Here is a 137,255-nt window from a genome sequence, read left to right as displayed (position 1 = left end):
GAACTTGAATGAATTTTAAAGGGCTGCACCGATAACAGCATTCCCTCCTCATCAGCGTTAGTGCAGCTCGGAGGAAATGAAGGCTCGTGGAGTTCATTAATAATGACTGCTTTTGTATACGAGCCAGAGAGCTCTTAGCCTAATACATTTTACCATACAGCTGTCTTCATTGTCACTGGAATAAATTACAATATCACGGCAGATTGTAAAAAAAAAGCTTCTTATGCAAGAAGCCCAAACAAGGAAGAGAAGAAATCAGTTCATTAGAGTGATTGGTTTCCAATTAACCAGAGACATGTTTGTTATGAAGGAAATTAATGATGTTTTTAACCCCTTTTTTTCCATCTCTAGAAGGAAAAAGATGGATGCGTGATGTGTATCCATAATCTCTGAATTGTTCTTTGGGCGAAAGCGCCACACTGATAGTTTGTTATTGTTTCTTCTCATTAATTCAGATTGCTTTATTCATGACTGACTTTCCAAATATAGATTATCCCAGAGGAAACCGACTCATCCAAATCGGAATGTTTACAAAATTTTCTTTTGCAGTAATCACATTTTCCTCTCCTCAGGATTTCTGTGCTTTAAAGGCAATGGGAGAAGGAGAAGCTTGATATACGAAGGTGGACAGGAGCAGCCCAGCAATTTGACAGCAGATGAGCCGTGTTGGGGGGGGTGTTATGTGCTGTAGTGAATGTGTTGGGTTTCAGGGGAGAGGCGGCTTTATGTCTTTGAAGCACTGAAATGTACTTTCATTTTGTGTGACATCATTTAGGGTCGGCGGTAAGAAGTCGGCCTTGTGAGTGTGCAAGCCTTGGGGTCCGAGCAGGACAGTGTGTCCACATTAAAGGTCGTGATTATCTCTGGGCTCTAAGAATGTACCACGTATCTCCCCCCCCCCCCTAGGGTTAGGGTTACCAGATTAGTCTGTTAAGACTGACATGTGTAGTGAGATGATATTTAACATCTGTCTGCTTCCAGCAGCCTTTCGCGGCCATTTGCTTACTGAATATTTCATTTCATGTTTAACACTGTTGTGTCGTCATTGTGGATGAAAGATAATATCTATACCAACCGGTTGGTGTGCACGTGACCTCTGCCACAAGCTTCACTCTGCGCCTGCATCGCATCCATTTGTTTTCCTCTCATATTTATTTGTGCTTTCAGTGTTTTGTTTTCTTTTTGTTGTGCATCCTCCTCCGAATAAATCAGAGGCTGTGCTCTTCTCTAATTGCATCCGTGTGAATGTGTCTGCGTTCCATTTAGCTTGGATCATTTTTCTGTACGTGCAAACTGTTGTCTTCCTGTCACTGAGCAACCACTGGTTGTTGTTTGACCTTTATTGTGTGCTCTGTTGGTTAGAAAAAAACCCGAAAGCTTTCCATTTCATCAGACGTCTCTAAGTCTCTCTTGTAACGAGAAAATATTTTCGTCAAGTTGTGCAACAGGAAATTAGTAAAAAATAAAAACCCAACTTCCCGTTGTTCCTCATACCATCTGTTTTCTCTGGCGCTGCTTTTGTGATGTATTTACCGGTACTCAGAAACTAACTCTGATTTCTCTGGAACTTTATACACTCCTGCTGGTCCCTCTCAGCTTTGTTCACGTTTCCTTATAAACTTCTTTCTCTTACCTTGAGACTGTTTCTTACAATTCCACATTTCATTATCGTCTTTATTTATTCTGTCTGCTGAAACCTTTTTCCACCCAATTGTTGCTCTTCAGCAGCTAATGGATCGTGTTCCAATCCGCTCGTTGTGTCAATGTGGATCCCATCGGCCTTTGGGAACATGACAAATTCTGTTTCTCCATCCTTGCTTTGATGCCAGCTGTCGGTGCATATTTGTCCTCCACACCTCCCTCTATGTATTATACATTGTCCTCATATCCAGTTCAGCTTTAATCCGGTGTACATTTTGTATCAGTACGTCTTCCTTCTCTCTTTCAATCCATACTGCAGCCATTTACTACATTACCTCCATCCCCTTTGCTTTCTAAGCTGATGGAATTCTCTCGGACTTTTGCTGACTCCAGACATTAAGTTGTTCGTTCATAGCTTTTACTTCCTCCTCTCAGGCTCACTTTCCTTTCTCTCTCTCTCTCTATCTCTCTCCAGACTCCTGTCTTCCTCCTCATATATCATTCCATCTCTGCGGCCAGTCTGCCAGCTGACTCGATTGTTAGTTGAGTTGGAAGGGAAATAAGCAGAGTGCTCTTGCAAGGGCAAGTGAGAAGTCTCTCACGGATGAATGGTTCCGAGTGATGGCTCGGCCCGCAGGTCCGATGTGTGATGCGGTGACGGCTGAGGATAACATGTCCTCACTGCAAAGGCCGGAGAGACGGATTTGCTCTCTGGCTTGGGTTTCTCCAACATGAAATTAAACGATGAGGAGGCGAAGCTATCGGATGGGAATGACACCGTCTTTATTGACTGGTCTGAGTGAGACTTCCTACAACTTGGAAACTAATTTTCCTCTGTCCACCACTTCAACTGCCTCCTGAATATACCTAAGTGTTTAGGTTTTAATAGCCTATAGTATGAACAGAGGGTGTAGAGGTGAAATGTTTTGGAGAGTGCTTCCCAGAACCCTATTGACTTTGAGGTCATTACGACATCCTGTTTGCAAAGTAGAATCCAATTTTCCTATAGTAAAGTCACTAATATGGTGCCATAATTAGTTATGTTACCGAGTCGAGGGCATACGATGAAGAGCTCAGCCCACACCGTAATATGGAGTGGCTGGAGAGGGGCCAGTCTACCTCTAAAACACTGCCCTTGAGCAAGGCACTGACCCCCAACTGCTCCGGGTGTATACAGATCATGGCGGCCCTCTACGGGGCCTCTATACATATTTGCATGTTTGTGATCCGTTGAGGGTACATATATATATAATTGAAGTCTGTGTGTGGAGCCTGTGCTGGCTGTATATAGAGTACTGTGTATACAGTGGGGATTAGATACATGATAACAAAGACAATACTATATACCCTGATGCTTCACAGGCTGTTCATAGTGCTGACTGCAATAATCATGTAATTTACAAGTCGGCGTTAAAATCAAATTGCTCAGATGGATTGGATCGTCATTCCTCAGTGACAAATTAAAATCCTATATTTCTGTTTATCTATTTTCCAATTTCTTTTGAGGACTAGATATTAAAGATCTGTGGGTGTCCCGGAAACTGAGAATGTTGGTCTTGGGACACTTCAGTTGTGCATCTCAGTGACCTTGGGTTTGTCGTCCTTTTACTTTCGGCTGAGGTGGCCCCACCGCATGATAAACCAGACCTGCCTTTTTGTCCCAGAGCCGAGTGTCGGCCTCGCTCTGTGTTCCTTTGGTGGCGTCTGAATGCTTAACATTTGCCCTTGTGAATTTTATAGAAAAACTCTTATCTTAACATATTATTCCAAAATATTTTCTTACACAGAGAGGTCAACTGTCTCTCATTCCACAGGTACTGGAAAGATGTGAGTCTTATTGCATAAAAGCATCTGCAGGTTTCAGATAGAAACTGCTGTTTGTCCATGCAGTCCTACAAAAGCTGATTTTTGTTTTTAATGCACTGAAGGAGATGCAAGTCAAAGAGATATAAGAGAGCAGCACAGAACATCGGTAGATCCTTATCATCACCTGAGCAGGATCACATCGCTTTATGACATTTCTCTCATCACGGCATCTATAGCTGATCCAGACAATCCCTGGTCCGCCTCCCAGAGATTCCCGACACAGTTTGTCACCAGGATGATGTAACATTCATCCCGGTCAGGCTTTGATGAGCTGAAACCATGATTTAGCAGCGTAATGAATTGGCATAGAGATTACTAACCCAATACCTTTATGTATGGGCATTATTTCACCTTTGTGGTCTATTGGCTCCAGGATTGGTGGTGTACGAGAGGGGAGCAGCAGACGCTACTGCAGTGTGCATTGTCATTCTTGTCACTGCATGAATGAACACAAGAGCAGCAATATGAGCATATCCTGATCCATACAAGGAGGAAGAGGACAGGAAGAGGGTGGGACAATAAAGGAATGGTCAGAATCCACAGAGAGAGAGAGAGAGAGAGAGAGGGAAGGGAGGGGGCAAGCAGGAAAGAAGAGTGATGTCACCTTTACCAGGCAGCCAATGAGAGTCAGGGAGGGAGAGAGAGCGAGAGTGGCCAAAGGAGGGTGTGTTTTTCTATCACTGCAGCATCAGCAGCGAGAAGAGGGGTGCAATCAATTTCATAGAGAAAAGGAAGAAAAGGCACAAGTAGATAAGGAAGAGGAGGGAAAGGGACACCAGGAGTTCCAGAGGAGAGGAGCATCGTTGTGAAGGTAGGAGAATGTTTTTGTGATCAGGCAGACAGTTTGTCATCCAACAGAAGGAGAGCAGTAGCGAGCTGGTGAGCAGATTAATTAGGTGGCTTGTCATAGAACCGCACCTTTGCTTCATCTTCCATCGGCAGGAAAAGGTGAGGATGTGGTTCATGTAAATCACACTTGACGCCGCTCCCTACTTAAACATCCTCTTGTCCTTTTCCCATCAGGCGTGTTCATGTTAAGGAAGACCATGAACTAATCCAGGATAATCCGAGACACATGGCTTGAAATAAAGACAAATATCAAAGAACTTCTTTATTTCAGTTTTAGTTATAAATTATAGTACACATTAGAAATGAATGTGTTTAACATTGAAAAAAAGTATTAAATCTGGGTGCCAAGGATAACCTGTTGGTGCAGATCACTTGTCCACATTTTCTTTTTAATATTGCTGATTTTGAACATTCAGTGTGTTGCATGCAACAGGGTGGCGTGTCCCATCTCACCGTCAATGAACACGGTATTGTTCAGATTATTATATTGGATTATTCTGACATTGCACAATAGGGTTTAATCTGACATCTCTAGAGATAGGATTTGTCTCAGAAGAAGCAGAAATGTCATTTAAAAATAAATGATTTTGATTTGCACTTTAAACATAATGCATTACTGTATATTTAAGATCTACATTTTCCAAATAAATGTGAATAATGTAATGCTTTTCCTTTATATTGCAATTTGTAGTTGGGTTTTTAATACACGAAAATTAATTGTTTTTCCTTTTCTACCTTAATATAATTGTAATTTCCTCTCTGAACTCCCCTCCCCCAGCTCATAGCTGAGTAGTATAATGTTAAGTAATGCCGTGATTGCAGTGCGCTGCCAGGATTGTCAGTGATGCAGAGGGTGAAACTCAGTTGCATCGTGAACAGCACAGCGGAGCAGACTACAACAATTTTCCAGTCTACCAATCTTGTCTCCTGCGGCTGCAGTGGGTCTGTCTTTCAAGGGTAGTGAGTTGGGTAACCTTAGAATACAAATATCTGAGGCCAAATGAGAAGTGAATCTAAAATTAACCAGAACAGGGAAAGCGAGTGCAGTATTCAGATGGAAACAGGAGATGGAGCGTGAGCAAAATTTTACGGAGGGAGATGGGGGGGCATTAGTAAGGGCGGGGCAGCATTCAGCAGACTGTGGAGGTGTGCCATAGAAAGGGATGCACTCACCTGGCTGCGTGCCATTCAGCTGCCTGCTTTCACCCTGTGCAGCCTGTTACACACACAAGTTCTACACAACAGCAGCAACAGAAAATATTCCAGGATTTCACCAGCGTTGCAAAAGAAATGTGCAAAGATATAAACTATGTGTGAGAAATTGTGTGGGAGGAAACATTTACGTCTTTGTGCATCTGCTCACATCAAGCCAGCACATGTGTTGCCCTGCAGGTGGAAGAAACCCCCCCCACCCCACCGAGCCCCCGTAGCCTGCAGCTTGTGTCCCAGATGAACCCAGTCTCTGCCTGACAATGACATCTTACCATCTGTAGGACATCCATAAACATACTGCACTGCACACAATCACACAATAGATCAAGATACAGCCGCTGTTGAAGAGGGCGTGCTGGAGTAAATGAGGATGGGTGTGATTGTGTGAATCCTTTTCATGGCAGCGATGCTCCAGAGGTCCGCTGCTGGTCACATTATTATACTTTTTAAGGCAGCGCTGTCTGCGGGCTCGAGATGATGCTGGGAGCCGCTGCGGTAGCAGAGAGTCGCTGCTAGTAGCTGGATAGATTTGGAGTTTATGATTACCCTTTCGACAATATGGTGGAGAATGTAATCTCTCCTCTGACGCAGGCTGCCTAATTGAGCTGTTTCATCAAAGCGATGAATGGAAGCAGGGATTTGTGTGAGGAGAGAGGGACAGAGAGAGAGAGAGAGCATAGGGATATGTAGGGAGGACGGCGGGGGCAACATTAATGCGATGGAGAAGGAGAAGAAGTGAACTTCCTTTGAAGCGCAGTGCACTTTGCATCCGTTAATGTATGTTCACTGGCTGCAAAGGGTAGGGGGAGAAAAGGGCAAGGTCACAGTGGAGGACGGGCGTGGCAAAAGCATGGAAATGAAAAGGGAAAGGAGGAGGGGAATTTCTAAGATTTAAATATTGATTAAAGACGATTATGAGGGGGGGAGTTCAGCAATGTATGCTGTTATAATTTATGTTTTGCTGTATTAATTTGTGTGGGATAATATTTAATAGTCATCATTTAAAGCGGTCTGCTTTTGTGTAGGAGTCATGATCTGCTCTCAATCTGCCAGTTAGGAGCAGCTCCAGGGAAGAGCAGCGCGGCACTGGCCCTTAGCTCCCCGGTAACCTGTTAAGCCTCAGGGCACCTTTGTCAGTCATCCTGCCCATCAAAGACAGATGCCTGCGCACACACACCTAACACACACCTGCACAGGAACTACTTCTGCAACACGCCCAATTTCGGCAAATACTGTTGCAGTGCGCCAAATGAAAGATTCTCTAATGTTGGCTCCCTGGCCTGATTACTTAGGCGTCTGCTGTTGATCAAAGGCTGCTTTCTGAGGATTTAGCCATTGAATCAGCATCGTGGTAAAATAAAAAAAATGTGTTGCATCTCCTTTCTACCGTCCTTTGAGAATAATAGTTCTAAAGTTACAAAATCAAAAATGCAGATTCAAAGATTCTCGCATATATGTGTCTTTGGGATGTTCTGCAAGTGTGTGTGTGTGTGTGTGCGCAGCTGCATGCACACGGATGCTGTCAACATGGAGAGTCCCCCCACCCAATGCCCCCTCCTGCAGCTTGGAGGCTGTTTGATTTAGATTGTGCAGATGGGAGTCAGCCTACTGGGTGTCAAGTGGGGGGGTCGTGTAGACATGCTGTCAGGGTTTGGTATAGATTTAGGTAGCTAAGGGTCAGATGGATTGACAGGCCAACCACGGGTAAATGATTATAGTGAATGGAGGAGGAGGAGGGAAGGAGGCCTGTAAAAGTGGAAAATGAAATTTGCAGAGGTGAGATGAGGCAACCAGGGAGGAAAATGTAAAAATGGAAAGGACTGATGGATCAAAAAGCAGCGGGATGGCACAGCAATGGCGGAAATATAAAAGCTGTAATGGAAGATAATACAAAGTGGAAGAGCACTGTCATGGCAATTATTCTGGACCACCTTGTTCCAGTCATCACGTCTGGGGTCCCGGCCTCTCTTCACAGACAACTAGAACAAACCTATCAACTTGGGTAATCCAGTTATTCTTTACTGCCTCGCTATGTCTATTCTTTTCCATAATCTTCCCATCACACACTTCTTTGTTTCTGCTTGCCATTATCAGTATTAGACAGAGAAACCCACACCGAGGTCTTAATCAGTGTAATGACGAGGGCCCCTATTAGTCATTTCAGAAAGATGCTCTCAGACAAAGACTCATAAATCCTGCCCTGCAGTCCAACCGAACCTGCAATGGGGACTCGGGCTCAAACTTAATTTGGCAGAGTAAATTACTTTATTACAGTTTTCAAAGGTGGAATCAGAGAATTCCTACCTGTTGGAGATAATAGTGGGTTGAATTTTAGACAGTTTTTGGAGAAAAATAACTTAAAATTAGGTAACTAAAACAAATAATAACAATATTATCCCATTATATTATCCTTTTGATGCAACGTGTTTTCAAATTATGCCAATTGCAATTCTTCAGTGCGTGAACTAGGCTGGGGAATAATAACGCTAAAGACTGAATATGAATTAAGGGAGACGTGAATCTCTGTGTCCGACCTTCACTGCGTCTCCTTCAACGCTGTCCTCATCCTTCTTCTTTTTTCTGTGTGCGTGTGACTCCGACTAAATTATGTCTTTGTCTCAGTGAAATAGAGAATTCCCCTTAGTGCCACTCCATCTGTACCACAGACAGCTCTATCAAAGAGACTTCTTTGTCTCCGTCAGTGACTATAATTGGACTGAATTGACCCTCTGTCCAGCGTCTTTCCCTGTTGCATCTATGAAGTGTTCTGTTGATAGTCAAAGATGCTTCTATGTGTGACTCATCCTGAAGAGCATCTCATAGAGACGTCTTTAACAATGACGCATCAATTATTAACGTATTTATTGCGCTTCCTTTCCTCCCGCCTCAAACCTTTTAAAAATAAATATGAAGATATGAAGACCTTCCACGACTGACAACCTTTACACATAAACAAATCTTTATTTGCTACACAAATAAACATCTTCCAAAGATTTATTAAGGACAACATCTGGAACATATTGCGTCCACATGTGGGACTCGTATCCTAGTTTTTATTTCTTGATGGAAGCTGGATATTATTGCATAGGTTGACTAATTTATTTATCTGCTGCTGAGATGTTTACATTTATTCTTCATTAAACATCAAGCATCACAAAGTTAATCAAAGAGTCTGAGTTCAAGCATCTTCTCTGGAAAACTGGAAAATATGTGCTTCAGTTTTCAGATTGAGGCTATAAACCACACTGCTAATATGGGAAGTGGTGTTTAAATTGCTTTCATGCATAACCAGGAAATGAAAGATAAATGATCTGTGCTGAAGCCATTTGAGTCAGTATACTGACTATCACAGCTTGACATCGACTGAGCAGCACACATCCTAACGTTCTCACATGAAGCAGTGTGGTTTGATGGAGTTGTGAATCCATTAAAGCTTATTTATTACAGAGGTGTACGTTGAAGTGTATTGATTTTGTTCCACTCTACACCCTGCGCTGCATTTCAATTGCCTATAACCAAAATAGACAACCACAAAACACTGTTACACCCTTGAGCAGACACCTCTTCAAATACTGCAGGCGATGCAAGTAAACAGGCTGTCGGTATTTGTCTTCTCTGCAAGTCTCGGCAATGTTGTGACTGCAGTTTCTCTCAGGCGCTTCATCTGCTGTGTCAGCCATGATATATTTATTAGAGTTGGATTACAGAGAGTGGGAGGAGATCAGGTTTCGAATGGGTTGTAATCCCTACACAATGGCCTAATTTAATCTCACCTACTGTGCCATCCTATTACACACTACACCCACCATATACATGCAGTTACTGGCAGGTGGAGAGCAGATGAAGGGCATGCTGGCTTTCATTTTTGTATGATATTTGCCTGTATTGACATTCACATGAATTCGCCTATTCATGGGGATGAGATATAATGTGCATGACAAAAATTTTGTTGACGATGTTTTTGACATTTTATTTCACAGTCTATGGCGTCTTTCTTTATATTATTATATTATATTATAAAATTGTTAAAAAGTTTCAGTGAATCCTTCCAGTTTTCCTTTCTATCTCGTGTACTCTGAGCTGCCTCTTCATCTCAATATTTGGCCTACTTCAGATCATTTGCATGTCAGCGAGACTTTAAGGGTTTATATAACATATTCTTCTGTTTTCCTCATTCCCTTTTGTAGCCCTCATTATCTGCCCACTGCCAGAATGAATAAATCAATGCTATCTTATATCACACTGTTTCTACCTAATAATATGCGATTCCTGACTTGTTATTCTAAATGCAGTATAATGCATTTAAATCTGACTACTGTTGGCGTTGTTTGCGCTCAGAATTGATCAGGGGGAAATTGGTCATGACACAACAGAGCGCTTTGCAGAGTGCTGGAGCTTCAATAATGAGACTCTGTATTGGGCTTGAAAATGATCTGTTTACACGAGACATCATGCTCCGGCACACAGCAGGGAAGATTGAGCAATTTTGTGGTCCGACATGCAGGGCATGCTGTCGTGTCGCCATTTTTTGTCATCACTTTTTGATATCTGTGCTGAAAAGCGGACTATGGGTGATGTAACAGGGGAAAAGACAGAAACAACAGGAAAAACGGAAGTGTTCTAGGTTGCAAGTGTTACATGAAGCAAAGGAGGGAGATGAAGAGAGATGGGGGGGAAAGGGGTAGAAAACAAACCACATTAAAAGAGGAGCTGGAGGGAAGAGACTGAGGGCCCAGACATTGTTAACATGTTTAACGACATAATTATGAGCAAAGATCTTGTCCTCGCTTTGGGCAGAGCAAAAGCTGCAGTGGAGAGTGGAGCTGACCGCTGGGTGAAAAAGAAAATATATTTATTATATGTAACTTTTTTTTTTAATCAAGTTCATTTTATGTAAGTGTGATCCTGCTTAGGGCGGGGGGCGCGAGGTGCGAGCGTGGGGAAGTAAAGATGGGGGGACAATGTGGGAGCCTAGGGTGACGACGGAGGGCAAAGGACAGGGCTCATGTTGTGATTAAAATGTCAGTTGGTTCACAAGCACGCACACACACACACACACACATGCACACACACGCTGTGTGGGCTGTGTTCAGACTTAATCTGTGACATTAATTACATAAGAAGAACACAACTCAAAACAAGTGCTTGCAGACTTAAACGACAGGATGATCTCAACTCAGCCACCATCATCATCATCAGTCCGTATATGACCTTCTAATTCTTGCTTTTAAATCCATCTCCTTTATGTTTCCATCTCTCCTCCAACCTGCGGTCAGACAGTCTGCATTTATTTATGACCTTGTTGATGCTCACTGCTTCGACCGTCTTGCGGTTCAGAGGGGGGGAGGATACAATCCAATAGTAAAGACAGGACTTTATATGCAGACTGTTCCTTGTGTTTTTAGCTACTCAGCCTGACAGTGGGTGACCATCCGCCTCCACAAGTGTCAGAAAATCTGATCTCTACTTCAATGTGAATAGCCTCTCAGCTGTCTGAGAGGCTATCTGTTTGTTTGGCTAATGCGTGCTTGCAGGAGTTTCTGATGTGCTGGGCGGGTGTCCTACTTAGGATCCTGCAGGATCAGCAAGTTTCGAGCCATGCTGTCGCAGGAACGGAGATGATTTATGTCACTTTAGCAGGCAATTCGGTGGACTAGAGTATCATCACTACTCTGTTTTTTATTGTGAGTTTGTCTGTACATTATGTTATTCTGTATTTAGCACACACAAAAGTATCAACAGCTGGCCTGAAGCTTCTTTGCTGCGTGCTTTTCTACAGTGTAGAAATAGACTGTCAGACCTTGTTGGCCTAACTCGATATGAAAAGCTCATCAACTGGTTGCTTAGCCACAGGGAAAGGTCATCACAGCTTCCTGCGCATCTTTTTGGGTGCTCTCTCTCTCTCTCTCTCTCTCTCACCAAGCCCTTTCTGTCATTTCTCATAAGTGAAGGGCCATAGCAAAGAAACAGAGATGAGGGTGTGCAGTGAAGTTATGGCCACAGCTGGGGCTTCAGCATTTGGGGCAGCAGGTGAAGGAGGGAGGGGAAGAAAAGAGGGTGCAGGTGGGGAGCACTGAGGAATGAGCAGAATCTGCAAAAATAAATAAATATATACATAGAGATGAAATGAACCAGTACCTTCACTGCTTTTTGCTTATTCCCTCTGTCTGCTTCCTGGAATAGATACTGTAGCACTAGATATGCTTGTCACTCCCTTTAACTGTCTGTTTAATGGTGGATGACAACGCGTGCATGCCTCCCGACGTCTGCACACACAGGCCTGAACAGGTAGTCTGTTTACGCGCTTTTATTTTGTGCAATGCTGAAAATCACTGAACATTCTGGAAAATGGCATGCCCTTGATCGCTTTGCGCTACGACACACACTGGTGCGTGGAGGGTCTGGAGCTGCGTAGGGAAGTGAGGAGGGGGGATTTGTGGAGACGGGAATCGTCAGCAGGGATGGGGCTGCGTGCTTCTGATAACACTGCAGCTTTTGATAGAGTCTGGGACGTCTCTGTTGGAGAGCACAAGGCGCTCTGCCTCAAACAGATCCCTGCCACGGACACCATTGATAATGATTGGAATTGGTTACAGAACAGAAATACATTTCTGATGATAATGATGCCAGATGCGGTGGGAGTGGGTCAAGCACTTGAGGCTGCAGGATTGCATCAAAGCCGGGCCCGCTTGCATATTCCCTGCAGACTGAACTCTCTCAAGTTTGCCACATATTATTATCTGAATGATAAAGAGCTACCTGTAATTGTTTTGTGTATGATCTTGGGTGTGTGTGTGTGTAATTTGAATAGAAAGAAGCATCTTCCATCTGCCAGGAAGGAGAAAACTCTGGGTGGGATGTGTGGATTAGAGGAGTTCAGGGTGAGGAAAAGGAAAGTTTTATACTCGTATAGGGAGTGAGAGCAATCAGTGGGGAGCAAAGTATAGAGAACTGAAGTGAAAGGGAAAGAATAAGAGGATGCTTTCTGCAAAGATGACACAGTCAGGAGGAGGAATTCCTTCAAGTTTGTGAAGCATGCAGACAGCGAGGGAGCTGGAGAAAGCCAGAAATGGGAAAGAGCAAGAGACGGAGACGCCGAAGACAGACGATGAAGGAGAGGCAGTATGGGGGGATGGGATGGGGAGGTTAAATGTGAGGAGGGGGAGGGAGGAGAAATATTTGCAGTGTGTGGCTGAGCTGGAGTCAGGAGGTTGTCATGGTGATAGCAGGGTGAGAGAAGGAATGGAAGGCAGGAGTATTAACACCTAGGCACCGTGTGCACGCGCATAAACACATAGATCTTTACATCTACATCCTGTTTTCCTTTGGGTTCAATCATAACCTCACAGACACACACACTCATCTACTACAACAAGCAAATCGAGTCATGCATAACAATACTGACCATCCTGAGCAAACACACACTAACGCTGTCCCACTCTCACACGCTCAAACAGGTGGTGCATGCTAATAAGCTGAGGCCGTCTATTATGCTCAGCAGCCACACTTCCATGCAAACCATGTGTCATCGTGATTCTGCCCATTATCCTCACTCTGGCCTATTTGAATGGCAAGCAAATCTCCCCAAACTGACTTGTCTTGCCAAGCAATTACCTTGAAAAAAAAAAGAAAAACCCTCACCCTGCTGCAGAGTGGATCTACGTGAGTCTGTGCATCTGCAAGACTGAGCAACAGTTTTGCGTGTTTTCTCTTGGATGCAGCTTTTCCTGTGTGTATTGATGAAATGGAGAGATCAGAGAGACAGGAAGATGCTGCTATAGCATCTCCATGGTTTTCAGAGGCAGTGCACACATTTCTGCAGTGGGTTATCTGTAGGGTTGGGTTTTCTTTTTAAGAAATTGTGCATAGCTAGAATTAAAACTGCAGTAAAAAGAAAAAAATCTTCATCTCTTAAATGCATTTACTGCTGAAAGATGCAAAACACATCCCTTTCTTGCACCATAGTACTTCAATAGTCTTAAACCCAGCAGATACATATTATTTTATATGAACCAAGAATAGGCTAATGACTTTATGATTAAACAGTAATTTTACAGAGAATACTCATTTTTAACAATGAAAATAATTCACTTATTATTTACTTACTAAAAATCAAATCAATAAAACAGGCCATTGAGACATTTATTTACTCTTATCTTGTTGTCTTGCTTCTATATTCTGATTTTAGTTAAATTGATAGAGAGAAAGCATTATTGTAATTTTTTTGTTCATACCTGGATATAGTGAAAATAAAGCTCGGTTACATCCAGATGGTAGACAGAGTCTCGGATTCAGATAAACTTCCTTAATTCTTCCTCAGAACCATGATCCAAATGTGTAGAAATTCATAGACTTGAAATATTGGGTTGTTTGAGGCGATCTACAATGTCCATTATTTTCTGTTTGCCCCTTCCCTCCTGTCTTTTTCCCTCAATGGGCATTTATAAACTCTTTAGGTAGGACATTGCAGCTCCTTCCTCATCCACAGAAAGCCTTTTATATGATTAGATGAGGAGCACTTAAGGGCAAGTGCTGCTTTTGCAACTTTTAACAAAGTTAATGGGTTTGCCAAGAATCCGTCGTCTGACCAGTTCAAGCATTTTGAAGATGTCAGTCACAAAGTCGAAGTCTGTTTTGCGTAAGCTGCAATTCCTCCATCTCTACTGTACCACATTTACCTGTACCGGTCTCGTTACGCTGGAGCTGTTGGAGTTTGCATTTGTTTGTTAAGGAAATTTTTGTATTACTCTGTTTTGCATTGCTTAGATTGTTGAGTGACTCGTTTGCCTGTGTGCCTCATGTCCATTGGTGGGAAAATGCCAGTCATTTCACATGTGATTCACTCTATAGAGCCAATATCAGGGGGGGGGGGGGTGTCACCACTTCCCCACAGTCGTTGGACCACTTCATGCAAATGTGGCAGCAAAGCACTATGGGTGACCTTGGTGTGTGGGCAGCTCATTTCCCTGAACGGGTGACAGTATTATACCCAGCGTGAGGAGACCTCGTCAAATGTTTCTGGGAAAAGCAGTAATCTTTCTGCAGGGAGGCTCTGGGCAAAATAATTCCTTCATTACATTTTCTGAAAACATTGTGCCTGTGGTTAATAACAGAGCAAAAAGACATCACAATTTTACAGTCGACAAATATAATTGCTTTTTTATCCTCAGTGAAAATGTGTTTTTTTTTTTCCCCTGGAAGCATGTAAACATGAACCTGTTGTGATGGAGGTCACGTGTCCCGCTGACACTCCACCCCCCCTCCTCAGGGTGTGGCATGTAGAGCTTCCCTGTAGAGGCAGACACGTGTGCCACTAGCGGCTTTGTCCTCTGTTGCTGTATGCGCTACTTATCACCAGGCCCAAGGGATCATTTCCTCCTCCTGCTCCTCCTCCTCCTGTCTGTCTGCTGAATGACTGGCTGTGCAGTCCCTCCTCAGACGTTACTATCTACACCAGCTAACACAAATGTAAACCAAGCCCAAACGCATGCTGCACACATACAGCATGCTCTCACAAACCTGAGGCTTATCAGATAACCTTCAAAATGAACAGATTATTTTAATAGAAATGTGAAATGCATCACCGTTAACTCATCTCATATATATTGTCCACTTGAACTTCAAACACAAAGCAGGCCTCAGGAACCACTGCACACCTTTTGTGTTGCTGTGGCTGGTTTTGCCATCTATTACGCTGCTGTGGCTGCTTTCAGGGCTATCTTTGAAAAGGACTGCACTGATGTCTGCTTCTTCTTACTGGCCCGCCTGGCTCCAGTTTGATCCTCAAAGGCTTTACTTACACGCTCACATAAAATCTCATTTTCACCCCTCTGATCTCCCTCTAATTTCTCTCTCTAAGGGATGAATGGCCATGTACAGACAAGTGCACTGAGGGCTCTCCGCTAAGCTATACTTGGAAAATGGCAGTGGAGAAAAATATGCTCATGTGGTGGTTTTTTTAGTGTGAAATTCATGGTTTAATTTATTGCAGCATTGTTTTAATGTTCAGCCTCTCATGCAACTCAGTTTATATGCAAGACCATCAATATATGGAGTTGTTCTATGGAATTGCCTTTTGGAAAGTTGGAATGACCTGAATGCCCTGGTCAGCGTTTCCCTTATATGTTCTGGCCAAGATTTTTCCATCCTCTTATGTTCAAATATTCCTCTGGCTCTGCACACAACCCAATTGCCCCCCCCCCCCCCCCCACACACATATCTGCATATAAAGGAGAGGACAAGCCCTGTTATTTCACTCGTCTCCATCTAGTTCCTGTGGTATCACCGGTGGTACTTTGAGGTCTTGTTCAATCAATGTATGTCATTTGATGAAGAAATATTTGTACTGCTCTATTTTGTCTTGTTTTGAGAAAATCTCTCACCAGCATCCTCATAAACCCCCACAAACAAACAAACAAACAAACAAAAAACAAGTCATAATCGAGATGAACAGGGGAGCAGGGGCGAGGCTGACTCTAAGAGATAAGTAGTGAGAGAAAACAGGGCTGTAGGATGCAGGGAACAGGGACAGAGAAGGTCACTCCTAATTGCTCTTAGGCATGATTTTATTATGCCATGATTGCCCCGATTTGCTTTAGCTAATGCCTCTGGCAATTTACTTCATGGGCACTAAACCGCTCTCCCACAAAAAAGTATCGTCATGAGCCGGACTCATCATCCTGCTGCACACAGAGTGCATATCAACACAACCTGGAGGACATGTGGTGTGCATAGGGGAGTTTGTCTGCACCACATCTTATATCTTGCATGACACAGAGGGCGTGTCTGTAATTACTGTGTTTCGTGCTGCAGGCACAGAATCTAATGGATGCTGCGGCTAATGAAGCAAACAACACCCTCAGGCAACAATGCAGAAGTGTAAGGAGACTGTATGCATACAAAATACATATATTTCTCATTTAGTGAACAGATAGAGTTTTATTTAATCACTCGTCTGCTTAATTTTCTGTTTCCTTTCGTTTTTCCCGTGTGCATTTCCCTCAGGTTGCACATGAATTGAAAGGAAACAACACAAACACAGCTTGACTATTGCCCCATTTCCCAAATGCTGGCTTTATTTCAGAAGTTCCCTGTCATGATTTTACCTACCCCAAAACACACCCACCATCCTGCTCCATTTTGTTTTCTTTATTGATACGTCTCCATTTTCTATGACTGACCTATTGACAGGCAGCCCATAAGCAAATTACCGTAGCAGTGGTGGCCTGAAGTAAGCAGCAGCTAACATGCTAAAAGCACCTCCATCTGCAAGAGCAGCTCCATTATCTGACAGAAGAGATTAGATGACCCGCTGACACACAGTCAGATCTTTACTGACACACACACACACACACAGAGGGAATCTGATACACCATCACATTAGTTTAACACCCCTGCTTTTGATCGTTACCAGAGCTTTTCACAGCTGTCATTAAAACGTCACTTTTGAATCTGTCTTCTTTGTTTTTCTCTTTCAATCCAACTTCTTTCTCCCTTTTGCTCACATATTCTATTATTTTGTTGTTGTTGTTGTTGTTGTTGCCCTTCTTTCGCTTTATCAATTTCCCTTCCACCTTGCCTCTTTTTCTCTAGCCCTCACATATTGTAATGATTCAACTCCCTTTCGCCTTGAATTATTCACCACTTCTTTTATTCCATAATTCCCATTGTGTTTTAAGGGGAAAAACATCAATAAATAAATCACACTAGAGGTACTTGCTTTCGTTGTCTTGGCAATAGTTTGGGGAAAAGATGCACATCTTCAAATGAGAGAATTTGAAAGAGGATATTTGTAAAGAACTTTGATAATCTTGTACCACTGTTTTGTATTTTAACTTCCTGTGGGAGAAGTCTGTGAATGATTTCACCTTATAAATATTTGAGTACTTCAGCATCTTCAAACAAAGTCTGTTTGAGCATCTGAAGACATTTAGTATTTGATCTTACACATGGCTGTGTGTGTTTGTGTGTGTGTATATGTCAGAACTACTGCAAAAATGTTAGCGTCCATGTTTGAATAACTGAAGGAGGATGCTGTGTGGAGACCCTGTTGTCGTGGCAACAAGAGAGAGCGAGGGAAATAGAGAGAGAGGGTTTAGTAGAGTTGACTGCCCTCATGACTCCTCTGACAACCTTTGTTTTCTCCAGCTTTATGTCATTCCAATATTAACTCCTGACCCTTGACCGGAGGAGAGGTTGGAGTCGCCACTGGAGCTGCAGGCACTGAATATGAGAAAAATCCAAAGGGTGAATTTGATATCGGTTTGATTTGCACGCTATGTTATGGCCAAACTTATGATTACGGTGGAATTGATTAAAAAATGCCTTCTGCATACCTTGGTTAAAGAAAAGGTCTTAAAATATGTCTATATGTAGTTGACCATAAACCATCTGCTAGCTGTGTTAAACAAAGTGTAACAGAATGAGTAATTGTTGGCTTCCCACCATGCTGCAAAGGCCCCTTCTCCATTAAATTTCCAAATACTGAATTAATCAGCCTCCTTGTCTGTTGTCTGAGCCAGAATGCTTCCACAGGCACTTTCTTAAATTGACGGGGAGAAAACGTAAGGCATATAGATAGAAGAGGAGGAGAGGAGGAGAAGAGAAATGTGCTGTGAAAAGTGATCGGAGGGGGATTGAAGAAAGCTTTTAGTGTCAACTACCCGAGGGGCTGAGAGACGGCTGATAAAAAGGTGACAGGAAAATGAGCACCCATCATTCTCAGGCTGTTTCTATTATAAGACCCGGATCCTAAATAGAAACATTTTGAGAACACGTGAGAAAGGTGTGTAAGAAATGCTATCTTCACCGCGGTGAATGATGAAAGTCATGCAGGCTCTGCGCTGCAACCTGAATTGTGGAGCAGCAGAGTGAAAAAAGGCAATGAGTATTATTTCACATGATTTGTAGTATTTTTCTGCTGCGGTGACAAAGTGGGTCTGTGACTTGTCTCGCTGCAACAGGCTCATGCATTAAGTATGACCCTGCTAGAGAGAGGAAGAGGGGGGGGAGGGGGGGAGGGAGTGAAGGTATATAGAGGTTGGACAGCAACAGTCTGGGACCAAACCAAATGTATAGCGAGGGGAGAAAATGAATTATGGATCTGGGTGGATTCGGGGCACATTTTGCAGACAGGAAGGGTATTACTATGAATTATTCACTCTGCAGTGAATCTACCCCCCACCAGCATCACCTTGTTTCTCATAACCTCGACTGCTCACTTTGTCCAGTGACCCTTAATAATGTCTCACCGCCATTCACCCGCGAAGCCTTATTGTCTATTTGTCTTTGTAAGTACTCTCTTTATTAATGTCTAAATCACTCCATTTTCCTTCTGACCCTTCCTCTGTCTCCTTTCAACTCAATGCTTCACCACGTAGACAAACCCTAGGGAAACAGCGGGGGGTAAAGGGGGCATGTGTTCATTTTGCCCCCACACCCTCCTTTCGTTCCACATCTTCTCCCCCCTACACATCTTCACAGCTGGAGGTCGTTAATATTTAAAAACAAGGCATGACAGGACACAATTGAACACGAGAGCACACACACACACACACACACACACACACACACACATACATCCGGTAGAGCTGAACAGCTAAGTACGCAAAGGCTTTCAGGATTAATATTTGCATGACTCACTGCGATGCGAGAAAACCTGCCACCCTACATGTTGCAGCGCCTCACACAGATACGCGAGGATTTGAAGCGATAGGCTCTCAGGTATATGTGGGCGGCTTGCACAATGAGGATCCAGAGATTTGTAAAAGTCAGAACATGATTTGACCCTTGAGATTTGATCCTGCATGCGTTTCCCCCTCTTCTTATGGCTAGAAGAGCCAATTTAGCACTGGAAAGTCTTTGGCAACGCCCAACATGTCTACTTGATTTTAATTACTAGATTTTGCTGAGCATGAAAGGGTGCAATTTTCTGTCTAATGGAAGACAAGGGGTGTACACATCACAACGGTGTACGGCAATTAAATCCTTCGTATGATAGCAACAGTAACAACAGAATACAAAATGTTGAGGTAATTTAGGGGTTTTTTTTGTGGAAAAACACCTCATGAATAATTAAAATAGCTACACGATCTGCTTGGTTATTCCGCCTTATTTGGCACGAGGCATGCTGCTGACTAATTCTCTGCACAGGCTTTTATTGTGAAAAGAATAAATAGCCACACCCTCAATTCTCAAGACAGTATACTCTATAATCACTGTGATTAAATGCCTATTGATGCAGCCAGTTGACATCCTAGCAGTGATAATATTTTTCAAAAGCACTCAGAAACCCTGTAATGGGTCATTTTATCTCAGCTGCAAGCAGCAATCTCAGGAGTGACCTTTGACCCTGTCCAATGAAGCAGGTAACAAGGCAAGGATTGGAACTGTGACAGCTCAGACAAGTGAGATCAGGCATCTGCTCCTATGTCTGCGTCTCCTTCCCGTGTGATAATGGAGCGTCGCCGCCTACACATGGGCTACAAGTGTGTTGTGTGTATGCTAATGCGTCAGCCACCAGCATGCTTGTTGAGGGTTCGCCTCATTACATGGCAACCTTCCGCGCCACTTATCGCTTGCCCTGTCCTCTCTTGTTCAAGTCACCCATTTATACACCCCTCCCAAACCATTTTAGTGTTTCTCTTTACTGCTCCTACTCAACATGACTGGAATATGCTTTGGCAAGGTCTAACTCCTGACTGGAGCCCACTGGACTGTGCCCTTTTATTCGTCTGATCTATCCTGTCAGACCTCTCCAGGTCCGTCTCTGTGCCTTTCCTTTCTGTCAGTCTATCCATGCATTACAGGCTCCTTTGTGTGCCCATTCCTTCCCATGAGTGTGTCGGTGCTCTGGCTTGCGCACGTACAGCACACTCTCAAGGTGAATTGTGACTGGTGGAATGACAGGCTGAAAGGCGGCACACTGTTAATCAGTGGCCGGCTTGTGCCACTCAGCTCTTGGTCTGTCTCTTCAGTATTGACATAGAAGCTCCTATAGTCACACACAAAAAAGATCGCATTAGCATGAATAGTACACGCTGACACACCTTGCTGCAGTCTTGTCCCACTTTTGGTGTTTTAAAGTAACATGTTTAAGATTGGATTATTTTAATTGGCCCCTATCCCCAGAGACTAACAAGCAAAGGAGGTGTTTGAAATGACGACAGAAGGAAACTAATCATTCACAGCGACTGGAGGAGCTTGTACATGTGTGTATGGATAGATGGGATTAGCTTCACAGATGTATCCCTTTGTCATCCACCTTCTTCCCCTTTTTCCACGTCCCTCCACTCACCCCATCACCTCTTACCCTACCTCCTTCACTTTGCCTCCCGCTCCCTCTCCTTTACCCATTCCTCTCCACTCCCCGCTTAAACCTATTTTTCCTCATCCTGTCCTCCTAAAGTCCTCCACACCCTTTGCCCCTCCTTCCTCTCCCTCGGCTCCCTCTGTGCCATTCTCCTGACAAGACAAGCAACTTGATAGAACAACACGGAACCTTAAACTGACTCATTAAATGCTCCACTCCTGTTTGGTCTTTCATCTAATTGGGCTCTATTGATATAGTCTATAGTCTCGTTGTGATATTAATGCATTGTTCACAGAATGATGTAAACGTAATATCATCAGCTATCAAGCCATCACCCACTCGGAAATGATAATCAGGTCTCTCCATCCTCTTCTTACCCTCCACTCTTCATCATCATCTTCATCTCCTCTCATCGTTCACCTTCGCTCTCTCTCTCCAAGGTCATCCATCACTGAGTGGCATTGCCAACAAACTGCTCTGTAGAGCCAAGGCTCTTTCAATCAGACCAGACCTGCTGCCAAATATGCAACCTCTCTTTGCTGTCTCCATTTTCCTTTCCTCTCTTGCGTGTCTCTTAATCGTGGCGCGCTGTAACAGCTCGTTCTCTGTGATGCTGAGGAGTGTAAACAGTCAGTAGGCTGCGCCACATGGTGCCTGCAGGAAGGATGGCCTGCAAGTTATGCCGAGGACCGAATCCAAGTGTACAGATGGAGAGCGGATAGACTGCTAGCAGGGGACGGCTTGCCCCCCCTCACCATGACTGATAGCATCTTTATCACACACTTATCACAGCAACAGCACCAAGGCAACAATATGAAATGTTCAGTTTATGAAACGCAGCAGTGAGCAGCCAACCCAATTATCAACCATTTGTTTGTCTGTCTTGTGTGTTATCTGATTTAACACTCCGCCACTCGTTTGTCCTGCACAGATCAGCTGGGACCGGGGAGGGTCTGCTTATCTTCTTGTTTTGGTATTCTTCCATCTGTCCTGCTGTCTGGCTCTTCCATGTAATTAACCAAAGATAGTTTTTTTTTTTTTTTTTTTTGCAGGAACAGGTGCTTTGATAGGCATCACTGGTGTTTTGTTGGGCTCCGTAACTGTTGGCCCATGAGTGGCATTAGCTCCACGTCATGATCTCTGTGTAGGTCTAACCACATGGTGCAGGGTCATTTTTCTCCCATTCTAACACATGGTCCCCTGTTTGCCCCTCCCTCTTTCTTCTCTTGCCCCTCATCTTTTATCTTTCAGAGAGAAAACCAGTTGGTGGTCTCTGACCCAAAGAAGAGAGAAAGAGAGAGATAAAAGAAAAGACAAGAACATACAAGGCACAGAACACACACCCACGGTAACCTTCCCACGAGTGTGTGTACCTTTGAGTGAGCAGGTGGTACTTGGATGGGACATTGAGCAATGCCTCACCTGCAGCGACAGCAGCTTGGCGGTAGGAGGCAGTCCTCCTCCCGCCTCCTCCCCCTCCCCCTCCTCCTCCTCCTCCTCCTCACCCTCTCTGACCAGCCCAGCCAAGCAGCCATACACATACCCTCCAACTGTGAGTACAGATTTGAATCATAATATTCATAGCAATGGCAGCCGAACGCTTCCAATCAGTTCAAAGATCTGTCTGTTGTTTTAATTACATTGTTGATTCTTCAAAGCATGCTAATAATTATCTTTCATCAGCATCACTCATCATTAATTAGCGCAGATGAGCAGAGTGAACAAGTGTTTCCTCAGCAGCCGTGGTTGGATTGTGCTATTATGTTTGAAATACTGCACTGTCTGAGGTTTCTTTGGTTAGCGCTCATCCGTGTCTGTGGTGTGTCTAATTACTTTGTAACTGATCCCCCCCATACTGCATTGATAAGTACCATTATTGATCTGGTTTCCTTGGTGTATAATAGAAGCTGATTGCAGAGTAATTTAATCAGCAACGACAAAAATCCAGCAAGGTTCTTTCTCATTCGCTCTCATTTCTTCCTCCCCCTCGATGCAATATATGGGAATTAGAAATACAGCTGAGCTTGTGGTCCTGCAGGGAAATTGATGTTCATCTCAGCTGCCAACCTGCCCGCAGAGGAGAGAGAGAGAGAGGGAGAGAGAGAGAGAATATTATTTCCACTGCTGGCTCTGTTGTTTACTCTATCTAAGACTACTTGCAGTGAGTCAGTCCTTCACCGCCCACGCAGCTTTTAAAAGTGTGCACACATTTGCTCACACACACATAACCTGTAAATGCTGATGAGATGCGGTAAATTTCCAATTTATTCATTAAAGGGTTGAGGTGACACGGGTATGAGGATGCAGAGAGAATGATAATGAGGAAGGTCAAAGATGAAAAAGGTCACGGTATCCCCTGCCTTTCAATTAGCCACCCTCATCCTCATCAATGAGAATCACTGAGACAGAGATCAGGATCAATAAAAGAAATTAGATGGAGTCTGTGTCAAGGAAGTCACGCTATTACAATAGACATTACAAGGCTTCATCGTCCATGTATCACATCTATCTATCTATCTATCTATCTGTCTATCTATCTATCTATCTATCTATCTATCTATCTATCTATCTATCTATCTATCTGTCTTTCTGTCTGTCTGTCTGTGTCTGTCTGTCTAACTCTTCCCCTTGTTGCTTCCTCTCTGCTGCTGCGGACTAACAGACTACATAAGTGACCGTAAGTGCTCCTAACTTCATCGACCTCAACCTGTCTTAATGCAGATGCTGGCTAAATTTATTGCCAACAATATGTTGATGTTGTTTTCCATCCGGCGTGCAGTAAATGTCCTGTCGCACGATGCTGCAGTGAAATGAATGGCTTTAAAGAACACATGCAGCTTTATAGATTATAGATTGTGTGTGATTGGATCTATTCCTTTTTTGCCGTGCTAATATGTTAATATGCATTTATGCATGCATTGGTGTTTGTACTATAGTGTCCAGTTGTGTGTGTCCTTTTCTCTATGTGGGCGTGTTTTCAGCATCACTTGCTCCTAGTGGTTGAGATCGTGCTTGGAGCAGGGTGGACGGAGGCAGTGAGAGGAGCTGCTGTCTGAAAGGAGGCAGCAGGGCTGTCAGATCAAAAGCATGGGGGGGGGGGGGATACAAAGGAGCTAATACACTAAGCACCGGCTCCTCTCTTCCTGCTCTGCGACTGATGGGAGCAGCACCTGCAGCTTCCTCAATGTGATCAGCACAGGAAATGTTGTTTCCTCCATCACTTGGAATTATTTCTTGACGTTCCCTGCTCTCCCTTTACATCGCTTTCCACACCTCTGTGAATCAACCAGTTAGTTTTTTTCCTTGTTTTCATGCACTGCCTTGCACATGCACGTCTCTACACTGCACACATTTCCACTTTCTGCCTGCTCATCCCTCTCCACCTCTTCTTCCCACTGTCCCTTGTCCTCCTTTACCCACTTGTATACATAATCACCGGTTCGATACAGTGGTCTCACCAAATCCAAGCCTGCTGCTTGTTATGGGTCTGTTATGGAAGCTTTATGCTTTATGACTCTTATGAACAGTGATAAAAAAAAATCGAAAGAGAGAGAGAGAACCCTCTTCTGATGGTCATTTCTTTTTTCTTCTTTAAAATCCCGGTTTGATTTCCCCACAGACAGATTCCCTCCCTCTCTTTATTTCAGTCTTACCCAGACCATTGTTGCACATGAACATTTTACTTACTCTTTATCCATTTCCTCTCATCTCAACCCATTTCCTCCGCCTGCTCTGCTCTCACTATATTTCTTGGCCTACATTTCATCTCTTTCTCTGGGGACTAATTCTAAGTGATACAGACTGAGCACACTTATTGGCAGCTATTGAGCTACTGTATTAAAATGAGCTGGCTATTTTGTGGCGTCTTCTAAACCGATACCAACGGCCATACAGAAGTGTCACAGCAGGGGATTATGTATTTACGCCATAGTTAGAGTTACCGCAGCAGCATAGAGCAATAAAGAAGACTGCAGCACTCGTCTAAGTGTGTGCATGTGCTCATTCCCCTTTAAACCATGCAGGCGTGTAACAGCAAAGCTTTGTGACTGCAGTAACTCTGTCTTTGGCCCTTGCAGTCAAGAGGCCTCCAGTGATTACCACACAGCCGGAGTCTGTCACCATCTTCAGCGTTGAAGACCTTGTCCTGAGCTGCGAAGCCACTGGCAACCCTCCACCCATGTAAGTCAGTCCACAGACGCACCCGCACAGAGTCCGTCTGCAGATTAGTCTTGGGAGGGGAGCCTCACTGCAGTGATCTTATTTCACACAAGTGAGAGCAATGATCTTCCTGCTCCTTGTTCTATACTGACATCTACATATTACCATTACATGAGAGCACACATTTTCCAAGTCCGGGGATCTGATCCTAACAAAGGATGAATGTCATTAAGCCCTCGAACAATCTGTATCACAGTGTCTTACATGCTGTAAGTGGAAAACGACCGTAAATGCCATTGAAAAGATCTCAATTACGCAACGCCAGTAATCCCACTGGGCTGAGTAACGGACTTGTTTAAGCAATCCATTTGTATCCTTTAATTCACTGACATGCAAAGACATCTTGTGATTAATAAAAATAGCTTTTCCAATGGCATGGAAATTGATTCTTGACTGGGATATGCCAGCGAACATCAAAATTACTGATTTTCTTTATCGAAGTTTCCGATGGACAAAGGATGGGGTGGAGTTCGATCCGAGCCGCGACCCTGAACTGAAGGTTTCTGAACGCCCCGGCTCGTCAGCGTTCTACACACTCAGTAATACCATGGATACCGTGAAGCAGTACAAAGGAAAATATGTGTGCTACGTATCCAACGAGCTGGGGACGGCCGTATCCAACGAGGTCACCCTCAGCATTGATGGTGAGAACATGCTTAATCCTAAAGCAACCGCCGAACATTTACTGAGACGGGGTCTTTTCAGTTGGTGTTTAAATATTGTTAGACTCCATAATGCTCAGTGAGTATTTAGTTGTGGTTTTTAACAGTGTTTTACAAAGCTGGGAGAAGAGCCCACCTTTTCCCTGCCCCGATTATTATGTAGCTCATTTGTTAGCAGATGGAGGTTTACACCAAGAGCTCCTAGTTCTGCCACTCAGAGCATAATTAGATGCAATAACATGATAATTAGCATAGGCACACACACACACACACACACAAACACCTGGACAAGAGTAAAGAGAACACATCTGTCCACCTGTGAAAGTGGAGCTCTTCTGGGCGACCTCCTTCCTTCAGTTTCCCTGACAACTGTTTCCCCAGAAACACTCTTGAGTTGATGTCATGTAAAGCACTCATCAGTAACTCTCCTGCGTGTGAGGTGGGGGCTGGGGATAGGACTAAAGATAACCTGGCACCTTCTCTGAACGCCATCTCCTTAAATCCTGAAAGTTGCCCAAATAGGCGCACATTTAAATAATATTCCTCCACAGCATCTTTGTCTAAGCTGATGTGTGATGTGGATTGCATCAGGAAACCAGAACAGATCAGCAAGCGTACAGGTGGTTTTTGTGCAGCCTGCATCATTACCTTTTCACACGGGTGTGCATTTCTGTCCCATCCTCAGCTCCCCCATCCCAGCAGAAAGAGAAAAAGGTGAGCGTGAGGTCGGAGGAAGGAAGCAGCTTCGTTCTGAAGTGTAACCCCCCGGAGAGCTCCATGCAGCCCATCATTCACTGGATGGACTGGAGTGAGTACATTACCTTTCTGTTTCTCCCGCTATTACATTATTCCTTTTGCCTCAATGCATCTGTAGCCTATCGGTCTATCCATCCCTTCTATCACTTCATGGGGGTAGTTCTTTTTTGGGGGGGGGTTGTAATGTTTTCCTTCATGTCAAACGTATCATTTCATTCAATTATCTGCGCCTGGATTTCTAAATAATGTCTTGTATTTTCTCATTTCCTCCATTTCTCCCTACAGGGCTACGCCACATCCAGCTAAGTGATAGAGTGATGGTTGGGAAGGATGGAAGCTTATACTTTGCCCATGTGACAACTGAAGACAGCAGGGATGACTACACCTGCAATGTCCAGTACCTGACAACACGCACCATTCTGGCTAAGGAACCCATCACCCTGACGGTCAACCCCTGTGGGTTTCACTCTGAATCCATCCATTCATCCATTTTTCTTATTTGTACATCGGGTTGCGGGCGTTGCTGGCGCCTATCCCAGCAGTCTACGGGCGAGAGGCGGGGTACACCCTGGACAAGCCGCCAGTTCATTGCAGGACCACACATAGACAGACATGTTTTTGTTTGATCAAAGACTGCATTTATTCACATTTGAAAGAAATCAAGAGTAATAACAGCACTAATATATATCTATAGGAGGTGCAGGCAATAGGAATTAATACTGCGTAATAATGTAAATGCCTTTCACGACCTGCTTCTTTTCATGGGTTCTGGACAGACTGAATATGAAATTCATTTTCTTGTTTCCTTCACATAAGATAAACTGATGAGAGTTGAATACTCCATTAGTCTGCACATAAAACCAGAACATGCAGTGTGATAGTCAGCATGTTGAGAAGCCCTGAGGCCCAAACTTAAAGTCAACTCTCCCCATGTGGTGGCGCGTTGTGCTAACATAAGCAGTACTGTAGCCACTGGCCCCGGAGCCAGCAGGGGGGCCCATCACCTCCTCAGTCCAGTGGTAATGAGATGCAGCCCACACTGAGCTGTGGCTGAAAGCATCTGTGGATCCAACTAGAGGTGACAAAGATGAGCCCGCGTTAACAGACCTCTCTGCATGTGTGCGTAGACAATGTGTAAAATAATAAGCAGCTGGAACAGAATGGTCTTCCCCGCACACTTCCATGCCCTTATATGGTTTGTGTTTGTCAGAGTCAACAAAGTATCTGCTTTGTCAGCAGCACAGCAATTTAAAAATGACCCATCCATATGGATGAATCTTGCCCTCGTTCCTCTTGTCCCCCCACCCCCCACTTTCTCCAGCCAACTCTGTGCTGCGGAACAGAAGGCCCCACATGATGAGACCTACAGGAACCCACAGCACTTACCACGCTCTCAGGGGCCAGACTCTTGAGCTTGAGTGCATCGTCCAAGGCCTGTGAGTGTCTTTGTTCTCATAGGTGTGTTGTATCAATCAGAAAACTTGATCTGCTCCTTCTAATCAATCTTACCTGCCTCTCATCCATATCTCTCCCCCCCCCCCTCCTACCTCCCTATACCATCTTTTGCTGGCTCTTCCCAACTCTGCTTGTTTCCTCTCTGTTCCATGTTTCCCCTTCCTCTGTTTCATTCCTTCATCCGTCCTTTCTTTCCTTCCCATTCCTACTACAACACATCCTCCCCATCGTCTCCTCTTCAGTCCAACTCCCAATGTGACATGGCTGAGGAGAGACGGCGAGCTGTCTGAATCACGGACCGCCAAAGATATGTTTGACCGCCGCCTGCGCTTCACGAATATCTCTGAGAGCGACGGAGGGGAATATCAGTGTATTGCTAATAATTCCCAAGGGAAAGCTGTGCACACTTACACCGTGACTGTGGAAGGTGTGTCTCGCACAGCCCTGCACTCGAGCAATTTTGAAATGCACTTCCATAAAGTTAGGACACGTACACGAGTCAGATGAAAAGTGATGGTGCCGCAACGGCAGAGACATCTTATTTATTGAAATGCAATTTCAAAGCCCTGCATTTCCTGTCATGCAGTCAGATAACGCCTTTTCTCAGATCCCTGCCGAGTTCATATTCATATCTGAAAAGTTTATGCAGAAAGCTTGAGCCACCGTTTGCAGCTTTCTGTTAAGCAATTAGTCTCCGAGCATGAGATGACAGCACCGGGGTGATGCTACATGAGATGCACTTCGATGTAGAGAAGATGACATGATGCAACTGTGTCAGGCTGATTTTGTGACTAGTAAAATTGCCTTCCTTTAAAGTTAAAGTTCAGGAAGAACAAGATTATCTGCTTTTCCTGTACTGTATGTGAATGAATATTATTTGGCCTGTTGCAGCGGCTCCTTACTGGACGGATGGACCAGTCAGTCAGTTGTATGCACCAGGTGAGACTGTCAAAATAGACTGCCAAGCAGATGGCATCCCCACCCCTACCATCAGGTGGACCATCAATGGGATCCCCTTCTCGGGTCAGTGCACTGGTGCGTCTTCAAATGCAAAGCTCAATACATTGAACTTGAACAATTCCATTTGTGCCTTAACAGAAATCGAAAAGGACCCCAGACGTACGCTGACCGCGAGCAAATCTCTCATCCTAAAGGACGTCACCTTTGGAGACACTGCTGTCTACCAGTGCCAGGCCTCCAACAAGCATGGGACAATTCTCACCAATGCTAATGTCTATGTCATAGGTGAAGGTTTTCTTTGAACGTGCCATTTTTGTGTGTGTTTTTGTGAGTTGTGTGTATACGTCTAATTGTCTAATTTCTCTGTGGGTTGTTTCAGAGCTGCCCCCTCAGATCCTCACTGAGGATGGGAACCTTTACACATTTGCAGAGGGCCAGAAAGCTCTGCTAGAATGTGAGAGCTTTGGCTCTCCTAAGCCCAGCGTCATATGGTGAGACACATTTCTGCCTGGTTCAGTTCCTCTGTGCACTGCATTGTATGGTATTGTGTACACTACAGTGTTCTAGTGGGGTTTGTGGCATATTTTCACAGTTAAAAATTTCACAAAAGTGAAATTCTTATGTAGGCGGTTTTAATATGCATAAATTATCAGCTAAATGCTGTTACATCTGGACCATTTGTTTTTTTGGCAGATATTCAAACAGGCTTTGTTTTTCTGGTAAAATAGAATGACAGATGAAGGGGCGACTTCATCAGCATGTGCTGGTGTGGAAAATATTTCTTTTTTATATGTGAGACAAAGCTCGAGTTTATGTGTGTGTGTGTGTGTGTTATGTTTCTTTTTCAGGGAGAGCAGTGCTACTTCCTCCCTTCTGGCTGATCCAAGAGTTAATCTGCTCACCAGCGGGGGATTAGAAATTTCTAACATAACCCACGACGATGCGGGCATCTACTTTTGCTCTGTACAGAACTACAACCTGTCCCTCAAGGCCGAGCTTGAAGTACTCAGTGAGTGGCGACACCATGTCCCTCAGAAGCTGACGCTATTTACATCTCATGCAGCTTGTCTCACTTTATGTCTCACTCTTTTCTTCTCTAGACAGGACAGTGATTCTGTCTCCTCCACAGGCTCTAAAAGTACAACCTGGGAAGACAGCAATCTTTACTTGCTTATCCATTGTCGACCCAAAAATTGGCTCTCCACTCATTCAGTGGCGAAAGAATGATCAGAAGCTCTTTGAGTCCCACAGTGATGAAAAGTAAGGCAAAATTCAATACACTGGAGAAGTGACAGTAGTTAGGATTACGTTAGAAATAAGTGACGGGGATTTATCATTTTATAATTAGTTTCGTTTGTTGTTTTATCCTGAATAATGAAACGATCTATAGCATCCCTGTCCTAGTATAGACAAACAGATAAAATTTGGGATATCATGTAATTGTCAATAAAAACAGAATGCAGTGATTTGGAAATCTTTTCTAACCTAAACATAATAGAATATTGTACAAAGGAAAGATATTTAAAGTTTAAGCTCATAAACCCCATTTTAAAGTGGAATTCTCTTCTTCTATCTCTTCTAATATTTTGTGCTTCATAATACACCACACAGTTTCAATGGGGGACTAGTTTGGACCGCAGGCAGGCCAGCCTAGAACCTGCTATTCTTCACCTCTGAAGCCTAACTGGAATTAAACAGTCAATGTTAACGCTCCCCCCTATTTGAAATCTGAACACGGACTAAAGTATGTCTTGTCCCTTAACATGCTCAGATTTCTGAAACTTCTGATATTATAGAAATAAATATTAAATAAAACAAAATGCACATTAAAAACAAACAAACATTGTATATATATATATTAAACTATAGCATTGAATAATTTTCCCAGTCTTTTGTGGCACCTTTCACAACTTTTATGTAAGGTGGTGCCAGCATTTATTTCAGTGGGTGGTTGGTCAGGTATAGCGTTAGATTCATCATCTTTGAACTGTTTTAAACTGAACTGAGTAGAAAAAAAGAAAGATGAATTGTCACACTCTGTTTTATGAAAATCTTTTTGTCCCAACTTTTTGTAATATTGGGTAAAAATTGCTCTGGAGATTATGAAGCAGCAATGAGGGTACTAAAAGAAGGTTAACAAAATCACCACATTTCTTCAGATACACATTTGAAGGACCGGACCTGATAATAGCAAATGTGGGACCGGACGATGAGGGCGTGTACACATGTCAGGTCATCACCAAGGTGGACATGGCTGAAACCAGCAGCACTCTCACTTTATGTGGTAAGACCAGCATACACTGTATGACAAAACACCAGTAGGCATCTGAGGCTCCATATATACCGGTAACGTAGGACTATATATTCAAAGTTGTTTTGTCCTCTTCAGATCGCCCAGACCCCCCGGCCCTCCTCCAGATCACTGATGTTAAACGTCGTTCAGTCACCCTCACCTGGACTCCTGGAGATGACCATAACAGCCCTGTGCAAGGTTTAACACACACACACACACACACACAGACACAGATCTGCACATCTACTTCTTCATGTTTTCCTTTTGTTCAATCATAGATTGTGTTTTGCACTGTTATCATTAAGTGACGATACACACTGACACAAACATGTCATTTTTTTTGTCTAACTCCTACACTCATAGCAACAAACATCATTTACCTACCGCTGGCAAAATGAAAGGCTGGTCAGTTTTCAGTTTTCATAACTTGGACCAGTTTATTATTTGATCTGCAGCATCAGACTTTTGTAATGCTCAAAGCATCAGAGGGTTTATTCAAAGTTTGATCGCTTCCACATTGTTTACCGCTTGTCTTTTTTTACATCCCTCTTTGTATCTCTGTCTCTCTTTCTGCAGAGTATGTGATTGAGTTTGAGGAACAAGGGACAAAGGAGAGGCGTTGGGAGGAGCTGAAAAGAGTGGGCGGCAACAAGAAGCGCGCTAACCTTCACCTGTTGCCCTACATGTCTTACCACCTCCGGGTCATTGCCATCAATGATGTAGGAAAGAGTGACCCCAGCAAGCCATCTGAAATCCATAACACACCTGCTGAAGGTTTGAGCCAGAGTTGTGTAACGCCCAGTTGTGATTCTCAAAATGAAACACAAACAACAACTTAATGATCCCGTTTCCAAACACAGGTCCAGATAACAATCCTGAAGATGTGAGGAGTGAGTCCACAGAACCAGATACTCTTGTTATCAACTGGGAGGTACGTCTGTTGCCTGAATTTACAGTAATTGCAAAATAAAAATAAAATTCTAAATAGGTTTGTGCCTTATTCGTTGCTGATGGCGTCGCTGCAGGAAATGGACAGACGTAACTTCAATGGCCCTGACTTCAAGTACCGGGTACAGTGGAGACGAGTGGTCGGCAGCGGGCCCAACTGGCACACCAACTACACGACTGCACCACCATTTGTTGTCAGTGACATCGGAAACTTTTCTGCCTTTGAGATCAAAGTGCAGGCTGTCAATGAGAAGGGGGAAGGACCTGAGGCAGACCCTGTCATTGGCTACTCAGGAGAGGATGGTAAAGTTTATTTACTTTTAGCAAAACCTTTTTCCTGTCCCGGTAGTGGCATTCTTTGTCACAAATCGCCCTCTGCTCTATCTCTCAGTTCCATTGGAGGCTCCAATGGATGTCGGCATCGTAATACTGAACAGCACCACCATCAGGGTGACCTGGGCACCTGTGGAGAAAGAGACAGTCAGAGGAAACCTCCTAGGATACAAGGTAAGATCCTGAATCCCCTCTTCTTTTACACCCAAAATGTTCAGCCCCTGTCCTCATGAATAATAAATATGTTAGTTTCAGAGAAGGAATCTCTTTACAAAGCCTTCAGAGTTCTCCTTCATTTCAAGGTTGTGAAAAATGCAGCCATCTTTATTTTTTATTTTTATTTTATCTAAATGTCTCACACTCTGGATGTGTGGTCTTTTTGACACCCAAGATATTTTTTTTTAACCCTTTTCAAATTGCATGCAATGCAACCATAAAAAAATTACTCATTCCAATCACTGAACACAGTCATGATATGGAATGAATTATTTATAGGTATAGCATTAATTATGTCACTGAAATGATTTTTGGGTTAAGATTTACCTGACCAGAATCGGCTCCAGGGGACACCACCGAGCTCACAGGGCCAGGGAGCCAGATGACAACATGGTGGTTGTTACCGCGGCCAACGAGGAGAGGAAGGTGATCAGTGATCTTAGACCCTACTCTCACTATGCCCTGGAGGTCACTGTTTTCAACAGCAAGGGAGAAGGACCTCCTTCTGAGAAAGAGTCCTTCAAAACCCACGAGGGAGGTAGGTCAAACGGGAGAACAAGGCTGAACTTGGAGGATGTGAGAGATAAATGTGTGACGAGATGTAAATAGACAGGAAGAGACAAAAATACAAGATGAGAGGAAGGGCGGAGAAGATAATGGATTACAAGACAGGAAGCCTGATAGATGTTATTGGGAAATATGGGCGATTGCAGATCAACATTATTTGATAACGCTGTCTAAACTGAATGCAATTCTAATCCAGCCTGATTGTGTTACTGTTAGTTCCTGGTCCTCCCACAACCTTGGTCCTGGAAAGTCCATCGGAGACAGAAATGACCCTCCACTGGAAGCCACCTCATCAGCCCAATGGACTCCTTGTTGGATATCTACTGCAATACCAACAGGGTGAGCATTTTTACATCCCCAGCTCACAAAATAATCCATAGGAGGCACATGAATTATTGGCAAGGCAATATTGTAATTCCAAACTATTTTTAGCGTATATACATTTTATGGATTCAAAAATCAGTTAAAAACTCTGATTAACTTTTACTTTTCATGGTTAGTGTATATAGATACCAAGAACAAATTGGTACCTTTTGGTGATGATCCAGATCACCATGTGGACGGTGTAAATCCAATTATGTGCGGAATGAGCAGCTTAGCGGAGGTCTGCGCTCTCTGAGCAAATTTTTTTAACCCTCAAAACAATCAAACATACAAATCAGCACTAGTGAAAAGATTACATCCTCGGTGGAGACATCAGGAATAACGCAAGTATTCTGAATGACACCACAAGGGACATTTCCACAAAAGAATCATGCTCCAAAAATGATTGGCATCTTAATGATGCTCATCAGTCACTCACATACCATCCAGATCAATGTGCCACCAGTACGGCTGCATTGACGACCAACGACTGATTGAAGGTTTTTGCCCCTGCTGTGGACAGTTGTGGAGAGTGATGACAGCCCTATGCAGGTAGAGACAATAGATGACCCCGCGGTCACCCACCTCACCCTGAGGGGCCTGGACATTCATAGCCACTACCGCTTCTACCTGAGGGGACGCACTGCTGCAGGGGATGGAGAGCCCATCAAGAGGGAAGGTGCCACCACTCTGGATGGAGGTACAAAGATATGATGTCTTCTGCACCACAGATCTGACACATCTTGGGGACAAGATCATTGTGGATCAAGAGTGATTTTTCTGTCTGAATGTCTTGCAGCACCTCCTGCCAACATCAGCCTGTCTGTGGGGGAAAAGTCGCTTAACCTCAGTTGGGTGACAAAGAGGAGGCACAGGAATGTTGAATTCCAGATCTTCTACCTGAACAAAAATGGTATAGTGTCTACACTGATAAGTGCATAGGGGGGGGGACGTTCACGTCACTCTGCAATCTGGCTGAACCATACATGATGAGTGAGAAATAAACCTTCATGTCTCTGCAGATGGCCATGAATGGAAGAAGACAGATAAAGTCAACTCCTCTCAGTCTTTCTTTCAACTCCAGGGCCTGACCCCAGGCTCTCATTATCGTTTACGGTTCACCAACAACAACGCCACCTTCTGGGAGACTGACATTGAGACAGAAGGAACAGGTACCGTGGGGGCTCCTCCTCCATTCATCTGCTTCCTTTTCATGTCTCTGCTCTCTCCTGTGCTACTCACACATACAAAGCCTAATCCTACTTGGAGGGTCTTGCAGTTCTCTCTATGAAGTGCTTTCAAAGACTTGTTTGAAAAGAGAGCTTGGTTCGCTATATGAAATGATCCACTGCTTGTGTTTGTTTGGTGGATTATGCTGTGCTCCTTGATTTCCCTGGTGAAATGCCACCCTGTCAGAATACATAATGCCATCTTTTTTTCCTCCTCTTAATCTAGTTTCTCCTACCGTTTTTGTCATTTCCTCTCCTATTGTACTTTCATATGTTTCCCTGTGACAAAAAAAAGTGTTCTCTCTCTCTCTCTCTCTCTCTCTCTCTCTCTCTCTCTCTCTCTCTCTCTCTCTCTCTCTTCAGGGGTGACAGAGGTGAAGCAGGGGTTTGCAACACAGGGCTGGTTCATTGGTGTTGTGAGTGCTATTGTTCTGTTGCTGCTCATACTGCTTATTCTCTGCTTCATCAAGAGGAGTAAAGGGGGAAAGTATTCAGGCAAGTGGAATCAACTATAAAGATTTCATCCTTAGTGTTGTTTAAACGTTGTTGAATACAAAATACTGAGACCTGAAGCATCTTTTTGGGATGGATGCACAAAAGTGTGGTTGTTCTTCTAATGCATCACGTTTAAATTCCTCCACAAACAACCCCTGTTATCCATAAACTGGCTCCTATTCCAACTAATTGGCCAGTTTTCATTTGTGCAATGTTTTCTCCTGCCATCTTCACATAAAAACACGTAGTGAAGCAAAACTGAAACGATTCAAGGGAGAGGCTCTGCCCTGAAAAGAACTGCAAAATGATAATCCCAAACCCCAAGAGGAACTGCAACCTGCAGATCAGAGAAAAACACCAGCCTTTCATCCCTTTCCAAACAAATGGCTGACTCTTTTATAAAGTAGTCTTAAATGTCTGAGCTAAAAGCAAGGACTAAGTGAATAATAAATAGTACTATTCGGAACACTTACTTATTTAAGATATTATTAGTTATTATGCTGAACATATTCTCCATACACATACATTTGGTGTTGTTATCAGGATGCCATTCATTTCTGAAACGAACACAGTTGAGTTAATAATTAAAATAATGAAATTGTATGCTTTTCAGTTAAAGATAAAGAAGAGGGTCCAATGGACTCAGAAGCACGGCCTATGAAGGACGAGACATTTGGAGAGTATAGGTTTGTAATCTCGATGCAAGTCACCTCTGTTCGTGGTACAATAATACTCCAAACGCAGCCCTGACTCCCTCAGCACTGTTTGGTGTTCCTAACCCTTTGTACTCCTTTTCCTGCTCCTCTTCTCCCTAATGGCTGCCCCCCTGCCATGCAGATCTCTAGAAAGGTACGCTGTGATGCGACTTCCTATCCCTTGCCTGTATACCCACTGACTTCCCTAACTGCTGGACTGGACTGTGTTGGCCTTATTTTTTGCTAATAATTGTTCTGCATGTAATTCTTCTCCACTCATGATTTGGTGTACTGTATACCACATTATACCACATCAAAAAACAGTGGAAGAAATTAAATTAAAGTGAAAAAGAAGAGTGGGGAAAAAAAGAATTCACCCACTGAGAGATTAATAAAAGTTGGATAAATAAAACCTTAAATGTAAGACCAAAAAAAAATCCTCTATTATTTAATTTTAGCCAGTTTGCTTGCAAACTAAGTTACATTGCAGTTCTTGCAAGATTTTAAATGTTTTCACATTCTGCTCTTTAATCAGATCACATTTAATCGCAACATCACAGCTCACTTTTCTTACATGTCTTGATGATATCTCTTGCTTTGCTCCCACATCCCGCAGTGACCTCGAGGAGAAGCGCACAGTCAGCCAGCCGTCCCTGGGTGAGGACAGCAAGCTGTGCAGTGAGGACAACCTGGACTTCAACGGCAGCAGTGCCATAACCATGGAGCTCAACATGGATGAGTCTCTGGCCAGCCAGCTCAGTCGGCCCAGTGAGGGTGGCCAGCCTGACAGCTCGCTGCTCAACCCCACCACCATCTCCTCGGCCTCTAACGGCATGGCCAACTCGGTCACCGTCCTCGATTAGCCCCCGAACATCCGCCGTGGACCAGCAGACCAAAACATGTCAACACATATGTGCCCATATGCTCCTGTTCCCTACCGACCTGCTGATCTGTAGTTTAACGACTTTAACACACAATCAATAATGACTACTCAGACGCCTGCGGCAATCATCTGAGTGACTGGACTATTGTGACCAAAGGAGAGTCCAAAGTAGTGGACAATGTGATATGAGTCTGACTGACCTGAAGATGTCCTTTGACCGTCCTCATCCTCCTCTACTTGTGTGATTTACAACATAACATAACATTTAACAACTAACATTTATTTATCTTGCTTCTCTTTTTTTCCTCCTCACAGACAACTCTATAGAAAGATAAGCAGAGCGTTGTAGAGGGAGACAAATCAGAGGGTTAGTAGGCACAGTCCTACAGAGACGCACAGTAGTGCATTAACAGAAGACGTGAGTGGCCGAGCCTAGTGCAGGGAAACAGGCAGCATGTGCTGCTGTGAACAGCCTTTCATCTTGGACATTTAGCAAGCCTTATATTATTTCGCACATCATTTTGTCTGTCCAACTCCCACTTTGATATCTCAGATTGTACTTGCTAGTGACATTTTAAATATTATAAATATGTTCGAATACGTGTTTCGTCACATTTTTGCATATTTTTTTTTTTTTTTACACCAGTCATTTAAAAAAAGTCTTTACTTCAGTTTACTGACACATACGATAGATCAAGTTGTTTTGATTGAAACTGAGTAAAGCCAAGTTTCTTACTATTAATAACATTGGATGCATCATGGAAACTGGCTGTGAACATGCTGAGTAGCATCTAGTGTATATAGCTGCATCTACATCTAATGATTAGCCATAATACAGTATTATAGACATGTACATGCTCCTTATACATTCCTGTGCCTGCTGGGTCTGCATAGAGCACCAGATTGATGTCATTACTATCTCGCCTTCCCAGAAGTGTAACGTCATTATTGGAAATGATATTGTAATTCTTTTGTATTGAGACCTATATGTCTGGCTTTCTGTCTTTGTCTCTTTCTACAGTCTACTAAAACCACTGTTGTCGCTAATTAACAATCTTTTCATACATTTCATCCAATCTATTCATCTGTCTGAGGAGCAGTGTTTATGTGTATTTTATACAGCAGAGAGTGGAGTCATGTAGGCAAAACACTCATCAATCCAAACTGATACTGCAACCAGAACTGATCATTGCCAGTTGATGTATAATAAAGGCACGAAGTTGGTATGTACACCAAACAATGAGAATGTATTCTTATTTGAGCATGGTAGGCAATGCATTCACATGCTACTGACTAGAATAAATTTATGATGCAAGGCATTCGAGAGATAAGGGTGGCTATAAATGACAGCTTTTCCCCCACAGAATGTAAATACAATCTTTACAGATTGTTTTGATAAACGCGATCATCTTTGATAAAAAAAAAATGAGAAAAAATGTGCAGGTTTGAACCCACTTAATTTTTAAATGTCGCAAGCTGTAACTTTTCTTCTTTTTACTCTTGCTATGAATTCAAAATTTCCATTTTTGACTAATGACTTCAGTGAAATTTGGCTGTTTAGCATCAATATTTAAGAAAAAAATGCCCATTGTGCTGTAGATGTTTGCAAACATTTCAAAAAAAAAAAAAAAAAGTGTACATTAGTGTCATTTAGTGATAGACGTAGTTAAATCACAATGAAAGCCCATAACCATCCAGCAACGCTTTGCAGTGCAGTGAATATCTGTGGAGGTTTTGTCTGATGCAGCGAAGCAGTTTGTGCATACCACAGGGGGTACCTACCGGTATATGCAACATTACTGCCTCAGTTCTCCATTCAAATAATAGTTTGACACGAGCTAAACATCGGCTCACAGTCCTTTAGGCGAAGCATAATGTAAAAGAAGAACCTATCGGCACTGAAGGATGTGTGTTTAAGTTCCTTGCTGTTGGTTATTCAGACACACTCAGGATAAATAAACCTTTTAAAAGCATCTATTTTAATACAGGAGCAGTGACTGACACAAAATACGCCAATATTCTAACTTGACTATCTGCTGCTAAATGTTTGTCAGTGTTGGCGGGGGGGTTCGTTTTGAATGGTAAATGGGTGTACACACACAGATACTCAACTGTCACTCACTCTTTGCTTTTCATGTGTTGAGGAGAAAGCTGCGGATGCTGGCCTTTGCTTTTCCACTGCTGCCTCCCATTTTACAGTAAAATTAGAGTTAAACATAAAAAAAATGGTTTAAATCACAGATTGGTTTGTTTAGCGTTGCTTCTAAAGGCAGAGATTTTGAACAATAATACCTGAGTTGGAAGGGAGGGGTGAGGGGTAGGGGGCGACTGTCACTACAGGAGTGTATATGTTTTGTGGTGCATGTGTGGGGTGCACAATTATCAGATTGGAGCTGTGGGTATTTATGTATCGCGAGCAAATGATAAGACTTGGGTGAATTTGTACTATATATGGGGCCACCTGCTAATGCATTACCAATCTACCACTGTAACTGGATATATGAGTGAAAAATAAAGTATGTGCAACAATCTGTATCATAAAAGGGTCCCTTTTATCCTCAATATCTGACAATAAAATTAACACGCAGGGTTCACTGTATGTCAGCAAGCATTGATTGCCTGGGATTGAAGCCACATTGATTTAGGGTAAAACCCATCAATAGATTTTATTAACACTATTTCCCAAGAGGACAAGGCTGTGGAAGGCGTGGGGTTGTCAGCGGTAGCTGCTGTTAAACTGAGAAAAGAACTCCTCGGTGGGTTTGTTGGTGTACAGCTTCTTGTTCAGGAACTCCTGACTGGGGCAAACAGAGACAGACATAAAAATCCTTATTTTAAATGCATATTATATCACAAAGGACATTGTCTCCTGCAACCAGAATGCATCTACAGTAGCTTTATATGTAGGTGCGGTATGTGTGATGCTCACCTTGCGTGTTGCTCTGTGGCCAGCAGCTTGTTGTAATGATCCATCTGGATCCTTTTCTCTCTCCTCAGCTCTTCTGCTCTTCTGTCCTCCTCCTCTGCTCCTCTCCACAGCTTCAGGAGCTGGAGTTCCCGAGCGGCATTCTGAACCTTCTCTGCCTGACGTTGTCTCTAAGGATTGCAAGAAATACATGGAACTGTAAATGGGATACAAGGTTTAAAGATTCTTTGTAGGTGATCTTGTATGTGGCTGCCAACATAAATTATACCAACATGAATAATAATAAGAGATTGTTAATATTTCTGCGACAAAATATGAAGATTTCTTTAATTTGGTTAAAAGGTGTCTGGTAGGGCATTATTTCCACTTGATCACAACCTTGAGATAAATGCAGAAGACTGGTTTACAAATAAGCAGAGAACTGGATGCCAAATTAAAGGGCAAGCTAAATAAATATGCCAAAGGAGGAACATAATAAATTCAGACCTGTGCTGACCACAGAAGGTCACCAAGCTTATTTGGTTTTCATCATTTTACACAAGGATGCTTTACAAAGTGTTCATCTCTCTGGGAGAGTTTTTTTTGTGTGTGTTATTTCATGCCTTTATATTGCAACATTACAACTCTTCTGAGAGTATGTTAGTCGTCTTCCTTTCACATGTGGATGGCAATTTAAAAGTCATGATGCAAATGGAATTTTGGGAAGGGATTTTGTGGGACATCAAGGTAAAGACCAGAGAAATATTTGACTTACCTGTCTCTCAATACGCTGTTCTCCTCTCTTCCTATGGATGGCGCTAAGCTGCTCGGGGCTCATCCCCTTCCACCTGTCGCTCAGAAGACGAGGCGGCCTCCCTCCTCCCACTTCTTTCTCTGCTGCATCTGTCATCATGTCGGATGTCAGAGTGTGAAACATCTCTGCAAGATTTTCCATCTCCTCCCTCCTTTGCTGCTCCTTCATTTTCTCTGCCTGTGCTGCAGCCTGTAGGTGAATGAGACGATGTTACTGAGCCAACGATCGATTATCCTCTGCGATGATTAGCATATGAGGTGAGGCTCAGCTGGGTGGGGAACATCCCCTGGGAGATGCAGTCAGTCATTTGCATTTGTTTGTGCACTTTGCATGTGAGTAGTTATTGGAGAAACCACAAAAATAACTTGAAATATACCGTGACCTGGAGGATTTAGGGGGAAGACTCCCAGCGGACGATTCCGTCGAGTGCATTCAGAGCAGCCAAATGATGGGACGGTTAAATCGGGGCTTTTATGAACAGACAATGCCCACGCATACATCAAAGCAGTTTCACCTTCCGTGTTGCTCGGTAGCAGCTAATATGATGGCACCTTCCTGCATCTTGACTGTGTGTATGCATCACTTAACATTTTTCAATGAGCTATTTCAGGTTTATAAGCCCTCATGAGGATGCCATGTCAGAGCTCAAAGCCCTGTGGGTTTCCACCTCAGAGAATGATTTCTCTGTCCATACGTGTTTGAGCATGCATCCACTGTACCAGAGCTTGATTGTCGTTGTCAAGAGTGATCCGGGCAGCTTTCTTACACTCCTCCTCGAGTCCATGCAGCTGAACCCCCCCGAAGTCCTGACGCACCATCTCTTTGCTTATGAGCGTCTCTGTAACACACGCACATGCTTGTTGGAAATCACCAGAAGCCTGGTTTTCCACACATGCATTAGCCATTAATCGTCGCACAAAGCTCTCCAGCGACACAGTCACACATGCGGAACGGATGGATGTCTGGGATGAGCATCCATCAATGCCACCTGGCAGTAAGGCCTGCGTGAAGGAGTGTGATGGTGCAGGATGGCATGAAGCATGCGTGTGAGTTACAGATGCTATGGTGAACAGTGTCTTCTTGTGTTTGTCTCTTTTCACCTCTGTGCTTGTCTCTCAGGAGTTGTCTTTCATTGTCTTGCATCTGTTCTAGCAGATCTCTTTGTGTTTTCTTCATTCGTTCGCTCTTCTTTTGCTCCTCTCCGATTCCTTCTCCCTGTACATTAAAGAAGAATGAATGCGGCGCTCAGGAGGTAGTGTGTCTGGTCTCTGATGCATATTAAGCATCCGCCTGTTACGCTGAGCCTACCTGAAAGATTTGCATACTTGCGGGCCCCAGCTCAGACTCTGGAATGGAGATCCTGAATGCCCCCTTCAGGTCACACTTAATATCAGCATCTTGTGAGTCATCATGCTCCTGAGTGGCCCAATACTGAGTCAGGTCAGTGAGTAAAGCTGCCCTTTTCTCACTTTCATCAGCATCCTGCTGCAGGAGCATGTCATCGTGGTACTTTCTCAACTTATCTGCAATGTAATAAAATAAATGGTCATTCAAGATGAAAGGTGATTTCATACATTGAAATTGAATTCTTATAGGGGATTGTGTTCCCTGTTATGTCCCTGGGTTAAAAGTTTTTATTGTTATTCAACTTATTTAATTGTCTACTTCCTGGCTCTCGCCCAGTGTTTACCAAAAGCTTTGTCCTGTTGCATCTCCGTGTCTTGCCGGTGCTTTTTCTCCTGGACCTGTTTATTCAGAGCATCAAGGTCGAGGCCCATCACACGGAGACGAGTGTTGAGGATCCGGGACTTGCGTGCGGTGTCTGCAGACCTTCGCTTGTCCACAGCCCTTTCTCTGGACTGGTCGAGAGGCAAATCCAATTTGTACATTTTCCAATGTACAAAGTTTATAATGAGCCTGATGGCAAGAGGTGCATTACAATGTTTGAAACATTCGAGCTGGAAATACATTTTTCCATTATTATTATTATTTATTCATTCATTCATTCATCTTCCGAATGAATGAATTATCGCAAATGCTGCACACATTCATTAATTTTAAACCAGATTTCATTCATTTTAAACACTTCCAACCAAAGTCTGAAGAGATCTCACTGACACTGACTGTCGTTAATATCACTTCTCAGTATTTTGGTTAAGATCAAATGTCAATTTTTATTTTTATTTAAAATCAGTTTACGAATCTAACGCACTTACCTTTAATGTTAGATGCGTTCCAGTTCGTTTTGACTTACGACCGCTTTTGCGTCTCTGTTATCGAGCGCAAAGTTATGTTTTGAGTTCCTTGGCAACCATGGCTACAACAATTTACGGCTTCACGGTTTATGCCTAATTAAACATAAATAATCTTTGGTACGCTTATACAAAAACAAATACTTATTGAAATGGAAAAGGAATGCAGGACTGTAATGTTAGAATGAGTATTTGATTACTGTATTTGGAACGAGGGTAGGGCTGCGTCTACGTAGTCTCGCGATAATCTGCGGGTTTAGCGTCTCGCGCGCTCGAAGGTGTTCTTGTTGCATTGTAAAATGGCGCATTGTTGTCACAAGTACATCGCGTCTATCTGGTCTGGATTATGATTGTGTTTCTGTTGTTGCACTGATTATGCATTTCATAATGTAGCGGTGCATGTTCCGGTAATAGATTGCACGTTCATTGATCGCACGTAGCCTGCGCCGTAAAAATAGCTCATACAAACTGGTTTATAGCGTTAGCGAGCTAACATCGGGCTTGCTAGCTAGTATTCAGGGCATTTTTCAGAAACAGTGGGACATACGACAGAAATGGGGTACTTAAAGCTGATAGAAATCGAAAACTTCAAGTCGTATAAAGGACGACAAATCATTGGACCTTTTCACAAGTTCACTGCAATTATCGGACCAAATGGATCGGGTATGTTTTGATTGCAAATATCCGCTTGTCTCATGCTAATTGAAGACTTGCTAGTTTTTGCTAAACGTAAACATAGCGCATAACATGTCCAACTGGCTTTAGATAAAATAACTCATGCATAGTTGTTACGTTAGCTTTGTATCTGTTTTGCTGAAGGTTTGACCACTGCACGAAGTCTGTTATGATTCGTGACAGAACCTGTTCGTTGCATATAAGCGTACGTGTAATTATATCTGTATTAGTTTTATCACCCATGTTTACTAACACGGGCTATTATCAAACGTGGCATTAGAACACAGTTTAGTTACTAGCTACTGTATAAAAGTTACTATATTTAAGCAGCACCTCTTTGACTAAAATTAAAAACGAACTTAACTAGAAGAATTTTGCTCATTAAGAATGTCATGGACAGAAACTTTGAATGCATAGAGTGCTGAATAAAACGTCGATTTATTTTTGTCAATTATTTCTATTAGATGTGTTATGTCACTAAAAAACATGTAATGCCTTTCTTGCAGGAAAATCCAACCTTATGGATGCCATCAGCTTTGTGTTGGCAGAGAGGACCAGTAACCTGCGAGTGAAGACTCTGAAGGATCTAATTCATGGAGCGCCCGTAGGGAAACCAGCTGCCAACAGAGCCTTTGTCAGTATGGTGTACCAGGAGGACAATGGAGAGGAACGATCATTCACTCGGGCCATCATTGGTATGAACTGCCCTCAACAGACATGTTGGAATGTACGAGTCAGATATGCCATTCATGAATGTCTTTGTGGAATGACAAACATTCATAATAAATAAATTTGATAGAAGTAAAATGGTTGTTTCAGTGCCACATATTTAGCATTTTTAGTATATTTAGCATTTTTAGTAACTCATAAAATCTGTTTGGTCCTCTTACATGCATTACAACATTATGCTACACTGAACCCACATTTACTATAAATCCACCCAAATAAAGTTGAGACCTGAATCAGACCCTAATTATTTGTCACAATTGTATCAAAAACTCAAAAGGCAGACAATTATATTCTGCAAGTATGTGTTTATTATAAGATAATTGTCTTTCTGTGGACAAATTGAATAAATAAATTGAATAAGTACATTTCATGGTGCATGCTTTTTGTATGTGATTTCGAAGCCAGTGGTTCTGAGGTTTTGTCTCCTATTAATATTCGTATTGTTGCGGTATGTGCATTAGGGTCATCTTCTGAGTACCGCATCAACAGCAAGGTGGTGGGCTTGCCTGAGTACAGCGAAGAGCTTGAAAAGCTTGGAATTCTGATCAAGGCTAGGAACTTCCTAGTCTTCCAGGTGAGACTAACTTTCTATGAACATGTTCTAAGAGCAGTCTTTACTGGCGGTTGTGCTCTATAGTGATCTCTGTACTCTAATGAAGTGTTGCACTTGATGATTTGAAGCTAATTAACAGTTGCTCAAATGTAATACATTTTTAATACAAAAAACAACTCATTGATAATGAGTAGTCCTGTCAAATACTGATTGAAGCGGACAAGTTCCAAGACCCAAAATGTTAGAATTATGGTGTAATTAAATGAACATTTGGTAACATAATGTTTTCAGGGGAAATGATGAAACCCAGTTTTATTCCTTGCCCATTTCTCCACCAGGGTGCTGTGGAGTCCATAGCCATGAAAAACCCGAAGGAGCGAACGGCTCTGTTTGAAGAAATCTCGCGCTCTGGAGAGCTGGCCCAGGAGTATGAACGCAGGAAGAAAGAGATGGTGAAAGCTGAGGAGGACACACAATTCAACTACCATCGCAAGAAAAACATTGCTGCTGAGCGCAAAGAAGCCAAGCAAGAGAAAGAGGAGGTATGAATTTTGCGTTCTATACGACTAGAAGACGAGTGAGTTATGGCATCAAAACATTTACATTTGAAAACACTCGTACCTTTCACATGGAAATAACAACGCATTCCCTTTTTTTGTAAATATTTGTTTGGATGCGTTTGTTGATGCAAGCTTCAGATTTTTTGTCAGTTTTTAAAAAATTTGCTGCCAGTATTTTTTAATGTAAAATTATCAGGAGTTTCTGGTGAATTGACTAAAGCTGTATACGAGGCATTACTAGGTATGGATGTGTGTGTTAGAGTTGAGTCTGAGGAGCAAACCTCAGGTCCAGCGGGTTGATGGTTCTTGTTGATACGCAGATTTGTTAATCAAACACGATATATAAAAGAAAGTAATAACAGTTTTATTTTTCAACGGGACTTTTTTCATTACCAATTCAACTACACAGAATAGAATTACTCAGGTTAAAATAAGAGTGTTCCTGATCAGATAATGGACATGCATTCTTATTCTGCCAGGCTGAGCGGTACCAGCGTCTGAAAGATGAAGTTGCCAGGGCTAGTGTTCAGTTGCAGCTCTTCAAGTTGTACCACAATGAGACTGAGATTGAGAAACTGAACAAAGAGCTGGGCCAGCGGAACAAGGAGATCGATAAGGACCGCAAAAAAATGGACCATGTTGAGGAGGAGCTGAAAGACAAGAAGAAGGAGCTGGGTAGGCTAATGAGGGAGCAGCAGACAATTGAGAAGGAAATTAAGTAAGTGACATCTGCATGATCTTGCTGTATGAATAATGTTCTTTAGAGCTTGGAGCTTCATTAATCTCTCGATTCTTCCCACAGAGAAAAAGACTCTGAGTTGAACCAAAAAAGGCCGCAGTACATCAAGGCCAAAGAAAACACCTCACACAAAATCAAGAAGCTTGAGGCAGCACGCAAGTCACTGCAAAATGCCCAGAAGATGTACAAGAAACGCAAGGCAGACATGGATGAGCTGGATAAAGAAATGAAAGCGGTAGAATTGACCAAGCAAGAGTTTGAAGAGCGCATGGAGGAAGAGGCCCAGAGTCAGGGCCAGGATCTGACACTGGAGGAAAATCAGGTCTGATGTTATAACTCTGAACATGTTCAAGGGCCCTTCAAACAGTTGCCTGTTCGTTAAACTGCACTGATTGTTGTGCAACTGTCAGACTAACTAAATAACATTCCAGAGAAGCCTATGTGTTTTCCATAGACAGCCATCCCATCTCCATGCCTGTTTACCAGTACGTCTATGGCGTATTTTGTGCGATTTTCAAATTTAAATACGACATGAAATAAATGAAAGACATAATATGTGCATTGCGTTTCCCAAATTACGTTTTTTTTACCCCAGATTTTTTTTTCACATGGCTGCGTGCCGATTTTCTGTCATACCAAACCGCAATGTCGGATTATTCCAAACAGCCATAATCGACAACCAAACAAGAAAAGAACAAAAAACACTTATTATTTAAAATTTAAACCTTACCTCATCATGAAGTAATTTTTAAACATGTTCCAATATGTTTTTCTTAATTTATTCCTTCACTGGGAAGTGGCAGTAATATGGAATACGCTTTTCTATCTCAAAATATATTAATAGCCAAAATAATCCGGTTTACCTTGAGTAGGGGTAAATATCTGCATCTTCTGTCTCCAGGTCAAGCAGTACCATCGTCTCAAAGAGGAGGCCAGTAAACGTGCTGCTACGCTGGCACAGGAGCTGGAGAAGTTCAACCGGGACCAGAAGGCCGACCAGGATCGCCTTGACTTGGAAGAGAGGAAGAAAGTAGAGACAGAGGTTAATAAGACGATCATCGCCACGTTTCTCAGAACAACATATATAGATTTGAACTATTTTGAATCAGCACATCAACATATTTTTTTTTCCTACAGGCCAAGATCAAACAGAAGATTCGTGAAATTGAGGAAAATCAGAAGCGTATTGAGAAATTAGAGGACTACATTTCCACCAGCAAGTATGCTGTTCTCATCCCCCTCCCCCCCCTTGACTCAACATGACAGCACATAGTCTATCCACAGTTTCCTCATATCAACCCACAACAAAGTTTTTCCAGTACTGGGGCTGTCTGTGTTCTTTGGATCAAGTTTTTAGTTTGCATCACTTGGAGTGAGCTATGAAACAGGTTCTTGATTTCTATTCTAAACTTCCTTACTTGTGTTCCGTCGTCCCCTCAGGCAGTCACTGGATGAGCAGAAGCGCATGGAGGAGGAGTTGACTGAAGAAGTGGAGATGGCTAAGAGAAGAATTGATGAGATCAACACAGAGCTCAACCAGGTGCTTGGTGCTCACAAAGAAAAGCAAATGATCTGGTGTCTGCTTTGCTGATGTGTTTTTATGTAGTGTTTGTAGCGAACCAGGTCTTTGTCAGTGAGGGACAGAAATCTAAAAGAGAAGCATTCTCACTCCAGACAATGTCACTTATTGATGTAGCGCATTCCCAATAATCAAAATGATGGTGGGACATTAATCCAAAACTAGTTGGCAAGAATGCACAATAAATGGGGTTTGCACTCCACTCCAGCTGTTACTGCTGCCAGCTAGACTTGTGTGTGTGTGTGAGAAATGTTCTGTAACCAATCCCATCATCATTGTCTTTTTACTGTAGGTAATGGAGCAGCTGGGAGACGCCAGAATTGACAGGCAGGAAAACAGCCGGCAGCAGCGTAAGGCTGAAATCATGGAGAGCATCAAAAGACTCTACCCCGGCTCTGTGGTAAGGGAACAAAATAGCTGTGGGTGCAATATGGTCTGGTTTTTAATCATCTTGCAAAGGAATACTTTGAAAGTATTTGGTAAATGTTAATTATAATAAGTATTTTTTATTTTTTTAAATCCTAATGAAATAAACTTCTTGTGCTGCTCTTTTTGTTTTCCAGTATGGTCGTCTCATTGACCTGTGTCAGCCCACTCAGAAAAAGTATCAGATTGCTGTGACCAAAGTTTTGGGCAAGAACATGGATGCCATCATCGTTGACTCGGAGAAGACTGGCCGGGACTGTATTCAGTACATCAAAGAGCAGCGAGGAGAGCCTGAGACGTTCCTGCCTCTTGACTACCTAGAGGTGAATACTGGACAGTACAGATAATATTCACTTTCACTATAGCTAATAATATACTGGTACACAACTTTTAAACAAACTTCCATAGAATTTTCTTTCTTTTTTTTTTTAACCATGGAAGAAACGCCCTCAAGATTTAGTTTAGCATCTTCTCTCGGTTTGACTCCACTGATGAATGTTTGCAAAATTTGTTCACTTCAGAGATACAAATTGAAATACTATAAATTCAAGTGTACAATTTTAGAAGTTTTGACAAACAGCGATATTTTATGCCTGAAAATGACAAACAAGAAAACCTAAAGGATTTTGTTTGTTTTTTAAATCAAAGGTGAAACCAACGGATGAGAAACTTCGAGAGCTGCGCGGAGCCAAACTGGTGATCGATGTGATTCGCTACGAGCCTCCACACATCAAGAAGGCTCTCCAGTACGCATGTGGGAATGCCTTGGTCTGCGAAAATGTGGAGGATGCGCGAAGGATCGCTTTTGGGGGCCCATACAGACACAAGGTACATGACGTCACTAGGTTTTACGTATATTGGAATTATTTCCATGCCATAGCCTTTGCAGTGTTGTGTATTTTTTTTTTAAATGCCGCTCTTCTTGTGCCTAACATCTTCTCTTTCTGTGTCCAGACTGTAGCCCTGGATGGTACTCTGTTCCAGAAGTCTGGAGTCATCTCTGGAGGAGCCAGCGACCTGAAGGCTAAAGCCAGACGCTGGGATGAAAAGGCAGTCGACAAACTCAAGGAGAAGAAAGAAAAACTCACAGATGAGCTTAAAGTACATATACTTGCTAAGATCACCGTCTGATGCTTATCAGGAAATGTTGGAAAGATTTCTATGAAATATGACATGCTGATTATGTTTTTTAGGATGCTGTTTGAATCCTGAGGAATTTTGATCTATCATTGCTTCGGTTTAATATATCGGCACTTGATCTAAACTAAAATCCATTCCTACTTAATGTGTGTGTGTGTGTTTTTTTTTTTTTTATTATAAAGGAGCAAATGAAGGCCAAGAGGAAGGAGGCGGAGCTGCGTCAGGTGCAGTCTCAGGCTCACGGTCTGCAGATGCGTCTGAAATATTCCCAGAGTGATCTGGAACAGACAAAAACTCGCCACCTCTCCCTCAACATGCAGGTGCAGCTTAGAGCTCAGTCCTTTTCTCTCTGCTGTTTGTTGCAGCTGCAAACTGTTCATTAAAAAAACCACATTTTACTTGCTTCATGCAGGAAAAGTCAAAGCTAGAGAGTGAGTTGGCCAACTTTGGCCCTCGCATCAACGACATCAAGAGGATCATCCAGTCCCGTGAGAAGGAGATCACAGACTTGCGAGACCGCATGAACCTGGTGAGATAAAAAGGAGTGATCGTTTGCTAGCCCATTGGTAAATATGTGGCCTTGTAATAATCAGTGGAGTCTTCATCCAGGTGGAGGATGAGGTGTTTGTTGAATTCTGCAAGGAGATTGGAGTCAGGAACATCAGAGAGTTTGAAGAGGAGAAGGTGAAGAGACAAAATGAGATTGCAAAGAAGCGGTGAGTTCTACAATAAGTAATCTAAGTTGACTTGCCACAGGTTTCCTTTGGTCTAACAGGTTATGCATCATTATTTTTTGCTTCAGTCTTGAGTTTGAGACACAGAAAACCCGCCTGGGTATCCAAGTAGACTACGAAAAAAATCAGTTGAAGGAGGACCAGGAAAAAGTCATGATGTGGGAACAGACTGTCAAGAAAGATGAGGCTGAAATAGAACGACTTAAAAAGGTGAAAACAAAGCGAAGGATGAAATCTCAACGGGACAGTTTCCTGCTGCTTGACATGGAACTAAATCCCTGTAATTGTTTCTGTAGGAAGAGCACAGGCACATGAAAATAATAGACGAGACAATGGCCCAGCTGCAGGATCTGAAGAACCAGCACCTTACCAAGAAGTCCGAAGTCAATGATAAGAACCACGAGATGGAGGAAATCCGCAAGAAACTGGGTGGTGCTAACAAGTCAGTGACTGTAAACACACGTGTAAAAGTAACTTCCTGCTTCGTGAAAATGCAGGATTTGTGGACTAAGCCTCGTTTCCATGCCCTCCAGAGAGTTGACTCAGCTCCAGAAAGAGGTCACTGCCATCGAGACCAAACTGGAGCAGAAACGCAGCGACCGTCACAACTTGTTACAAGCCTGCAAGATGCAGGATATCAGGTTGCCGCTTCGCTCTGGAACAATGGATGACATCAGCCAAGGAGAGGTAAACACAAGCACCATATTGCTGTCTCTAGCCTGTAGACACACAAGATGTCATCTTTAATTTTCTTTGTATTTCAAGGGGAGTTCGCAGAACGATGATTCCAGCAGCCAGAGAACATCCAGCACCGTTCTTGCTAAAGAGGCTCTCATAGAAATAGACTACAACAACCTGTCTGAAGACTTCAAGGTAGTTGATCCACTTCATGTGCAGAGAGATGAAAGAACAAGGGGGAGAAAAGCCATTCGCAGCAAAGATATGATGTCTATAAAAAAAGTCTCTTCATCCTGACTTCCTACAGGATACACTGTCAGAGGAAGAGATCAAGGCAGAGACAAACACGCTGCAGCAGCGACTGAACGAGCAGCAGAGTATCCTACAGAGGATCAGTGCTCCCAACATGAAGGCCATGGAGAAGCTGGAGAGTGTCAGGGACAAGTTCCAGGAGACCAGTGACGGTAAGATGGCAGAACAACAGTAAGGGCAGGTATTACATGAGAAGAAACAAAAGTGATGCAGGCTTATGGTACCTCTAGACTTTTCTCTTTGTGCGATCCACGATTATGTTTCATTTGCTCCCGCAGAGTTCGAAGCTGCTCGAAAGAGAGCCAAGAAAGCCAAGCAGGCCTTTGAGCAGATCAAGAAGGAAAGGTTTGATCGATTCCATACCTGCTTTGAATCGGTGGCCACCAACATTGATGAGATATACAAGGCCCTCTCACGCAACAGCAGTGCCCAGGTAACAATAGTGTCTCGATATCTCATTACAAACTCCGTGCAGTCAGTTAAAGGAGTGTGTCCCTGTCCTGTAGGCTTTCCTGGGTCCAGAAAACCCAGAGGAACCATATCTGGATGGGATCAACTATAACTGCGTGGCTCCAGGGAAGCGGTTCAGACCCATGGACAACTTGTCTGGAGGAGAGAAGACTGTTGCTGCCTTGGCTTTGCTGTTTGCTATTCACAGGTATAAAGTATATATATATATATATAAAAAGAAAAATGATTGCCCCATTTGAATCTTTTTAACATCATTTGTTTTCATTTTTAGCTACAAACCAGCTCCATTCTTTGTCCTGGATGAGATTGATGCCGCTCTGGACAACACCAACATTGGCAAGGTCTGTCCAACCATGACATAGTTTTGCTTTTCTTTTTTTAATCCGTATTATTAATATTATCCATCACATTGAAGACAAACTGCAGCTCATAATTTCTCTTGAATCCTCAAGGTGGCCAATTACATCAAAGACCAGTCGGTGCAGAACTTCCAGGCCATCGTTATCTCCCTGAAGGAAGAATTCTACACCAAGGCCGACTCGCTTATCGGTGTCTATCCAGAGGTATGGCTCTCAATATTGTGTCTCTACAATACAATGCAAAGTATTTCTGGATATCGTAGTTTATCTACAGGCCTCCAAAAGTCAGAATTAGATTCTGTCTTGAAGATTGCATTTTACATTGTATCTATTGTGATTTTATTGAACTGAGTTGTATGCTAGTTGCCATACAGATGAAACACTCTCTGGCCACAGAGATGAACAGAAGTGTGCCGGTGTGAAACTATAATGTAGAATTTGTAGCACCTGCCGTACGAGAAGTATCTTGACATAGACATTACATACGTATGATCTGGTGTTCCTTTTCCATTCACAGCAAGGAGACTGTGTCATCAGTAAAGTGCTCACGTTTGACCTCTCCCAGTATCCTGATGCCAACCCGAATCCAAATGAATAGGATGAGCACTCCTGGCCAGGCTTTTTTTTTTTTTTTGCGAGTCGGAGGTTCTTCTGTTCTCTGGGTTGTTAGCCTAATCTGTAGTCAAACATCGTGTATCATGTAGGTTCCATGTAATGCTTTGTTTATTTTTTTGATATGTTAGAGTAGAGGATTCCTGTTTTGTTCCCCCCCCCCCCCCCATTTGTAGTTGGTTGTTCTTCACAAAGACAACCGGATCTGTGTACATTTATGTAAGTCTGTCAGAATCCATGTACATTTCTATTCGTCAGCCCTGTGTCACACACGAGTGATTATTATTATCAATTAAATGCATTTTAAGCAAGTGAAACTGAGTGGAAATCTAAACTTTTTAATAAACTGTAGGGTTTATCAATGACAAAAATTGCTGAATTTGCCTGAAACTATTTGTTCTTAGAGCTTTTATACTGTTATACCCCCCCCCCCCCCCAATGATGTGTTTTATAGTCCCTGCCTGTCTTCTGTTGTGTGCGCAAAAAAATGTTTGCATTTCAAACATCTTATTCAGCTAAGCATAAGCAGGAGACTTGTTACAGGATGCTGGGTACATTCCCTTGTGTGGTCGCTATTCTAAACCCTTAGTTACCAGCTACTGCCTGCGGGTTAATTAAACCTTTCATCATGAAATGAATGATCTGACCTGTGTCTGACTCAAGTTGTTTTATCGTTTGCTTTGCTTCAATAAATGAATCTGAATTATTTAAGGTTCCTTGTACTATTTTAGCTGGGTATAATGATAATCTTCTGATTTTGTACTTTGTACATCAATTTTCGTTCACTTTATTCCCTATATTTGAATCCACCATGCAGAAAGGTGCTCATTGGTTTCCATTCCATACGGGGGATTCTTAGCTAGGCAAGGCTATTTTTAGAAGCTCTCCGTTTTCACACTGAGGTCTGTCGCGGGGAGCATCCAAGCATGTTTTGATCAAGGCTCCATCAGCACCAGCCGTCTCATTTCAGAGCTTTTCTATCAGGATTTATTTACTGGACAAATCATACCTTTATTTTTTAGCCTGAGAGTTTTTCCAATTCTAAGTTGATACGTGATGTCGGGCGTCTCTCTTAGATTTGTTTGCAGAAATAAAACTTACACGAATGAATATTTGGATAATTTATTTATTTTTGCCATGGTGACATCAACCATAGTGGCACGCATGAGTGAAGGAGACTTAAGAGGTTCGCCTTAACCATCTCCAAAACCTTGCTCGTGATGTGAGAATGACAGCAAAACAGGGTACCGGTAATCAGAAAATAATGTTGAAGGCCTGTTTCTGCATTCAGCCACAAAACATGAAACAAGTGCAATAAATTATACCCATGCAATTATTAACAAAATGCATCGTAAGTCCAGGTGAGCTGTAAAGATAAATCCACCATACTCCAGGTATGCTGAAGATAAACTGCATGGGATTCTCAGTTCTTAGCTCGCAGACACAACCATGGGAATGAAAAACAGACCCTGTAGCAATAGAGTGGCTTAAAGTGATAAAGATCACATGCACTACCAGACTACAGTATGGCTTTCAAGAACTGAGAAACACTTAAAGACAGATATATTTTTGCAGAATTATTTCACAAGTAATGTGAAATAAATAAATAAAAACTTCTCCTTTAAAACCCTTCACAAGAAACTCAGTAAACTTCAGTAATAATACAGCCACTCCTAAACGATCAGATCAGAGGACACTGCTTGGCCTTCAAAGAAAGAAATGCATTTGTATGGTTGCAGCAGTCGATAGTTTCTGGACTCGGATGCACAGAATCTCAGTCGCCTCCTCAAAGTGGAATCCGCTCCCACTTGTCGAGCTGCAGCACAATAAAGACAGCTGCCAGCTCCCCGTGTTCAGTCACCTTCCTATCTCTCTTAGTTCGGCTTTAGTAAGACTTTCAGCTCCCTCACATAACTCTCCCATAAGTCATATGGAACGGATGACTACAACAAACATTGCGTCAATCTGTTTCCAATGAGATGGATTAAAAAAAAAAAAAGTAGTTTCAATCTGAAGATGAAAAGAAAAGCCTTTTCATCTTCATATATCTTTGACCACACGTGACGGCATGTTAAACCTGATCAGACCTTTAGGGCTCATGCCAGGCCAACGGATGCAGATTGTCACAGCAGGGGGGCCACAAATTCGGTCAAGTGAGGAAAGGTGGAGCCAGTGTAAAAATCCCAGAAGATAATGTCTAAACTTTGGAGCGGGCTTCTGCCGGTTCTTGTGATGAGAGAATGATTGGGACTGGACGTCTCTTCCTCCTCACGGCCGGCTCTGGGTCTCCTGGTTTCGCAGCGGCGGAAGGGACGGGGACAGGACGTCTCCTCTTCTGATCGAGAACGGCCTTCACCACGCTCTCCAAATCATCCGCAGCATGAATGGCTTGAGCCTCACTGGTCTCAGAGACAAAGCCACTCGCAAAGGAAGCCAGATCACCCTCCACGAGAGCCTGGAGAAAAACACATTGTGGCCTCCGTTACGAACAGCAGCAGTTCTTTGTCTTATTTTCACTACAGCTAAGGCTTGACCATGAAAACCCACAGGACCAGTTGTACACTTATATCAAAATGACTGTTTATTACTCCTTAATCTGGCAGGAAATGAGCTCGGTGCAGTTTATCATCCCTGATGTATGATAGATCTGATAGATAGACAGAACATTTCCTGCTAATAATAGAAGCGGTAACTTATTACCGATCCTTCCTTTCTTACCTCCTGGATGAGCTGGTCAGCTGCTCTGCTGGAGCTCTGGCTCCGATTCTCACTATAGTCAGAGTCAAACGGGAACTGCAAAGAAGATATACGCATCCATACATTGTCTACACCAGTTATTATCGACACTTTGACTGGATGACTTAGTAAAATAGTAAAATAGTACCTGCGTTTTGCCAGTTCTCACTTTGAAGTTCCAGGCAAGCAGGTTGTCAAAACAAGGGATGAATAAAGAGGAGAACAGATCAATCAGTTTCCATTTCTGCCTTCATGGTTCCAATTTATTTTTCAGATTTGAGTCAAACACTTGCTAATCTATTTCAGCTCATGTTCACTATTAAATAACAGGAAACCATAAACTCTTGAATACTACATCATCAACACATTATATGCATAGGTAAATATTTGTATATTTACCTGTACAAAAGGTGTATAAAAAGTAAAAACCTGATTCAATGACGTACCTTGCTCTGCACCCTCACTGGGATTGTAATATTCTTCAGGACTATCTTCCCTTTCAAGTGACAGACCAAAAGACAACAGAAAGGTTTTACCGGCATGTCATCATGTGCTCCTGATCATGTGGGCGTGTGTTTAGCACTGACTCTGCAAAGGCGTTGTTGTTAGTGTTGCTTTTTGGTTCAGGTGTGGGGTCAGATTCAGTGGTCGAGTCGGGCTGGCTCTCAGAGAACTTCAGGGGCCGCTGGCTGGTCATCTGCTGGGACTGTGCACCCGCGGGTTCGGTTGAGAACGAGTCCATCTGGTTACCAAACAGGCCGTGAGTGCGCTAGAACCACAGAACAAGAAACATGTTCAGGGAGAGGTATTTGTGGACACATCTAATCCCATTGATCGATCTCAATAATTAAATAAAAAAAATTACTGTCACTAAACCCAGAAATACATTTCCTAACTGCATTAATCTGCTCTTTCATGCTGCAGCCAGTGTTTCTCACATGGTATATGTGCTCCTCTCCAGCCTCCTCCATAGCTCTGTCCATGTCCTCCTCATTCTGCAGGTCTCCTGAAATTGCCCTGTGCATCTGTGGAGCCACCTCCTCATCTATATTCCTCAGGCCCGCCTAGAAGAACATGGAAAATGTGGAAGAATGGAGAGCAAAGGCACATAGGTGGGAACTGGTGTAAGAGATGAAAGAGGCAACAAAAGACAGCAGAAGAAGCCATGTAAAAAAAAATACTTTCTGATATACAATTATTTATGATATATTTTTTTAAATGTTATCGTTCATGTTTTATCAAGTAGATTTAATTTATTGCGAAATACATTTCTGCCTGACATCCTCTAATTTTAATGCCGTATTAAAAGCTCACCTGGATTTCCGGGCCAGAAGTGCTCTTCTTACCGGGCCGGTAACCGTAGTACTCCTCCTGGTGCTTTAAGAACTTACGGAAATGATCCTGAAGCAGGAAGGTGGAGTAGAATTTCCCTACAGTCACCTCGTCATCTTTAAAAGGAAAAGGTGCATGTGATGTCTGCGTGAGAGATACAAGGGACGACGAGCAAACCTGGTTCGGTTGCTTTACCTCCTATAGGGGGGATGACCTGGTCCAGGAGTTTCATACTGGTACGCTTCCAGATTTGCTTTATGATGGCTCTCAGCTCCTCGTTGGCCTTCTCAAAGTTGCCTGAGCAAGACATCAATTATCAGTTAAATACAAATGATATATAAAGTCGAAATGATGTCATATGCAGTACATGAAGTGTAGTCCACTACATTTGACTACTCTGGTACTCTGATTACCCTCTGTTTTTATCTTGAGGGCAGTTCTGACCAGGGCAAACAGTGTGGCATTGAAGGTGACCGTGCCGTCACTGTTCAGAGGCATGTTCATACCGACCAGACGCTGCAGACAAGACGCCAGAGAGGGATACAAGAATACAAAATAATATTCTTATCATTTAATCAAGTAAAGATCAATATTTTGATAAGAAAATATTTATTCATTGTTGCATTATTATTATTAGATAAGGGAATCCTAAAGGGAGAATAATTAAAGATGACTCATTCATTCATTCATCTTCCCGAAACGCTTTGTCTGTTACCAGGTCGTGCTGGAGCCTATCCCAGCAGTGAACGGGTGAGAGGCGGGGTTACACCCTGGACAAGCCGCCAGTTCATCGCAGGGTTATTTATTTAGTAACCATTATTTATCCAGGTAAGTTAATTGAGAACAAATTCTCATTTACAATAACGACCTGGTCAAGAGGAAGCACATACAAGTTACATAAATACACAACACAAATAACACAATAGCACAAAATGGAATTTGATTCATTTGGAATATTAGATATGGTTTTGTCTTCTTGTGTAACGTCCATCTATAGTTTATTCATGACCTCTGACCATATTTCTTTTTACCTTGCATGCAGCACGGTGAGGACAGAATTTCCCGAAGCCGAGCGGAGGCTGGAGACGCCGCAGCAGTGTCACCACGTCCAGATGTTTAATCCTCCCCCTGTGAAATCAGAGAATCTCTTAGACTCATAATATGCCCAACTGGCAACCAATGAAATCTGTGGGCTTTGAGCATGAATGACTAGTAGTTAAATTATGGGCGATGCTAAGCTTACGTGGCCTCAGGGTCATATTCAGCCCAGATCTTCTTGAACTCATCCAAATGGTGTGGTCCAAGAAGAGACCAATCACGGGTCAGATAGTCAAAGTTGTCCATGATGACAGCAACAAACAGGTTAAGGATCTGAAGGAGGTAAGAATAAAGCTCCCTTATTATACTGAACCGATCATTTAGCTTGTTGCTGCTGCTCACCAGGAAAGCACAGAGACAGTAGAAGCTAAGGAAGTAGAAGACAGCAAAGTTGGACCCGCAGGACTCGCCCGGCTGGAGGTCAGATTTGGGATCACACTTCTTCCCATACATCGAAGCCATCATGACCTCCTGCCAAGCCTCTCCAGTAGCACATCTGGGTACGTAAAGTGAAAATGTCACTCGATCTTTGCAACACATGAGGTATCATGAACCCGGTCCAGAGACTCACCGGAATAACATGAGCACAGCATGAGGGAAAGTCTGGAAGTTGTTGTTGCGGTTGATTTGGGTGCCATCGATAAGGGCTACTTTTCCAAAGATCTGATTGGTTGTTAAAGGCAAAGAGCAAATTCAGGAAGGTGTTTCAGTAACATTTACTTAGAAACACATTTACATCTAAAGAGGTTCATGTTTTCATCCAGAAAATAAATTTTGATGAGCATACCTGCATCCCAATGACAGCATAGATAAAGAAGAGCATCACAATGAGCAGAGCCACATGGGGGAGAGCCTAAAGACAAAAAAAACAAATAGTCAGCTCATCTAAAAGCTGCTCATCGTGGAGAAAGGAGTAAAAGTGTCAATAGCGTATCAGACCTGGAAGGACTTGATGAAGGTCCACAGCAGGTTACGAATGCCCTCTGAACGGTTGAGCAGCTTGACTAGACGCATGACACGAAAGAGTCGGAAGAACGTGATGGAAACCGAGGCGTTTTCAGAGTCCTGCAGAGGAAGAGGAGGAGGAGGGGGAGAAGAAGAAGGGATTTCTGAGGAAGAAAACACACAAAAGAAAAACCTTGCAATTGGAGGAAACTTTGGTCTTACTGCAATGGCTTGCATAGGATTTGTCTCCTGCACAAAACAGATGAGACGATAGGCACATGAGATATTATATTTTATTACATACAGTTATAGCAGATATATCCACTCCTTAGATGTCATTTATAATCAATAGGGTTAAATTTAGACATGTTTCTACCTTCGATTAGTTAAAAGCCTCAAAACTTCATTGCTGAAAACTAGAGCTGCACTTTGTAATTCATGCGAAATGAACAATATAAACAAGCTTTAATTGTGAAAATAGAAGTTTTCAGCTAATCCAGGCCCCACTATGACTTTCTGTGTTGGGTTGTAGTAGTTGTGTGTATTAACTATCTGAGCTGAACACAAACACACTGAGCTCTTCCTTTATGCTCTGTAGGTTTAGACCGACAGAAGAATCAGGTGTTTCTCCAGCAGCTTGAGCCACATCGCCCAGCGCAGTAGAGAGTTTAGTGGAGAATGCGGTGACGTGCTCACACAGCAAGGCCCATGCAGCAGTGCAGTGTGGTGCAGAGCAGATATTTACAACGCAGCCATGGAGACAGTACAGTCCTCCACTGGAGGCCAGGGCAGTCTGTGGAGGACAGATAGACGAGTGAGGTGTGATGCACGAGGGGCAGACGGGTGGACAAGGATTTAACAAGGAGTGAAACGGGCTTTAGATCAACTGCATTTGAAACAAGCTTGTGTCTGTGGATGGAAAAGAGGATAATGCGGTGCAAGAATGACTGAAATGTGACCGAAGAAGACCTTAAATTTGTGTAACATTGAACAACATAAGATAACAAAAATGGTTTGCGGATCTAGTGCTATTTTTAAGTGCTCAACCAACACAATGCATCGGTTGCAGAAGGGATTGAGGAGTGTAGGAGCAGGGAAGTTGGGGATGGGGGGGTGGGGGTCCCAACAATAGTACTGGCCATATCCTGTCAGCTAGTATCAATCAGCTGTTGGGCCACGGTTATATTCTTCTGGGTCAGAGCATCAAATAAATATATTGAGTCACTTCAATTCAAATCACACTATTGACTGGGAATGTCAAGAACACATCGTCCTGAACTAACGGGATGTCTGTGGAACTCATCAGGATGAATGCATAAAAGGTTTCAGGATCATTACGTACGTCAACTTCACTCAGGATGACATCAACAACGCTGCCGACGACGATAACGAAGTCAAAGACATTCCACGGGTCCCCGAAGTAGCCCTGCATGGAGAGATGAAAGCATTGGCAGCAAACCGGAGGACACGAGACGGAGAGAGTGCCCATCTGAACAACCAACGCTAGAGCCTTCACCTTCGCTTTGAAGGCCATGAGCTTGAGAATCATCTCCACGGTGAAGAGCACGGTGAAGATTAAGTTCAGAATGTCTGACAGCTTGGTCACGTGGTCCGACTGGTTACAGTGCTGTGCAGAGGGGAAGGGGAATGTTACTCTAAACTTCAGAAAGCTATTCCTTTAGTCCTGTTGGGATTTAACTAACGGAATTTCCCCTCACATTTTCGTCAGAATATCCCAAATTATAAATGTAGGATCATAATTTAACACGTGTCCCTCATTTGCATACCTGCATCCCCAGACACAAGGTGTTGAGCATAATGAGGAAGAACATGAGGTACTCAAAGTAGCAGGAGGTAACGATGTACCAAACCCTGTACTGGTAGGGGTTTTTGGGGATGTAGCACCTCAGCGGCCGAGCCTTCAGGGCGTACTGCACACACTGGCGCTGCAGAGAGACACACGGTGGCTTTTACAATGAGCAGTGTGTTTTACGTTTTACGCCACGAGGCCGAGCCTTGCCTGGTTCTTGTCCAGCTCACAATCCTTATACTCTTCCTCTCCCTGCTCCTGGAAAGTGACGATGACAAAGCCCACAAAGATGTTCATCATGAAGAAAGCAATGAGGATGATGTAGATGATGAAGAAGATGGAGACGTCCACACGGTTGTTGAAGACAGGGCCCATGTCTTCTTGGTCTGAATCAATGGCTCTGTACAACAATCTGGAAACAGTGATTTTGAGAGGAGAGCGGAAATTGGCAGGGAAGTGATCAAACATCAGAGACACAGTGGCTTGATTTGTCGAGATGGAATGAATAAATCAGCAGATTAAAAATGATTTATTACCTCTACTACCCATCTCTGTCTCCGGGGAATTAAATTACTTCCCAACTCAATATCCACGTAATAAGATGTTCTGTTTTTAACTCAATCAAGCAGATAAGATAAAAAGAAAAGAAAGCGATTTATCAAAATAAAATGTATGTTGTGCTTACTTTGGCCAGCCTTCAAAGGTGGACACGGTGAAGAGAGCCAGCATGCCGTAGAGCACATTGTCGAAGTTGAAGTCACCATTGAGCCATTCTCGCTTAGCCAAAACCGTGTCCTGGAGAGAATTCTCTACAGGCTTCCAGAAGAACCCCCTGGGAGAGGACAGAGTGAGCGGTCGCTTCAGATAAACGAGCATCCCTGGTGTGTGTGTGTGTGTGTGTGTGTGTGTGTGTGTGAAGTTCGTCTTACTGGCATTCCTCCTCAGTTATTTTGGTGGTGTCTGTGCAGCTGTAGAATTTACCCTGGGGGGTGAATCATGACAAAGTAAAGCAAAGTATATTACAGTACATTCAGTTGGAGATACGATGGAATTATGCGATATATCACGTCATCGTTTAAAAGCTCACCTTGAAGAGTTGAACACCGATACAGGCAAACATGAAATTCAGCAACATCGTGACCAGGACGATGTTGCCGATGGTTTTGATGGCAACAAACACGCACTGGACCACATGCTGCCATTAAAGACACACAACAACCAGTGAGAAATACTCCTAAACCACACCTGTTGTACTTACTCATCATATCATATCATAGTATTATAAAAACGAATTGCCCCCGAGTCCGAGACATTTGATTTTGAACCGATACCGAGTACCGATACTTTTATAATACATAAAAAAATAAAAAATAAAGAAGAGTGAAGGAACGGATCCAGGATGTCCCTTATTTTCTATTTTATTCATATTATTTCAACATTTAACTCTGAAACAGAGCACTTCTGCTGTTTCTCTCTGGTGTAGAGAGGGCTCAATCTGTGCCACTGATATAAAACGTAAAAACAATAAATATCCATATATATCCTGTCCTGATCGGGAGGTAACGTCCGATTACGATCGAGTCCGCACTCCGCAAGCTCGTGATCGGGTCGGGACATCCCTAATTATAATATTATTCAAATACACAACACATGCATGATACATTATACTTTCAACAACTTTGCACTTACATTGTAGTTATATTTCCAAGTTAATTTGCAAAAAAAGATGCATTTGAAATATGAAATTATAATTACCTTGAATCTTGTTGATTTTAACACTTTACTGACTGTGCCATGTGTTGTCAGTTTTATTGTGTGTTCTCTAAGGCATCGTTGAGTGCATTGAGAGGTGCACATAAATAAAGTGAATTATTGTTATAATTATTAATTATCAACTATTTTATTGCATTATTCACTCTCTCCATTTTGGAGCTTGCTATGGGCAAGAGGCGGGGACACCCCGGATGAATCACCAGCGCATTGCAGGGCCACACAGAGATAAACAACAACTCATTCACACACTACAGACAATTTAGAGTAATCACAATTGACCTAAATCGCATGTTTTTGGAGGTGGGAGGAGACCGGAGAAAACCCAGGGAGAACATACAAACTCTGCACAGGAAGGATTCGAACCCGGTACCTCCTTGTTGTGAGGCTGCAGCGCTACCCACTACACCACTATACCACATTTATTTATTTAAAATGTTGTCATGTGGATAGCTTTACTTATAAAGGAACGGATTGGCTTGTTCACCACTGGAGGGTGGTTTTTACCTTTAACCCCTTAGCTCTGTTGATGGCCCTGAGAGGCCTCAGCACCCTCAGCACCCTGAGAATCTTCACCACAGAAATAGCACTGGATCTGTTCTCAACGCACAACAAAAAGCAGTCTCAATCTACACATCTCGGCATATTGACGTCTGTAATTTAAGGAAACATGTTCGCTCACTCCATTCCCATTGAAAGTAGGGACACTCCAACCACTAGCAGATCCAGGATGTTGAAGGAGTTGCGGCAGAAGGAGCCCTCGTGCATGAATGCTCCGTATACTGTCATCTGTCAACCAGAAACATCAGACCCAGAAATATATATTATATTATATATTATTTCTGGTAGCTTAACTTCAAAGACACCAGATAAACTCAAAAAAGGTAGAACATCAAATATCTTACCTTCAGTACGATCTCAATAGTGAACACAGTTGTGAAGACAATGTCAGCCTTTCCCAAGATCTGCAGGAAAAGCACAGAGGATTCTTATAAAATGCGTCCATTGCTGAACAGTTTTATGTCCAAAGTGTTGTGCATAAAGAGCTGACCATGTTTCTGTAGGACTTTGGGTCGATGGGGTCCTCAGCTGCCAGAGAGATGGAGGAAAGCAGGATGAAGAGAAGGATCAAGTTGGTGAAGGACGATGCGTTGACGATCTTGTAGCACAGTTTACGGAACCTGAATATATGAATATAAGAGGCACAGACATCAGTGATGTCGGTCAAGTCTTTATTGTGTAATCGTGATAAAGTATTCGTACTTGTTTTGAGGGCCAAAAATGAAAAAGGAGCTGGCTTCAGGCAACGGGACGGCTTCCTCCTTCAGCTGCAGGTCGGCCATCGGTCGTGGGCGAGGGCTGATGGGGATTTCAGGCTCTACTTCTTCATCATCACCTATGATGAAGAAGAAAAGAACTGAGTTAAATAATACATGACATATAACAAATGGTAGTAGACACGTTATAGCACAACAAATGATAAAAAAAAGAAGATGCATGGTATTAATTGACTCCTATATTTATAAAAAATCTCACTACAATGACTCACGTTGCAGTCTTTATATGGTAGCCACTAGAGTAGTGAGAATAAAGCCTAACTTTAGACGCTGCTTAAACTTGGCTCAGGGAATCGGATGAGTCTAATAATAATAATAAGGCGATGCTATACTTATACTGTAAGACAGCCATGACAGCAGCGCTAAAGGGCCAGTGCACTGGATATGAATTCCAGTAATCCTTGACTGTTTGTGAGAGGTTTCAGTCAGAGATGTAAGAATGGACGTTTTTAAAAATCCGTCGAGTTACCTGGGAAGTCATTAGGCGGGAATGGATCTTTCACTTCATTTACATTGGACTCAAACTCGTCAATTTTGAGCTGGAAAAAAAAGGGTGATATAGGTACTCGTGTTTGTGAATTTGTTGTTTACATGATCGAAATAAATAAATAAATACAAAATACAAAAAAATTGAACATCACTGCCAATAGTTGATATCGACACCAACCCTTGCTGTGGTGGGCATGCCTTCTATCTTGGCTCTCTGCTCTGCCAGTTTCTTAGCAATCCTTTCCCTCTCCTCGTCTGTTTTGTCAGGCATTTTGGATCTGTGGGACAACAGAAGCAGGACATTGTATGAGAGGCAGGAGACGATCGGTTTAAATGGTGGTATTATTTTATTTACCTTAGTAGCTTTCTCCTCAACTTCTCCTCTGCCTTTTCTTTCTGAGCTGAAGTCAGACTTTCAGCCTCTCCCAGGTTGTCGACGGCAATGGCCAAAAAGACATTGAGGAGGATATCTGGTGTCCGAGTTCAGGAACCTTTTTTTTTTTTACTATGCAATCTTTTTGCCATTTTTGTTGCATGTTTAAAGAGTGAAATGAAATATCACAACAACCATTACATAGATTGCCAGGAGAGGTTTGTGCAGACAGTTATTGGGCTGAGACGGTTTTTCCAGATTTTTGTGATTGCCTTGACTTCCAGCACCATCATCTGTTTAAAGTGTCCTATTTGGTCTACAATCAAATGCTGCCGCAGCTGTCCTGCTGAGTCATCGATGACTTTGTGATTGCATGTGAAGGATACAATTTCCACAGACGAAAAGGATGATGAAATAGACAGCGACCAGGATGCCAGGAAAGACAGGCCCTCCATACGCCATAATGCCATTATACATGATGGTGGTCCAGTCCTCCCCTGTTAGGATCTGCGATTTAATCATCAGTCAAACAGCAGAAAAATAAAGGGGGAAGGATGTAGGAGATTTTGGTTCACATTCATCACAAAGAAAGGAGTTCTGTAGGAATTAATGTGTGTCTAGTTGCACCTGAAACACGCTGATGAGGGCTTGAGGAAAGTTGTCAAAGTTACTTCTCCTGGGCCTGTTGTCTGAAAAGTTGAATTTCCCGCCAAACACCTGCATGCCCAAGAGTGAGAAAATAACGATGAAGAGGAAGAGAAGAAGGAGCAAGGAGGCGATGGAGCGCACAGAATTGAGGAGAGAGGCCACAAGATTGCTCAATGAGGTCCAGTACCTGCAAAACACAGAGAGGAGTTAAAAGACAGGGAATGAAGATAATTTAAAGCAACACGAGGAGTTAATTAAGGACCTACTTTGTGACTTTAAGGACCCTCAGCAGTCGGATGCACCTGAGAACAGAAAAACCAAGGGGAGCCACGGCTCCTGCAGAAAACATAATCATCTCCAGGATGCCGCAGAGCACGACGAAGAAGTCAAAGCGGTTGAACAGAGACATGAAATATGCTCTGGGACCCAGGGCATACATCTTCACGAACATCTCTATGATGAAGAGCACCAGTAGAACACGACTGGCCACATCTGTAAGAAGAGAAGAGAGAAGCGACTAGATGAAGCCGGGAGCCATGGAATTCATGTAAAAATAAAAATACATAAACACACGTATACAAATATGCATATAAACCAACCTTGTAGGGAAGTGAGCCGGTCAGGCTGGTGGTGATGCTCGGTTGCAATTGTCAGGGTATTGAGGAAGACGAGCAGCATCACTACCCAGTAAAAGGCCTCGGTTTTCACATACACCAGACACTTCATCCTGAAGAATCGGTTCCAGCGACAGGCCAGGCGGCTAGAAAACACAAATGAGCCAAACAATATAATGTGTGCTTGAATATGCTTGAAATCACGTGCACATTCACAGCAGACTCACTAGAAATAGACGATTCGACTCTTGCCTTCAAGTTCATACAAGCTGCCTGCCTCCGAATCTCCGTTTGTTAAAGGCAGGAGTCCTGCCAAGGAAATAAGAGTATTTAAAAAGTATTTCTACATGATGGGAAGGGTACTACGGCGGTTTACTACACTGACCTTTGCCCTCACGGTCTGCATCCAGGACTTCGGCATGAGTGATCCATTCCATGTAGCCATGCAGGTCTTCATCCAGCTGCTGGCGCTCTCGTAATTTCTGGAACTCTCCACGCGATTTGGCTTTCTCTCGCTCTTTGGTAAACTCTCTGGGTAAAAACACGTGATTATCTTTTACTTTGTTCACACGGGGGAATCAAGGTGTAGAAAGAAGAGCGGCAGAAGAGAGTAGGCGTCTTACCCACTGAGCACACCCAGAACCAGGTTGAGCACAAAGAAGGAGCCCAAGAGAATGAGAGGAACAAAATACAGCCAGGGCCACTCATTCCCTATGGCATCATTAACCTGAGTCACAAAGTGGGCAAAAATAAATCTTTTGTTGAGAGCGCAATTTACCTCAAACCGATACTGAAAAAAGGACAAGCAAGTCGCTGACCCAGTAAAGCACTTTGGTCCATCCCTCCATGGTGATACACTGGTAGACAGTAAGCATGGCAAAGCCAATGTTATCAAAGTGGGTGATTCCGTTGTTGGGACCTTCCCAGCCGGGTCGACACTCAGACCCATTTGATATGCAGCGACGTCCGTTACCAGCCTGAGCGCAGGGTGCAGGCAGCTCACCTTCTGCTGTGGCGTAGAGATCTGTCGTTCGTTCCCAGAGAAGAGAGGCGCTTTGAACGTAAAATCAGGGCTCTGTCACTGATATAGCAAACATGGAAAGATAGTGCCTGCTGTTAATACTTGTGCCGGTGTAATAGCAGGTCTTGTGCATTTTGCATTTAAAGAGCTCCAGTCCCATGATGGCATAGATGGTAACCAGTAAGAAGACCAGCAGGGCGATATGCAGCAGGGGCAACATGGCTTTGAGGATGGAGTTCATTACCACCTGCAGGCCTGAATGTGAACAGCAAAAACAGAATCAAACATCACAAGTGGCTCTTTCTTCATCGCGGTTGTTTTTCGAGGCTCTTACTGGGGACTCCAGAGACGAGACGCAAGGGTCGCAAAACTCTGAAGGCTCTCAGCGCCTTCATGTCGAACCCGCCACCCTTCTCCAATGGCACGCCGGCTATCTTATTGATGGTATCCAAGGCGAATGTAAAAAGACTGCAGGGGAAGATGATGGAAACACAACCGCTGACCTCTACGCGACCTTTATAAGGAGCATTGCAAAATAGACATTGAGCAGAACAATATAGTTTCGCTATGAGTGTCAGAAGGGAAGCTGTGCCCTTCATTAGTAGAAACAGCTACCTGCAGCTCAGGGCTCATCTTACCCCATGAAGACGATGACAAAGTCCAATATGTTCCAACAGTTCCGTAAATAGGCGCCTTCATGAAACACAAACCCGTAAGCCACTATCTTCAAAAAGCACTCCAAGGTGAATATGATCAGAAAGATATATTCCAAGCTTTCCTGCAGCCAGAAAGAACAGAAAATGATATTTCAGGAAGTTAGTGATACGGAATGACTGAAATGTAAAGGGCAGCTAACAGGAATAGCAGGAGCCACTAAATTAGATGAAATTGATAGTTTGTGGATTAAATACAATCTGATAAGGTTTAAGATGACTGGTCACATTGTGATTCATGAAATGATCAACAGAATTACTACGAGCCTGTTGGCAATTTATTCACCAATGTGTGTATGCTGCATGTTTTTAGTGGTGGGAGGAAGGTGGAGATCCCCCACATAGAGGGAAGGAGAACATGCAAACTCCACACAGAAAAGTCCCTGGTGGATTTAAACTTGCTGTGAGACAACAGCGCTACCCACTGCACCGCCGTGCTGCTCATTAGCGATAGTACGCATTAAAAAATCGGCAAATGCGATTCATATGAAACAAGTAAAGCTTTACAGTGCAGTGTATAAGCATTACAAAGCATTGTGTTTTATCCTATGAGTAGAAACGTGGTACTTGAGGCAACGTTTGTGGACCCTCCTGAATCCGCCTGCATCAGTGGCGTGGCGCTGTCAGAGGCCGACCTACTTTGCCCCAGTAAAGCATGGCTCTCCTCGGAGGAATAGCTAAGCCAGAAGCATGAAAATTATGGATAGAATCTGGGTCAGTTTCAGGTCCAGATGCCTGGACTCGCATGGGCCAGTTGATTGGGTGACAACAGGACTAAGAGCTATAATCTAGTGTCGTGTGGATATCTTGACTGAATGGTGGAAAAAAGGGGCTTTCTGGCTACTGGAGATGAATGTCAGAAGAAACAACGATCAACCTCCACGATATATCCAGCACTGATGTTACCTCGATCTAGACACTGGCCAGCTGCGTGCTCATCTTCAGCTCAACACATTACGCATACACTCTGTCCATCCCCGGGTGCCATCTTTCCATCCCTGCGTTATACAGGAGTTTCAAAACACGCCTATCAGTTTGAAATCTTAATAACTCCTCTAACCGGCACTACACCACTTAACAAAAAAACCTGCAGATCAAAAACAATGGGACGAATAAATGACACATTGTTTGATGGCGTATATTTATGCAGGAACAGATGGGATTCCAAATAACGGAGTGAGTTCCATCTGGAAGCATTTAAATATGACTTGGTGCTTAGATCAGATGAACTGCTCAGCTGTGACGTGTCTGACTTGGTTAGTTCAAAGCAGTCACTTGAAACATTTTTATATTGCAAAACAGAGAAAGAAAATCAATAATGCGCTCCGGTTGAAGTTTGAAGCCATTAATAAAAGAAGTTGTGTGTGTGTTTTTGGAGGGGGGGTGTTCACACTCACTCACCAAGCTTGCGTTGGTGTTGTTACTGTCTTCTTCAGGCATGGGCAGGAACACAGCCAGAGCAACACAGTTTGCAAAGATGGTCAATAAGATGATGATCTCAAAGGTTCTGGATGAGAAGACTGAGGAAAACAACGAAACTACAAGGAGTGGTAAAATCCCCACTATGCCGAAAAGGAAGGATGCATTCATTCACATGTAGTATCTATTCATAATCAGTTTGAGTTATCATATTCATACCTTGAAAATATTAACAGTGCTAGGAAATGATCAAATAATCAATTGCTTTGTCTGTGCAACTTTTTTATTTTGTTTGTTTGCTTAGAGAGAGTTAATGTAATAAATCAAATAAAAAAACGGAAACAAGAACGCAAGGGCTTTTTTGAAATGCTCCTCTTAGACAGGGTGTTGCACTGCTCTAACATTCTATCTAATAAATATATCCATCATCATAAACGTTGGTCAATGTCTCCAAATACTGCCTGAAACGTCATCCCTGAATCTCGTCTGCTGCCATGCTTCATTCTCATCCCTGGGGGTGCTCTTAGAGAATTCCCCTGCTGCCAGGTCAGTGTCATGTCTCCCAGTGATGCCCGCTGACAGCTGCAACCCTAACCCAAGAACACGAAGCGTTTCCTCGCAGAGTAGAAGAGAAAACATTTGGCCATTCTTTGAAACATTTACTCCAAGATGTGAGCAGGGGCGGGATTTATAGTGAAGCACAGCAACAAGCAGCGTTAAAGTTGTTCAGATGACGGGATTAAACCGTGTTGGTGTGACTGAACATATTTGGACACTATCAGAAGCTGTTCTTAAAACATTATTACATAGAAAAATAAAAATAATCATGATAGCACAATTTATATTCACTAACCCAGCTCTTTAATTATGTTGTCACTGGAAAGAAGTGCTTAGAGGATTCTATTTTGGATGTGAAATACATATTTTCCAGCCCCCCCTCCCCTATAAAGGCCCATACCATCACTCAGCAGTCTGCCCTAGTTTTAAGCCTCAAGCCTAACATGTGCTTCTACTTCAATGTCAGCTGTCAGGACAGTCATAAGGAGCAAAATTATTTGCTTCTGTCAACTGGATGCAAATTTACAGGTGAAAACATGATGGCTTCAACCTTCGACTTTCACACAGGGCTGCCAGAAGCATAACAAAAGTCTTAACACCTCAGGCAGAGCCTTAACATAGGTTTAAAAGGGACTCTGCTTGGCTGTACTTACTGCAGGTGAACTACATACTTGGTAATTCACTGGCCTGCAGACATCCAGTATCTGCGCCAGTCAGGGTTCTGAACAGAGGCCTACATACTCTCTTCAGGACCATTGCATATTCTTCATTTAAGGCCAAAAATAGGTGTCGGTGCGCCTAAAATTCCAGAAGGATACTTCCACTCCACGATGTTGATGCAGGCCTTGCGGAAGGGATTTTTGAGAGTGAAGAGGAAGAGCGACCTCGCTGGTCGAGGGTTTCCCCCCGTAGCCTGAAGCTTCTTCAGCTTCTCCCTCTGCTTCCTCTTCAGCTCCTCTTCGTTCATGATGACCGGCTTGGCCGCCTCTGCATCAGTTGCCATTTTGAAAGGTATCCCAGTCCTCTAGAAATGTATCCTCTCACTGTATAATCCCAAAATGAGTTGCTGTATGGCTCCCTGCTACGAGGGCCCTCTCTAGGGACCGGGTCCTGACGATCCTGTGTGTGTGTGTCTCCACCACCCTTTGCCCCTTCTTCTCTACTCCCTCTGATTCAGTCTCCCTCACTCAGAGGCTCAGGCTTCTCCTCCTGAGGGCCTCTGACAGAAAAACCCCCTTGGCAGGGAAGATTAGCCGGAGCCCAGAGTGGCTGGATGAGCAGTTGGCTCTGCTCAAGTTTAAATTTAGTATGTGAACCACTGACTGGCCATGCTTGGGGATGGTTACGAAGGTGGGGGCAGGGTAGGGCAGCACAGACACAGTTTGTGGGGTCTTGCAGTAGCAGAAAATCATATCTAGGCCTAACCCGGCCCCCTCCCTTCACAACAGATACTTGACACTGGCTGTTACACTGAACTGTAAAATATAGCCAGCAGGGAGGAGGGTGACAGATGAGTGAGTTAGTATTCTGTTTATACTGTAGAGGTGAAAATATTTCTTGCAGAAACACATTTTGACATAGTTTGTTGAAATGTTTGGCATGTTTCTTCGTGTAAATCCTATGTAGAGAGAATTTCTGGCTGATTGTGGTCCTTGATTTATAACACCAATTTAGTCACGTTTTTCCTATCTAAAAGTTATAAAACTATTTATTGAGGGTTTAGTGATAATAAATGTTAAATAGAAGGTGTCAAACATGTTTCCATTAAACTGTATGGATTGCATCAGACTTCATAATCCTGAGTGAAGAACTTCAACATGTATTTTATGAACTAAGGATTAAAATGTGTAGACAGATATTCATTGTGGGATTGAGACTGTAAAACAATACTGGGAGTTAAATATGTTCATATCACAACATGATTTTACTGAATTCCTGCCAAGGTCGAAATAAATGAATTGCGACAGTGCAACATGATTTTAGGAATTAAAAAAACAAGAATTTTCAAATTAAAGGTCTTGGTAAAAAAAAAAGAAAGAATGAAAGCGTTATTTCTGGCCAGTATGGGGATTGAACCCATGACCTTGGCGTTATTAGCACCACGCTCTAACCATCTGAGCCAACCGGCCTTGGACGAGAGAGAGCACTTGCTTGTTTTTATCAATTTTTTCTAAAACAGGGGTCAGTAGTACAATAAATACTTTGGGATGAGGATAAAAACAAAAAGTCAGTTCATTAATTTATTTTGATCACATGGCCTACTTGGACAAGGTGTCTGACTGTGAATCACAATGTTTCGGTTCTTGAATGGAAACAATTGAAAAGCTGTAGATGTTTGTTCACAACAAGATAAGAAACTTCACAAGTTTTTTCCTTTGTCCAAGTCTTAACACTAAATCCGTGACACGGATTACACTATTTCTGTCAGAATTTAAAAATGTGTTCCAGTCACATCAGGTTCACATACTGTGTACCCTGTCGCCCCCTAGTGCTGATAAACGGGAGCAAAGCCTTCTGCAACATACATAACAAATGAAATGAAAAATTAATCGTACTAAGAGTACTTTAATTATCATTTCGAATGAAGCCAGTGTAACCAGTATAATGCTACAGTTCTGATGTAAATAAACAAACACAAAACACCGATACCAGAGAGCAATAAAAAATATAGAATGAAACAAGCAATACAGATAAATATATTTTCAGTAGTTAAGAGTACGACTGTATGTTTCATTTTTATATTCAAAATTCCCCAATTTTAGGTTATATGCTAAAATGGGAATTTCACTGGGCGTGACAAAATCAACAATGATCAGCAGCTTTATCTTGTGAAATTGTCAAATGGCGGTTAACTTTAAAGCTCCAATAAGTGCTTTGCTCTCCATTTCTCTCTTTGCATGGGAAAGTACAATTATTCATCAAAGTGCAAAATACAACACAAAGATTTGACACATCTTAACAAAAAAGAACCCAAAACAAAAAAACTGTTCAGCTGGCAAGCTCAAACTGGCCAAAATACACCTTATTGCAAGTATCATCTATGTTTGACAATGTGTTAATTAAAAATACTTAGGAGCCAAGTTTCTCACTGGAGTAACATCGATGCACACAAGGAGAGGAAAAAGAAAAGGCACATTTTGGGGAAGCAAATAACAGTTCTAAAATTTCAGAAGCCCATGATTTACAACCCCCTATTGACTCCAATCGACAAAGTCATACTAAATATGCCCAGATAATTAAACAGCTTACCATACAAATTCATAAAGTACAGGAAAAATGTAATAACATTCATAAATAATATTGGTATGGCAATTATCTAATGAATTAGCCAACAATTTTTTTTAGCTAATTTATTTTCCTTTATCAAGTAAAGCATTGCAATTTGCTGAAATTACTTCTAGCAGTCAAGAGTGTGGAAAAACAAGCATTTAATGTCCTACATAGAATGGAAGTAAAAACTAAAAGAATGTCCAAATATTTGCTATTGAAGACATACATACTGTATTTAAAAAGGTGCAGCAAAGATGAGGAGGTTAGAGAAAGTGCAACTGGTGACAGCATCAGGCTGCTGTTCACGGGGAAGTACTTACTCTAAAGCTTTAAGAATCTGTTGTCGGGTTTAACTAAGCATCTTGTGGCGATCAAAAACAGTCTTGCGCTGCTCCTGGACCTGCTTCTTCCACCGCTGCTGTGCTCCCTCAACTCGCTCCAGGACTGTGTTTCCTCTGGCCTGGCTGTTGTCGACTTGTGGGCGCATCTCCTGAAAACAAACACACAATGAAACATTAAATTCAAGGACTTCAATCGTGATTTAAATGAGAAAATGAAGGAGGCGACAGAAGGGCTACCTCAGAGTCTTCCTCATTGTGCAGTGGCTGGGTGTACGGTTCATGCTTGCGAATAAGAGGATCCACCAGCAGCAGAAACAGCATGTAGAGCAGCAGCGCCCCCACAACAGACAAGTAAATGATGATGGTTACCTGGGCAAATAGAATGAGAAACATTGAGACATTTTAACATCATTGTTTTTCAGCGTTTGGTATGAAAGAATTTTAAATGTTGAGAGAAAATGTCTTGAGTGATGTGGACTAATCGAGGAAAATATGAAGCTCTCGTCAAATACTAATACCTGTTTGACAAAATATTGCATTTTTATTGCAATATTGCAACAGAAAATGCTTTAAATGATTGAGGTTGTTATCTTGACTCAAGCAAAACGACCCAGAAGAGTTATGCTACTAGAAATCAGTGTAAAGTGCAAAGAAAGCCAGCGGTACCTTGATGGTGTTGCTGCTGCGTTCCTCGTACTTGCACTCGCACAACAGGCAGTAAGCTTCAACATCATGGCCGGGCACTGGCATGGGCTCCACAACATGGAGGCAGTTACTGGAAAACAAGCGCTTGTGTTTTAGACATTTTGACAAACTAACTGACAGATCTTGAAAGTGATGCAGCAGCTAGGAATGTAAGCAGGACGGTACAGCCGATGACCTTCAAGGAATAATGTTAAAATCACTGGCTTGGACAATGAATAGTGGAAGAGTAAAAGTGGGATGAGCGCATCATGACTGAAAAGGAAAGGATTCTTACCAATCCTTCTGGGAGACGTTTCTGCTATAGATGTGGCCAGAGATGTTTCTGTACGGAGGGCAGATGCACTTACAGCGAACGTCTTCAAAGTTCTACAATTGTCAAGAACATCCGTGTCAAAATGGGTCCAAACAGAGCCATCGGCTGATTTACTGGTGTCGTTTTTCTATTCATACTCTGATATATTTTCATTCATTTAATAACATAAGAGTTGCATGAAAGATTTGTCATGTAAAAAAAAGAAAAGAAAGGAAAGGTACTGAAGCTATTAACGAGCACACTTTAACAACACCCGTCAATCAATAATCCGTTCAGATTCATTCAATCAATCATTTACAGAAACGTATAAAGACTTTTCACAGGGCACAAATTCTGGTACACTTGTTTTGTCCGTGTAATATTCTTCAGTTCATTGTTGATAACATCAACCTTCCATTTGCATCACTCAAAATATGTTGTTTGTTTACTACAAACTCACTCTGACCTAATGCAATGACCAAATTTAAGATTCCAAAAAAAACAAAGGAGGAAATAAGAAAAAATGAACACACTGAGGAAGTCGAACAAGCGCATGGATTACAGAAAACACATCTTAATGTAAAATATTCCCAATAATGGTTACATTATTGCGTCACCATCAGAAAGATTATCAATACTACTGAAGGGAACGAAAAACAGGATGCATTATGAGGAGCTGAATATTTTTACCTTGGCCTGTGCGAAGCCAACAACATCCAGGACAACCACGGCGACCACGCAGCTCCAGAATATTTCCCTGATAGACGTCATTTTGCAGCCGCAATGCTGTCAAAACACCAACAGTTGTAACAGGTTAGCTAAATAGCTAGCCGAGAAAACGGCCCCCGAATCAAGAGCCTTTGGCCGCAACCTCATGACAAAACAAAGCGGGCCATGTCACAGTAAATGCACTTACCTCTTAATTGTAGATATGTTGTTTATGCCGTGCATTCAGGATGTTAACTATCGCTGCGAGCTGTCAGCGACACGTCACTTCCTTATCCCGCGAGGCAACACTGCCACCTACCGGACGGAGTAGCGCCACTACACCTATCAAAACCTGGTTGACAACAGGCGCAAGCTTCTTTGCAGACTAACACCTTGCATACAGAATCAATGTTCGAACACTGAAATACATTGATATAAGCATTGTTATATTTGGGCCAGATAATAAAACAGTGCGTCATCCATCTTGATCAGTTTTAATATTGGTTTATAATACAAACATCTCTGTTGCAAACAAACTAACACGCACACATAATGTTAGTGCTCTGCTGAGCATTTGTTTGTGAGTTATCATTGATGTAGCAATGAGCCAATTCATCATGTGGCAGTGAACTGTCTAATCCAGTGTTGTCCGGTTTACACCGGGGACTCATTTCTTTTTTAAGCTGCCTTCTGCTACTTCTAGGTTGCAAAAGATTGGGCTTCATCCAGTTTGCTCTAGTTCTGTGTCCTACCTTTAAATACATCTGTACAGTAATTAGTAAGTGAGAAAACCAGTACATTATGCTCTCCTTTGTTTTACACCAAGGATATTATAAAGAGGCCTCTTGAATACATGACAGAAATAGAATTTCTTCAGTGTGCAATAACAACTACTGCTGCATGTGTTTACCTGCTGATTCTGCTTTTCTATATGAGTGTTAAGTGTGTTAAAAGACTATGACTTTTATGTTTAAATATTGATAGTCTGTATTGCTCAAGACCAAGGAGTTTGTGACTCTTCAGAACATTTTATAATTTTTTGGTCAACATTTTCAGATCATGTCTCCCTGCTGAAATAATAAAAGTAAACCCTCCTTCTTGACCCAATCAATACCTTTATTGTCTGGTAATCCTGATTTCACATCTATCTATACAGTCAAGCACTCATAGGCCATTTAAGTCAAGGCTCACGAAATCAGCCATGCAGAATCACTTCAGACTAGATCACAGAGATCGAGTGAGCAGCCGTTCACATTAAAGCTATTTAAAAATCATCACACGCATTGCCTTGTTTGAGTACTTTTGCTTCAAAGACTTTGTAAATAGCAATGATTCAGGCGGTGCCCTATGAAATGTGGCTTTGTGATAATTTACAAACAAAATGCTTTTCTTTAATGTGACTATTTGAGTATGTGAACCCGCTAGTACCTGTATTCTATCCTCTCAGCTTGTCGCCGGCTTCCCTTTACACCCTGAGGCCATTTACAGCATAAATGACATTGCCCGGAGCTTTGCGTCAGGTCCCATTACAGGTTCAGAGCTCTAATGAAGAGGAAAAGGGTGATTCAGTTCAGATGGCTCGGTTTAAGTAGGTGTAAAAAACATATTTATTTGAGAGAAATCCACTTCCTTTATTTAACATTGTTTATTAAATCTAAAGAAAACTGTAATTAATGCAGACAAATGTTTTTGCAAAGTATGTTAGAAGTGGAACGTGCACAAGCTCCGACTACAAAACAGCAATGGAAAATGACTAATAATGGAAATAGTACTGTGTATGAATATATAATATAAATGTATCAAGTACACAAGTTCAAAAGCTGTTGAATCCTGCATTTGCTATTGACTAAAATCATATTATTTAAAGCATGATTTTTGATAGGACTGAAAGCAGCAGCAGGCAGCTTGCCCACTAGGAGATGCTATAAAGCCCACGGCAAAGCAAACGCAATCCAGCAGTCTGGAGCAGGCTTTAGAGCGGTCAGCAGGGATGCAGATGGAGGAGAACATGGAATGTAAAACAAGATTGAAGATGCTGTGAAAACCCGCAGATAAAAAGGACATCAAAACAACCTTGAGCTTGTTGAAATTATGAACTAAATTTAATTCATGGCAGGTCCGTAGCAATAGAGAATACAGAAAGACTGTACATCTTTTGTATGTACGTGATCGTACGATCGTACTTTATCTATTTGCGGTGGTTGATAGCATTAAAATAAAGTCACACTGAAGGGCGATATCTGTGTTTGTCCTTATTCTCTCTTTCTCAGCTCACCCCTCAACACCTCAGCGTTGTTCTTTTGACCTTTAGCACATCGTCCATGGTGTATTTTTACTCTCTGTCAGTATTTCATATTTTTGCAGAGAACACTGCTGGAATAACAACATTATCTCTCCTCTCCTCTCTTCTCCTCTCCTCTCCTCTCCTCTCCTCTCCTCTCCTCTCCTCTCCTCTCCTCTCCTCTCCTCTCCTCTCCTCTCCTCTCCTCTCCTCTCCTCTCCTCTCCTCTGAGGTGATGCATTGTGGGCAGCAGGACTATTCTAATAGACACACGTGGTAATTACAGTAGTGGGAGGCAGCAGACAGTGGTGGCCCAGGGACAGCGCAAAACTATAAATCACAACTCTTGGTTCCGCCCTCTTGAGCATAGCCGATCACGCTCAACCAAAAAGCAATTCTGCCAACATGTGTTTGCACATTTGTCTTCATCAGCCTCTGGCTTGCTTTGGGCCCTTGTGGCTGACTTTTCCTTCAAGCCGTTATCAAACACGGGACAAGCGTTTGAGCCAAAGTTCGCTGTATTAGGCTAAACAATTAGCTACACTACACAAAGGCAGCTAGAATAATTATTCCATGATTGTTAAAACGAGCAAGATGTCAGAGTGGAAAAAGGTAGTCTGTGTTTATATTAAATACTACGAGCTGCTGAAGTAAAAATAAAAGCAAAGAACCTACAGGACATAAACAACAGAAGAAAAGAAAGAAAAACCTTGCCTGATGTCACTTTAGGTGCATCTTGTTTACAAGGTAGTGTGAGAGAGAGAGTCTGTATCAAAGAGGTGACAACAGCGTAGGTGTCAGAGAGGTGGGCAGTGACGGCTACTTCACACTACAGTGTGTGTCCTCTCCTGTTTCACCCGCATGGACAGCTGCCTGTCAACCACCTGAGCCCATGCGGAGAGAAGGCATCTCACGAGGAGCTGGAGTCAGCAAGGTGAGCGCAGAGCCCAGCGATGCTGAGCTGAGCTTAACTGGATGTATTTCAGAAAGGTTTCCTGCAGGATCAGGAGACTCAGACATATAGAACATGAACGCAGAGAATGGCTGTGACATATGACGGACAAAAAGTGAAGCTCTCGCCTCCTCCCTTTCTTCCACCGCTGCTCGCCATCCTTCTCCCACTGAGGACACACAAGACCCCTGAAGAAGACGCGGATCACTCTGGATCTCAGTCAGAAATCAGCTCTCAGTTTTGTTCTTTTCACTTTTGTTCCATGTTGGCTTGTGTATTTTATTTTTCATTGATTTTTTTGCGCCATATATTTGTATGTTAACATGTACCTGTGTGTTTTTGTACTTTTTCCTACGGGAGCCTCTTTGTCAGATCAGGGTTTTTTTTTTTAAATGAGAACCGGTTCTCAAAAGTTTCACCTCGTAAAATAAAGGAAAAAAATAACTGACGCCTCGTAAAGCGTGGGTTTTGAGCTTTCTCGTGACGTTTAGGTAGAGAAGCTTCAAGGAGACATTAATGGGCCAATCATGGAATTGTGGCATGTTAGGGAAAACAAGGCCAGCAAGCTGCCTGAAATCCACATGCTTCTTTCAAGACCAGGAGTCGGGCAATAAGACCGCTGGAAACAACAGCGAGAAATGAAAGGTGACATGAATTGTAAGGTAGATAAATAGCTGCAGGCGAGGAAGGAAGTAACAAACAAAAGTATAAAAGGATGCAAAGCATGCTTCGGCCTGGCAGACGCATGGCAGTTGGTTTAACAGGGCTTGGCAGATCAGTCAATAGACTGTCAGCTGTTAATCTACGCATTTCTGTGACACCAACATGAACGGAAAGAATGATTCATGCATCCAGTGATAAGGATAAAAACGTGGCACACCTGTGATGTGTTAGGACAGATTTGCTGTTTGCGCCTCACCAAAACAGACCCCGACACCGTAATGCTGTAGTGCCGTGTGTCATTTGTCTTGAGAAATATAGGGAAACAAATTACAAAAAAAAAAAAAGAGAGATCAGAAAAGCTGAGTCTGATCAATCCAAGCTGTGTTTGTTCCCCTCAACGAGATAGAGGTGGGTGACAGCTATGTAGGCGATGCCACCCCTTTTAATCTGATCTTCAAGATTCTCTTGTTGTGGCAGTTTGTGATCCAACATCCCCAGCTGCAGGGCACATCTGCAGGCAAGATGAATTTCGTCTACAGGGATGTCCTCCTCCAAATGCCAAAGTGAGTCAACTCCCTCCGTTTCGGCACTTCCTGCAATCTGACCTGGCAGCTCGGCAGTGTGCCACGATAGACTATCCCCCGGCATGTTTATAAATACAATCTTAAACAATAGTGTACTTAAGATTAAGACACAAACTGCTTGCACAATATACAGTATAAAATATCAGGTAGCGTCTTTTTCAGACAAGTATAATATTGGTACATTTCCTCTCTCGTTCCCCGTTGTTTCCCGATATCAGAGAGCGCAAGCAGCACAAAGTCAATCATATGTAAACAGGGAGAGCTGGGACTCGACTTGTCATCTCACAGCTCCAAAAATCAATAGAGCCCCGCGTTCTCCCGCTAATCTTGGCATTCGTGTCGAGAGAGCCCTGTGCTGACCGGACCTGGAAAGTGGCTGGTTAGCGGAGGCACACAAGAAAGTGAAAGGGGATATCCGCCTTGGATCAAAATGAAGACCGAACTAATAGGACTTGGAATGTGAGGCTGGGGCACTTTTAAGCAGGTTTTAAATAGATGAATGTGCATATTTTCTAGCTTTCACCGGTTTTGTGCAGGACTGAAGACATCTCTCCCTCCTCTTCTTCTAAAGTTTGTGTGAAATGCATTTGAGTTTAGGTGACTACAACTTCTGTCAGCTCACAGTAATACTCATATGCAGGTAGGCTTTTTAAGTCGGAACCTACTGCACTACGAGCAGTGTTGGGGAGGGACAGAAGACATATAATGGCGTCACATGTTGGACATTTAAAGGATTGGTTTATCACATGTTTGCTGGATTCCAGATGAAATCATATCAATTCCAAGCATTTGATATTTTCCCAGAAATGCTGAACTTAAAGAAAAGAGCAACAAGAAAACGAGATGATAAATGAGAGATGTCTGGTGCAGCGTCTGCTTGACTTTCAGCATCCAAAGACACAACTTTTATGTGAAAGAAGCATCTTTGGATGAATTATTTAGCTCATGTTTACTGATCTGCTGACTGGTTTGGCTAACCGAGCTTAATGTCTCCCTATTCTTCCGTACTGCCAGCTGAATGGTGGACATGGTAACTACTATTTCTGGTTCTGGAGACTTTCGGTGAACTCATATGGGAACATGTCCAACCTATGTGTGGCTGAATTCACTTTTGCTTTTGACATGCCGTTAGAACCTCTGCTCCTCTGCAGCATTTCACACGGGGCGGCTCAAATGCATTTGATCTGTTGGAAACAACAGAAAGTAAGCCTGCATTCATTCATACTGCTGTACGACACAATATTGAAGTAATACACAGTATTTAGAATATGTTGCACCAAGCAATCTTACAGAATACATCACAAAATGCATTTTAGGGTATGCATTCTGTAATAGGCAGCGGAATACATTTTAAAAGTATAACCCTCCCGACACTGCATTTAAGTGCAGTTTATTAATGCAGAGAAGCAACTGTGGAAATTACACAAAATGCTCACAGAACGGAATCACTTATACGACCGGTCACTCCCAATTTCTCATATTTGCTGACTCGCTAACAGGAATTCAGTGTTAACATGAGAACTATATTCCCGGGGATCAACTGAACTGCTTTGCACTTAAACAGAGCAAAGCTAACCCTGTTTTAACGCGCTGCATTTTATTAAAGGCGCCCGCTGAATGTGAGTGAGCGACGAACGAGAAGTAGTTGCTTATTATCGATCTGAGAAGAGCAAGAAGCAGGGATTGTGAAAAGGCAAACAAAACAGAGCCATAGAGAGGCGGAGGCTCATAGAGAGTGAGAGAGAGAGAGAGAGAGAGAGAGAGAGAGAGAGAGAGAGAGAGAAACACAGAAAGAAACAGGAGAAGAGAGAAGCATGAGGAGGTGCATGGGTTTAGAAGGAGACGCTCCACTGCCTGGCTGACAAACAGGGGGTCCCTCCAGAGCCGGGCAGATGAGAAGGAGAGGAGAGGAGAAAGGCAGAGGGGTGAGAGAAAAGGAGGAGGGGAATTTGATGTGGGCAGTCAACCCCACCACACTCCAACCGCCCCCCCCCCGTCTCTTCCTCCACCCCCCCAGCAGGAAATCTATGCTTGCGCTCTTAGCATTCCTCCCATCTCTTATGAAGGCTCTGCTGCAGGGGAAGCAGACAAGTGGACTGCTAGTGAGGCCCCTGGTCAGCCGTGTGTGGTGCTAGTTGTGAGCCTTTGAGATTCTGCCCAGCAAATAGCTATAAAATTGATATTCAAATAATGTGTTTCAATGCTCATGCCTTTCTAAAATGCACGTTACATTTTCAGATGGTTTTCTATTTCTCACACTTCGCAATTAACTTTTACAAACTTAAAGCTTCTAGCTGAGAACACTGTAATTGGCAGCTGCCGCTAAAAATTCCAGGAAGGGATTTTTGAGTTCCACCATAAAACCATCCACTCCGCAAATCCACAGGTTGTTTGTTAACAAGAAGAAAGACCGTGATGCACTTGGTGGAGCAGAAATAATATCATTCAATGCAATAGACAGCGACACCGTGACAACCCACTCGCAATCTGCTTCACATTTTCACTCAGAAGAGACTCTTCATCTGGATACACTCCAAAATCCAATGGTTAAGTTTTTGGCATATAGCCCACGCTTCCACCGAGTTTCATGAAAATCTGTCAAGTAGTTTTACACAAAATTATTTAAAATACTGAAAAAGCCTTATCTTGCAATGTTAAAGGAAGGCGAGGAAATGTGCAGATCTTTATCTGGAGCCGCCCCAAAAGTTGACCATTTCTTTTAAGGCATATGCTCCAGTCATGCAGTGTAGGTTCTAAAATCATTATAAAATACTTTGCCATATTTAAAAACTATTAAAATGCATTCTGAATCCACCCAGTGGATTCAGATTCACTGCAACATTTTAGTTTTGTCACATGCCAAGTCCTTCAAGCAGGCTTCACCAAAATCTGTCTTGTTGTTTATGCGACTAGATGGGAATAGTGAAGAAGAGAAGAATAGAGAAGGACTGTTCCCAGATTTATGCTCTGCAGCCTCCATTAAAATCCATCTGGTAGTTTTGTGTAATCCTGCTAACACAGGGACAAACAAACGCACCAGTGCTGGAAAAAATATTACCTTCCTGGTCAAAAATGGAAAATTACAAATGACTACATTTACCACAATTACACATTAAGAAATAAATCACACCACCTATGATTTTTCATCCTTGCTAGAGGATGAGGACGGAGCTGATGCTCTGCTTCTTCATTGATGCCATCATCTCAAGTAAATGTGTAATAACTTTTGTTTATCGCTAATTAGTAAATGGAAGCATGCTGACAAGATAAGCTCAGATGTCGGACATGCGGTATAACGTCCTTTGTAGCAGCGTTTGTATTGCTGTTGCACACATTAGCATGCTGCCGCTATTCCGCTGCTGTTTGCTGATGCATCGCCACAAGACAAAATCTGTCATTAAATGAAAGGTGACAAATGGACCTGGATTTGGATGGATTTTCTATCTCATGCAAATGTCCTAATTCACTGCATTGATATTTTCTTTTTGATAATAATAGTTATGGGGGGAAAATGATGCCATCCAAAAACGAATAAACTAGGCCATTTGAAGCTTAGTGGAAGTTTGATCAGGGACACTAATTTCAGGCTCATTATTTATGCTCTCTCTCCCAAAACCAACCAGCACTCATCACATTTAGCAGGATAATTAGATTATTGTAGATAACTGAAATGAAAGTGAACAGTTAAGTCATGAACAGTTTAGTCATGCCAAAAAAAAGTACAGTAGGTGGTGAAAATTAATGACTAAACCTCTTCTGTTCTGCAGCTACGATTAATGTACTCTTGCACACGACGAATAATTCACGAAAAGCTCAGTAACCATAAGATAAAATGTTTGCGTCTCATGAGAGACGCAACAAATGTGTATGGGCTCCAGAAAAAAAAGGGAAAAATGAAATCAACTGTCAATTGACTATCAAACCACGCAAGTCTTTGCTGTTCTGTACATCCTCTTCCAAAGTAGCCCGTTGCTTTGTCACCTTGAGCCGGATCGTCATGCTTCTGCGATCATTCTAAAGGTCATAGCGTGCAACGCCTGTCATTAGCTGTCACTATCCCACTCTTCCTTTAGCTCCCTGCCTCTATCCGGCTTCAAGTCACTCTCCGTCAGGTTTTCCTGTCCGCGTGCCATCCTTAGTTTGACACTCAAGGTTAAGACAAGCGATCCCAATGCCGCCTGAGCTTGCACGTCCGTGTGCATGCGTTTTGTGCAAATGTGCAGCAAGTGGAGAAAAGTTGTTCAAGGTAGCTCTGCTGGGAGCACAGTGTATTTAAGTATTACAAGAAATCAAAGTGCAGGACCTTTACAATCGCTGCTACATTTGAGAAAGAGCCCACGACTATCTGAACATCCACTGCCTGCGGCAAGAAGAGGAAAAGAAATGTTTTCCAGCACTTAAACAGTGGCTAATCAAGGTCTGATATTTGGAAAACTGGACTTAGTTAAAAAGTATTTTTCATCAGGGACATGGGGACCAGTAGAGCAGCACTATTCTGAATACAAACAAAGCATTTAATGAACTGAATTTGGCTCGTGTATGGCTATGAATGCACAAGAAAGAGGAAATGCAACCTAAGTCCATCAAACAATATAAAACGGCAGCAGTGTCTTACATTCCACGACGCAGCATGTAGTAGCATGTGGCTAATTGAAAGTTTTTTGACAGAGATGGAAGAGAGAAAGGGGAGACCAGCAAACACAGGTGTGGCATTATATCGGGTGGGGGATGGGGGGGGGGGGGGGGGTAAGGGGTAATCACAGCAAATTTTAATCAGTTCAGATCAATTATTCATGTTCGGGGGCATAGTGAGCTGATTTCTAAAATGCCCCTTCTGTCTCTTTCTCTGACAGCAATGTATGAATAATTCAGGTTGCATTTACACAAAGAACTCCATCTCTGATACCTGATCAGTCAGTTAGAAAGATTATGCAACAGGGAATGTCAATTAGAAATGGGGAAATGGGTCTCTTGGTATGTGCATATGGAAAAGGAAAACAACACAACATAAACAGGAGAGGAGACACACCAAGGAAAAATCTTGAAGAACGCCAAACTTCCAGGTTGTTAATACTTGACAGAGGAGCGCTGCACTTTAATTGGCACAGACAAAGTCAGGACTGTCTCTGTGCTGTGTGTCCACTCACTGTCCAGCTCTTCATTGGGCTGCTAAGTGAACTCCAACTACAATGTTCACTGTATCAGACTTGACTCAGTTCCTTGTTCGAGCAACTTTCAAGTGACACCGGTTTCCACACCTCCTTCATAATGATGCTGAGGCCCCATTTTATTTTCACCAAATGAACCTCGTCCACCATCTCTGCAGGTCTTTGCAATTCTTTTAAAGGCAGCCACAGAGCTTTTGTGGTTAAAAGGATTAAAAACCCGGTCTGAGAATCCACACTTTCACACCCCGTTGACCGTCTGTCCACACGATCACCATTCTTCCTGCTCGGTCCCTGAAGGTGGGCTGACCTTTCCTATCTTGTCTACAAAGCTGAGTCACGTCATTTCATCATTCACAAGAAATTCTTTAAAGCATCTTGGAAGCAAAATTATTCCACCCCATTGTATTTTTTTTTTTTTTTTAAACACACACACACTCTCTTTTTAACAGGTACTTTCACTCAACTATATAAAACCAGAATGGTTGAGTAGATTACAATAACAGATATTACATTTAATTTTCCAAATTCAACACAAAATCCCTGCTGTCTTCTCAAAATTGAGACACATTTATGAATTAGATGTTGTTATAACAATCAACCAGCCTTCACAGACTAGCAAAACCTGATGAGAGATCTCTATTGTAAAATATGGAAAACATGAAGAAATATTCTGGAGCAAAATTTGGTGCCAGTCCACCCAGAGGATGCTAATTCACTTTTGAATACATATTTTTGAACTGCGGCCCGGCACGGGGAAGGTCAAATGATCACCAATTTCTTGTTTGAGTCTATGGACATCATGTGGCGCAAATGTCATTGCAATCAATTCTACAGACATTGAGTCCTTTCAATGGCGGAGCTCCCGACTGACTGACTGCAAGACATGCCACCCACATAAAAGAACTTAAGGTGAACACTGCAGTCATCCCAACTGCTGCTGCTTCTCCACAAGACTTTGGAGGACATGTTGCTCAAAAAGTTCGTCTGAGAACTTCAACGTACAAGGACAGAGGAGGTGGAGGGATGAGTTTACGGTAGAGCGAAGGGGTTGTCAGACAGAGAAAGGCAGATAAATAGACAGCAGAGGAATGAGAAAGTGTAATTCTTGCCGAGCTGCAATTTATCATGCCGGTCCTGACAGCCACCAACCATAAGTCACCAAATAATCACTCTCAATAATTCAGAGGGATCGCTTGTGCTCTTCCTTCCCCTCTGCCTGCCCTTGTAGCACAAGGTCAAACCATATGCCCAGTCACACTCCTCAGCGTGACCAAATTGAGTTGGACTCACTGTCACTGTTGGACTCACTGTCCAACTCAACACTTCTTTGATTTACGTCTGTGCCCTTTTATAAATAACATAGTTTTGTAGGTGGATATACAGCAGGGTCTACAGGCTATAAAGATGCCAAGAGAGGGATATAAATTAGAACAGACTGCGTTCTGTCTAGCCAAAAATATATGTGAGAAAGAAGAGAAAAAAAATGCATCATGATTTAAAGAAATGCTTAGTCAGATCAATGTATCGGTTCTCCAGCAGCATGCATCTCGGTCAGGATAGTGGCTCAGTCCATTCATCCTCGTCATGTTGCTGTCAGAGCTTCGCTGCAGACGAGTGATGGCCAGTTTTGTCAGACCAAACACTGTCTGTCTCCCTCTGAATGATAGAAACGTAGAGTGTGTCTGTGTGCAAGGACAGATCAATTTCTTTCACTCTGTTCTCCATGTCGCTGGGCTGTCTTGTCATGCCTTACAATCCGCTGTGAGCTTTTCTCCTCGGAAATTTAAGATTTAAGATTCGAGTGCCCCCCCCCCCCTACTTGTTTCTCCTAAAGCAGGGATTGGATTGCCGCTGCCGATGCAATGAAAATAGCATTGTTGGTTGCGCTCTGCTATATGATCCAGTGTGTGCAGCGGTCATGATTGTCTTCTCCGGAGTGGCCTTCTGCTTTGTCTGTCTGGAGTCAGGAATGGTAAATAAGTGGTAATGGGAGTGAATGGGAAGAGAAATCGCCCAACGTCTTCCTGTCATCACTTTAGAAGGTTGCGACCCTAAAGCACGGCGGCACAGAGCTGCTAAATTATTCAGACTGTGTCTCAAGCTCCGATCTCTGGAGAAGATGGGCCTGTGATTGCTGGGAGCGGAGTGACTGACATTTGCACACGGAAATCGCCACTGTTTCCCCCAAACACCCAGTAGAGGGACCCTTGGCTCTACGGTGATGGGGGCTGTATGTTGCGGTGGGTGCCACCAGGATTGGTCGGTTTTTAGATGTGGCAGAGGGGCAGAGAACAATCGGATATAATCAAGTTTTATGGGAGGCAAAGTAGTAGGAAAGTTCTGCTGGGAGGTTGAATATCGGTTCAGGTTAAACGCGGATCCTAAAAATGCCAGTAAGATAAGCAAAAAATACAACTTGAAAATTGGAGTGGCAGAACCGGGCCGAGGGGACCAACTGACTCATAAATCATCTTTCTGAGTGGGGTCAAGGGCCGTTTCACTGAAACATGAGGAGAAATGTGATTTCAGCAGTGGGAATAGTTTCTCACCAATAATGCAATAACACTATGTGCATATCCCAACGTGCATATTGATTAAATGGCAGCATTTTTATCTACGTAGAGTTTTCAGTCTGGGATTAAAAAATTAATCAATGGGTGCCAATAGGCCACTGCAAACAACGCCAGCGGTGCGACAATGTTTATAATAATTACATTGAACGAGGATTTTACGTGTTAGAGCGTAACTATTCTGTGATGACACATCAAGGTTTCTTTTATTATAATTTATTATGATAAATCTTCAGGAGGTTGCTTCCAAAGGAGTCCACACGAGCCAAGTTGTGAACTGTTATTTGTCCAATTAAAGCCGGGGACTTTTTGATTAATCAGACTCCTTCCAGAGCGCCGCTAAAGTGATCAAGCTGCAGAGTTTGTGTGAGGGAGGGGAGGCAGAATGTTCTTCTGTATGCTGGACCATGTCTCTGAGCTGAAGGCGAACTGAGCCGGGCTGAGGGGTGTGAGGAGGTGGGGGTGGGGATGTGTGAGGATAACTGGCTCTACTGGGAGAAAGGGAGGAGGAGAACACAGCTTAAAGAAAGCGAGGGCGAGCAAAAGGGAGAGGGAGAGGGGTGGAGCATCGGACAGATGACAAATTGTGATTAATAAACGTGGTTCAGGGCAGCAATGTGGAGCGTTGTTATTAATAGAGAGAATTAAAGTGGCTGTGCAACTCAATCTGCACACTGTCACTCTGTATCAGGCCCTATAATCAGAGCCTAATGAGACAGCACAACACCAGGATGTAGACACGTCCACACCTGCGTAAAACACACACAAAAAATCCTCACTGTACAGGTAACATTTCTGCAGGGAGATATATATTGTGTTAAAGTGCAAGAGAGCAATATAATGCATGGACGAGTGAGCCCAAATAAACGAACTTTCATCTTTGAATCATCTCACAAAAACATGACATATTATCCATGACAGAGGACCTGCATGCATTTTCCTTTAACTCCACGATGTATCCCAAAGCAGCAATAATTTGGAGTGTCCACGTCGGATATATTGTGGGATTTGCATGCATGTTATCTTCCTGTTTTACTGTACTTTAAAGCAGCAATATGGATGTTTTGTGCCAGAAACCCCCCCCCCCCCCCCAGCTTTTTGTTATTTTTTTTTACAGTTTGCCTGCTAAATGATTCTTGGTGTCAGACTTGCCACAAATCACCTCTTCAGTTGCCGTAATGACCTCTGGATTGATTTACAAGAGAGTAATCTACGTAGTAAGGTATGGGAGCTTGATAGCTGGATTCCTGTCAGTGTTAACGGTGGAAGACATGAGCAGTGGTCCCCAAGGAGATGGAGCTCCGGCAGCTATACGTGCCTCTGGGGAAAGCTAAGCCATCATCCCTCAGAGCTCAGTGTGTGTTGGTCACAATCACCGCGCTGGTGCGAATTGTGTGACAGTGCCACTAAAACATACATGCCACATGTGCCAGTACATGGTTGATGTAGAGCTGGGATGGTTCCATCCAGTAGCGCTCTGTTCGAAACGACACTTTTGGTTTAGTGCCTTGCATTTTGCAAAAAAGAAAATATAGGATTGCTTAAATGTTCCTGTGAACATCAGCTAAGGAGGAGAATTAGAACGTCTTTAAAACGATGCAGATAAACCAGCCACAGAAGAGGAGACGTACCGCATGAGTTATGTAGCCATAAATAACTTTCTGCTCCTCTTGTTTAGCTGGAGTCATGCAGGGGTGTGCACAAAAGGCAGCGATTCATCCTTGGTGTGTCCTTTATGAGATTAATTAATGAACAAACTAGTAAGTCAAACAGTCCTGTGCTGATTCTCCAATGGCTTTTTGTCTCTTCTGTCACTGACATAGGAGACTGCGTGAGTCGTGGTGCAGTAGGAGTGACGTGATCAAAATATTTATTTTTAACGGAAAATAAAAAAAAGACACGAAAGGGCCCATTTCATAAACATAAAGTATTATGTTGAAATTTGAGTGAGTATGAATACCAAGGAGAACAAATCAAGGAGAAAATAGGGAGAGAAGGAGACAGACAATGGAGAGACATGCACATATTTCAATATTAATCACCTCAGTAATATTTTAACAGGCTTTAAAAATCCAATCTTGGGCATATTGCCTCTGACTGCTGGCAATGATTATCTGTCCCATTCTGTCAGGACCCCTAAGCACTGTTCTAGTGGCCCAGATCGACTGACCCGCAAGCTGGGGCCGAGACAGAATTTAACTACATGTAATCCACCCACCTTGTTAACTTATACTGAAATTTCCCAGTGAACGTATCACAACGCAATCGTTCCCCAAACCGTTCATATCCGTTATGCTACCTCAATTTCCCACTAAATCCACTCCATCCTTAGAAAAACAAGCAAAAACAATTAGTGATGATCCCCCTTTCCATGTCAGGAGTGACAACTGGAATGATCCTATACTGCCAGACAGTGGTCGTCATCTGCGAGAAGAGAGGTCAAGGAAGTGGGGGTCGGTGAAAAGAGAGTCATCAATACTAAATGTGGACCTATTCCCCTTGTTCCCGCTGCTTCGCCTCTTAAACATTAATCATGCAGATCTGCGATTGTGCCTGTCAGACAGGTGACACAAGACACCAAGGAAATGACAATATGAACTAAAGACGTCTATAAAATGGAAGTTGTAAACCCATGAATTAACAGCGGTTGCGAAATTGCAGCATGGATGAAACATATTTCAGCCCGCGTGGCATTTCCGTGCTGTCGTTACAACATGAGAAAATGTTAAGAATACAAATCAGGCCTCTGATAATGGTGTGAAATGTCATTGTTGTTGACCAGGGTATGTCTAATGACGATGCGTGTGCAGGCATTGTGCATGTTTGTGTGTGATGTGTTAGGTAAAGGAAAACGAGCATCACAATGTGTGGGCCATGGTGTCTCACTAATGAGGCTTTACAGCGATGGGATGCGAGTCACACACACACACACACACACACACACACACACTGGTCAGGGGAACGTTTAGTATCTCCTCTCCGTTCCTCACACATCATGCTGAGGCAGCTTTTACTTAGTCACCCTACTCCGTCCTGCCTCGCCCGACACAGATGATGAAAACATCTGCCTTCGTTTTGCAACGCTCTGCCAATCGCTTTGCTCGCTGAGGCACAGATGGGAGACAATCGCTCCCCCTAATTTACAGTTGCAGTTTACAGAGAGTCACGTTTCAATCCGCATCTTGGATGATTCCATCTTGATACGTCTCACAAATGATAATGATGATTATTTATTACATGTACGAAACGAACTAAGGAGCGAATGGTTGCACTCAGTTTGGCTGCAATTTACATGTTTATATTAATTCAGCTTTGGAGAGAGACACACACACAGAGAGAAAGAGAGAGAGAGAGAGAGAGAGAGGGAGAGAGAGAGAGAGAGAGAAAGAGAGAGAGAGAGAGGGGATCTAACAGGTGTCGACTGCCCATAGCCCAAAACGGCGATTAGCGGCAGAGCGGCAGCCTCTCTGAATGAGCGTTAGATTGCTGCGCCTTCCTCATTCAGAATTTCGCTTAAGTGCTATAGCAGGTATGTCTCGGGCTTAATTTCATCTGAAGTTTGGGGCAGTTTAAAGTCACTTTTCCACCTGGAGAGAAAGGAGGGGATTTACGCGCTGATGAAGAAACTCTCATCACTTTCCTGACACCTCCTCCGCGCCGCTCGGCTCTTTGGATCTTCTCTGCTTGGCGCTCCAGCAGTCCAAAGTCTGTCAGTCATTTATTGGTGGGACGCGCACTGGGCTGATGCGCGGAGAAATTGATGGTCCACACATTTTTGACAACAAAGAGCAGATGGTGAGTTTTTCTTTGTGGTTCCTCGTTTATTTTAACCGTTTTAAACTGAACCTGCAGGTGTTTTTGCTGCAGCGCAGATTATCGCTCAGGCCCATTTTTGTAACCAATTAACGCGAATCACCTGTGAGAATTTACAATTTTAATTTTCCCATTTTCTAGAATAGTATTTTTAATTTATTTGGTATGTTGTTTCGATATTTATATCCCATCTTTTCATTTTCTAAGACGTTTTAAAATATGCATGCCCGCTGTTTTGCATCTATTCATATTAAAAATAATTATTTATACCCGTGGCATAGAGAAATAACAAATAATGACAAATAATGAGTGTTTTGCTCACGTTTCCAAATCCAAATATAAAAAGGAGGAAACCTCACCAGGTCAATAAAAACTGCTGTGAACATGCAAACTGTACGTTTCGAATGTGGACACAATGAAACCGAGGGTCAGCTGATGACGCAATGGCTCTCATGAACTTGTAGCTTAAAGTCATTAAGTGAGTTCTCAAGCTGATCTGAAAGCCTCTTCTTTGAATAGGGGTCTTCAAAATATTTTTTTGTTTAAAAAAAAGGAAATGATATACATATATATATATATAAAAGCCATAGGTATGCGTCCGATCCCTCCTCACTGAGCTGGGTTTCACATAAGCCCATATTTCAGCATATTTACGCATTAAGTCAGTGGCACTCGTGCTCACCGTTAATTAAACAGTAAAAACGTAAACGGAGAAACTGAGTTCATCACATGAAGTAGTTCTTTTGTATTGTGTCACCACAAATTTGAGATGTCCAGATTTTGATCTTTAATTATTTAAACACTGTGGCATGTAAAGGTTGACTATTTTAAAACACAGGCTTTTTTTTTTATACATATTTTGTTGCAGGTCTTTTGGATATCATTTTCATTTCTCTAGGATCATCTCATCTGGCTGTTTTCCTCCATTTTGCATTCTCTCTCATACTTAACCCAGTGATACATTGTTTTCCTTCCACTCCTCTCCACATCCCTCTTTTCACCTTTTCATACCGTACTGGTTCTCTGAGAGGCGTCATCCTGGCCGGCACTATTCCAGCCAAGGGGGAAGAGGACTTCCTGACGCTGGCTGCCTCTCGGCTCAGCCACAGGAAACGTGTCATCGGAGCTGCTGTAGGTGTGGCCATGGTTCTTATACTGTTGGTGGCCATTCCCTTGCTGGTCCACACCGCCAAAGGGAGAAACTCCGGAAATGCAGGGAGTCATTATGAAATGCTTGGAAGCTGCAGGATGGTATGTGACCCCTACGTGACATCTCAGCCAGGTCAGGAGCTGACGGCTGTTTCTCCACCGCCCCAGGATTATTCTGGGAAGAAGATTAAGTCTGGGTTTCGTGGGTCACCGGGGATACCTGGCCCCCCAGGAGCACGTGGACCACCTGGAGAGCCAGGCAAACCGGGGCCACAGGGACCTCCCGGTCCGGGTCCTGGTGGCTATTCCCCTTCACTGTACACCCCGAAAATCGCCTTTTACGCAGGGCTACGCAAGCAGCACGAGGGGAATGAAGTCCTGAAATTTGATGACGTTGTGACCAACGTCGGCAACTACTATGAGCCCAGCACCGGCAAGTTCACCTGTCCTCTGCCTGGCATCTACTTCTTCACCTACCACGTTCTAATGAGGGGTGGGGACGGGACCAGCATGTGGGCGGACCTCAAGAAGAACGGACTGGTTAGTAATTGCATGTGTGTGTGTGTGTGTGTGTGTGTGTGCACACAACATATCGATGCATGAAGACGTGTGGGCAGTAGAGGGTCACTACCTATGTTTTTGTATTTATGCACATACACGACTGTTTTTTTTTTTACTGTTGACCGTCCTGTATTACCATTGACTCACATTCACCCCTGTTACATTGAGCTCTTCAGATTCAGAGCACATTCCACTTAGCAGGTAGCAACATGTCAGCCAAAAGAATGAAATAGCAATCTTTCTCCTCATTAAGGGGGTGTCCATGCTCTACGGTCCAACATCACAGCGACATACATTTGCATTCTCATGTGCGCCGTGGCTCAATGACAAGTGGCAGAATGCAGCCGCTCTAATTAGTAAATATCATACACAAAGCTTGATTATCACCTACACGGAAGTTCAGAAGAGCACCAGAGAAACGTCTGTCAGTGCGTGGACTAGTCAGTTTACACCCAAGCTAAATAAATAATGAATGTAAAATTGACAGTCCACTCACCCACTTGCATTCCCTAGACACTAATTAAAGACAGAGGGGGCTGATGAGGGTGGGGGAGCGGAGAAGTGGGATAAATCACAGGAATTTCAACGGAGGGCTTCAAATTTAGGAAACATTCTTGAAGGGGCTTTTGACATTAATTCATTCATCAAGGATGAATTGTGCCTCCCCAGACCTCCGTTTTCTGACACGTAGCTGCACCCGGGCCAATCTGTGAGGTTATCGACACAAGTATAATAAGACTTATTTAAAGGACAAAATGGAATTGGAACAGTCGTAATTAACCGTCGTTTGATTGTAAATATTTATGCTTGAAACCACAAAAGGTGACTATATGTTTAAGGCTGCTTGCCTAAAGTCCTACATTGTCATTCAAGTCATTTTAGCCTGATAAATAATTTACAGATTTTAGATTAGGTCCCTGAACACTGGCTGTACATTCCTCTCCTCTAACCCCCTCCCTGACTTGTTCATTGATTCTCCATTAATTATCTTTTCACTCAACTCAATCATTCGACTTCACCTAGAGATCCTTCTGATTCCCATCGGCTCCGCCTCCTTAAAAAGTTCAGCGAAAAAGAGCACTCACTTATCAGGGATCTCGCGAAATGGAGCTGCTCCTCGATGAGCATGGAGTGGAGTGTAAATAAAATTCTGCTGAATGCTTAATCATGTTTGGAGTTATTATAGCCCCAAGGCAGCAGGACACTCATCTGTCTATCTGTCTATCTGTCTGTCTGTCTGATTTACTGAAAGAGCACTTTGTCTGACAAGTTGCAATCCTGACCATACAGGCCTGTTTCTCCATCGCCGTAGGTGCTGAAGGCTTTATTGGATATTCTTTGCCCGTCCGTATGTTTTTTTTTCAACCCACGCACACAAAAAATTCTCCGCGTTCCTGTCGTGCTCGCAGAAGTAACTTTTACACCTTAACAGATAAGCTCATTTGTTACCTTGACTCTGTAAGGCAGCCGGGCACCCCCAAAAAGATTCAGGACTCAGACGGGCATCATCAAGAATAAATGAAATACAAGAAAGCTGACGTGATGGCGGCCCATCCGCATAGAGACAGGGAAAACGGGTGAAACAAGACAAGTGAGTTGAGGAGAAGACCAGGGGTGGAGCAGAGGAAGATGGATGACTTAATGGAGGTGTAGAGACAGTGGGCTGGGAGACGAGGCATCAGGGAGGCTTGGTGGTGAAGGCCAGGATGAGATCAGGCACAATGACCAATGGACACCCACTCAACATGTCTCGGCTTGACAAGTAACCCAAGGCCAGCCGGAAAAAGAGACAAAACTGGTTTTCAAGCTGCAGATAGAAACTGTGATAAATTATTGCATTTTGCCACCAATAGATTTCTGCAGGAAACTCTGTTATATTTGGCAGCAATGTTCAAACAGACACGCTGCATAACCTGTGGCACGTGGCGTGAGTGCGGCACAATGCCATGTCAGGATCTCCGGAGGATGTGCCGTCTAAGTCCGGGCCTCGATGGGATTCTGGTCGATCAGATTACCTATTACCGTCAATAAATCCTCCCTCTGCAAAGCCGATCGGCTCTCACCTAAATCTAACTCCCAGCAATCATTGTAGCAGGACAATGTGCGATCGAATGAGGTCTCACTCAAGCTGCCTCCATGTTTGTAATCCAGCAGTAATTGACTTAAAGTGCAACCATTATCTGTCTATCTATTACCCGCACAGTTAGAAAAGCACAGACCAACATTCGGACTTCTGACAACTTTAAGGCCTTATGTTATAGCGTGGATATTTGTTTTAATAAATATGAATGTTCTCCTCATTAGTTTCCTTGCTATCATAATCATGTTACTTACATGTTAATTACTTACAACTTTATCCCCAATTTATTGCCAATGATATATAATGTGTTTGCTACTTAATATTCCAGCTTGTTAGGAAATGTTATTAACACAGCCTATATGCTATGAAGACTGGTTATAAGCTCTATCAGAACAGAACGTCTCCCCTTTCCCTCATTAGCTGGTGTGTGCGCTGTTCCCATTCATTTGTATTCCCATGGATCACCGCCATGTACATTATAGATTCTTCATACGATGTGCTCTGTAGATAAATACATATTTGCGCACCTCCAATTTAATCCTTCCTTGGTTTTTCGACCAGTCATGGACTTTTTTTTTAATAGCTCAGTTAAAGGTCAGGCTATTTCATGCTGCAGTGTTAAATGTCACTCACTGTAATGACCAGTACCTCTTTTAACATCCCTGACACAGAAGCTCCGCTCTCTCTCTCTCTCTCTCTCTCTCTCTGTATATATATATATACACAGTATATAGTCCTGATGATGAATATTTCTGTTGAAATGCAGAAAGGAAATGATTTATTTTTCCTGTTTGTGAACAGGTTTGCTTTTATAGTACAGCAAACTCCAGATTGTAACGCTGAATGGCAGGTAATAGCCGCATAAAGTACGGTTCAATGCTACGGTCGCTTTTCACCAAGTAATCCCTGGACTCCCAGAGGAGACGGGGAAAACCTATTCAATAAATATTCTATTTCCTCAACACCACTCCACCATCCCACCCCACCCATCTCACAAACCCTCCCCGCCATGTGCTGGACTCCCTTAGGTAAGTTTAACAGCTACTTTTCTATTGTCTCCGCTCTAAGAGGTCAGTATATCACAGTGAATGAATCCTGTCAGTTTTATTAGCAGTGGAGCACAGCACCACAGATAAAAACAAGACTTCATATACCACCACATCTCCCCGGCCTCACAAAACAGCCTCGCTTGATCAGTCTGTTACGCCAGGCTCCCCCACCCTCCCCTTTCTCTCTACCCTCTGCTCCTTGCTTTTCTTTCATTCCTCCCTCTCCTTTCTATTTGTCCATTCTTGTCTGTCTTCTGTGTTGTGGCTGCACTGTAAAGAAAACGACATTGCCGCTGCCCCCCCCCCCCCCTGCTGCCTTTGGCGCCCACTGCTCCCAGGCGTGTTTACTGGAGGTCCTATTATGACAAGGCTAGTCTGAGACAGAGAAAGCCACAGGCAAACCCTGAGGGTCACTGCCTCACGGCTCGCAAACTTTCCAGCTTTAGGATCGGCGCGGCGTGCATGCTCGGTTCACACGGATCACTCTGTGTCCTCCAGCTGAATCCATCTCGCCTCTGTCGGCTTCCCGCCCTAATCCCACCACGGCTCCCTCGTGCCTGTCTGTCTGCTGCTGCATTAATGGATGGCTTGCATTTATTCCTCCGTGCACAGGAACATCAGCTGGAGCATCAATTCATATATCACATATAGGCAAATTGATCTTGACTGGTTGCATATGATTCTGTTGCAGTGAATTCAGCAGCACTCCCATATATTGAGTCATAAGAAATAGAAGGACCAGAGGGCTTAAACAGCTCCCTACATCGCTCTCCATTACAATGTTTGGCCAAAATAATGAGCCAGATGACATATGCCTGGTGTCGATAGAGAGTCACAAAAACAGCCTCGCTGTCAGGTGCATCCAAACATGCAAATGGGATATTGGCTGTCACGACACACGTCAAGCAGAACAACAATGTAACCTTTACAGATGACAGTGGATTGGTGTCGTTATTTGAGAGATGGTCTTATGAGGGCTTAAGAAATGGTACAAAATATCACATTAATTGTATTAATTGGGAATATTTTTTCTATAAAGGCTAAATCTATACTTTGTACAGGCTGTGAATAAATACTCAGACACACGCATGCTTCACACACAAACACACACATTCAGTGCATTATGCTTACATGAAAGGTACAGAAAAACTAATGCAAACATACATGGTGTAGAAGACTTTTAGCTGGTGGGAGATTATTATACAAAAATGCTAAATGCTTAAGAAATGAGATAAAGAACTGAATAAATTGCATGAAATAATGCAGAAATCTGAGAGTTGAAATTAAAAAGTGATACATACAGTTAGGAATATAAAAGTATTATGCATGTGAAAGTATTAATATACAGGATTTGGCTGTCTGAACAGGCTTGTATTGCAATTGCCGCTGTTCTATCCCTGCCTGGCCAGCATTTATCTGACTTAAAATGTATTTCTTCCTATATTGAGAAAGGCTGGACAGACCTGCCGTTGAGGATTATACAATATTTGGAATCTTATGAAACAAGACATCGTATTAAGAGGAGCAATAGCTGCGGTCTTTTTAATTGTGTGGTTGTTACGCTGTGAGGCCTCAGGAGAACGGCCGCGCTGCTCTCTTAAACACTCTGGTTCAGACTTGGCAGAGAAACACGGCTCACTGTTCACCTACTTTCTGTATGTTTTCGATGCAACATCCATGACTTGCATCTCATTTAAGGAGCCATACACATTGTTCCTGGGAAATTAAACAGGGTTGATGTGGACAATGGCAGGATGGGATGGCATACTGGGAAGTGCAGGCAGCAAAAGCTGTTTTTAAAAATAAGTCATTCTGCTTGTGTGTCTCAGCTATGGGCTGTTTTAACTGATACCTGATGATTGATGGGAATGACATGATGGAAGTTGAGTTGCAGATCATATTTGGTGGCTGTCATGGAGATGTGTGTGGCTTGTCTGGCTGCTGACACAGATGGAGGGTTCCCACTGTAGATGGACAAGAGGCAGACACCATCCATCCATCAAAAAAATAATGTGGTGACATAATGCTGGTATGTTGCTTTAAAGATTAAAAAAAAATTCAAAAGTAAATCCTGTTTCCCTGACAACTGTAACCCAATCTAAAATGTATACAGTGAGTAAACCCAATTAAATGTGTTAACAAACAAGTAAAGATCCACTGCTACCGAGTCAATAAGACCAAACTAACACACAGCACGCAAATGTGAAGCAGGCCGACTGCGGCACCGCCACTCAATATCATGCATATTGAGCTGGCCAAGCAACAGGTCAATATCTGGTATGGACAGTGATGCTGTTTCTGGGCTGGGCTGGTTCCCCGCATAGACAACCCGTTGTCCCTGGTGAGTCTCCATATCTCTAAAACCCAATCAGATCTCCATCCTCAACCCTTCTCCCTGTGCTCCAGCCTCGGCTGATCAATAAGAAGCAGAGTTACTGTGCTCTCCGTCCGCCTCTGGGGTCACAGGCCAAAGTCCCCTCCATCTTCCATCTCTTGCGCCAGAATGAATAATGAGGTGATGTCACGCTGTTGCATTTTAATTGATCATCAACAAACCTGCAGAAAACCACGAGATAAAATAAAAAAGTGTGATAAAGGAGCAGAATGAGACGTGATGATTTTGGTTTAAACAGCTGAAGATGTGGGGCTATTTGTATTTGTATTGTAGTTTCCATCCATCCGTGTTCTAACTGTCAATGTGCATGTGATCTGTAAATGACAGGTAAGAGCCAGCGCCATTGCTCAGGACGCTGATCAGAATTACGACTACGCCTCCAACAGTGTGATCCTGCATTTGGACGTGGGCGATGAGGTGTGTGTGCAGCTGGATGGAGGGAAGGTCCACGGAGGGAACACAAACAAATACAGCACCTTCTCAGGCTTTCTCATCTACCCAGACTAAATCCAATCGTTACCGAAAATGGACACCAGTACACACGGACACACTCACACATGCAAATTACTGCACATGCATAATCACAATGCCTGCATGTGCAAAAATAAATGCAAAAATCAACAAAACGAAACACACACACACACGCACATGTATCCTGAGATTACAACAAACTACAAAAGTGAGTGAAAACCAGAGATAAAGGGAATTAAGTGGAGTTGTGTGATTTTGAGCCAAGCATCATGAGCAACTGCATTTATTGGCACTCTTTGTGTGCAGATGAATTTCAGAGGATGTACAATATAGGCGCACATAACAATTTTAGGCTGTGTTTCTGCAATATCTAAACCAATTCAGTGTGTTCCATATTTACTGACGTTACGAGAATATAAAAAGCACCATCAGTTTCATCTGCTTTGTTGCAGTAATGGTGCCGAGGGCACAGAGAATCAAGATGCCTAAGCTGAGGAGAATGCTCACCTTGCCCATTTGACCTTTTACACTTCTGCTCTCCAACAACCTCAGTGTATTTGGAAACTCATGTAATATTGTTCTCTCCAGTGAATTAAATGCCTTTTGTCTTTCACCCTGCAAGGGGGGCAGTATTCATTGAGACCATGTGATTGAACTGATATCTGGCCTTCGTTTCTTGTGATGAAAAACAAGCGAGCAGCAAGCTTAAACAAAAATGTTGGTATCACAAGGCGAAACGTATTACGAATGGCGCATGTGGGTGTGATGATGTTCTAATTGCCGTGTATATTATTGATTATTGACAATATTACGTGTGTGTTTGTGTGTGTATGAGGGTATACACACAATGTAGGCTAAGGAGGCAGTGAAAAGTAACAGCCGCAGTGTTTTCTCTTTTCTGTGAGGAGTTTGCATGTTCTCTCTGTGTCTGCGTGGGTTCTCTCTGGGTTCTCCAGCCTCCTCCCACCACCAAAAACATGCAACTTAGGTCCAGGTCGTTATTGAAAAAGAGGATTAGCTCTCAATTAACTTGCCTGGTTAACTTTACTGTGTTGTATAATATGTCACAGACTGTAATTACACTGCCATACCAACTCAGTCCTTTATTTTTGAAAGATCCTGTTCAAGTGTCATCATGTGTATAAACAGTAATCCTGAGATGGGCCATCCGGTGTGTTGAATAGGATGAATAGACAGATGCAATTAAAATGTCTCTCCTTAACTCATGTGTGTTCTTGCATGTTGTTTTGATGTGGCAAAGGTCAAGGCTGGACGAAGCCATCCTCGTCCAACTGTGTGTCGTAAACACACGCGGACACCGGCACAACTTTAATTTAGAGCAGACCTGGGCATTGTACGGCCCTGGGGCCGCATACGGCCCTTGAGTTGACTCAATTTTTGAATTGCTTAACTATAACATATACTCCTACAAGCTTGTCAAAACAATGCCATTTACTGCTTTTTAAAATAAAGAAATACAATTGATATTATGCAGAATTGAGTTCAGCCTTTTGGCCCGGCCCTCCTGAATATTTTCTGTTTCTCATCTGGCCCCATGGAAAAATTAATTGCCCACCCTGATTTAGAGTGACCACTTGGAGCGCATGTGAGGAAATGGGTGCATGACATGGCGTGGACTATAGCTGAGATCGAAACAGCAGCAGATAACCACCGCCTCTGCCTGCTCAAGTATGGATTTCCAATAAGTCTAAAGACACAAGCCAATACACAAACATTAAAACCACTCTCTTACAATTCACCCTGGATCTACAAAATGTGACCATTTTAAATGTAACAATATTATGATCAATAGTATAAAAATAATTCTGTGTTCAAAAAAGGTGCAAGGTTTCTTGGCCAGTCCAACAACAAAAATACATGTACATGCAGGGAATCAGTGACATTTCCTTAAATGATTGCACATTCCTCAGCGCATCAATAATCCTCCAGTGACTTTATACACATGCTGTGCATTCTTACACAATCCATTACAGACTGTCTGAGATTTATATTTGTGAATAAACAGGATATTTAGGCTATTATGGCAAATACAATGCCCAAATTTCACCTCTTCCAAATTAGATTTTTTTAAAAAAAAGGCAGAAGTACCAGTAGTGATCCATCCAATAATTCATTTATAGTTGAGGATATTTTTTGTTCAAAATATATCAAACAAACAAGTCAACCTCAAGGGTCAAAATACATCTTCAAGTACTGTATCGGGTTTTATGGATTTTGTATTCAACTCAAACAAAAGGGAAAAAATAGAACATTTGGTTTGTAGCCATTTTTGTGTGAAAAAATAAATATAAAATAGCTCCCAATTATATCAAGTGCCTGACTAAAAACCAAAGATTCGTCTTTGTGTGATCAGTGTAACGAAATAAAATTAATTACAATTAAAGATTGAAAACAATGGTTTCTTCCATTTGTCTCAATGGAATGTCATTAGGCTATGAATGCCTCTAACCTCATAGGCCCATTGTTCCACATCAAATTGTACATATGTTGAAGTTGGTATCATTGCACAAATGTAGACTTGTGTAAAAAAAAAAAAAAAAAAAAAATCTAACAATAAGAACACAGTTCAACCAGTCTGATAATTTAGCAACAAAATGTGTCATCAAAGAGAATAAATCTTAAATTACTGTCCAAAGCAGGTAAAGTGTTCAGTTTAAGAGCAGAAAGCCTTCTACCCTTTTCCAGGCATGTTGGAGCCGCTCCACGCCGGGGCCCAGCCCGCGGCTCGCTCTCCGAGCAGATCCCTGCTGAAAGCTAATTGGACGGGGAGAGGTCTGAGACAGGCTGCGCGGAGGCCCATTAGCGATTCCCCTGTCGAATGCAGAGCCACAAGGATCACAGACTCACAAATAGGAGGATTAAAATAATCAATAGCCTTGACTTCCATCAAGCACACACACACACACACACACAGTAATTAGTGGACAACCTATTCAGCAGTGGACTATGACACCCTCCTGAACCTAACCCCCCCCCCACACACACAAGGTCCGGACTCCACCGGCTGTGGTACCTAATGAGGGGAAATGGCTGTGGCTGCTTATAAAGAAAATGAAGAGAAGGTCAGGAAGGCAGCAGAAAGCCTTCTCCGGCTCCAACTAGCATTTGTGACTGAATATTTGCTCGGAATGCTGACGAGAGCCAAAGAATAGAATATTGTTTCGACTGAAAAAAGAACCTGTTGGTCAACGGGAAGCTTTTAATCGTCTCAGCTAATGATGGCATTTTGTCGATTGAGTGCTGAAGACTATTCTCATAATTTCTTTATTTGGCTCAAAGATTTATGATCGAGTTAATCCTCATTTCATAAACACTCAATATGTTGGCAGCAGCGCCCGCTTTAAACAGGTGGAAGATTCTTTTCTTAGCGCAACACTGCCCTCTTGTGTCCACGGAACAACACACAAGTGAACCTGGTCAGACTGCGGCATAGGATCTTGGTTCTTTTTCTGCTTAAATTAAAAACGAGACAATTTCAGGAGGGGGAAAAAACATTTATTGGAAAAGCAGTAATAAAGTTTAGATGAATGGAAAACATGAACTGAAATGTCTTTCCATCAGCACGGCTTTGAATAGATTTGTTATAGATTCTGTATCAATGGTGATGGAATATCGCCAATCATCAATTACTGCCATTCTAAGTGTTGCCTCTTGGAAAGTCATCGCAAAACGACGCAAGCAAAATATCTGAGTTGAAGTCAGAACCATTTAATGTTCTGTCAGGGAATGTAAAGGCACTTTTTAAATTAAATGTGGAAAAACGAATTATGGAAAGGCTTGAGGTGTGAGGGGGGGGGGGGCTCTTCAAAGCTAATTGCAAACTGAGGATACATGTGGGTGAGGGGGAAAAATAAAATAGGTGTGATGTTCTTTGTCTTCACCCGTTCATGACCATCCTGACCAGTTCTGTAAAAAGAAAGACACAAATGTGAGCTTTAGGGTTTGGGCTTTGACTGAACCCCCCCCTCCAACTACAGCAAGCAAGCAAGGCCCGTCCAGTTTTGTGAGCCTGGGTGGAAGGCGCTGCATTGGAAGCAGATCTCCTATATTCTGCCCACTATGAGGATAAAGATGAGTTAAAGAGAGTACTACAAGAAAGAGGACAGGAATGGTCTTTATCTCCTATTCAGCCAAAGCTTCTGGCATCGTCTACAATCCAAAAAGAAAATAGAAAATCTGGTGAGCGAAGCCATCTTCGCCGTTTGCTTTCCTCTAGTTGAGAAGCAGTGGGAATGGGAGAAGAACGAGGCAGCTACACAGTCCAGTCAGAGCGATCAGCTGTAAATTCAGCTTCTATCAGGAGACATCAGCACAAGAGCATCTCTGATTAGTAGGGAAAGGGACTGATCCACTCCCTGGAAGCCGGTGGCTGTACTCAAATGTAAGACATGATGCAATTAATTATTTTAGAGAAAGAAATTAGACAGCAGAAAAGGGTTGGTTGTAATCCCAACAATGGCATGCTATAGACATTAGAGGAGCTGGCTTGTGAACTCCATCATCGCTAGCTTAAATAATGCCACCAGGCTTCTTCTGAATGAGACCAGCCAGCCCCCCCCCCCCCCCCACAGGGGAGAGTCCCAGACACAAAGGGAAGGGCATGCTGCAGCCTAGGGCCAAGACAGGGGGCTGCAGGAGACAGAAAGAACAGCAGGAGGCTAAACATGGGGGTCAAAGCCCCAGGACTAAAGACGAGAATGGCCGCCAGGCTTCCCATTGGACACAGACGGGTCAAATCTCATGTAGTAGCAGACGGTTCCTGTTTGCCAGTATGAAGAGCAGAACAACTACAGCCGATTAGAGCGTAGTTGGCTGAAAAGGAGCGGATTACTTAAGCATCAAATGCTAGAAAGCCTGGCATTCGCCGTCTCACGGCATACCCGATGCCCGTACCGGCGCTCAACCGGACATGATGTGGCGGACAAATGCTGTGGAGGAAGAAGAGTTAAAGCAACGTAAGTAAGCAGTCGGGCATTTGTGCACGGCTTGTCTGAGCAGTCAATTCACCACAGGTGTGAAGAATCACAAACAGTAACACGTCACCACATAACGAAGACATGCAGATGTCAAAACGCCATTAACTTGTTAGTAAAAACAAGTTTATGACAGCTTGATCTTTACCAAACCACAACAACTGGTTGGCTGAACTTAACTCCTGCACCTTCCATCTCACCTTCATAGTTGATGCAGCCATTTGTATCTTCATGCCCCGCCAAGAGCATCTCCACTTCCTCCTCCGACATTTTCTCACCTGAAAATGGAACACCAAGAACAAAAAGAGTTTTACACACGCACAAGGAATAATGCTACAAATACTCTACGTTTCTAAGCTTTTGATGTTTCTGAAGTGTAACTTGCCTAAAGTGGTGAGGACGTGACGAAGCTCTGCTCCCATTACTGTGCCGTTGCCCTCCTTGTCAAAGACACGCAGTCCCTCCACGAAATCCTCCATGGAGCCCTGATCTTTGTTCTTAGCGATGGCCTGGAACATGGGCAGGAACTGCTCAAAGTCTAACATCTTGGTGGCCAACTCTGCAAAAGAGATGAAGATGAAGTACGAGTTCTTGAGCTTCCAGCTACAATATGCTCTACGACAGTAGAAAATGTGTGTTTCTTTTCCCCTTGCGTAGTGATAATGTCATGTAGATGTAAAGAAGGGAGAGGACTTCAAGTAACCTCGGGTCAACAGTGCAGAGTGATGGAGAGAATGTGGAAAGGAAGTGAAGAATTGTGTGCAGGCAGGCTGGAACGGGTGGAGGAAAGTATCAGGTGTGCTCTGTGATAGGAGAATCAGCGAGGATGAAGGGAAAGGTCTACAAGACGGTGGTGAGGACAGCCATGATGGACGGCTTAGAGACAGCGGCTCTGAGGAAAAGACAGGAGGCGGAGCTAGAAGTGGAGGAGATGAAGATGCTGAGGTTCTCCTTGGAAGTGACCAGATTGGACAGAATTAGAAATGAGACAACAAGAGGGACAGTGAAGGTTAGACGATTTGGAGATAAGGACAGAGAGGACAGATTTCGATGGTTTGGACATGTCCAGAGAAGAGACGGGGACTATATCGGTAGAAGGATGCCGAGGATGGAACTGCCAGGGAACAGGGCTAGAGGTCGACCCAGGAGAAGATACATGGACGTAGGGAGGGAGGACATGAGAGTGGCTGGTGGTGGGGAGGACGATGCAAAGGACAGGGTGAAGTGGAGAAAGTTGATTCGCTGTGGCGACGGGACAAGCCGAAAGTACAGCAGTAGTGATAATCTCATGATTTATACACTATAAAGGACATGACTCCCATTAAGGTGAGTGTAGCCGTCTCACCCTCAGGCTTAAGGTTTCCCAGGACTTTGAGCACCTCGGCGTTGATGGGGTTCTGCCCCAGGGCCCGCATGACATCCCCACACTGGCTGTAGCTGATCTTCTGCTCCCCGGTCTTGTCGAACAGCAAGAATGACTCCTTAAACTCTGAAGAATACACAAACATAGGATGAATCAGTATGTAAAGTACTTCATGTAGCGTTCAAGAGTTAGCATTTATGTACATGGGGGGGGGGGGGGGGGGGGGGGGCATACTATTGAGATGGAAGTGTAAAGAAAAAGGGGATGTGCAGACTGCAGATGACGACAAGACATTAAACTGGTATCTGGCAGCACCACAGCGGCAAGCAACATTTTTATATTTGCAGTACTTCATCCAATTTTTAACAATTCACATAGTCCCATTATTAAGTTATCCTCGTTATCTTAAAAACAAAAAAGTTATTGATTTATAAAGTACAAAAGCAGAGACGAAACAAAGACGACTCAAGCATTCCCACCGTTTGTGAACTTTCCTTTGGACATCAGCACAATCAATAAGGCCGTGAGCGTTCGTCACCATGTATCGAGTATTTTGGTAGTTGTCTTACTCTCAAATGGCATTTCCAAGGCTCCATTGGATTGTTAACAATGACACAATCTTGCCATTGATCAAGAGGTTGACTATTAGGACCTAGACTAAGGATCCTAATAATGCTTAGCGCAGATTTAGCCAACAGGAAGACATTGAGCAAGATTGCGCAACAATCCAGGCAGCAGGGTTTGGATTGTTGCTTTGAGACGAGCTATTGCCAAGAAAGAAAGATCAGGCTCGTGTTGTGGCGTCTCTTCCTCCTCCGAGGAATGTGCCTCCTTCCCTTTGAGCCTTTGAGCACTTATCCCAGCACCATATTTGGGTATTTGAGGAGCGGAGCAAAGTAGGAGGAGAGCGAGAGTTGCTGCAGCCGATTATGCGTTAAACAAACTCGCCCAAGGACAAAACGCATCCACATCTACACCAAAAAAGGGAAGGCTAGTCGAGACGAGTCGCCGGGGAGACAACAAGGAAACTGCTGATGCAAGACCGGACACATAAATGCACTGCAACGCAAGCAAAGCTATTAGAAAGGTGGAATACACGAAACAACAGTGCAAAAAGGCGTTTGCCTTTCACATTTAGGACGGATTTGGATGATTCAGAGCCAACAAAGCATTTCACGCCATTAACAGCCCATCAGACTCCCGTCACACCGACTCACCATGAATTTGATCCAGGTTAAATTCAATCTGGAAAGAGCAAGCAGTTGGTGGAAGTGCAAAGTGATGAAAGAGTGCGGAAGTAAGTTCAGAGAAACGCACGGCGGGCGAGCGCAGAAGCGTCGATGGCGGCGGGGACGCGGAGCAAAGTGTCAACGTGAACGAAGCGAGGGGACATTTCCAGCGTGAAATGAAAACTCACCGATGATCTGGTCTTCAGAGAAGTCAGACTGTTCAAAGAGAAATTCGGCTCCGTGAAAATGGTTCCCTTTTGCAGCTCGGTAAAAGCTAGCATGCGTCATTATTGCATCTCCTAAAGCATTTTCAGTTAGATACATTTCCCCTTAATGGGCTTCCCGCAATTATCGATGTCCTCTTGTAATATTAATGAGGTTGTGATTTTGTTTAACTTCATCTCCCGTGGAAGCTAACGTTACCTAAAAAATGCTGCACTTCCGCTAGCAAACAATCGAAGCGGGCTCGATTATCAATTCCTGCTCGTCAACATTTGCTGAACTAAATCATGGCGAATCAAAAAATAATTATACAAGATGATTGTAAACGTGGAATTTAAATAAACCCACCATTGCTGCGTTTGTTGAGGTGTATCGGAGGAGTTGGCAACCGAGAGAATGTAAGGCGCTTCTCAGAGAAGGGCAGGGTGAGGAAAAACTGGCCAGCCGTGCGTCATGACGTCACGTGCATGACGTCAATGAGGGAGGGTTAGCCGGATGGCATGCGCTCCATTTAAAGGAATGCGTTTGAAGTTTAAAGTTTACGCTACATCTATTTATGCTCCATTTATTAGTTTGAGATTGAGTTGATAGGTACATGCAATAAGTAACTAAAGTGCAAATCTATATTTTAATAAACTTGTTCTGACCAGGCCTGCTTTAGTTTACATTATTGATGACATATTTAGTTATGTTTATTTATATTTTAAAGAGGCCTTTCTTCTCGTGTTCCCGTTGAATCTGAATTAAAGGCATGTAGATTCCCTACAAGCATGATCGTTTTTTTTTTGTTTTTTTTACAGCTCAAGCCAAAGGGGAATTTAAGGGCTAAATGCATACATCCAGAATATACTAGAGAATATGTTCGGTTTCGTAGATCACATCTCTCAAGTAGTTTTAAAAACACATTATTACATTATTAATGTTTTAATATTATTTTGATATTATTTTAGCTTTTAATGTTTAGTGTGTATGTGTGTGTGGGGGGGGGGGGGGGTAGTTGTTAAGTAGATGCATTATCTGATTGAGATTGTTTTCCACATTCTCAAAGATTTTTGTCCCTTACTGGTGCATGTGCCTTTTGTGATCTTGACCCCAATTTGGGTGAGAATGATGGATTACTTTTAGGCCTGTGAGATTATGGACTGATACCACTTCTCTTAACTACTGGGCAAATGTGTTTTCCTTTCTCAACAGGATCGGTCATTCGCTTTGGCTATGTCTCGCTGTCCCTCTCTCTCTGGAACCACGTCTTCTCAGTCTTATTCAATAAAATCAGGATTTGCATACAATGTAACAATGAAAGCACAAGACAGTGGCAGCAAAGCTGAAGCATCAAGAAAGATAAAGCACATTCCTACAAAGTCTAAGGTGGGTATCAGTGTAGTTTGAACTACTGAGTTCTAAAACACATCTAAATATTAAGGTGTGCTTGGTGAATAGCCTAAGCTGTCTTTGGCCGGCGAGCACTGTACTGCTTTTGTTTCATGTAATGTTTTGTTGGTATATTATATTTACTAATTGGACATCCAACAGTACCATTGAATTGTAGTCACAGCAGGGTACAGATTCAAAATGAAAGCATTCTAAAAATAATCTGTCCCGCCATCTTCTCAACTGTGATATGCTACATTATACGCTTAATTTTCCTATTTCCTATTTGTTATTATTATTATTATTTTATTTTATTACAGACACAGAATTTGAATTTTTCGTTTTTTTTTAAAGGCAAGCAGCAAACCGCTAGCAAAATATAAGCATCTGTATGGAATCTGCCTCAAATTAGTCGGGTCCTGACAATCTCACAATCCATTACTAAAGTCACAGGACGAACGCATGGGGTGGTCTATTTTCTAATCTATCTATATGTTTTGAAAAATGGGTCAACTAAATGCTCCACAAATTTTTAGATGTAACAGAAAATAGCAACGTCCTCACTTTGGGTTATGAATTTGAATGGTTGTTGTCTTGCATCACATGGAAGATTTGTCAATCAGGAGCACAAGGAGAAGCTTATCAATTTGTGAGACCTTCCTGATATAAGAGATATCTCTTAGGATATAGCCTCCTTGTCCCTAAGGAGGCCACTGACAGGCTGACAGGCTCACTCTTACTGCCCCATTTCTTTTCTTAGCTCAGACTATTAAGCTTGACGCTGACAGTTTAGTGTCAGAGCCATAGAAGGCTAAAAATAATGAGCACGGGATGTTATATGTTTGTTCACGACAACTGTATCGTTATACCTAACATTTATAAAAGTGTGCACAAAATAAGATTACTATTACAAGATAGGACTTGAGATTTCCAAATATAGCTCTAATTTATGATTTCCCCACATTATCTTTGTCGTTAAAGTATAGTTACTCCACTCACCTCCACCGTAGTGGGATCAAACGGTGAATCAGAGGGACGCAGCATTCTCGGCTTTTGTTCCGGAGCCGGTTTTGGAGCTGCAGGGAGGCTGGGGTAAGGAGGACCCAGCCTGGGCTGGTTCACTGGAGAAAGGGACTTCTTAACAGAGGGTTCTCTTTTAGGAGCCATTATTAAAGTCATCAATGGTCAAACCTTAGCCTAGAGTAATATCTCTTCACACGCTGCTGCTCTGCTGCTGAAAGGAGCTATTTATATATGAAGTAAAGTGTGTCAGTCATCTGTATCCTGTGGAGGGCTACGGGTGAGGAAGGCAGGGAGGAGATGCTGATGATGCTCAGGGACCGGCAGATGGATGAGGTGGAGGTGGGAGTGAAAAGGTGTCTGAGGATGCTGAGATGAACCTTTTGTTGCATCGTTGGCAGCAACAACTGCAATCAATCGATTGTGCCGTAATTGGCAATGAGCCTGTCACATCATTGTGGAGAAATGTTGAGCCACTTTTCTTTGCAGAATTGTTTTCTTTAAGCCACATTGGAGGGTTTTGAGCATGAACTACCTGCTGAAGGGCATACTACAGCAGGTACTACATTATACTACACAATTATACTACGTATACTACATTTACTGAAGTAGAAAATGTCAACCCGTATTCCATCACCGTTTATTCACATAACACGGACTATGCTCAACAGCAAATTAAAATAAAATTTGGGAGACCAGAGTTCCAGGTCGGGCCACTAGAGGTCCCCATTTGACAAATAGAAAACACGGTCCTATACTAGTATTTGAAATGGATGGATAGATAGCAATGTTCCCTCTAATTTTTCATGCATCTGCGCAAACACAAAAACTCCCTTGGACAACTTTGAGCAACATCATAATAATACATTTTATTTTAAACGCACTTTACATTTTAAAGCAAGTATCAAAGTGCACAATAGTATAAAAATAAATAACATAAAAACAAGTAATAAAAACCAACAAATAAAACAGATACAATCAACAATCAAAGGATGTCGAGAGTCCTGGAACTCCGATCACAATGGCGTCTATTAGATGCGTAAAAACATGTGAATCTCATCATTAGCCGGATCAGCCAGTCACCGGCCACTCACTGACTCAGTGGAAAATAGCACGGAATGAATTTTGACGTGTTTATGTTATTTTCAATTTAGGTTGGATTTTTATTTTGTGCGCAACGTAGATTTTCGCTTCGCGAAGACCGTATCAACTGTGCGTAATTACGCACGATCGCACCTTAGAGGGAACGTTGATAGATAGATAGACTACTGAATATTAAAATGTGAATATATTAGTATTGTTGTTGTTACTTTAAAAGTCCCGCAGACTGTTATTCTTAATCTTAAAGTGCATCACGCGCAGATTGGAACGCGTCGCTTCAGCGTCCTTCTTTAATCAATGCTCTTCACTCATCAGCGGATTTTGGGCCACAATCCATCGCGTGCTCAATTGGCCTTGAAAACGCCGTTTATGTGGCCCGAGGGTCAAAACAATAGCGACATAAGACCCTCGCTGCGAGACCAACGGCACTTCTGGCGTGAGTCGAACCGGCAAAATTAAGGATTAAAAAAAAAAACCTTCCCCACAAACGCCATTATGACAGTACAGAAAGTTCATACTTAAATTTATATATACATTTAAATGCTGAACGTGTATTTGTATGGGTTGTTTTTCTTCTTCTGGAAACGTTAATGAATTCTGTCAGCTTGCAGCCTCACACAAACACTTGCCAGCTGATTGCTGATGAGTCTGCCGAGCAGACATGTCAGTATAAAAAGATTAGGAGCGGATCACGTTTTTCTCATCATGTGCAACAATAATCCAACAAGGGGCTAATAATAACAACAAGAATATCCCATACGTCTGCTTTCAAATAGATTATATATCGTAATTAAAATATTATCCTTTAGTGATATTCATGTGAATATATATTTTTTTTTACCATGTATTAAATCAGTTAAAAAAAAATTAGTAGACACTTAACTGTAAATATTATAGGAATGATTTTTGCTTTCATTTTTCTCTTTCAATTACTCCAACTTAAAGCAAATGCTTCAACAGATCCTCTGCTGTGCCCCAACTGAATAATGAAATTATGGCAGTCTCCCACCTAATGCCATTCAAAGTCCCCCCTTTGCTTCAGCAAATCTCCAACCCACCTGATTTAATTTTAATGATATTACACCCCTCAGTCGGCTGTGTCATGGTAATAATCGGGGCTGCTCCAGCTGCCTCTAGATCACATTAGCCAGGCTTAATGTTGACAGTGCCGGGCCCACTAAACAATGAGGCTATGGGGATGGAGAGCTTAGAGGCGGCCTAGCCAATGGGCATATACTGCAGGAGGTAGAAGAGATGCAGGCCAGGATGCTCCGGTTCCCTGTGCCCTGGAGGACTGGCGCCGTCATTAAGCACCCACATCTATAGTCCTGTAGAGCTTTAAATTCATCCAGACCCCACTCAGGCCACAAACATCAAAACCATGCTGGCAAGGGACCATGATATTAGGGGCAACTTGATTCCCAGCTATTCTTTTTGCCGGATGGAGAGACCTGCCCGGAGAACAGCTCAGCAGCTGCACCTTGCGTGTTCCTGCTGTGACAAAGCCTTTGAAAGGCTCAGGGAGGCCCGGCCGCTCTGCAGGGCTCACCTTGTGACAGCATGCAATCATCCGATACAGGTGCATCTTCGAGACCAAAGACAAAAAGCCATTTCTGAGCCCTGTAAAATAATAATAATAATACTAATAAAGCTGTAATTGAAAAGCTGTTGTGTAACATTCATTTTTTAACATTGAGTAGAAATGATAAAATGCTTTATTTCAGGTCGCAAAGATGAAATCTGATTTGAGAAGTGCTTTTTTTCGTTAGACTAATTTATGTTGTTAGCGCTTGTCTAGTTTCTGTATTTGCATAATGGTCACACTGGGAATTAGACACGGCCACTTGTGGGACACTCGCACCTGATCACAGAGTCAGCATCACTCTTTGCCAATCACACCTCCAAAGTTGATTCTCCCAATTAAAATTCACCTTTATTTGTCCCTGGATTTGTCAGGTTGTTCAACATCAGTTATACATCCCTGTACACTGACATTTTATGCTCTGTCCCTAATTGTTGTTTGGGTCGGAGAGGATTTTGAGTGGGGGTCCCAGATTATCGTCGTTGATTAGTGGTCGAGTGTAATCCTTTCAGGCCTTCTTTCTCCAAAACACCCCTGGGATATGCCCAACTCCCCGAGGACTGACAACATGGCAGATGGATCCTCCTCCCCCCTCTTCTGCCCCCTTAACAGCACACCCAAAAACACTGTTGATGTCCTGGGATGGAGGTTGTAAACTATCCCCAATATGAAACCACAGGCACCTTTGTTTAATGGCTCTCTCTCCCCACTTAGTGAGAATTGCCCTCAGGCCTGAGTCCCATTCTGTAGCTCCATTTTGGCCCGAGTGGAATGTCTTCCAAACCATTAGCCTCAAGGAAGAAGAATACGCTGTGAGCAATCTGTTCATATTGTCTGAATGAAATGCTCTTAGATCTTATCGAAGCTCTCTTGTGAACCAGGAGATCCTATCATGTTGACACTCTAGTCAAACTGCTGTCTGGAAAAACACGTTATATCATGGAATCCATTATATCTCCTTTATGCGTGGAGATAAATATAATTGTGCATTTATCTGTGTCTATGTGCAAAGATACGTGTTGGCTGCAGGAAGCACAGTGAAATCATCTATAATTACCATATCAAAGAGAGAACACCAACGTATGAAGAAGATTAATTCTGGTTTGCGATTGGACGACTTTTATATTTATTTGATGCCTTTAAATGGGATCTGCATTGAAACCTAGACAAATGGAGGAAGAATCAGTATTTATCAGAATATTCGACTGAGGTTTCGAGCCCATGATTCACGACTGTGTGTGAGTGTGTGCACGTGAGAATGCTGATGCACCCTTGTGTGCAGCAGAGTCAGTCTCTCCCTCAGGAAAGTCTGCTATGTAACCACATTCAGCCTCACTGAGCAGCAAATGGACAGAACTGAGCCCTGGGACCTCTTGACATGCACAGCACATAGAAATACACATACACACGCACACACATATACAGACACACATCATTATTTTAAACTTGGAATGCAGTGAAAATGGTCAGATTAAGCGTAGAAAGATGAAGACCAGTTTACGCTAACTCAAAAAACTTTTTAACTCCCTTCAAAGTGCTGCAGAAGAAAATATGAAGTATGTACAAATACATTCAAAAAGGTTACCATCACTGAATTTATTTCTGGCTTGATAAAACAAAATTTCAGCAACCTCTGCCACATGAACCCCCCCCCACCGCCCACATCCCCACGCCGGTGCCTTTTGCAAATCCAGGCTCCCTTCAGCCTTATGATCACTGCAAAGGGCTCAGCTTTCAGAGGGGGCATGTGTGTAGAGCTTTAATTCCTATTGTATTCGTGCAGTCTTGGTGCGTGTGTGTGTGTGTGTGTGCGTGCGTGCATGTTTTAGAAAAAGAGGGAGATAGAGATGAAGAAAAAGACAGGAACAAGGACCCATCTGTCAGCACAGTGCACCAATCCCTCCCACTCCACTCAGAGTCCCAGGGGACAAGAGCGAGAGACAACTCACTTGTGGCAGTGTTTTTGTAAGGATGGGGTTACCCCAATTAACAACAGACTGGTATAAATCTTAGGGATAAATCTTAAACATAAGATGTTTTAGACAATTTGAAAATGCATCCAACCTTATAGCCACAACAAGTTCCTTAAACTTATTAAAGATGATAAGGAGAGATGCTAATCAGTGACTGACGATCCACAACTATTCTGAAAAGTACATTTCATGGATAAATACTTTCGAGAACCTGGATTCAAATCACGCAAACTCATCAAAAGTTTATTCCGGTCAGGTGTGTCCACCACGACCTCTTCCAGGAGGCTGAGTATCTATGTTACTGATAAAATGGGAGCAGGACACAATTCCCTCGCCGTTAGTCATGCACTCAGTCAGTCATTTGGGAAACCAATTGGGATTGTGGGAGACTGCGAAGCTCAAATTCCCCACGCAGGATGCAGGTGTGGTGGAGGGCCACGCTCACACTCATGGGACAGAGGAGTAGTGTTTGGGGGTAGGGGTATACATGTACCTGGGGAGTTTGGGGCACGTCACATTAGTCTGGAGTAGTTGCTGTACACACACACACACACACACACACACACACACACACACACACACGCGCCTCCTCTTTGTCCACATTTCTGGCCAGTGCACTGACCAGGAGTGATTAAGGCCGTTAGTGATGCAAATAAATGCCGTTTCAGCACGAGGCATCATCTTGTACAAGCGTGGACTCCTGAGCACCCAAGCAACAGATGACGCCCACAGCCCCCCTCCCTCCCCCCCACCAACGCTTCCTATATCCAGCCATCTGTTAGCTTCAGTTCAATAAATCGTTGGATAAGTGCCTTTTTTTTTTTTTTTTAGTTGATGCTGCAGAGGAGCCACGTGATCATATCTTGTTTCCAAGACTCGGAAACAGTCCATCACAGAGTCACACACTAGCGGGACCCGGTGTAGTTGGCAAAGCCCCGTCTCTCTCGCAGTCTCGGACACAGCTGTGCGCAATAGCGCGCACAATGGGATCAATGCGGGGGCACGTGCGACTCGCGAGACCCCGGCTGTCAATGGCGAGTGATGACAATAGACCCCCACGGCGCCGCGGCTCGCCACGCACGAGGACTGGTGGGCATTTATTGGGTCGCGGCATTTGTAGTCAAAACAGGGGGAAAATGTTCAATATGGAGACATGATTAGTTTCGGATTAACAAAGGCTGGATGTCTAAAGACATTCATGGTTTGTGTTAAAAATCATCTGGTCATTGTCACTGTCTGTGAATTTCCATTAAATCGTGCAAATAAAAAAAGTTAAAAAAAATATATACAACAATGGTTTCCAGTAACAATGACGTGAATTTAATATCCATTCATTAAATGTCTATGGTTTTATAAAGTGTTCAGTATTTCATTTATCATAACCTACCTGTCTGCTCATCTTTGCACCATTCGATTCAATAATCAGATCGGCCCTTTCAAAATGAAAGACAACAATTGAATGAGTGACCAAACTGTCAAAATATACGCACACATGGAAGAGCGTGTCCAGCGCAGCGAGTTTCATTCATTAAGCGGAAAACTCCTAATCCAGGCGATTCAATAAGATTTTGCGGATCAATTAAGATTGTTAAAACATGGTACTAAAAGTGAGCGGCTGATTTTAAGGGTGGCAATACATCGCGCGGTTAGGAGGGACACAGATCATAGGCTTTAGATATGGAGAGAGACAGATCCAGATGCGTTATACGAAATAATGACTGCGGATGTGAGGAGGACAGAAATTTAATAGAAAATAAAAGTAAAATAAATGTCTAATTATTTCAGCAGATTATGACGTGAGTCACTCAAATCATTCGGATTTTTATAGGGGAAAATAATCTGTAGATAAAAATAAAATACAAATGGCAAGCCTTATGAAGATATGTATCTGTAATGCAAAAGTTACAATATGAAATAACTTTTTATGTGCGTGTTTTTTGCATTGATTGGTCACAATATCCCGGGCGCGCGCTCAATCAACCCCGTCCTCACACACACACACACACAAACACACACGCACACGCACACACCTAGACGCACACTTATTCGCTGTCTGAAACTTTATGCCACGAGACCGCCACGCGCGTTTGGATGTTGTGGGCGGGGCGCATAAGGGAGGGGCTAACCCGCTTAAAGACCAAATAGCAGCCCATTCCTCCCAAATGGAAAGGAAAGTTGGACGCGCACCCACGGCCGTATGAAGACAATAAGAGTTTGGGACACGGGTGGATGCACGAAGACAGAAAAGCGTCTCTGGAATAATCCGCTCTGAACTCCTTAAATTAAAAATCAAACAGGTTTTCTGTTCCTCTGCGCAGACCAAGCGGTGCATCCAAGCAGGTGAAGTTTTAATTTAATTTTTCCGTTACGCAATTGTATTTTCAAAACAGGTTTTAACGTAAAATGTAATTATTTATTTTTACGCAGAATGTAGGCCGCTTGTCCACATGTTCGTTGAGTTGTAGGTCTCCAATCTTTGATCTGTATTTGCTGAGTAAATCCCGCCGTGTCCCAGATTGTCTGCGTCTCGGTCAAAGCAGCACGACAGCGGGAGACCATTCAGCGACCTCATTCTAAAACAGTTGCTCCATCCTGATAGAATCACAATGCCTCAATTTAAAACAGCTTAAATTGTCATTGGGGTTCAGCCTTGGTGTGTTTTTAATAGAGCGAACATCTCTAAAACCTGGGAGCTGTCCACATCGCAGTGCTGAAATGAGAGCGCCCATTCTGTGTTTTAAGACTAAAGGTGTAGTTCCTGTGCTGAATCAATCAGGTTATGAATAATAAACACTGTTTTGATCTGGCCATTTATTGATTATTTTTGTGTGTGTGTGTGTGTGTTCTTATTTTTCAGACTAAAATGATGACAAAACCATTTGTAAAGAGCTGCAGTGTGAGCGAGCTGGTGACCTCACTCAGCTGGCTGGAGGATGAGGATGCCAGTTCTCAGGATGGAGAGGAAAGCCCAGAGACGAGGGAGCGCCATGGAATGACTGCAGGCAGCCGGATCCACTCCTGCACAGAACTGGGTAGTGAGGATATGGATATGGAGGAAGAAGAGGATGAGGATGAGGAGGGGACTGGACTAAATGGAGAAAATGGTCCAAAAAGGAGAGGCCCGAAGAAGAAGAAGATGACCAAAGCCAGACAGGAGAGGTTCCGTGCTCGACGAGTCAAGGCCAATGCCAGAGAACGTTCGCGTATGCATGGGCTAAATGACGCCCTGGAAAATCTGCGCACAGTAATGCCTTGCTACTCCAAGACACAGAAACTGTCAAAGATCGAGACGCTACGTCTGGCCCGTAACTACATCTGGGCTTTGTCAGAGGTTCTTGAAAGTGGCCAGTCTTCAGAGAGCCACGGCTTTATGGAAATGCTGTGTAAAGGTTTGTCCCAGCCCACCAGTAACCTCGTGGCTGGCTGCTTGCAGCTGGGGCCCGGTCCGATGTTGCTCAACAAGCAGGAAAACTGTGGAGGCCCAGGCGTCGGTGGGGTCGGGGGTCAGGCTGGGCATCCCCTCAGCTACCCATCTCCTGGCCTTCCGAGTCCCCCCTATGGCTCTTTGGAAGCATCCCACCTCCTCCATATGAAGGGATTCAAGGGGCCTATATATGATAACCCCTCCCCTAACGAGTGCAGCAGTGGCACCCCGCCATATGATGGGCCTCTCACCCCCCCTCTGAGCATTAGTGGCAGCTTTGCCCTGAAGCAAGAGCATTCTCCCCATGAGCCAGAGAGGAACTACGCACCCCACCCTGGTCACCATGCCCACTACCTCTCGTCTAATTTCCCCACTTCCACGACTGGCAGTCTACCAGTGGGGCCTCAGGGCCACCCACTTTTTCAGGCTTCACGCTATGAGCTTCCCATTGATGTGACCTTTGACTCATTTAGCCCCCACCTGATCACCTCTCAGATAAGCACCATCTGAGAGGGGACTGCAAACATTGAACTGACTGACTGCTGTGAAGCCAGGAGCGAAGCGCTGCTCTTGAATGAACTGCTGTAAAAAAAAAAAAAATTGGCTGGTATACTAACTATATAGAGAAAGTGGTTTGCATTTTTATTTACTAGTACTCTGGAGAACTGAATACTCAGAGATTCATCTCAATCTACCTGATACAAACATGCACCCATAACTTTTAATATTGTGTATTTATTCTTTTTTTCAGATTATTCACTAATATTTGATTAATATTTTTCTGAAGACGCTGCCCCATAAACTACATTAGATTATATTTGTTTGAACATCACATCTCTGTCGTAAAGACAACTTGAAATGAAAAAAATGCATTCAACCTAAACTGAGACCAATAGAACCCTCATCATGAGTAAAAGCAATGCATTTATTTATATCTGTATTTAATATTTATTTTTGATAATGTCTTGTACCATCTCCTTTCATATTAGTTCTGAGCACAGTTTTTGTTTCACCTTCTTCTTGCTTTGTTGTCAGTCCCTGGCAACTGTACTGTATTTAAATTATTTATTTGAGGTCTTCAAGCTAATTTCCATTTCGTGTCTATTTTTTTTGTCCAACTGTACTGCTGTAAATATTTTTGCTGTTGCACTTAATTGAATAAATATTCTTATAAGATATTTCCATAGTAACTGAATTTGTCATTTTCTTTCTATAATTCACTTTGAACAGGAGAAACACATCTCCAATATGGAAACCAACCGAATTGTTGTATAGTCAAGCTTATATTACAGTTTTTTGTTTGTATTTTGACATTGCACCTGTCATGAAGTATGCATGGTGAAATTTAGGTCTGTTCTTGCTTTAGAACAATAACAAGAATAATCCCTTCATTAGTCTACGGTACTTTTTTTTAATAACTGCTAATCCTTTGCAGGGTCTCAGGGGCTCACAGGAGACTACCATTTTCACCTACTTTACATCTTTTTTTGGACAAACCCAAGTCATGCCAAAAACAATTGAATTAAATGTACTGTGAAAGCATCTTTAACACGGCATATATGAAAAACACTCCATTTTACACACATAAGATGGATTTTGGAATCACAAACTAAAGGAAATTAATTAAAGTGACTGTTTCATACTACATACTGACATGCTCACTAATAAAAGACATGATACAAGAATAAAGGAGTGCTTGTGGCAGGGACCGAGATCTGTGGCAGGAAGTGTGTGTGTGTGTGTGTGTGTGTTATGACATCACTCAAGGGTTTGCTCCAGGGTGTCTTATCAGGTCAGACAGGAGGCTGTTGTTGGCTATGGGAAAGCAGCTCTGGGGAACAGGTGAATATGTCACAGAGGCTTTTCACTTTCTCCCTCTGTATCCAGCATATTCCATTTTCCCATGCAACCCATGCCAAAGCACTGCAGGCCACGGATTCATTCTTCAAGTCCTTCTACGTGCACTAATACAGAGGGGGAAAAAAGGTTTCAGCTCATACTGATGTTGAAAAGTAATTAATCCGATATCTTTCAATACTTTGAAATGATGACCTCAACACAATAAGTGTTATTGCTTTAGATTTTCAGCATTGAAGCAAAAAACAATACAAAAAACAACTCAGTATTACGAGCCTCAGAACTGGCAAGGCTCCTACCATTCATATCATTCTACTAATGACAAGTCTCAGTTTTGACTTCAATGGTCGTGTTGAAGGGCATGATGGCTCTTGAAATAGACAAAGAACGGGGTGGCAGAGTGCTGAGTTGGAGAGGTGGGAGCAAGAGCTGGTGTGTTCAAGTGTATTTATCACTTTGGTCCTTCAGGCAATTGTAAAAAAGAGGAAGATGCTTCTGAGGCTGTTGTCCAAGAGGACCCCCCCCCCCCCCCCCCCCCCCCTCTCTCTCTCCAGCGACCTCTCCAAAGGTTTGTCGGCAACAGTGGAGAAAGGGCAGAGGAGAAAAAGGGAATGATTGTTTTACTGGGCGCCACTGGTCCATTGTGAGCGCAGCCTGTTCTTTCTCTTGACCTGCGACCCATATTGTTGTATAGGGCTTCTCGTTCAGGGAGTGCAGACAGCTGGGGGAACTGCGGGAGGGCTGATGGACAGCTGCACCAGTTTGGGGAGAGATGGAAAGAAGAGAGTGAGGGCATGAGAGAGAGGGAGAGAGAGAGAGAGAGAGATGAGAATGGGAAAGGGAATCAGTGTGTTTGGGGGCAAGATGATAGGAGGAAATAGAAGAGGAGGCCAGAAGAGGTTACTGAGGTCCTTGCTCCTCATTCACAAGTGTGTCCTCTGTGGTCATGTGTGTCAGTCTTGGCATGGACATAACACATGTCTTTACAGACAGACGTTTGGCCTGTGAGAAAGCACTGGCAGAATCGTCAGTGCACACCCTCTTTGTGTCCTTGCAATTTTTGTTGCCACAAGAACGGTGGTGGTGGCGGGGGCTGGGTACGTGGATTATTTTCCTGAGTCCAAATACATGAGAGGGTGGTTGTGGAAATTAATCCCCAGAAATTAATTTTGGATAGAAGATTGCAAAACACAGACATACTGGGGCATGGTGGTAGACAGGTTGTTTGGTAGCAACGCAAAAATAATTAGGAAGATCTAGAAAGAAATATGCTTAAATAAATCTTTGAAGGCAATTGTTGCTAATTTGAACATTCATCATGTTAAGATTAATTATAAAAAGTTTTTGTCTGTAAAATAAAGCAAAAAAAGAATTTTAGCAGCGGCAGCAAGACAGATGAAGTGCATCAAGTAGAGTTACAAGCGGAAAGGACATGAGGGTCTCTTGATGGGAATGGAGAACCTGCTCTGAAATGCCTTCTTGCCCCGGATGGCAGGCAGCAGAGTACGACTTGTACCTCAGACCCTTGGGAGAGTGAGTTCATATCATACCAGCCCACAGAGATGGCATTCCAACTCTTGATTCCTAAACTTCTGCAGTCTTTATGACTTTTTAATTTTAAATGCATTATGCAGTAAGTGATACATGACATAATTTGATTCCCAGTATATGCAACGATACCTTGATAAGCGACTTAATTCAGCTTGCAAAACAACCCAACATGACGAATATATATATATAATCTCAGTTTGTTTGTGCCTCCTTGGTTTCTTGTGCAGCATACTTAATCCACCGGCCAAACAGTGGCTCCCACTAAAATGAAAAGGTCCTATCCTTAGGAGCTAGACAGGGCTAGGGATAAAGCCTTGTGATTAAGATTGTATTAATGGTGCCATAGGAGACTGGAAAGCTTTAATCAGTGTCTGTGTGCCGTTAATCCCTCTGCCTTTAAACTGGGACAAACACAGTGATCCCCCCCCTCCTCCTAGGCCACAGTGTGCATGCACACAGGCATGCCTGAGTGTGGAACATGGGTACGAGGACCCAGGTTGAGAGGTGGAGCACCCTGAAACAGACGCCCAAGCCTTAGAGGAGCAGCTGGTAGAAGAAAGACTGAAGAGATGGATGGAGAAAGATGTGGGGAGATGAAAGAGGAAGACAATGAACGATGGCAAGTCTGGTGTCGTGAGAAGATGTAGGAGTCTGATGATGGGGGGATTAAAAGGGCATTTCGGGTGGTCATAACCTGGTGGAAGTAGCATTGATGAGTATAGCTATTACTGATTCTCTATTGACAAAACTTTATGCTACAATTTATAAACTGAACCAGTAAGACAGTAAAATGAACTTTTTCATTTTGGGTTTTTTGGGTTTGGAAATTATATTTGAATAAAAATGTCTTCATTCCTCCACATAAGGAAATTTCAAATATCTGTTACAAATAAATAAAATAATAATAATTCTGCTATGAGAGAGAGAAAAATAAAGGAGCTGTAAATAGGAGGTAAAACGGTTTCTCATTAGCTATGGGAGTGGATGTGAATGGTGACGTTGTGTGCATAAAGATAAGGGGTGGGACCTCTCCTCCCAAAGTTCTGTGACAGTATTAGGGTGTAGGAGTTAAAGAGATTCTAATGGGATCTGGATGCTGTCGTGTTTGCCCCCCTGCACGCCCATTGCATTGTGGAAGTGATGGGCTTTGGGACGCCACAATGGGCCGAGTGTAGGGACAGATGGAGGTTCTTTTCGAAGGTAGGAGTTCCATAGTGAGAGCAGCAAGCATGCCCTTCTGCCACAGACGTGAGAGTGTTCGGGGTGGAGGAGGGAGAGAACAAACTGAAAGGGTGTTTCAGATTCTTCCCAATTATAATGCAGGGACAAGTTTAATTTAAATGCTATTTTTCCCTGGTAATCTGCCTAAATTAATCTCGATGTGGACACATTTGCACAGTTGAGGATCACAGTACATTACCTACCCCCCCCCCCCCCCCCCCCCCTCACTTTAAAGAGTGGAAAAATCAGCAAAGATAACACACTGGGAAAGATGTGAAACTTAAAAATCTGTAGCAGCCCCATCTTTGAGTCTCCCTTTTTATTAAGGGTTAAACCAGGTCAGGTCAGTTTGAGCGATGAAATGCAGGGAGCATCAGGGGAGAGGGTTTGATGATAAATGCTGATCAGGAGAGATGGAAAGCATTGGAGGAGGGTTGGGGGGGGGGGGGGGGGGGGTTACCGGGTGCAGCAGCAACAGATGGGGTCTGATGGAAAACCTCAGGTTGTAAACTTGCTGTTGGTAACATCTGTCCGTTTATCCATCTGCTATACTTACCGTTTTTTTTTCTTTACAGTTTGTTTAGGTGAAACTCATCAATGAGAAAACTACAGCAGAGACTGATGGTGATTCTGTCGTCACGGAGTATTTAATAGATTAGGAAAGAATCTAAGGGGAGAAGTGCAATATTACAGTTTCCTATTAGCTTAATGACACAATTGATACTTTTAACTGCTATAAAACTGGGGCAGGAAAAAATGAAGTCAAGCCCTGACCCCAATTGTAATCTAATAAAATTAACAGTTTAGCACCATTCCCACGCATAAGCCCGTCTATCACATCTGTGCTCATGGATTCTTTGTTCATTTTCTGGAGCGCACATGACTAAGTGGCTTCCAGCGAGATGTAGGTGTAACCCCGATTAGAATCACATCACCAGTTTACTGCAACAGGCTCCTCATAATATTTGCACCGCTTACCTAAACCAGTAGCTCATTTGTATTTAGTCCACGTTCCCCTCCAGTGAATTTTGCATGATATGAATTGGAAGGATTTTTATGTGTGTGCAAATGAACCAAGTTAGGAATATAAACGATACGTTTCAGTGCAACGGGGTTTTTACTTTTCCGGGCTAAAAATATTCTCTCTTCAATTTGCTTTGCAGCAAGCGGATAAAGGAGAATTAAGCAGCTGATCTGGGCTCAGTGGCCAGAGTGTTACATTAGACATTAATCCAGAACAGTGGAAGGTTAGAGAAGGGATAGCATCCTTTAATCCCTCACTCCATCCATCTCCATCAGACACATGGGAACAAAACATGCACTGAGCAAATCCTCAGTTTCTATGTTAACAAAATACATCGCTACTTCAATCTAAAAGGAATGCTGCATTATAGCATTCCAACTTTCAGTGTTTACTGCAGGAGCGCTTTTTCACAATTTTCATTGTCAGCTCTCGCATCCTTGAGCATTTCCTAAATATCAGTTTCTCTTTAGAGGGTGAGCGAGTGTCCCGTCACTGAGCGTTGCCCCCCCCTATATGTAACAGATGTTACTGGGGCAACAGTTGGCATTGAAAGGGAGGGGCTCCAGGCCATCTGTCCAGGGTCAAGTTTTGAAAAGGGGTGGTAGAGACAGTGGTGTGTTCAGAAAAATGGTAAGTATTTTGGTTGAATAGACCAAATATAGTCGACTTTGTAATCCTGTTCAGTGTGAGCTTTCACATAAAGTAGTCTTTGTGGAGGCTTTCAATGTGAATGTTCAAACTCCAGAAATGGAGTTTTTCCCACATGGGAAAACTGGAGTTTTAGCACAAAGGCACCATCTTGTGGTTGAAGACAAGACTACCAACAGGGCGTACTCCATCGTCCAAACTTTATTGATAATTACAATGCCATTAGCGCAAGTCATTGAGTCAAGCCTGCAACTCTTGAGATGAATGTGGCAATAAAATCAGGAATTACTCAAGGACATCCAACTCAGCTTTAAGACTTTTAATAACGCGATCAAACTTATCCCGCAGAGCCGCCATCTTCTTATGAGAAATCTTTCTCTAGAAAAAAATCAGGAAAATGTGGAACAACCAGTGTTAGTAAAAAAAAAACCCTCACATTTGTTGCAGAGAATTTAAACAGATGGGGCGCGCACACTTACATGGTAAATCTTAAGTCTTGACTTTTCCATTAGAAAAAATTCAGCCACAGTTATCTCTGTGAAGCTCTTCTTCATTGTTATGAATCCACAGTCAGGGAAGCGTTTAACATGTTCAGACCTGCACAGAAAAAAATCACAGAGACCAGACACAATATGTTGTGAATACGGCACACAGAGGGTAAAAACATTATCATTAAAGTAAACCAGGATGCAAACTTCTGTAAAAGAAAACATGTACAGTTCAAATTCCTGAAGGGAGCTAAGGTTTCCTTTTAAGGGTCAACACTCAAGAGTAACAGGTGAGCTTCAGATGGGAACTGTAACTTAATATACATTCCCTGGAATCACCTTGAGTATACCTCAAACCCTTTTGAGAAGGTTCTGTTTAAAAGCACTTGTGGTCATGGAAGTGGCCATGTTTTCCCCTCACCAGGGATCATCATCTGGCTCCCAGCCTTCAAGCTCGATCAGACAGAAGAAGCAGCAGGCGACGTCAGGCTCATTCTCACCGGGGCAGTGAACAAACCCCGCCTTGGCCATCTGCAAGGATAAAATGTGCATTATGTGGAGCATGTCCTTCTGACAACTGAGCAATAAATTACATCGACAATGACGAAAAGTAACTGAATCTGCCACGTGCTTAAATCGATCAAGCTGTTGCAAGACTTGAATTCGGGGCTGTGATAAAACACAAGCATCACCTGAACCATTCTGACAAAGGCGGTTCACCAGCCATACTTACCTTCTCAGGTGTGCACTTGCAGTCCTCTCTGAATGGCCAGTCCTGAAAACTCTGGACCCGCATTTCCTGACTGTACATTTTATGAAAAGCGTAAAACCTTTTCGTCAACACCTGAATGTCGGCCATACCTTCAGCAATAAACTACCCCAACGTTATATAATTCACAGGTGTAGGTGATTTATTCCCGCACAGCCACACAGCTGTTTTTAATTTAGCCTGGTGGGCGGGCATATCACTCGCTATGGGGACGTCACTTTCCTCCTGCCCAGTTCTTTTTTATGTCATGTCATGTACATTTTTTTCCCAGACCAGATAAACAATGTTTTTCAACAGGTTTTCTATAGATAATTTGTTTTTACCCAACTATTATTTTTGTCAAGATTATGCCAGTCTACACCCAGATTTGCCTTTCTTCTTTTAGCCATTTTCATGGCCCGGGATTCACCCACACAAAAAAATCCATAAAAAAAAATAAAAAAAAAGATAAAATTCCAAACTGGGTGATCATGTGAACAGCTTATGGAGAGAAATGTGTTTATTTTTATGCAATCAAACAACAATTGGATTTGCAACCACAAAAAAGATTTGCAAACAAAAAAAAAAAGATTTGCAACCAAAAATAATGATGTTGTTGTTGACAGCTAGGACTTTGGTAATACCTCGTTTCCTCACCAACACGGTGGTGTATAGTCGGAAGCTGTGTTTGGAGGCACTGGGTTCGAGTCCGGCTGGGAGTGGGGTGGAGCAGAGTCAGCGGGGCGGGCCTAGGGCCTGACCTGGGCGGAGTGGACCGGACCAGACCACAGTACACACATCCACATGAAAAATTAGAGGGAACATTGCTTGTGAGTCAAGTCTCGCTGTATGAGAATGAAACTTCTGTTCTTAGTGAAAACTTGACCTTGAAATAAGAGGCTTCAGCTGAACGATTGTAATGATACCTGCTTTTTAGCAGTAGAGGATGAAGGATATTTAGGACAGAAGCTCATAGCGACATGTCATCTTATATCTAAAGATGACTTATGAAAATAGGAACCTGTCCCCAAGGTTTTGTTGTCATAACTGTGAAATATGATAATGTAGTATTTAAAAGGATGAAAATGATTGAAGTCACAACAGCTGTATAGTTCTCCTGACACATGAAAAATGATGGAATTTAGCCCCCCCTGGTGGTACTTGTGAACGAGTGCCTGCAGGCGTTACTACATTTTTAGTCACACACTTTCTTGCAATCCAAAAGAAAACGCAGACTCGCTAATCAGAAAATCATCAGCGGTCTTTAATGGTTTGTGACGTAAATGTAGCTCTCCTGTATCTTGCTGTGAGAGACAGGAACAGTCCCGGTGGGCAGAGTGTTCCTGTAACTCTACCCTTTAGACTCCTGGGTGCTGAAATGTGCTTACATGTGTATCCTGGTGTCCGTTCCTCCTTCTAACCTCATCTCAAATTGGAGTTCCACGGGGAGCGCTGACATGCTGTGTATCTGCTGACGAGGCTGGGAGTGTGTGAGCCTCATGCCACGTGTGTGTGTATAACATCAACCTCTGAATTTAAACATGTGTGTGTTACTGTTTTCACTCTGCATTTTCCATACATCCAAACCTGTCGCGATTTCTCTCAACATTGCTGCACTAGGGACACTTTATTTTTAAGTGTGCTCCACTTTTCATCCACTTTTTATGTCAAAACTGTTTATTTTGTTTGCTGCATCAGGTAAATTGTTTGCGTAGCTTCCACAAAAAAAAGGCTCATATTATTAACAGATCTTTCGATTTTTTAAATGTATTACTTTTCCTCGCCTAATGGTGGTGGTGGCTATTAGTGAGGGATTTTCATTCATTCATCTTCTTTGTCCGTTACCGGGTTGTGCTGGAGCCTCAACAAGCGAGAGGAGGGGTACAAGACGGCAGTTTATTTCAGGGCCACAGACAGACAATCATTCACACTCACACCTGTGGACAATTTAGTGTCACCAATTCACCTAATTTGCATGTTTTTGATGGTGTGAGGAAGCCGGAGAACCCGAAGAGAACCCGGATAGAACCCACGCAGTCACGGGCAGAGCAAACTCAAACTCACTGAAATTCCCCGAGTAGGATCCAAACCTGTAACCTTCGTGCTGTGAGGCCACCGTGCTGCCTAGTTAAGAATATATAAATGAATACCAGTTGTTATATTTCTGCTGACTGATTTGAAATTGTCCCTGTTTTCATTGCTATTTCTCCTTCCTCCCATCTCACCCTCTCTGTTCTCACCCTTACCATTTTTCACCTCCCGTCTTGTGAAAGTATACTGACTTTCACTGATTAAGGTCTGCCAGGATCAGAGCTTTGTTTTCAGAAAGGTCTGAGACTGAGAGAGAAGGAGGGAGGAGATTCGATGTGGAGAGGAGGTGATAGAGGCAATGTTTTTGTGGTCTGAATTTCCACATGGCCTTTACAGTGCCATCGTGGGTGTGAGGCTGTGCTATTTGTGCAACCCTTAGATTATTATTATTTTTTTTTTAATTACAGAGGAGGATCCCTCCAAGTATTTTTCATTCCACCTGAGGAGGTTTTGTGCTGGCAGGGGATATTTAGAGAGGAACGTTGTTTCTCACTGTATTCCATCAGAAATTCACTCAAGAAGTCCAGAAGTGAAGTCGATGTGGAGCACAGGTAGGACAGAATCATATCACCATCTGCTGCTTCAGTGTTTCTGTTTAATTATTCAGCATTATGTCTGCAGGGGAATAGAAAATATGTAACCTGTTGCTACATATGTGCATTCAGGTGATAATTATGGTGATGTCATATTTTCAAATCATTCTGTGTGTCTGTACGTGATTTATCGTCAGACTGCGGCTGCATTCTTGTCTCAAATTTACTAGCTGACAAATGTCCTGACAGCTACACCTGTCCTTTGCTGCCCTCACACCCAGACTAAACTCTGCTCATTTGGAAGAAGCTGATCTCATCTTGGAGCTTATACTGTATATGTGTATATGTGTGTGTGTGTGTGTGTTTATCAGCACGTTTGCATAGAGCATGTGTTTAATGTTGTGTGCAGTTGATGTTAGTCTTTCTTTCAATAAGGCTTATTTTCAGAACCATATTAGATTTTTAAAATGTGTTACATCTCAATAATGAGTGAAGGAGATTACATTCTGCCAAAGGAATGTTGTTGACCCTTGAGTAGATGTGTGTGTGTGTGTTTTTTTTTGTCTGCCACATCACTCTGAGGAATGTGTGAGCTTTAGAAATAGACGATGATCCACAGAGATCATAATTACCTCAAATTACAGTGTTCTGAAAACACATCACATGTGGTCTGCATAACTCAGAAAGTTTCAGTGTAAAGTATTCTAAACTGGAATTATTGTAATGAAGCCTCAACACTTCTGAAATTCAAGGACTCCGAAGTAAATGCAGCTGGAAAGAAAGACGTCCTGTCCTCTGGTCCTGTCCTCTGGTGCTGGTGTAAAATGTCATGGCCATGTGAGAGTGTCGCAGTCAACATCTACATTCCCCAGCTCTGTAAGCATGCAGGCGTGGATTCACAGGACAGCTGCACCCAAATGTGTACACACACACATGCACGAATCCTCAAACCACCCCATTTCTTTCACTCTGACACTCTGTTGGCTCGATCAAGCAGTGCGCTTCTAACGCACAGGTACAAAGTCGATCGTGCATACGATGTACGATTATTATTTTATTGGGGTGGGGTTTATGCATACAAAACAGTACTGCTGATCACATTTTCAGCACATATCAATACTTGATCAATGGGTGAAATGATTATCTCGCACAGCAGTAAACTGATATTACAAGCCCAGGTCAGTTCAAGGGGGAGGCAAACATCCTTCTGTTCATACTGAGCTGCTTGTCATGTACTGCATATTCTCCATCAGGGATAGTTTCTCCCATACCATGCTCAGTATTTGGAGAGAGATGGTTCCTTTCAGGATTGTCTAGCAGTATTTATTCCCTGGTGTCTATAGTGGGTGCTCTGCCATATTATGAGGTCATGAGCACACTGATGCCTCATGCTCATGTGTGGCCTCTTCACCTTCGGTCTTCATAGACAGCCTCTAAATTCACCATCAAAGTGTCAGGAGAGATCCAAAGGCGTGATATATACTGCCTTGGAGAATGGACGCTGCATCTGCAGAAAAATCTATTTCATTAAATAATGGAGGCAAAAATAGAAGTTGAAAGATGGGAAAATAACATGTCTGGAAAGTCAAATAGTAGCTGCTGGCCCAGGATCCTGAAATATGAGCAGACTTTATGAGCAGCAGAGGTTGTATTTTCACGCTGCATTCAGGCTGCCGTAAGGATTTGATTTGCAGTCTGTCTAATGGATTTTAGTGAGCATAGATTTACTGCTTTTTCCCAATCATAAGAAAGAGAGAGGCAGTGTGATAACTCTGTCGTATAGATGAAGTAGCCCATAATTGTAGCAAGTATTCCTTTGACGTTTATGTGACTTTTTGCATTTCACCCAATTCACTAATTCTGATGACAATAAGCCGTTTCAGTAAGGACCCTGGCCTCAGCAGCTTCATTTAGACAGTAGCAGTCCATTCAACTCTCTGCCAGCTGTATCGCATATGTGTTTGGCTTCCTTGTTTACCTCGGGGGGGTTGGCATGGCTACCGAAAAAACTAGACCCTCAGTTAACATGAGTTACATGGGATTTTTAATGGTGGGACTTTTGATTGGACTGTTGTCTCAAACCGTGATTGCAGAACATGGAATAATTTTACAACAGCTCAGTTTTCATAATCATTCCCGTGTTTGCAGGACTCCACCACTAGAGGGAGGCATAGACTGACATTCCAGGCCGAGCAGCTGTTCAGTATAGCAGCGTGTCCCGAGAGCTTCACGCGTGTGTGACTATGTATTTATTCCTGTGTTGGAGTTTATCCTCAAGATCCAGACAAAATAAAGTATAGTAGAAATAAATAGTATAAAGTAGAATTTCTTTTTTTTTAACTTGTTTCTTTATTTTGAGCAGACAGAATATGTTGGAGCTGCGGTCCTGGTCAAAATAGCTAAAAAAAAGATTCAAAAGAAAACAGTCTAACACCACAAAATGTATGGTCTCATAAAAACACAAAGCTGGTTACTGGCTGGTCCATAATGAAGAGTCTAGACAGTTCCCGACCCCCCCCCCCCCCCCCCCTTAAAATCTTCCCTAAAAAATGTCTGCAAATTGGTACCTTCATAGTTGAAGGAGAAACTATGTTTGATCTACTTTGATATTCTTTCATCTAGCACAGAGCACACTATATATTGATATTAATCAGTTTTCTGAACAAAATAATTTGCCTGCTATTTCAGACAGGACTTTTGATGTGACATTTGTGAGAAATGAACCTCAAGTGAATGGCAAATCAGATCATTTCCATTCATTACTCGTCTAAAATATTCCCCCATGTGTCCCATGATGACACCCCCCTCCCCCCCCCCCCCCCCCCCCCCACGCATTCAACGGTGAAAGAGGTCAGCACATTATCCATTGAATGATTTATCTGCACCTAATTGCAAAAGAAAGGACGTACCTCCCTTTTCTCCCTATTTGTCTCCATTGCCCCTCTGCTTCCATACCTGTCCAATAATGACATCTGCTCCCCCCTCCATTGGCCGTTACCCCACGCCCATGTAGTCGGTCATCTTTCTCCCTGCCTCTCCTCACCTGTGGAGGATATAGGATCCCCATGCTCAGATTTCCCCCTCTCATCATGACATCCATTAACTTGACGCTGGACCCCGGGCCCCCGTCGGCCCGACAGCACATTAGCACTCGGGCCATTGAACGACAACAAGGACCTCATCTGAATTATTGATACCAACACAACTAATGAGGAAACCCTATCTCAGCTTCTTTTACCGACACACAAACTCACACACATGCACGCACAAACTGATGCTTATGGAAGGACTTGCAGGCGTAGCTGTATTGATGGTGAACATTGCAGTTAACAGTGTCCCATTTTTAAAAGCTTATAATCTCAGTTTTAATCAAGCTAATGAGTCATACGATGAAGTTATGGGAAAAGGTTGTTGAGGCTAGACTAAGGACAGAAGTAAGTGTTTGTGAGCAGCAGTATGGCTTTATGCCAAGGAAGAGTACCACAGATTCAATGTTTGCGTTGAGGCTAGCAATGGAGAAGTACAGGGAAGGTCAGAAGGAGCTGCATTGTGTCTTTGTAGATCTAGAGAAAGCCTATGACATGGTGCCCAGAGAGGAACTGTGGTACTGCATGAGGAAGTCTGGAGAGGCAGGGAAATATGTCTGTCAGAGTAGTTCAGGACAAGTATGATAGTTGTACGACAGCAGCAAAGTGTGCAGTAGGAGTAACAGGGGAGTTTAGGGTGGAGGTGGGATTGCACCAGGGATCAGCTCTGAGCCCCTTTTTGTTTGCCATGGCGATGGATAGACTAACAGATGAGGTGAGACAGGAAGCTTCTTCGAATATGATGTTTGCAGATGACATTTTGATCTGCAGGGAGAGCAATACAGGAGGTGGAGCTGGAAGTGGCAGAGATGAAGATGCTGAGGTTCTACTTGGGAGTGACCAGGTTGGATAGGATTAGAACTGAGTCAATAAGAGGGACAATGATGGAGAGATGTTTCGGAGATAAGGTCAGAGGGGACAGACTTCGATAGTTTGGACATGTCCAGAGGAGAGACGGGGACTATATCGGTAGAAGGATGCTGAGGATGGAACTGCCAGGGAACAGGACTAGAGGACGACCCAGGAGAAGCTACATGGACGTAGTGAGGGAGGACATGAGAGTGGCTGGTGTTGGGGAGGACAATGCAAAGGACAGGGTGAAGTGGAGAAAGTTGATTTGCTGTGGCGACCCCTCACGGGACAAGATGAAATTACAGTAGTATTCTTAATTTTAATCCATTTCCTGCAGACATAAGTAACTTTAAACATTGGATCAAAGGTCACATGGGTGACGTCCTCATCAAAGTTTGTCCTTTTGCAGTAAGATCCCTGTCCTGTGTGTGTAACAACCTATTTGTACATATTATGTGTCTTTTTAATTTATTGTTATTTTGCATCAATTGAGTAATTTAATATTAGTTTTATTGGTATTGTTAAATGTCGATGATTTATGTACTAAGGACTTTCAACGGAAACAAGACCGCAAAGGCTTTTTTCAAATGCTCCTCTTAGACAGGATGTTTGACTGTATTTGTACTGTAATACATGCTACTGCTTGACTGTACTTGTACTCTAACATTCTATCTAATAAATACATTCATCATCATATTCATTTGTATTGCATCAACGTCTTTATGAATATGGTTGTCCTGTACAACTTTGTTTCGAGACTCCGTTCCTCCCAAAGTACCAGCAGCACTTAGTCATTTGATTTTATCTACATGCATCTGCGAGTTGGGTTTTTGTGAGTGACTGTGACATCTCAGTCTGACGTTGTTTACATGCATTGACATAAATGTGCTCACTGGCGCTGCTGTGCAAAGTGGTATAGTGGAAGTGTCAGCTTCCCTCCTTAATATTCACTCCAACACTCAGTGACTCACAGCCTCAGCCCGGGAGCTCAAGAACGGAGGGGGGGGGGGGGGTGTAAATAGAAAAGAAAAAGAGACAGAGAGAGCAGGACTAGAGGAGGCACCACGAACATCAGGCAGTATTTCCTGTAGCCCCCGGCTCACGTGTTCATGTCAGTGTGTTTGCATGCATGCATGCCCAATGGGGGATTAATGTTTCCACAGCTTTGCTAAGCCCTCTCTTATGAACTAGGCTTCTCAATAACATTGTGGCTTGGTGATGAGACAGAAGACAGTAGTGGACGAAGTGTAGCATAAGCATTGCTACAGTCCATTGTTTAATTCTCTGCAGCCGCTCTCTTGAGTCTGATTGTCTTTCTCCATATTCTGTCTTTTCAGATGTCTCCTTTCTTGTCACGCCACATCTCTTCATCCTTCTGTCAGTTTGTATTTAGTTTAATCTCTGCCCCTCCTTCCCGAGCTTCCTCCACCCTGTCCCTTTCTATTTCATCTCTCCGTCTTGCTTTACACCCCCCTCAGTCCAAATTCCAGCCCTGCGACGAAAACACAGAGGTAGATCAAATGCATAGCTTCACCTGGTCAGGTTCAGAGATGGAGGGAGAAAATGGGGGGGGGGGGGGGGAGACAGAGCCACACAAATAAAGGGTTAATCCTTTCACAAGTCCATACATGTGGAGTCAGAGAAGACGGCGGAAGCGTGGAGCGTCATAAACAACAAACTACACTGAAGAGATGTGACAATAAAAATCTCTGTAAGGGGGGAGAGGGGGGAGAAGAATAGGAGAGGGATAAACAGTTTAGAGAGACGGCATTTTCATGACTTCCACTCTGCATGATGACAGGCATCTGCAGCCGTTCATTGGTCGAGGCTGCCACCAATCAGAGCACAGAGGCATGCATGTAAGGTGCCTTTAGGTTATACCCAACCCCAAATACAGAGAAGAAGAGGGAGAGAAAGCCAGAGTGGAAAAGGCAGAGCATGTTTTACAGAGTGAGACCAAAACAGATGAAGTGAGGACCTTCACTCTGAAACCGCATTTCAGAGTGAAACACATCTGAGAAGAAACTGCTTCCCAGCTGTTGGTTGGTCAGTGCAATTCCTCCTGTCTTCTGGGGAGGGGGGGGGGGGGGGGGGATCTTAGCTTTATAGTCTCCCCCTGTGATTGGCTATCACAATTTAGTCTCCCCCTCCTCTCTCTGACTCCCCTTCTCTCGTTCACTTTCTCTCTCTCTTTTCTGCTACTAAGCTCTTCCACACTGTCGTCAGGTTTACCTGAGCCACAAATGCAGAAACTCTGGACCCATCCTCCACACGCTCTCTCTCTCTCTCTCTCTTTCACACACACACACACACACACTCACACACTCAGTTTTTCACCTGGAGAGGTTTGGAGAGGGCAGGCACAAGGGATGGCATGTGCAGCAGCAGCAGCAGCAGTTTCTCCTCACATCTAACGTTGCCTCTATAGTTGCTGGAGAGTAGAGAGGAACTCTGAAAAGCGATTTTGAAGCCATTGTCCCGTGGCAAACCAGGAGAGACGGGGGCAGTGGAGAAGCACTTTACAAAGCCAGGGACACCAAAGGCAACATAAAGCATGATTTTGGGTGAGTTGTCGCTTTTTTTTGGTGCATGGGGTTTTAGAGAGGTCGCTCATTCTGTGGATAACTAATCCCTTCTTAAACTTGACCAATGCCAGGTCTTTGTTAATACTGTGCTTGATTTACGTTCCGCACAGACATCTGTCCATCCTGAGCTCAAGCTGGAGCTTGGAATAATGAAATCAGCATTCCATTAATGTTTGTGTGAATGATGACAGGGAAGGTCAAAGTGTTGGGAGATGGACCGTATCATTGATGAGCTGTTTGGTCACATGACCAAAGGCAACCATTCTCGCGTAGTTGCAGAGGAGTGACAAAAGCAGTTTGTCAACCTACTTACTACTAATGAAATTCAAATTTATACAAATAGGCAATAGAGAATTCCTCAAGCGTGATGATTTATTTTGTCACATTTCCACCTCATTTGTTTTTCTTGACACAACGATGATCAACAGTGATGTGGGGACTCATTATATGACGATCCTTTTTTTTTTTCAAGAAAAGACATAAAATATAATGTATATTTTGCAGTTTTGAGTATATCCTCCTGTTAAACACGCTTGTGCTGTTCTGAGTCATCCAGGCTTCTGTTTTAATATTCTGGTCTCATAGTGTCCGTGTCTGCAGAGAGGGGATTCTGTCAGGCCATTCTGCAGCTTGTGTTTGCAAACAGAGGGTTAAAACTCACCACTGTAAGTCCAGTGATGCGACTGATTCTGGATGTGATCCTGTGTGGGTAACAATCTTTGAGCGTGGGCTTGTGTGCGAACGTGTTCTGGATTCTTCCCAGTTGTGTTTCATCGAGTCTGCGTGATTGCATGGGATCCTTGTGTGTTGTGTTTTCTACGTCCTGTGTGTGCTGCTATGCCCTCTGCCAGCAAGGCCACTTTGTTTTAACGCATGCCTGATCTGATTCAGGCACAGCTTAGGTCTCCTGCTCCGCCGGCAGGCATGTTTTTCAAGCAGACGTCTCTAATGATTATACGGAGTCAGAGACGGAGGTTTTAGGTGTGTAAATTTAAAAGTTCATGTTGAAATGTGCATTCCTTTGAGATCAACGCTCGAAGCAATCAATGGCTTTCGTGCCTAAACGAACAACTGGTGAGCGGTTGACTATTAAACTTTCTCGCTTACTCAAGGTTTTCTTTTGTTTGCTTTTTATGTAATTTTGTGCTTGTTATTACACGGGCTAAAGTGAACATTTGCCTGACGTGAGTCTCGGTTAACAGTTGGACAAGCACTGTCTCGATCAGGTTGCTGGTGGCAGAGCTCATGTAGATGATATTTAGCCCAGACATGCCAACAGCAGCATTAACCTTTAAACCAGGACTGCACCACAATTATAGAGTATGATCATCAGGGCTAGTTAAAACAGTGTTTGAACTGTTTAAGACTCCGGCAATAAGACAAGGAACCTGACTTCTGCGTTGAGTTCCATTATTTATTTTTAATTGACTGTGACTATACCGGTACTTGTTTGCTGCATGTAGAGCAGCTATTATTTTAATATTATTATTTACAGCAGTGACACAGCATTGCAAGGTGTAAAAAAAAAAGTGTGTTCTTCATCAGATCCACAAATTGTATGCAAAAATGTTATGCTAAAAAATGACATGGACTAAACAATCACTCAAAAATGCATCATCTCCATCCAAACGTGGTGATTTTCATCTGCCTAACATTCTGCTCTGTTAGTGTGATGATGTGGCTGCTGAGCGATTTGACATTTCTGCCTTCCCTCCGTTGAAAAGGGTAATGTCATTGTAATGACCTTTACAATTCTGATGCCGGCTGATCTGAACATCCAGTCAGTGCATTTTCTGATGTTGTTCCCTGATATAAATCAGTTTGTGATAACATGTCTCAGAAAAATGGCAATATACATAGATTTTAAAAATCAGTTTTAATTTTTTTTAATTTGATATCCGTAAACCACAGGCATCAGCAAGCGTGTCTGTTGCTATTAGTCTATTTCTATGCTTTTGGTTTTGCATGACCTTGAGCAAACGACCTTTCCCACTGCTGGTCTGCCTTTGACATTGTGTTGACAGATCCATGATAATGACCAACCTGGGCTGCAGCGATAGCGATGACAGTTCTGATGATGATAGCAGCAGTAGTCATGTGGTTACGCTCTGCACAAATCCAGCTTGCCTCTGTGCTCGACATGGACTCTGCACCAAGTTAGGGGTGTGAGTCTGGCGCTGATGCTCGGTGGGTCCGTGCATTGAATGCGTCTGTGTCACGTTGGCAGAGAACAAAGTGATGCAACGGGAGAACAATGGGGAGCTATTTGAGAACGTGATCACCGGGATCGCGTTGAGGTAGTGCCCCCCGGATTTATTGCGTTGTCGTTGTGATCGGCCGCCATGTTGTCGAAAACGATGTTCCGCGATTTCAGGTTGCTGCGTCCCGGAGGCAGCTTCTGGAAAGATGAGAAACGTCTATCGTGTTTCCTCAGAGTCACCCAAACTGCTGCATTAAGACTTTTTGACAAGCATTCCTGGGACGTTCTGCTTTGTTGGCTGCAGCTCAAAGTTCTTGGGGGAGCACCAGTCACAATCGATTAATGTTTGGGTCGTGTTTTATGCTTCATTTGTCTTGACTGTTTCAATCAGGGCTTGCCTCCTAAGCTCAGTCGATGCCTCTTTGTCTTTGTGTTTGCGTACCCACTCATCTGTCTTCATCAAATCTGACTCTGTTGACCTCTCTGGATTATCTATCGCTCATACCGTGAAGCGGAGCTCCGCCCCCTTTCTGCTAACATTCTGCACACATTCACCTGGTTCCAGAAGCCAACTTAAAAAGACAATGGGGAATGTCTAAGCATTTTTCTTCCTCAATTATCTAATTGGCTGCTCCACTGTGTTTGCATTTGTCAATCTGCACAGTATTTATAACATTCTGAAATGTCAAATATTTGGATCTGCATAGCACCGTCTGTCCCTTCAGGCTTTTTTTCCCCATATCTAAGGAGTAACTGAAACACTTACATGCAGGTGAAATTCGAGAACTCTACAAGGACAGATGGTGAACAAACCATTCACGGCTCAGTTTTAATCCTTTGACCAGATATAAACTCTGACAAATGATTAGTGCATGCACATGCTAAATCTTTTTCTTTCTTTCTATTTTTGTCTGCATTTGTGCTCGAAAATATTTGAGTTGACCGTGACCATCACATACTAAATCTCAATTCTTCAGAATGCGAACATGTACAAAACATGTGCCCCCCCCCCCACACACACACACCCACACACCACTAGCCTTGTGAGCTAATCAATGCCGCTCATCAGATAAGTCAAAGGTAACAATGAAGAAAACTTTATGCTTGTCTTTCAATTGAAAACAAAGCATTAAAGATTTTCTCAGATTTAACAAATGTAAATTTTTTTATGATTCAGTCGGTACTCTGGTCAGGTTGCCAGACACTCTCTTGGCAGCGGTCTGTGTGCTTGTTCTAGCACTCAGCACATATGACAAAGATTGGTGACAGAGAGAACGTGAAGAGACAGTGAGAGTTCATGAGCTGAAGGAAACACTTCCATAAAATAGTGGCATTAAGTTAGCGACTCAAAACTACTTTCACGTATACCTGAATGCACTCAACGACAAAGAGGATCATACAAATTTAGTATTTAATTTATACACCCTGTGAAATCAATTTATGCATGCCTGGGGGGGGGCTATCTTAATTTTTTTTACCCTGTTTCTATTCTGGCATATTCTAGTTTTTGTTTGTTTGCTAATTGGATTTGACTGTGATGAGATATTACGCTGAACTTTCTGTGGCAGGGGACTCAATGAGATAGCTAATTCCCACATTTGTAATTAGAATAGGCCAAATGAGAATGTGAAAGAAAGGAATACTGTAATGTTTGTGGTGAGATCTTGTATTTCTGTTTGCGGTCAGAG

General features: G+C 43.0%; 9 protein-coding genes and 1 non-coding gene across 10 annotated transcripts; 4 read left to right on the top strand and 6 right to left on the bottom strand.

The window, feature by feature from the left end:
* The first annotated feature begins 22,291 nt into the window (after positions 1-22,291).
* l1cama (L1 cell adhesion molecule, paralog a) lies at positions 22,292-36,931 on the top strand. The gene is made up of 28 exons (XM_068745687.1): positions 22,292-22,430; positions 23,541-23,555; positions 24,955-25,057; positions 25,538-25,740; positions 26,444-26,566; positions 26,800-26,970; positions 27,836-27,950; positions 28,212-28,396; positions 28,861-28,992; positions 29,068-29,214; positions 29,309-29,420; positions 29,778-29,938; positions 30,030-30,189; positions 31,089-31,213; positions 31,319-31,420; positions 31,799-31,996; positions 32,083-32,153; positions 32,248-32,473; positions 32,562-32,677; positions 33,041-33,257; positions 33,503-33,625; positions 34,173-34,349; positions 34,449-34,562; positions 34,672-34,821; positions 35,242-35,373; positions 35,987-36,059; positions 36,211-36,222; positions 36,685-36,931. Exons 1-28 carry the CDS (start codon positions 22,292-22,294, stop codon positions 36,929-36,931), a joined length of 3,849 nt encoding a protein of 1,282 aa, XP_068601788.1.
* A 2,736-nt stretch (positions 36,932-39,667) lies between these two features.
* On the bottom strand, positions 39,668-42,559 carry ribc1 (RIB43A domain with coiled-coils 1). Its single transcript, XM_068753837.1, has 7 exons — positions 42,361-42,559; positions 41,979-42,193; positions 41,771-41,885; positions 41,390-41,508; positions 40,632-40,859; positions 39,881-40,047; positions 39,668-39,749 (listed from the first exon to the last, which is right to left on the bottom strand). Exons 1-7 carry the CDS (start codon positions 42,557-42,559, stop codon positions 39,668-39,670), a joined length of 1,125 nt encoding a protein of 374 aa, XP_068609938.1.
* Positions 42,560-43,476: 917 nt separating this feature from the next.
* smc1a (structural maintenance of chromosomes 1A) lies at positions 43,477-53,182 on the top strand. Its single transcript, XM_068744117.1, has 26 exons — positions 43,477-43,585; positions 44,104-44,292; positions 44,788-44,900; positions 45,218-45,421; positions 45,919-46,157; positions 46,242-46,500; positions 47,080-47,220; positions 47,316-47,398; positions 47,619-47,718; positions 48,050-48,157; positions 48,321-48,506; positions 48,832-49,011; positions 49,138-49,284; positions 49,506-49,643; positions 49,736-49,852; positions 49,933-50,039; positions 50,126-50,267; positions 50,354-50,499; positions 50,591-50,744; positions 50,823-50,930; positions 51,043-51,199; positions 51,326-51,480; positions 51,554-51,705; positions 51,790-51,859; positions 51,971-52,081; positions 52,395-53,182. Exons 1-26 carry the CDS (start codon positions 43,477-43,479, stop codon positions 52,473-52,475), a joined length of 3,696 nt encoding a protein of 1,231 aa, XP_068600218.1. The 3' UTR covers positions 52,476-53,182.
* A 415-nt stretch (positions 53,183-53,597) lies between these two features.
* On the bottom strand, positions 53,598-70,544 carry LOC137899874 (dihydropyridine-sensitive L-type skeletal muscle calcium channel subunit alpha-1-like). Its single transcript, XM_068743928.1, has 45 exons — positions 70,171-70,544; positions 68,777-68,882; positions 67,301-67,440; positions 66,997-67,130; positions 66,765-66,917; positions 66,460-66,665; positions 66,265-66,368; positions 66,033-66,172; positions 65,869-65,950; positions 65,627-65,787; positions 65,294-65,519; positions 65,007-65,214; positions 64,766-64,886; positions 64,362-64,476; positions 64,185-64,284; positions 63,987-64,056; positions 63,444-63,576; positions 63,232-63,361; positions 63,086-63,145; positions 62,863-62,969; positions 62,688-62,775; positions 61,498-61,605; positions 61,340-61,392; positions 61,096-61,242; positions 60,621-60,822; positions 60,388-60,546; positions 60,117-60,227; positions 59,943-60,026; positions 59,346-59,393; positions 58,823-58,849; positions 58,595-58,720; positions 58,443-58,508; positions 58,227-58,318; positions 57,998-58,151; positions 57,801-57,928; positions 57,589-57,685; positions 56,971-57,073; positions 56,753-56,854; positions 56,540-56,673; positions 56,164-56,289; positions 55,813-55,994; positions 55,672-55,721; positions 55,374-55,393; positions 55,208-55,282; positions 53,598-54,944 (listed from the first exon to the last, which is right to left on the bottom strand). The coding sequence occupies exons 1-45, from the start codon at positions 70,353-70,355 to the stop codon at positions 54,687-54,689; spliced, it is 5,421 nt and encodes a 1,806-aa protein (XP_068600029.1). The 5' UTR covers positions 70,356-70,544; the 3' UTR covers positions 53,598-54,686.
* An 863-nt stretch (positions 70,545-71,407) lies between these two features.
* On the bottom strand, positions 71,408-71,481 carry trnai-aau (transfer RNA isoleucine (anticodon AAU)). The gene has a single exon. It is a non-coding gene; the product is annotated as a tRNA-Ile (tRNA).
* Positions 71,482-71,583: 102 nt separating this feature from the next.
* On the bottom strand, positions 71,584-74,941 carry tmem9 (transmembrane protein 9). The gene is made up of 6 exons (XM_068743939.1): positions 74,877-74,941; positions 74,651-74,746; positions 73,943-74,034; positions 73,630-73,738; positions 73,201-73,332; positions 71,584-73,112 (listed from the first exon to the last, which is right to left on the bottom strand). The coding sequence occupies exons 2-6, from the start codon at positions 74,729-74,731 to the stop codon at positions 72,972-72,974; spliced, it is 555 nt and encodes a 184-aa protein (XP_068600040.1). The 5' UTR covers positions 74,732-74,746; positions 74,877-74,941; the 3' UTR covers positions 71,584-72,971.
* Positions 74,942-91,836: 16,895 nt separating this feature from the next.
* c1ql4a (complement component 1, q subcomponent-like 4) lies at positions 91,837-98,440 on the top strand. The gene is made up of 2 exons (XM_068746582.1): positions 91,837-92,388; positions 98,261-98,440. The coding sequence occupies exons 1-2, from the start codon at positions 91,843-91,845 to the stop codon at positions 98,438-98,440; spliced, it is 726 nt and encodes a 241-aa protein (XP_068602683.1). The 5' UTR covers positions 91,837-91,842.
* A 3,458-nt stretch (positions 98,441-101,898) lies between these two features.
* On the bottom strand, positions 101,899-106,667 carry zgc:153867 (uncharacterized protein LOC337226 homolog). The gene is made up of 6 exons (XM_068748316.1): positions 106,561-106,667; positions 106,179-106,206; positions 104,744-104,887; positions 103,784-103,957; positions 103,599-103,676; positions 101,899-102,331 (listed from the first exon to the last, which is right to left on the bottom strand). Exons 1-6 carry the CDS (start codon positions 106,561-106,563, stop codon positions 102,303-102,305), a joined length of 456 nt encoding a protein of 151 aa, XP_068604417.1. The 5' UTR covers positions 106,564-106,667; the 3' UTR covers positions 101,899-102,302.
* A 9,455-nt stretch (positions 106,668-116,122) lies between these two features.
* neurod4 (neuronal differentiation 4) lies at positions 116,123-117,193 on the top strand. Its single transcript, XM_068748333.1, has one exon. It carries the CDS (start codon positions 116,123-116,125, stop codon positions 117,191-117,193), a length of 1,071 nt encoding a protein of 356 aa, XP_068604434.1.
* Positions 117,194-123,269: 6,076 nt separating this feature from the next.
* On the bottom strand, positions 123,270-124,331 carry birc5b (baculoviral IAP repeat containing 5b). Its single transcript, XM_068752619.1, has 4 exons — positions 124,206-124,331; positions 123,894-124,003; positions 123,464-123,581; positions 123,270-123,362 (listed from the first exon to the last, which is right to left on the bottom strand). The coding sequence occupies exons 1-4, from the start codon at positions 124,329-124,331 to the stop codon at positions 123,270-123,272; spliced, it is 447 nt and encodes a 148-aa protein (XP_068608720.1).
* Positions 124,332-137,255: the final 12,924 nt, after the last annotated feature.

Source organism: Brachionichthys hirsutus, chromosome 2 (genome assembly GCF_040956055.1).
Source record: "Brachionichthys hirsutus isolate HB-005 chromosome 2, CSIRO-AGI_Bhir_v1, whole genome shotgun sequence".
NCBI classification, from domain to species: domain Eukaryota; kingdom Metazoa; phylum Chordata; class Actinopteri; order Lophiiformes; family Brachionichthyidae; genus Brachionichthys; species Brachionichthys hirsutus.
This window is presented reverse-complemented; position numbering and strand designations above follow the sequence as displayed.

Coding starts and splice junctions, on each gene's coding strand:
- ribc1 (XM_068753837.1), bottom strand. CDS start 42,559: ATGTACAAATTGGATTTGCCTCTCGACCAGTCCAGAGAAAGGGCTGTG. Junction 42,194..42,360: donor GCAACAGGACAAAGCTTTTG/GTAAACACTGGG, acceptor ATTACATTGCAG/ATAAGTTGAGAAAGTACCAC. Junction 39,750..39,880: donor GCCACAGAGCAACACGCAAG/GTGAGCATCACA, acceptor TGTTTGCCCCAG/TCAGGAGTTCCTGAACAAGA.
- LOC137899874 (XM_068743928.1), bottom strand. CDS start 70,355: ATGGCAACTGATGCAGAGGCGGCCAAGCCGGTCATCATGAACGAAGAG. Junction 60,228..60,387: donor CCTTGTGTCTGGGGATGCAG/GTATGCAAATGA, acceptor CCCTCTGCACAG/CACTGTAACCAGTCGGACCA. Junction 58,850..59,345: donor ACTGTCTCCATGGCTGCGTT/GTAAATATCTGC, acceptor TGTTTTGTGCAG/GAGACAAATCCTATGCAAGC.
- smc1a (XM_068744117.1), top strand. CDS start 43,477: ATGGGGTACTTAAAGCTGATAGAAATCGAAAACTTCAAGTCGTATAAA. Junction 44,293..44,787: donor ATTCACTCGGGCCATCATTG/GTATGAACTGCC, acceptor TATGTGCATTAG/GGTCATCTTCTGAGTACCGC. Junction 47,719..48,049: donor TCAACACAGAGCTCAACCAG/GTGCTTGGTGCT, acceptor TTTTTACTGTAG/GTAATGGAGCAGCTGGGAGA.
- c1ql4a (XM_068746582.1), top strand. CDS start 91,843: ATGGTTCTTATACTGTTGGTGGCCATTCCCTTGCTGGTCCACACCGCC. Junction 92,389..98,260: donor ACCTCAAGAAGAACGGACTG/GTTAGTAATTGC, acceptor TGTAAATGACAG/GTAAGAGCCAGCGCCATTGC.
- birc5b (XM_068752619.1), bottom strand. CDS start 124,331: ATGGCCGACATTCAGGTGTTGACGAAAAGGTTTTACGCTTTTCATAAA. Junction 123,582..123,893: donor GAGCCAGATGATGATCCCTG/GTGAGGGGAAAA, acceptor TTTTCTGTGCAG/GTCTGAACATGTTAAACGCT. Junction 123,363..123,463: donor CAAGACTTAAGATTTACCAT/GTAAGTGTGCGC, acceptor ATTTTTTTCTAG/AGAAAGATTTCTCATAAGAA.
- tmem9 (XM_068743939.1), bottom strand. CDS start 74,731: ATGACGTCTATCAGGGAAATATTCTGGAGCTGCGTGGTCGCCGTGGTT. Junction 73,739..73,942: donor AACGTCTCCCAGAAGGATTG/GTAAGAATCCTT, acceptor CTTGTTTTCCAG/TAACTGCCTCCATGTTGTGG. Junction 73,113..73,200: donor ACAATGAGGAAGACTCTGAG/GTAGCCCTTCTG, acceptor GTTTGTTTTCAG/GAGATGCGCCCACAAGTCGA.
- zgc:153867 (XM_068748316.1), bottom strand. Junction 103,958..104,743: donor GGGAAACCTTAAGCCTGAGG/GTGAGACGGCTA, acceptor TCTCTTTTGCAG/AGTTGGCCACCAAGATGTTA. Junction 102,332..103,598: donor TGGCTGCATCAACTATGAAG/GTGAGATGGAAG, acceptor TTCTTTTTACAG/AACTGGTCAGGATGGTCATG.
- l1cama (XM_068745687.1), top strand. CDS start 22,292: ATGCCTCACCTGCAGCGACAGCAGCTTGGCGGTAGGAGGCAGTCCTCC. Junction 31,421..31,798: donor CCATAACAGCCCTGTGCAAG/GTTTAACACACA, acceptor CTCTTTCTGCAG/AGTATGTGATTGAGTTTGAG. Junction 34,350..34,448: donor TGCCACCACTCTGGATGGAG/GTACAAAGATAT, acceptor AATGTCTTGCAG/CACCTCCTGCCAACATCAGC.
- neurod4 (XM_068748333.1), top strand. CDS start 116,123: ATGATGACAAAACCATTTGTAAAGAGCTGCAGTGTGAGCGAGCTGGTG.